General features: G+C 37.8%; 3 protein-coding genes and 3 pseudogenes across 4 annotated transcripts; 2 read left to right on the top strand and 4 right to left on the bottom strand.

The window, feature by feature from the left end:
* Positions 1 to 7,056: 7,056 nt before the first annotated feature.
* Positions 7,057 to 9,075, bottom strand: LOC149016093 (L-type lectin-domain containing receptor kinase IV.1 pseudogene; annotated as a pseudogene).
* Positions 9,076 to 21,584: 12,509 nt separating this feature from the next.
* LOC149016094 (L-type lectin-domain containing receptor kinase IV.2 pseudogene) lies at positions 21,585 to 23,611 on the bottom strand (annotated as a pseudogene).
* A 4,807-nt stretch (positions 23,612 to 28,418) lies between these two features.
* Positions 28,419 to 30,527, bottom strand: LOC149016095 (L-type lectin-domain containing receptor kinase IV.1-like). Of its 2 annotated transcripts, XM_089155552.1 has the most exons (2): positions 30,302 to 30,494; positions 28,419 to 30,178 (listed from the first exon to the last, which is right to left on the bottom strand). In XM_089155552.1, the coding sequence occupies exons 1-2, from the start codon at positions 30,423 to 30,425 to the stop codon at positions 28,509 to 28,511; spliced, it is 1,794 nt and encodes a 597-aa protein (XP_089011678.1). In that variant the 5' UTR covers positions 30,426 to 30,494; the 3' UTR covers positions 28,419 to 28,508. The 2 variants fall into 2 exon arrangements, with proteins under 2 accessions (XP_089011678.1, XP_089011677.1); XM_089155551.1 differs by having other exon boundaries at positions 28,419 to 30,527.
* Positions 30,528 to 33,332: 2,805 nt separating this feature from the next.
* Positions 33,333 to 35,697, bottom strand: LOC149016096 (L-type lectin-domain containing receptor kinase IV.2 pseudogene; annotated as a pseudogene).
* Positions 35,698 to 65,067: 29,370 nt separating this feature from the next.
* On the top strand, positions 65,068 to 97,123 carry LOC149016097 (separase-like). Its single transcript, XM_089157234.1, has 27 exons — positions 65,068 to 65,863; positions 66,088 to 66,265; positions 66,360 to 66,467; positions 68,942 to 69,076; positions 69,168 to 69,646; positions 70,073 to 70,187; positions 70,325 to 70,450; positions 73,487 to 73,780; positions 73,861 to 73,980; positions 74,108 to 74,329; positions 74,764 to 74,874; positions 74,991 to 75,137; positions 75,252 to 75,617; positions 75,710 to 75,799; positions 82,269 to 82,514; positions 82,631 to 82,754; positions 82,873 to 83,697; positions 83,852 to 84,089; positions 85,331 to 85,436; positions 86,012 to 86,206; positions 87,222 to 87,271; positions 87,387 to 87,619; positions 92,482 to 92,713; positions 93,030 to 93,426; positions 95,141 to 95,380; positions 95,788 to 95,875; positions 96,069 to 97,123. The coding sequence occupies exons 1-27, from the start codon at positions 65,160 to 65,162 to the stop codon at positions 96,578 to 96,580; spliced, it is 6,681 nt and encodes a 2,226-aa protein (XP_089013360.1). The 5' UTR covers positions 65,068 to 65,159; the 3' UTR covers positions 96,581 to 97,123.
* A 31,263-nt stretch (positions 97,124 to 128,386) lies between these two features.
* On the top strand, positions 128,387 to 130,446 carry LOC149016098 (cytochrome P450 736A117-like). The gene is made up of 2 exons (XM_089155677.1): positions 128,387 to 129,340; positions 129,624 to 130,446. Exons 1-2 carry the CDS (start codon positions 128,405 to 128,407, stop codon positions 130,245 to 130,247), a joined length of 1,560 nt encoding a protein of 519 aa, XP_089011803.1. The 5' UTR covers positions 128,387 to 128,404; the 3' UTR covers positions 130,248 to 130,446.
* Positions 130,447 to 144,179: the final 13,733 nt, after the last annotated feature.

Genomic DNA, 144,179 nt, shown 5'->3' on the forward strand with positions numbered 1-144,179 from the left:
CATAAAAATCCGGATTACCAGAAGTAATCAAACCCTTTATAAGGCATGCATGATATATATTTTACAATTGTATAATATCATATAAAACATGCTTACAATACAAAGCCATTTGATAAAAAAATCCATATTAAAAAATTCACCCAACGGTGAAATTACATATACAACATAAATATGTCATATCATGTTTCATACATATAAAAATGGAATTTGGTCATGAAAATAATTCCATTGTGTCCGGAAGGGTCCAAAACATAAATCCCCAAAAGAATGCTTTAAAGTTCCTACGGTTTAGCCAAAAATAAAAAAATACTAAATAAATAGCATTCCAATTATCGGCTCAACCAAAACATGATATATAATATTTCACATATATAGGGGTAGAATTGGGTCTTGAAAATGGTTCCATTGCGTTCGAAATGATCCAAAATATAAAACCCCAGAAGAAACGCTTTAAAGTTTCTTACGGTTTGGTCAGAAATAAACAAATACTAAACATATAGTATTCTGGTTTATTTATTTATTTATTAAACTGGTTCAACCAGCAAATAAAAACGGTCTAATAAATCAGAATCTTATTAGGCCGAACCGGACCGAACCGAAATAAGCAATTGAATCAAATCTAAATTGAACCGAATCGAAATCAGCAATTGAATCAAATCAAAATTGAACCAAGAATCTAAATTAGAAATCGATTCGAAATTGAACCGAAAAATCGAAATCAGAAATCGAATTGAACCAAAATTGAACCGGAATCGAAATCAGAAATCGAATCGAAATCATAAATTAAACAGAAATCAGCGAGTTGACTCGCTGAGTCAAAAAACGAGTTTGGTCCAAAATGGTTCAAACAATAAATCCGGATCGCCCAAGTTAATCCATTCGCTTGGACCGATGACTGGTCAACCGGGTCGACCCATTTGACCTGACGGGTTCAAATCGGGTCGCCTTGGCGGGTCATGGGTCGGGTTGACCCGACCCGTTGACTCGGTCAAACTGCCACGTCAGCACCGCACAAATTTAAAAAAGATCAAAAAGATGCTGCCGGATTCCGGCAGCGATTGCCGGCGCGTCCGAAGTCCGATGGAGACCCATAATATATCAATTTCTTCGTTTTTCCGAGATCTACGCAGTGGTAGTTTTAGATTTTCAAAATTCTTTCTAGAAAAAAAGTTATTGACAAAAAACCCCACGGTTTTGTTGAAAAAAATCAGGAGAACAAATTCACAAGTTTCATAGGTTCCATTCTAGAACCCTAAGTTCATCAGTCAACAATCCTATGGGTTTTTAATCGATTCTATACGAGCTCCGATACCACATGTAAGAATATTTCTATCCAAGATCGCATAGATCGACTAAAAACACCTTAGTATGATAATGACACAAGATGATGATGAGCATACCTTTCTATGGTTCTATTGGAGACGAAGCGCAGCGGAATATCTTCTTTATGTCTCCCACTAGGAACAAACTTGAGGTGGAAGTTGATTCTATGATCAACTTGATGTTGGATCTTCTCCTCTAGACTCCTCCCTATTCACTGGCTTGATGGTATATCTTTTCTGACTAAGCAGATGTGATTGTGATTATGATTAGGGTTTAGAGGAGGGACCTAGCATCCTTTATATAGGCAAATCCGTTAGATCGTCCATCAAAATCTAACGGTTCCTATTAGCCCACACTAGCCAGTCCATATAAGAGTTCTAGTAACTGTATATTACCCATATCAGACCAATAAGAAACCAAATCAAAGTGTAACACAATCAATGAAGCCCACCTTATGTGGAATATTCAATTAATATTCTAACAACAAAAAACCAAAAACAAACCACACCCAACCAAAAACCACACCACCCCCCCCCCCCCCCCCCCCCCCCCCCCCCCCCCCCCCACCCCCCCCCCCCCCCCCCCCCCCCCCCCCCCCCCCCCCCCCCCCCCCCCCCCCCCCCCCCCCCCCCCCCCCCCAACATTCATTTCCCCCCCCGCCGCCGCGTGCGCTCCCCCCCCCCCCCCCCCCCCCCCCCCCCCCCCCGCCCCCCCTAGTTCAAGCGAAACAAAGATGTATCAAGAGAAAGCCCGGTCTGAACCATTGTTTACCTATAATTAGAAGCTAAACAAAAATAGAAAATAGTCATAAAATGAATGCCCCAACCCCTTAATTGTGCAACTAGTAAAAGCTAAAATTAATAAGCATTTCAGGAAAAACTAAACCCAAAAATCAAGTCAGTTTCAAAAGCTCAATCAGGTACATGCATGAGATATTAATATTTTTACTGGAGGGAAAAAATCATCTGGAAGTGGGACTCACGAATATAATACAAGCAAGTCTTTAGGGAGTATTAATTGTGATGTTGGTAATACCAGAGAAGGGGAACTTCATTTATAAAGGCAAGTAGGAATTAGGTTCATATTCCAGTTTGTAATTTTTTCCCCACGGAGTTGGTGAAGAATATCAAATATAGCAATTTTGCAACAGGGATACTCCTCCAGCAAAGGTAGCAAACTCCATTAAAATTCACTGATATCCTAACCCAAAACCAATTTAGAATGCAGAAGGTTTAAACGGAGCAGCAAGCCAAGAATTCCTAAAGAAGGATGCACTTTAGCAGACGAGAAATTGCTTGCAGACTTCGTTCCTTTCCATATAACGTTCCAGCATATCTCTTGGCACTCTTTTGCTCAAGAGCACCCGTTACTCCTATGGAAAAAGACGTGTGAGTAAATATCCCTTACCTATAAAGGAGAGATGATGTGATGGAAACCAGAACAGATCGAAGAATAAGAAGGAAGAATAGAAAGGGATACAGGTGAGGGAGTAACTTTATAGCAGATGGCATCACCTTAGGGGCTCCAATGGTCTATAGAAATGGAATGGCTTAGAGACCATTTTAAAGGGAATGATTTTGTAAACGATGTTAGACGCTTCTCTCTCATTTGCCACTATGTATCACATTTGACCTGAAAGGAATAGAAGAGTTTTCCAGCTAAAGAAGAAGCAATCGTCAACAGTCTTCAACATGATATACGCAACTATCCACACGAGATTTAAGGATTCTCATCAGGTTGTCCGTGATACCCCTACTCACAGGTCAGGATTGAATATTAGAGGACGAATAATGAGTCTGGATCACCTCTTCATCGGACAAATACTAATGTCTTTTCACCATACATATTATGTGGGCCAATCCGGTACCCACCCACCTCTGAATTATTTTATTATATTCAGATGTGGAGTTTACATTATAGATTTAGGTAAATTAATAGGAGGACTAAAATATAAATAACACAATTAAGTGAAAAAAAGATGATTTGAAGTCAATTAACTAAATATGGGAAAACAATCAATATTCATAAATTAAGTAAAAAAAAAAAAAAATTCAATGATTATGATTAAATCTAATAATATTAATGGCTGAAATTCTAAAAATTGAATTAATGAAATTTAAATTCCTATTAGTAGGAATCAGAAGTTTAGGTATTTAAAAATAAAAATAAATGATTACGATTAGATTTAAAATTAATGGCTGAAATTCTAAACGAGATTTAAATTTTTATTAATAGGAATTGAAATTTTGAGAGAAAGTTTAGGGATTAAAAAAAATTCATTGATTTCAATTAGATCTGAGATAATCAATGGCTAAATTCTAACGAGAAAATATGAATGAAAATATGAGAGAATAATTAGAGAGAAATTGATGGACCGTGAATTAGTTTTTAATTAGGATTTAACTTTTTATTCCTTAAAACTATGGTTTACCCATCATCTTTATCTTAAACTTTTATTTTTAATTTTCTTTTGGTGGGGTAAATAGTGATATTTCATACGTGAAGTGGGAGACATGAGGAAAACTACATGATTAATCAAATTTTTAAAAAATCTGGGGGGCCATCGCCCCGGCCTCGGCCCCAATGTGGCTCCGCCACTGCCTGCTCACCAAATCTTCTTCTCCACTTGGAGCCTACCTATGTGCTTCATTATTGATAAAGAAACCACAGAGACTACTGGTTCCTTCCTCAACCTGGCTGGTACCAGATTAATTGTGATGGGCCAATTAAGGGAAATAACGGGAATGTTATCTTCACTGCTGCTGGTGGAATGAGCAACGGTACAATTCTCCAAGCTAAGATGACTTCAATCAAAACTGGCTTGTTTTTTCGCTAATCAAAAACCAAAACTCATAATTCAATCAGACTCATTGGGTGTGATCCAAACCATGCTTAAAACTCACCAACCAACATGGGGTACCATGGCTACAATGGAAGAAATTGACAAGCTTCGAAGCTTTTTTCACCATTTGTGAATTTTGACATGAAGTTAGGGAGACTAATATATGTGCCAATTTTTGGCTAGTTTAATCATGATTGATCATGTAATTTCATTTGATCCCTTAAATCTACCTAAACGCTTTGCTCTTTTCGTTCGTCAAGAAAGACGAAGCCGATGATTCTTTAGACTGTAACATCTTTCCTTGTTAATATAAGTCTCCCCTTTCTCCCAAAATTAAATAAATAAATTGAATTTAGAGTCCGTAATAGTGTATAAATTTTTATAAAATAGAGGACTTTTTGATTAATTTATTCATTCATTTTTTTACTCACAAAAAAAACAAAATTACGAATACATCCTTTAAGTTTATAAACTATTACATTATACCACCAAAGTTTATTCTATTACAAACATCTCCTACCCTAGACCATTAGTATAAAATTAAAAAAAGAAAAAAGAAAAGAAGAAGAGTATATGATCATTATTCAATTTTCTTATAAGTGACAAAGAGACTAAAAAGGTAGATGATAACCCCTCATGATTGTTCTTCATCCTCCCATATTTTGTTCATTTTCTTTTCTTTTCATTTTCCTTGAAAATCGAATTAGTTTGAGGGTAGAGGAGGGTTATGTGAGAATTTTAAAAATAAAATAAATACTGAATTCTCACTTGACCTCATTATTATAATTTAGATATATAATTAGAAACATAGGGAGTGTAACCATATTACGATAAATTATGTGGGATATGAACGTAATAGTTTACAAACTTAGGAAATTTTTATATAAGTTTCCTCTAACAAGGAATAGTTCACACATTAATTAAATATTAATATTTGATGAAAAATGGTAAATGCTTTTAAAACATGTGTACACAAAAAAAAAATTTGGAGTTTTCTTTTTCATAAAACTTTTCAATTCAAAAAATGACAAAAATAGAATATAAAAAAATAATAATAAGAAGTCAAGTCTTAGATAATGAATCCGTGACATTTTTCTAAGAAACGTGAGAAGATAAATTGTCCAATTTAACTGGAAGGCTAAAGAAGTCATACCATAAGGGCCATCGAAGCCAAAGAAAAAGAAAGAAGTAGAAAATGAGATAGGAGCGAATAGAATAAAGGGAAGAGAGAAAAATCTGTATCTAAAAAATATTTAAATATAGAAAGGAAAAGTAAAATTGGCATTTCAAATATTTATTTAGCAATCATTTTTTAACTTTAATACTCAATAGTAGCAATGTATTTATATCTTTCAGAAATAATAAATTTAACTGATTGCAGATCGAGGATCGGGGAGTTATGTATGTAATTTACTCAACAATTCATTAATTCCATATTTCGATGGGCCAGCGAGGGAGCGAGGGATGCGGAAACTGACTAGCTTCGTTACAACTGAAAACCATTAACATGCATAAACAGCTTAATTTCATTATTTCGCAGTTCATGTTCTTCCCAAAGAACCCAGCAGATTCAATGGGCAAGGGAAAGGGAGAGAAAGAGATAAGGGAGAAGAAATCCAGCAAGATTAAGCATGGCAGCGTCATCGTCAATTTCTACGTTGAAACTCCAACTTCTGCAAACCATAATAATCTGCATAGGAAATCCAATTCCTGCAATTTGAATAGACAAAAGCATTGCTCCTCTATCCCTTCAATATCATCTAGATATGGTTCTGATCGAAAGGCACAGCTTCTTGCCTATGCTCAACAGTTACGGAGCTCTCATTCCGAAGAGAAAGGTTGGTCGGAGGAGATGGATTTGAGAACCAATAGAGAAAGAAAGGTAGGTTATGACTACATTCCATCAGATGAGGAGAGATCCAAGAACGAATCAAACCACTTCTGGGTAAGCCACTGTCTACACTTCCCGTCCCTTCTTTTTCCTTATTGTGAGCTTGCAGCCATTGCTTGTGCCTCATGTTATGTTTTAAGCATTAATTTTCCAATTATATAGATTTTCATTTCTTTATTGCAGAGGCGACTTGGGTCTTGCTTAAAGAGTTATCTTGTGGATGGAAATGCAACAAGCGATGAAAGAGAAGTCCTTAATAACACTGCAAGAGAGAGAAGATCATGATATCATTGGTGGTGTTCTCTGCAAACTAGAGGTTACTGCGAGTCTGGATCCTTTACCTTGGGAGTAGAGCAATGTCCTTTCTCTTACACCTCTTCCATCACATATACGGGTGGGGCTTACTTCTAAATGCTGACAAAATGAATTAGAAATGCAACGATCAATGCTACTTTGGTTATGTAATAGAGAGGTGTAACGGGTGCATAGACATGCATCTCCAAGGTAAAAGATCCAAACACAAAATATAGTCAATTTGACATGTGGTGGATTCCATTGAGAATACTAGCTAGCACTCCAACGGTCTAGCCTCACAAGGAACAACATAGACATGTAAACAGATATCGGCTTGATTGATTATTGATAAATGTATTTTTGCATCTTCAAACTTTATTTGCGCTTGTATTTTTGCATCTTCAAACTTTATTTGCACAATGTATTTTCTCTTGTATTCCTAGGAATGTCAATTATGTTGATGACTTCCTAGCCTGGAAGGCCCAGTTACTTGTGGGCATAATTGTTTGGCCCACCTCTATCCCCTGGCTGTTGGATTTATGTTCCTCTGCCTTGGCTTTGCCCGATTTTGAATAATATGACTTTTCTACCCAAAAAAAAGAAAAAGATTACTGATAAATGAATATGGATGAAATAGAGTTTAATTAGCATATATAACTTGTACATATCTAATGAAAAACAAACACTAATGAAACCTTAAGAAATCTCAACGTCCTCCAGAGAGTACAGATTCTGCAATGGATGATGAGCGAGTCATTACGTTCCCAATACTAGAACCACAAACAGAGACATCACCAGAACCATTTGAAGGCACAAAAGTCAAGTCCGTCGTGACTATTCTATTATACAAAGATGGTAACTCTGGTAGAGGAACTTCTCCCTCCAAATGGCGTACAACTTGTCTCATGTTTGGCCTAGCAATTGGAATAGAGTGAGAGCAAAGTAGTCCAAGTTTTAACACTAGCTCCATTTCCTTCACTTCATAATTTCTTCCTAGTTTTGGGTCCACAGTATCTAGAATGCTGCCCTTGCACCAACATGAAACAACCCAATTCACCAGCACTATGCACTCTTCAGATGCTTTTGGCTCTATGGGTCTCCTACCACAAGCAACTTCAAGCAGAAAAACCCCAAACGAAAACACATCCGTTCTAGGGTTTGCTTTGCCAGTTTTAGATAGTTCTGGTGCAAGATAACCGATTGTCCCAACTACATGGGTGGTTTGAGGGTTAGTTCCATGGTCATACAGTCTTGCAAGCCCAAAATCTCCTAATCTTCCATTTAGCTCCTTGTCTAATAACACATTACTGGACTTTATGTCTCTATGAACCACTAGTTGTTCCCATTCTTCATGTAAATACAACAACCCTTTTGCTATGCTTTTGATTATTCGAAATCTTTGATACCAACTCAACACCATCTTACCAAAAAGCAGTTTGTCTAGACTCCCATTGGGCATGAAATCATAAACCAGAAGGAGTTCTTCTTTACGTCGGCAGTAGCCCAAGAGGGTTACAATGTTCCGATGCCTCAATTTTCCGATGCTAACAATCTCAGCAACAAATTCTCTTTCGCCTTGTCTCGAATTGTGAGAGAGTCGCTTCACAGCAACTTCTGTCTTGGACGTTGGTAATACACCTCTGTATACCCAACCAAAGCCACCAGTTCCAAGAAGCTCTTTGTCCTTGAATCCTTTTGTGGCATTATACAAATGTTTATATTTGAACCTGTAAGGTCCATAGTCAAGTTCCCAATCTTCAAGCACTTCAGCAAACTTTTTCTTCCTTTTCACTATAAATCGAATGATGAAAATCAAGACTAACACTAAAGTAGCAACCATCACAGAAAACCCAACACTAAAAACCCTAGGGCTTGTTTTATGTCTTCTTTTCTGATGAGGAAGCTTAGGTAGTTGGGAGAGATTGAGCTCTCGTGCTTTCCCATTCATCTTAAAACTCCAACCCAATATATAATAGGATACGGGCAAGCCATATATAGCTGAGGAGAAGCCCAGAAACATGGAATCCATTATGATCTTTGAAAGATCAACTCTGAAGGACAACAGTGGAATTGTTGGTTTAGGGACATTAATGGGGGCTAAAGTCACATTAAGTTGATTCACTGAACCAGAATATTCCACCCAGAGTTGCAAGGGTTTTCCACTGATAAGGCTTAGATTTACATACCTATTCTCTTCATCACTGAAATAAGAAGCTGTGGCAGATATAGCAGATTTCAGGTCATTGATATCGATGCCGACATGGTTTGCATCAATATCATTGAACTCTATGCTTTGAACGCTATCGAGCTCGATTGCGATGATATGGTTGGATGATTTGCCGATGTTGGTTGAGTTGAAGAGGCCTAGATAACTGGCTGGTAAAGCATTTGGGAACTCTTTTGAGGGTGCAATCACCAATGCAATACCAGGGCCACCTACTTTTGCTAACGGAGAGAACATGGCAAATACAAAAGTAGTAGAGAAGGAAAGAGCAGTACCAGTGGAGAGATTCATGAAGTGAATCGGGTAGGGGTAGAAGGCATGACCCATCTGTTGCAAAGTGTTGTTTGCTAACATTAGGAGTCCATTGTCTGTAATCTGAGCTAAGCCGTCCAAGCTCATGTTAACCGCTTGAAAGCCATTGTAGGTGAAATCAAGGTCTTCTTGTTGTGACTTTACAAACCCTTCAAGGAAAAGAAAGAACAACACAAGCTTGAGGAACATTAGTTTCTGCTTAATTTTACTTCGTTTCTCTGATTTAGTGATTCTTTATGCACTTATCATTATTTAATGGGTTTCTGAGAAAATCAGTGCCAACTTGAATGAATGGTCTTTGAAGGCAAGCTGACATTGATGTGTGACTTAGGGTTTGCCACAGGATTGATCGCGTTATTCTGGGTTTTGAAAAGGATTTCAGGTATGCCAAGCTTTGAGTTTGAACCATAACATGTACGAACTAAAATATCTTGGATGATCAACTCGATCTATTGACCCAACCACAATAATTGACTTTGACAGCTGAATGTTGGCTGTCTAAAGCCGAACTTTGTTGAAGATTCAAAAGAATTGTGACTGAACATGAAACTGAAAGATAATTGAAGGAGGGAAGGGCTTGAATTTTGCATCTTTCTTCTAAATTTTATTTTCTTCCTTCATATGTTAGAAAATAAACTAAAGATAACAAAATTGAGATATATGAGACGTTGGCACTCTCAGTCATGATTCCATATACATAGGTACCTTTTATGTGTAGACAACTCTATACACAATCAAAGTGTGAGTTGTTGAATCATTTGGTCACGCGATCCAAAGATCCAAATTGAATGATCGGATAGATCAGTTGCTTATAATGGCTACATTACCAATTAAAGCTTACCATTGGATCTTCTCAAAATCCGATGGTTATACCTCCATCACCCTTGATTGACATAGTGTGTAATCATTATCTTAAACTCAAAGATTAATTGGAAGGACCTATTAATAAACTCGAATGCAAATTCTTGGGTTTCTGAAGTGAGACCCCAAAAAAACACCATTTTCTAAAAATATAATATGGAAAATACACACAATTAATTCCAAGAAAATTATTTAAACATCACAAACTTTCACTATCGTGGTTGTCTAGACATAGGAAGAAAAAAATGCAAAAGCCAAGGGATTTTCCAGTGGCCCAATATTTCCAGCCAACCTAGTTTGAAAAGGCAGAGAGGGACATTCTTGTTTTTTCTTCTGTATAAAAAATAACCTTTTATTATTTATTTTTGAGTAGGTTATAAATTTTCCTTCTATTATATATCAGAAAGGGGATTTGAAATCCGGCCTTCTCGGACTAGAACTTGAGTCTAGCGCCTTCCACCACTCGGCCATCAATTTTCTTCTTTTTTTGTTATAGATTGTACTTATTTATTAATTATGTGAATAATTCGCGAATTATTCTCCCAATCTGAATGATACAATTTATTCCCCTGCATCCACAATTTTCCCATTGATTTGGTTAAATTCTCGACTTTTACCCATATGAATAAAATCATGATTAATTCTTACTGAACCTAGTATATGCAAATAATTTGGCCAAGTTAATAACAATATAAGAGAAAAGGTAAAAACCATCGATTTTTCCTTGCAAACACGTTGGGGTTAATCTTTCTTCTTCTTTCTTCTACAATTTTCTCCATATGATCGTTTTGCAAACAATTTCTGCACACTCCTAGGCTCTGATCTTTTGGTGGCTTGGGTTGCGATTCATTTGTTTGATATTACAAACAGTAAAACTCCAACTTTTATAAGATTCTTCCATTCTTCCTTCTACAAAAGATTTTTGCACATTCCCCTACAATTCTCTCTTTGCCGACCGATTGAGATTCTCAACTTGAGAATGATAGTTAAAGTCGAGACTCAAGAAACTGAGTTCTATGTTCTTTTGCAATACTTTTTAAACCTATAAAATTCAAAACCATAGTTTTTCTTTTTCTTTTTAATAATTAATCTCTCTGTTGGGTATGTATGTTAATCTTACATACAACTTCGCTTGACTTAAACATCCAAAATTTTCACATGTTTTTCTTTTTCTCAAACAATAATTCTTCAGTCCGCATCCAAATTTTAATTTTCCCTCTTTCTGACTGAATCGATAAATTAATTGATCGAATTATTTTGAATAATTCTCCATCCGAATAATTTCCGAATCCAAAATAAATATTTTATAAATATATTTCTTTATTTTGTGTGACCGTACATGATTGCAACACCTGGAAACAATGAGAAACAAAGAAATGTATCAAAACAAGAAAATTTATTTCTTACCTAAAAACAAGGAAATGAAACAAAAACGTTGCCATAAAACCCCTTAGCAGCCAAGTTCACAAAAGTCACATGCACAAGGAAGAGAGATCTAAGAAAGGAATTACACCAAAAATAAATAGAAGTGGCGGAAATTCCTAGCGCCTCGCAGCGGTGGAAAACCTGGCACTGATTGAGGGAGTAAGGAGCTGTAGGAAACCTGGTAGTGAGAGGGAAAAACCTTCCCTCCACTTCCATCTCCAGTTCGACCAGTTACTTTTCAAGATGTAGCTTCTCTGCCCCTGTGGCATGATTCTTCTCCACCGTACTGGCATGTCAGTTTCCGCCCTTTGTGGCATGTTTTCCCTCTTTGTGCTTTGTTGTTCTTGGTATTCTCATCTTAGTTTTCTTTGTTTTTGGTGTTCTCATCTTAGTTTTCTAGTTCCATTCATGACTATTGCTTCTGTGACCATTGAGTTCTAGATCGATAACTATTGGATCTACAAGAAGGTTCATCAGCCCTTAATCTCTACTGGGTTCTTGCAAAGCCAGTGTGCAAGAAACCGTTTGAAGGTTTCAGTGGCTTCACTTGGAAAATGTTTATCCTTTCGGATGGTGTTTCATGGAGTCAAGCTATTAGAGATGGAGACACTGGAAAATTCAAGGAGGTTCTTGCACAGCCAGTTTGCGCCAATGAGTTTTCACGCAAGCTCCGTGCTTATCGCCTTGGTCTATTTGTTGCTATTCTTTCAGATGGTTGTACCTACTCTTTAGATCTGGTCAAATTTGATGGTCTCTGGTTTGAAACAATCTTCTATGGAATTTGGATCACATCTAGTCCAACATTTTCCTGTGGCCATGGTCTGTTTTTAGGAGCACTACTAATAGGGGTTTCATTGGCTGTCCAAGCAGATGGTCGGATGTAATCTACTTCCAACTCCAATTTCAGTTGCACTGAGGACATTGTCGGCTCTTGGTATTTGCCTAGTGCCAAGACATTCATGCCAAGCCTACAAGTTGAAGTGTGGGGACTTGAGGTGTTTTCGATTATTCAAGAGATTATGATGGTGGATGCGTATTGCATATCCTATGAGCTTATTAGTTGTGTTGCAATTATAGCTTTATTTCTAAGGTGTTAGTGGGATGGATCAATTTCTTAGCTTGGATGACCCTATCTAGTGCATGTATGATAGTTTGGTCAAATTTCTCTCCTTGGTTTCGAATGCTTGTATTCAAACCTTGTGTTTCCATGTTGTAATCTCTTTGCTCCCTTTACTTTCTAATGAATGAAGTTACTTTTTCCCAAAAAAAAAAAAAAAAAACCTTAGCAGGCAAATGGAAGGAATTTTTCTTGTTTATTTTGCTTGTGGTTATTCTCTGTTCATGGTTGTGCATCCGTTATCCCTAACAAGTGGTATCAGAGCTTGAGATTCTTTGTTTTGCTATTTTTCTTTTGCAAATTAGGATTTGCAATAGGGTGTTCTTGGCAAAGAATAATCCGCAAATCTGATCTGTGAAAGATGTCGACTGGTCAATTACGGATCGATGTGGAGAAGTTTGGAGGAAAGGGTTTCGAATTCTGAAAGCTAAAGATGGAGGCTTTACTTGTGGATAGAGATCTGTGGTACATGGTTGAAGACGACAAACCATCAGAGGCGGTGTCTATTGAGATGAAGGAATGGATAAAAATGATCGGAAGGCTTGAAGTCTAATATGGCTGTGCTTTGCTGATAATGTTTTGGTAAACGTGACTTCTGAAAAGACAACGATGGATCTCTGGACGAAGTTGGGAAGCCTTTATCTAAGCAAGTCACTCGTGAATAGGTTGTTTTTGCGAAAGAAGTTGTACAATCTGTGGATGAGTGAAGGTAATTCATTTTCTACGCATTTAAATGAATTTAATACTATATGTGGACAACTTGAATCTATAGATGTTAATCTAGATGAGGATAAAGCTTTTCTTTACTTTGTTCACTGCCTAACTTGTGGGAGCATATAATTATTTCGATTGGTTCTGGTATTAGCAAACTATCTTTCAAGACTGTAGTAGCAGCCTTGTTGTCCGAGGAGATGAGAAAGATGGGTTCTAAAAGCACCATGAGTGAGGCTCTGGTGGTTAGAGGGAGAAGTAGGGAGAAATCTAAATATGGTGATAGAAGTAAATCTAGGGCAGATCCAAACCCCGAGATAAATCTAGAGTTACGTGTTGGAAGTGCAAGAAAGTTGGACACATGAGGAAGGATTACAAAAGTAAAAATGTAGGCCCAGAAAAGCGAGATAAGATATCATCTTTTGCTACAAAGAAGGACGATGATAGTGGCATAGGAGATATGAACATAGTAGGTAGTTCATTTCAGAGTGATCGCAAGGAATGGATAATTAATACTGGAGCATCTTTCCATATGACACCTCGTAAAAAATGGTTTTGTAGTTATGAGCCATGTCTCGAGGGTATAGTGAGGATAGAAAATGACATAAACTTGATATAGTTGGTCGTGGGAAGGTGAGACTGAAGATAAAAGATGGAACAATTAAGGATTTGCCTAGTGTGGTGCATATTCTTGGTCTTACCAGAAATCTTATCTCAGTGGGAACTATGGCAAATGTTGGTGTCAGTTTTAGCAGTGACAAGTATTCATGCAAACTAACTCGTGGGTCTATGGTAATGTTAGAGGAGAACGACATGGGAAGCTGTGGAAACTATTGTGCAACACACTGCTTTAAGGCAAGAGCTATATCTCTGAGCAGGTGGAGGACCCTTCAATGTTGTGGCATAGAAAGTTGGGTCATATTGGTTGGAAGGGAGTAGAGACCTTGACAACAAAAAAAACTAGTGGATGGAATGCCAAGATGTTCTATGGGATTTAATTTCTGTGAACATTGTCTATATGGGAAACAAAAGCAGGTTTCATTTAAATCCCAAGAAGGTAGCAAAAGGCATTCTGGACTTGATCCACATTGATGTCTTCGGACGTACACCTAATGCATCACTTGGAAAATCGAGGTAGAATGTTTCTTTTACTTATGTTTTCAAGATATGTATGATTATACTTCTTGTAGAACAAATATGAGGTGTTTGAAAATTTTCAAGAGTTCAAAGCCTTGGTGGAAAATCAATTTGACAGAAAAATCAAAGTACTGAGGACTGACAACGGAAAATTATTTTGTTCAACAAAGTTTAACAAATTTTGAGTGGACAGTGGGATTGCAAGGCAGAATACATAAATATATAAACCCCAACAGAATGGATTGGCAGAGAGGTTGAATCAGACTCTCATGGAGAAAACAAGATGTTTGTTAAGCGGTGTAAGTTTAGCAGCTAAATTTTGGGCAAAAGCAATAGCTATTGCATGTTATCTCAAAAACAGGTCCCCTACATCAGCTTTGGAGGATCAAACCCCATTTGAAGCATTGTTTGGGAAGAGGCCAGATATTTCTCATATCAGAGTGTTTGGTTGTGAAGCATATGTGCATGTGCCAAAGGAGAAAAGAAACAAGTTTGAAATGATGTCAGAGAAATGCATCTTTATTGGGTACAAGAATGGTATAAAGGGATATAAGTTGTGGAATCCATAAACTAGATGTATCTCTTACACCAGAGATGTTGTGTTCAAAGAATCAAATTTGAATTAGATTTTTCCAGATGCTCCAAAAAGGCCACAGACAGTAACGTTAGATGTGGGTTTTGAAGAACAGTCAGTCGGCACACAAAGTGGAGCAGAAAATTAATATTTTGAATCTATCGAATTTGATGAGACAGAGGATATAGATTTTGAAATAGAGGTTGAGGCTGAGGTTGAAGCAGCAGGGGTTAAGGAGATTCACGAGGTAGAGAAGACCATCAGAGAGGTATACACCTGAGAATTGTATCACTTATGCTAGTAATGATAATTATGCCTTGAATTTCATAGATGACGATCCAAGCACAATAAAGCAAGCTAGAAGCTTGGATGATACCAAACAGTGAGAGGAGGCTATGAAAGATGAGATGAACTCCCTAAATAAAAATAAAAGTTGAAGTTTGGTGAGGCTACCTGCAAATCGCAAGGCGATTGGATGCAGGTGGGTGTTTAAGAAAAGGTTGGTGCAAATGGGGAGATAGAACACTACAAAGCTCGGTTGGCTGCAAATGGATACTCTCAGATAGAAGGGGTTGATTATGGTGAGGTATTTTCACCTATTGCAAAATTAAATTCCATATGACTTGTTCTATCTATAGCAACTGCATATAATTTGGAGATGGAGCAGCTGGATGTAAAGACTACATTCCTCCATGGTGATTTGGAGGAGGATATCTATATGAAGCAACCAAAGGGTTTGTGGTTAGAGGAAATGAAGACTTACTGTGCAAATTAAATAAGTCTTTGTATGGCTTGAACCAATCTGCTAGGATGTGGTACCAGAAATTCGACTCATATGTCTTGAAGCTTCGGTTTGATCGTTGTGATGTTGATCATTGTGTCTATGTAAAAAGGTTAGAAGGTAACTTTGTTATTCTAACCTTGTATGTAGATGATATGTTGCTTGTTGGGAACAATATGAAGATGACTGGCACAATTAAAGGACTACTAGTAGAGCAATTTAAGATGAAGGATTTAGGCCCAACAAATCTAATTTTGGGGATGCAGATTAAGAGGGACCGTGAAAAAGGAAGGTTATGGTTGAGTCAAAAGCAATATAATGAAAATGTTCTGGAGAAATTCAATATGTCAAATAGCAAGCCAGTAAAAAATCATATGCCTATAGATTGTAAGTATCAGCACTCCAGTGCCCCAAGACTGAAAAGGAGGAAGAAGAGATGACATCAATTCCCTATGCAAGTGTTGTTAGGAGTTTGATGTAGGTCATGATTTGTACTCGTTCAAATATTGCCTAGGCAGTGGGAGTATTGAGCAGATATATGTCCAAGCCAGGGAAAGAGCATTGGATGGTAATGAAGCGTGTGTTTCGCTATGTTCGCAGTACATCTGATTTTGAGTTATGCTATAAAGGCATGAAGAGCTCAAAGGGTCAGCCACCAGTAGAGCTACAATGCTCTATGGATGCTAACTAGGGAGGTAACATTGATGGTAGAAGATCTACCAATGGATATGTTGTTTCCTTATTTGGCGGAGCTGTCAATTGGATGAGCAAGAGTCAAAGCATAGTTACCTTATCTACTACAGAGGTAGAGTACATGGCCCTGACACATGTTGCCAAGGAAGTGATTTGGTTTTGAAGGTTGTGTAAAGAGCTTGGTTTTACGCAAGGTGGAGTAACAATTAAGTGTGATAGTAAGAGTGCAATATTCTTTGCCAAAAACAAAGGTTTTCATGCAAGGACCAAGCATATCAGTATACAGTACCATTTTATCAGAAAGAAGATAGAAGAAAAGGTTGTGATGCTGGAGAAAATTGACACAAAAGTAAATAGTGCTGATTTTCTTACCAAGGCAGTGAGTTCTGAGAAGTTTGAATGGTGTACAACTACTTTGGGTTTGAGGAAGCATGTGAAGCATTCACCAAGTGGGAGATTGTTGAGTATGGCTTGTACTTCACATTGTGTTGCAGACAGACACAGGGTCCTGCTACCCGATGAGCGGGTGGGTGTCAAGTATTTTGTGGGTCCATGTTTATAATTTTAATTGTATTTGTAATTAAAACAGGGATTGGATCAATTACTAGTACTGTGTTAAGTTGTAATTATATTGGGATTAGGGTTTTAGGTTTCTTTATAATAGTCTCTATGGGATAACCTAGGAAGAAAAAAAAGAAAGCAAAGGGTAACACTTTGTGGATGTGAGAGTAGTGTGAGATTTTCTTAAATAGTGAAACTTCTTTTCTCTGATGGATGTAGGCATGATTTTTCCGAACCACGTTAAATTCCTCTTATGTATTTTGCTTGTGGTTCTTCTCTGTGGTTGTGCATCCGTTATCTCTAACAAACACCTTCTTATTGTAATGTAGTGGATCCGATAACAATTAGAAACAACAGCAAGTACTTGAAAAATATTGTTTTGCGACTTTGTTTTTCCTTTTCTTCTCAGACTTGTTAATAAACAAAATAGGCTTTGTTCAAATTGTTATTGTCATTATCTTTTCTTCAATAATATCAATAGCTTCTTGATGCCACAGCCTCACATTTCCCTGCTTAGGAAGTCAAGAAGGGAACCACTGAGAAAGAAGTTGAGTAACAATCTTGATAAAGTGATAGCAATACATAAAACTTAACCAACAAACCATATTGATCAAAATCATTTTCATAGAAAAAAAAAGGCAAGGAAAGTTGATGAATGGTCTTTCAAGGTAAGTTGACAGTGAAGATTCTATGTCTTGAAACCACAATAGTCGAACCGATTGACCAAAAACCCAGTCACAAGAACTACTATTATGCAAGATTCTTTGTCCTGTTTGAAATGTCATTGAAATGAAAGGGAAATTCTTTGTCCAGTGGAAGTGGAGAAATGTGGAGAAACACTTAAATGCATTTAAGTAAATCATCTTTATCCATGAGGGCCGAGGATTGTGCTCCCTTTACAATTTTTCATCACATATTTACAAAGAGAATTCACCTCTAATCTCTTAATTTGTGATGAAGCATGAGAAAGTACAATCTTTTATTCGTAAGTAGAGAATTTGTACTCTTTGAATTTCACCTTAACCAAATAATTTGGGCTTCATATGCAAAAAAGAAAAATAAAAAATCCCAGCTACAATATATTTCAACATCCTTCTTAGATATTCTTGGAAATTGTTATTCAAATATCTGAGTCGCACTCAAATATGGTTGAGGTATTTGAGTTATACCAACGTTTGTTCTAATATAGGCCATCAGATTAGTTATAATCTAATGATATAATGGGTCTTTGTGAAAGCATCTAATTAACTGTAGAATCTAGTGTTATTCTATAAATAATAGCTGAAAGCAATAGTTTGAGTATTCCAAACTAGATACTCGGGGTGTACTGCTCTAAGCAACATTGTACTTATAAACCCTAAACCCTAACAATTGTATAGCTTTCTAAAGTACTTTCGGATTCAATTGATATCAACTTAGGTGGTTAAAGTATAATTTTTTTTTACTATCCATGATATTTGTATCATCTGGTGGGACACTTTAGGATTGAGACTTGAGAGTGTAGCAACTATGCTTTCCATACAGGATTATTTTTGACCGTATAATAATATTGGCCATACCTCGACTACCTCTAGTGCATGTAAGTCATGTCTGATATAGACTACTGAATACATGAGAGAGAGAACAAAACCTTGGCTTCAATGGGCGAGGCCGGAGAAAAGAGAAAATCAACAAGAATCATGGCAGCATCATCATCGGTGTCTACATTGAATGATCAACATCAACTACAACCACAAGCGAAATCCAATTTCTACAAATGGGTACAAGAAAGGTGGGGAAATCCTCTATTTGATTGAGTCCTAATTCCAGGGAATCTTCCACAATATGAGATTGGCTCTCCCTCAAAGACGCCACTTGCTCCAATGACAAAAATTTTCAAAGAACACTATTCAACAGTTAATGCCATTTGCATCAATGCTAAGATTTTCCAAAGCACACTCATCAACATTTGATTTTGTCCAATTGTACTTTGACTTGCATCATCAAGATATCATTTTCGCAAGATGCCATCTAACTCAGCATTAGGGTTCCCTTGACGGATGCTCAGACCATTTAAGCTTGACCAAATGTTAGTAGCATGTGAGTTCCCTCGTTGGGTTAATTGGTTAAGATGGAATACTCAATTGGAGAATGAAGGTTGAACTCCGATCTTCAACCAGCCACAGGTGTCTAGGCTTGAGTTCACCTTTAGAGTTATTGCCAGCCTTGGGTCTTCACTTCCCAATTGATAGAACCAAGAATTACTAACAAGCACAAGAGGAATTACTTGGAAAGAAGCTTTTCTTATTCAACATTCAGTCTAGTCTCTCTCTATCAAATCCATTTTTGCATAAAATGAGGAAGTCCTGATCTAATATATGGACTCCAAGCTGGACTCTAACTTCAATCTTTGAAACAAACTCAAAATAGAAACTAATTAACTTAGACTAGGACACTTAAAACTGAAATACAAAGCATAAGAAAAGACTATTATGCTCTTATAACTTAAATCTGGCAGATTCTACATTGATTAAAGTAATTAAATATTTTTTTATTTAGCCGGGGCACCAACATGTGGGCCCATAGAATAGGCTCATGACCACACAAACGTATCAAACAAAGGCTGAACACCCATATCTACCAACCCTAGGTTGATCTGAAAAGAAAATAGACCAATTCAGTTCTGGATTTGTATCACCCAATTAAACATGTCATCACAGATTTCAAGAATTGTTTGATGTATATGGTATTGCGTGTTTTCTACTGAAATTCAAGTGAGACATTCTACAAACCCTCTAAACACAAAATTTGTGGGTGGTTCTCTCTGTTTTGGAGCATAACTTCTTTAACGGGTCCGTAAAATGCTAAAGCCACTAATAATCTTGAGGTTTCCTATGCCGACACCCTTTACTTAAGCAAAACCTTCCCTCCACTTCCGTCTCCAGATCTACCAATTACTTTTCAAGATGTAGCTTCTCTGCCCCTATGACATGATTCTTCTCCGCCGTACTGGCATGTCAGTCTCCACCCTTTGTGGTATGTTTTCCCTCTTTGTGTTTTGTTGTTCTTGGTATTCTCATCTTAGTTTTATTTGTTTTTTGGTGTTCTCATCTTAGTTTTCTAGTTCCATTCATGACTATTGCTTCTGTGACCATTGAGTTCTAAATCGTTAACAATTGGATCTGCAAGAAGGTTCATCAACCCTTAATCTCCACCGGGGTTCTTGCAAAGCCAGTGTACAAGAAACCATTTGAAGGCTTCAATGGCTTCACTTGGAAAATGTTTATCCTTTCTGATGGTGTTTCATGGAGTTGAGCTATTAGAGATGGAGACGCTGGAGGTTCTTGCACAACCAGTGTGTGCCAAAGAGTTTTCACGCAAGCTCTGTGCTTATCGCCTTGGTCTGTTTGCTGCTATACGTTTAGATGGTAGTGCCTACTCTTTAGATCTGGTCAAGTTTGATTGTCTCTGGTGTGAAGCAATCCTCTATGGGATTTGGATCACATCTAGTCCAACATTTTCTTGCGCCTAGGGTCCCTATTTAGGAGCACTACTGATAGGGGTTTTGTTGGCTGTCCAAGCAGATGGTCGGATGGAATCTACCTCCAACTCCAATTTCTATTGCATTGAGGAAGTCTGTCAGCTCTTGGTATTTTCCTATTGCCAAGACACTCATGCCAAGCCTATAGGTTGAAGTGTGGGGACTTGATATGTTTTCGCTTATTTGAGTGATTGTGATGGTGGATGCATATTACATATCCTGTGAGCTTATTAGTTGATGTTATAATTACAGCTTATTTCTAAGGTGTTATTGGGATGGACCAATTTCTTAGCTTGGATGAACTTGTCTAATGCATGTATGATAGTTTGGTCAAATTCCTCTCCTTGGTTTCGGATGCTTGTATTCAAACCTTGTGTTTCCATGCTATCATCTCTTTGCTTCCCTTTACTTTAAAAAAACAATCACCACCTTATAGCAGCCAAATGGAAGGAAGTCCTAACCAATATTGCTTATGTCTTTGCCAATTATGTTCATGACATTACATAACATAGTAACCCTTCTAGGGCAAGACTTCCCCTCAAAAGCTTAACTAAATTTTACGCAAGGGTAAAGCTTCTGAGTCGTCTAACTCTAATTGGTGTGCGTGAAGCTACAAAACAAAAATTGAACCTTCAACTTCAAATGAAATTGAAACTGACCAATCATTGAATTTGTAGATTAACCTAAAATAAGAAATCATATCTATGAAACTTGACTCCACAATTGACAAGCAGCCAAATGAATAAGTTGAGTAAGCAACTTGTAAGTTTAATTATGGCATGAAAGTAGAAAACATACATCAGATCTTCAACTTTAACTGAAACCAAAACTCATCTAACGTCCAAATTGCACATTAGTAAAGTTGACAACAAGATCGGATGAGTCCGGATCTTGTACTTGTAGAAGGACATCCAAGATACACTAGAACCACCGTGGGCAGCCGGGGGGGACCTACAACAACAACATAAACCACTACTCAGATAAGTCCAGATCATGTACTTGTAGAAGGACATCCAAGATACTCCTAGAACCAAGAGTAGGGGAGGAACCTACAACAACAACAACCACGACTTGGTAGATCTCTATTTGATAGAGTCAACGTCCTCCCGAGAGTAGAAGGACATTCAAGATACACCTAGAACCACTGCGGGTAGGCCGGGGGGGGGGGGGGAGACCTACAACAACAACATAAACCACTACTCAGATAAGTTTTGATCATGTACTTGTAGAAGGACAACCAAGATACTCCTAGAACCAGGAGCAGGGAAGAACCTACAACAACAACAACCACAACTTTGTAGATCTTTATTTGATAGAGTCAATGTCCTCCCGAGAGTAGAGAATCTGCAATTGATGATGGTGATTGACCCATTGCACTCCCAAGACTAGGGCACCAAAGATGGAAATCACCAACTTTATCTTCTGAACACATAGAAATTGTCTCACTCAGAAATGGCAGCATTGGTAGCAAAACCTCTCCCTTCAAATAAAGCACAACTTCTCGCATGCTTGGCCTCACAGTTGGAATGGAGTGAGAACAAAGCAAACCAAGTTTTAGCACTAACTCCATTTCTTCTACTTCATAATTCATTTCCAATTTGGGATCTGCCATTTCAAGAATCAAGCCCTTACACAAACTCGAAATCACGCAATCTACCAACACAATACACTCTTCTGATGCTTGTGGCTCTACTGGCCTCCTTCCACAAGCAACTTCAAGTAAAAATATCCCAAATGCAAACACATCCATACTAGGGCTTACTTTACCAGTTGTAGATAGTTCTGGTGCAAGATAACCGAACGTCCCTACCACATGGGTGGATCTAGGTTCACCTCCGTGATCATACAATCTCGCAAGCCCAAAATCTCCCAATTTCCCATTCAATTCTCCATCTAACATCACATTGCTTGACTTGACATCTCTATGAACCACAACTTGTTCACATTCTTCATGAAGATATAGTAATGCAGATGCCACACCTTTAACTATTTGGAACCTTTGATCCCAGCTCAACACTTGCTTGGTTGCAGATTGTTCAAAGATGAGCTTGTCTAAACTTCCATTAGGCATGAAATCATACACTAGAAGGAGCTCTGCTTTGCGTCTGCAATAACCCAAGAGTGTTACTATATTCCGATGCTTCAATTTCCCAATACTGACAATCTCAGCAATGAATTCTCTCACCCCTTGTCTTGAATCATGTGATACTCTCTTCACTGCAACTTCTTTTGAATTGGGTAGTATACCTTTGTAGACTTTACCAAACCCACCTATACCCAGAAGCTGCTTGTCATGAAATCCTTTAGTTCCTGTGTAGAGATCTTTATATTTGAATCTTTGAGGACCATATTGAAGTTCCCAATCTTCAAGAACTTCTGCAAACTTCTTCTTCCTTCTTACAAAAAATAGAATTGTAACGATAGACAATAACACTAAACTAACACCCATCACAGGAAATCCAATGTTAAAAAGTCCTGAGTTTGTTTTAGATCCCATTGGAGGAAGCTTAGGAAGTTGGGAGAGAGAGAGTTCTTTAGCTTTCCCCTTCATCGTAAAGCTCCACCCCAGCACATAATGATGTACATCCAATGCAGAAGTAGATGATGAGAAACCCACAAACATGGGATCCACTATGGTCTGAGATAGGTCAATGATCAAGGACAACAGTGGGATCTTTGGTTTAGGGATGGAAATTGGAGCTAAAGTCACATTAAGTTGCTTCTCTGTTCCATCATACTCAACCCAGAGTTGCATGAGGTTTCCACTTTTGAGGCTCACATTTAGAAACCGATTCTCTTGGCCACTAAAATAAGATGCTGGCATAGAAATAACAGACTTCAAGCCGTTTATATCAATACCAACATGGTTATCATCAATATCATTAAACTCCATGTTTTGATTGGTGTCTAACTCAACTCCAATTATATGATTAGATGACTGGCCAGTGCTAGTAGTGTTGAATAAACCAAGATAACTGCTAGCTAAGGCCCCACGGAATGTTTTGGAGGGTGAGATTACAAACACAATTCCAGGGCCTCCTACTGTTGGTAACTCAGAAAGTATAGCAAATACAAAAGTGGTAGAGAAGGAAAGAACATTACCACTTGATTTATTCACGAAGGAAATTGGTTGGGGATAGAAGGCATGACCCATCCCTCTCTTTGTGGTGTTCACCAACGTCAGGAGACCATTCTGTGTAATATGTGCTAAGCCATCCAAGCTCAAGTTAACTCCTCGAAAGCCATTGTAGGTGAAACCAACACCTTCTTGTTGTGATGCAGTGGATCTGATAACAATTAGAAACAACAGCAAGTACTTGAAAACCATTGTTTTGCAACTTTTGTTTTTCCTTTTCTTCTCAGACTTGGTAATAAATAAAATGGGCTTTGTTCAAATTGTTACTGTCATTATCTTTTCTTCAATAATATCAATAGCTTCTTGAAGCCACGGCCGCACATCTCACTACTTAGGAAGTCAAGAAGGGAACCATTAAGAAAAAAGTCTGAGTAACAATCTTGACAATGTGATAGAAATACACAAAACTTAATCCAATGAACCATATTGATCACAATCCTTTTCATAGAAAAAAGAAGGCAAGGAAAGTTGATGAATGGTCTTTGAAGGTAAGTTGACAGTGAAGATTCTAAGTCTTGAAACCCCAATAGTCCAACCGATTGACCAAATACTGTAGGAATTATGTGGCCCAGCACATGTTATTATTTTACTTGCACATTCACATTGGACATTTGTAAGGTTATTTTGATTGTATATGGCATTTATTGTTTATGATGATTTATGTGGTTATTTGGTCCATTGGATTGTTTGGACTGATTTTATGGATGATCATCTGGTTTAACCATATTGTAGTCCTTGATTTGATCGCACCCATCATAATGTATTATTGTATAAATATACATTGTTGGACTATGATGGGTTTTGACGGGTGCAAGTTAAAATTGCTCAGACTATGGGAGATATGAGGACTAGTCTCTCTATGGTTAATACATTTTGAATATGTGGAGTCCATCCATGAAAAGATTATGTGTACGTTGAGTGTTGATCTTAGTGACTAGTGCTCCATTACCAGTGATTTGACAATTGCGAAAGTGTACGCGTACCTACAGACTGCCTTTTGAAAGGATTTATTGATAAAATAGTTTTGCAAATTTGTTTTTATTTATTAGTAAAAACTTATTTATTTTCTTCTCTATTTGTTGCAAAACCAATTTGTTTTGTTTTATTAATGGCAGTTCTGTAATTTTGTTTCCTATTTCTTTTGGGGGCTTTCTAGTAATTGTCAAGGTAAGTCTTAAGGGCATTCTGGATATGAGCATTAGTGGGCTAGCATCTCACTTAGGGTGGACTTTATGGCTGGTCATCTCCACCCTAGAGATATATATAAATCTCAAGGTCACACATGTAAAGGGATAAGAATTATTTTCAGAAGCTCAAAATACCAAGTAATGGTATACCTGTCCAGCTATGGTGAGCACCATGATTGCTTGTGAGATCCTTGGCATCAAACATGCTTCTTATTGTGGTGTTTTTCTTCGAGTATCATCCTTCACTTTTGCTACAGTGGTGTTAGATCTTCTTTTTATTCTTATATCATCTCTACAAGGTTGGAATTTATCTTCGAAAATGTATGTTAATTCTATCATGAGTTTGTCAAATAATAATTTACTATTTTGTAGATTAATTCTTCTTGATTCTCTCTTTTAGCTAGTTTTTCTAATAAATACCCAGTCACAATAACTAATATTATGTGAGATTCTTTGTCCTTTTTGAAATTTCACTGAAATGAACGAGAAATTCTTTGTCCAGTGGAAGGGAAGAAATGTTGAGAAACACTTAAATGCATTCAATAATGAACTCCCTCGTCTTTACTCGTGAGGACGGAGGATTGTGCTCCCTTAAATTTACAGTTTTTTATCACATATTTACAAAGAGAATTCAGCTCTAATCTCTTAATTTGTGATGAAAAAATATGAGAAAAGTACAATCCTTTATTCGTAGGTAGAGAATTTATACTCTTTGAATCTCACCTTAACCAAATAATTTGGGCCTTACAAGCAAAAAAGAAAAAAGAAAAAATCCCAGCTACAATATATTTTGACATCCTTCTTAGATATTCTTGCAAATGGTTATTGAGGTATCTGAGTCCACTCAAATATGGTTGAGGTATTTGAGTTATATCCAACATATGTTTTAATATAGGCAATCAGATTAGTTATAATCCAACCGTATAATGGGCCTTTGTGAGAGCGTCTACTTAATTATAGAACCTAGTGTTATTTTATAAATACTAGCTAAAAGCTATGGGTTGGGTATTCTAAACTAGATATTTAGGGTATAGTGCTCCAAACAACCTTGTGCTTAAACCTAAACTCTAACAATTGTTTAGTTTTTAAGGTACTTTCAGATTGAATTGATATCAACTTACGTGGTTAAAGTACAATTTTTTTTTTTTAAACTATCCATGATATTTGTATCATCTGGTAGGACATTTAGGATTAAAACTTGAGAGTGTAGCAACTATGCTTTTCATATAGGATTATTTTTTGACGGTATAATATTGGCCATATCTCCACTAGCTCTAGTCTAGTGTGTCTGATACAAACTACTGAATACATGAGAGAGAAAACAAAACCTTGGCTTCAATGGGTGAGGCCGGAAAAGGGAGAAAATCAACAAGAATCATCGCTGCCGTCATTGGTGTCTATATTGAATGATCAACATCAACTACAAACCACAAGCAAAATCCAATTTCAACAAATGGGTACAAGAAAGGTGGGGAAATCCTCTATTTGACTGACTCTTAATTCCAAGGAATCTTCTACTATATGAGATTGGCTCTCCCTCAAAAGGCCCCACTTGCTCCAGTGACAGAAATTTTCAAAGAACAATATTCAACATTTAATGCCACTTTCGTCAATGCTAGGATTTTCCAAAGCACACACTCATCAACATTTGATTTTGTCCAAACGTACTTTGACTTGCATCATCAAGATAGCATTTTCGCAAGATGCCATCTAACTCAGCACTAGGGTTCCCTTGATGGACGCTCTGAACATTTAAGCTTGTCCAAGTGAATTATAACTTGCGTCAACATAGCTTTTCAACAAGATGCCACTTGCTCTAGTGTGAAGATTTCCTTTGGCCCATTTGTCAATGTTTTAATTTATCAATTGAATTATGATTTGTACCAGTTAGTTTTTTCTCAAGAGGACATCTCCTCTAGGAGTTTTGATCCGGTTTCAGCACAAATTTTGGCTGCCATCCACCGGCCGCACTGGATGTGTGCCACATAGCCGTCTAAAAAATGTTGATCGTCATTTTTTGACAAATGCATTTTCCATAATCGGTTATAGTAAACCCGGTTCTAAAGCAAAACTGATACGGTTTACACAATCCAAACACAAAACCGACTCACTTTGAGGAAGAAAAAACCGCAATTTCAATTTTTAAAGTTTGACAGTAAGCATTTCCGTTCCAATATCGAAACAGAGATGAGTTTGGTTTGCAAAGTTTGGAACGTCGCTGCAAGTGTTGGATCCATGGAGGTATTGAAGGATCAAGGCATCTAATAGATGAAATTATAACTTGCATCAAGATAGCTTTTCAGCAAGACGCCACTTGTTCTAGTGTGAAGATTTCCTTTGGCCCATTTGTCAATGTTTTAACTTATCAATTGAATTATGATTTGCACCAGTTAGTTTTTTCTCAAGAGGACATCTCCTCTAGGAGTTTTGATCTGGTTTCAGCACAAATTTTGGCTGCCATCCATCGGCCGCACTGGATGTGTGCCACATAGCCGTCTAAAAAATGTTGATCGTCATTTTTTGACAAATGCATTTTCCATAATCGGTTATAGTAAACCCAGTTCTAAAGCAAAACTGATATCCAAATACAAAACCGACTCACTTTGAGAAAGAAAAAACTGCAATTTCAATTTTTAAAGTTTGGCAGTAAACATTTCCGTTCCAATATCGAAACAGAGATGAGTTTGGTTTGCAAAGTTTGGAACGTCGCTGCAAGTGTTGGATCCATGGAGGTATTGAAAGATCAAGGCATCTAATAGATGAAATTATGTTATGAGATCGCTTCATCAGCACGTCAAAGGCAATATACATCCTATTCACAAGCTAAAAAGGGGTCTTCTTCTCCAACGATGACTTTGATGTTGAAATCCGCTAAAAAGGTTGGAGATTAGAAGTTTGAAGCAATCAAAGGAGTTGCTCAGAAAAGTTATGTTCTTGAGATGTTGGGGTCCCAATTAACTGACTTTTACTTTTCATGTTTTCTTTTCTTTTTCTACCTGAGGATTCCTTGAAGAGTGTGTGTGATCACAAAACCCTATACAGATGAAGGTATTGAGTGATTTGGAGTGGAAATTTTCCATAGGGATGTCACCACTTCAGAATGTAAATGCAAACTATACAGACTGTTTATAGAATGATTGGAAAATTCCATATAATTTTAGGTTCACTTAATCATTTGTGTTTCTTCCTGCATAAATTTTACCAGGAGAAACTAGAAGTCACCTTTAGAAAGCTCAATTGGGGAGAAGAACAAAAGCAAATTTAGTTGCCTCTTCACATTTGTTTCCCCATTCATCCTCTACAGACCCATTTGATTGAAATTGCAGTCCCCCCCCCCCCCCCCCAAAAGTGAGTCGGTTTTGTGTTTTGGTTGGATAAACCGTATCAGCTTTGCTTTAGAACTGGGTTATGCATCTATAAGAAATTAACGATCAGAAATTTTGGATGGCCACGTGGCGCACATCCAACTTGGCCGCTGAATGGCCTCCCAAATTTATGCCTCCAAGGATTTTAAGCTGGGGATACATGGGACTAGCTTTGACCTTTAAGCTCATGGGTCCCACATCTTAGATCTGGTGGGCAATCTCCACCGTTTATCTAATGTAAATATATTCCCTCCTATGGGATGATGGAAATAAAAATCTTGTATTCCTAGGAATGTCAATTATGTTGCTGACTTCCTAGCCCAGAAGGCCCAGTTACTTGTGGGCATAATTGTTTGGCCCACCTCTACCCCTTAGCTGTTGGATTTGTGTTCCTCGGCCTTGGCTTTGTGCGTTCTTGAATAATATGACTTTTCTACCTAAAAAAAAAAAAAGATTACTGATAATTGAATATGGATGTAAATAGAGTTTAATTAGCATATATAACTTGTACATATCTAATGAAAAACAAACACTAATGAAATCTTAAGAAAATCTCAACGTCCTCCAGAGAGTACAGATTCTGCAGTGGATGATGAGCGAGTCATTACGTTCCCAACACTAGAACCACAAGTAGAGACATCACCAAAACCATCTGAAGGCAGAGAAGTCAAGTCCGTCGTGACTATTCTATGATACAAAGATTGTAACTCTGGTAGAGGAACTTCTCCCTCCAAATGGCATAAAACTTGTCTCATGTTTGGCCTAGCAATTGGAATAGGGTGAGAGCAAAGGAGTCCAAGTTTTAACACTAGCTCCATTTCCTTCACTTCATAGTTTCTTCCCAGTTTTGGGTCCACAGTATCTAGAATGGTGCCCTTGCACCAACATGAAACAACCCAATTCACCAGCACTATGCACTCTTCAGATGCTTCTGGCTCTATGGGTCTCCTACCACAAGCAACTTCAAGTAGAAAAACCCCAAATGAAAACACATCCGTTCTGGGGTTTGCTTTGCCAGTTTTAGATAGTTCTGGTGCAAGATAACCAATGGTCCCAACTACATGGGTGGTTTGAGGGTCAGTTCCATGGTCATACAATCGTGCAAGCCCAAAATCTCCTAATCTTCCATTTAGCTCCTTGTCTAATAACACATTACTAGACTTTATGTCTCTATGAACCACTACCTGTTCCCATTCTTCATGTAAATACAACAATGCTGTTGCTATGCTTTTGATTATTCGAAATCTTTGATACCAACTCAACACCATCTGACCAAAAAGCAGTTTGTCTAGACTCCCATTGGGCATGAAATCATAAACCAAAAAGAGTTCTTCTTTACGTCGGCAGTAGCCCAAGAGGGTTACAATGCTCCGATGCCTCAATTTTCCGATACTAACAATCTCAGCAACAAATTCTCTTTCGCCTTGTCTCGAATTGTGAGAGACTCGCTTTACAGCAACTTCCGTCTTGGACGTTGGTAATACACCTCTGTATACCCAACCAAAGCCACCAGTTCCAAGAAGCTCTTTGTCCTTGAATCCTTTTGTGGCAATATACAGATGTTTATATTTGAACCGGTAAAGTCCATAATCAAGCTCCCAATCTTCAAGCACTTCAGCAAACTTTTTCTTCCTTTTCACTATAAATCGAATGATGAAAATCAAGACTAACACTAAAGTAGCAACCATCACAGAAAACCCAACACTAAAAACCCTAGGGCTTGTTTTATGTCTTCTTTTCTGATGAGGAAGCTTAGGTAGTTGGGAGAGATTGAGTTCTCTTGCTTTCCCATTCATTTTAAAACTCCAACCCAATATATAATAGGATAAGGGCAAGCTATGTGTCCCTGAGGAGAAGCCCAGAAACATGGAATCCATTATGATCTTTGAAAGATCAACTCTGAAGGACAACAGTGGAATTGTTGGTTTAGTGACATTAATAGGGGCTAAAGTCACATTAAGTTGATTCACTGAACCAGAATAATCCACCCAGAGTTGCAAGGGTTTTCCACCGGTAAGGCTTAGGTTTACATACCTATTCTCTTCATCACTGAAATAAGAAGCTGTGGCAGATTTAGCAGATTTCAGGTCATTGATATCGATGCCGACATGGTTTCCATCAATATCATTGAACTCCATGCTTTGAACGATATCGAGCTCGATTGCGATGATATGGTTGGATGATTTGCCGATGTTGGTCGTGTTGAAGAGGCCTAGATAACTGGCTGGTAAAGCATTTGGGAACTCTTTTGAGGGTGCAATAGCCAATGCAAAACCAGGGCCAGCTACATTTGTTATCGGAGAGAACATGGCAAATACAAAAGTAGTAGAGAAGGAAAGAGCAGTACCAGTGGAGAAATTCATGAAGCGAATCGGGTAGGGGTAGAAGGCATGACCCATCTGTTGCAAAGTGGTGTTTGCTAACATTAGGAGTCCATTGTCTGTAATCTGAGCTAAGCCGTCCAAGCTCATGTTAACCCCTTGAAAGCCATTGTAGGTGAAATCAAGGTCTTGTTGTTGTGACTTTACAAACCCTTCAAGGAAAAGAAAGAACAACACAAGCTTGAGGAACATTAGTTTCTGCTTAATTTTACTTCGTTTCTCAGATTTAGTGATTCTTTATGCACATATCATTATTTAATTGGTTTCTGAGAAAATCAGTGCCAACTTGAATGAATGGTCTTTGAAGGCAAGCTGACATTGACGTGTGACTTAGGGTTTGACAATTGACACAGACTTGATCGCGTTATTCTGGGTTTTGAAAAGGATTTCAGGCATGCCAAGCGTTTGAGTTTGAACAACAAAATGTAGGAACTAAAATATCTTGGATGATCAATTCAAACAATTGACCCAACCACCACAATAATTGACTTTGACAGCTGAATGTTGAAAATTAAAGCTGAACTAAAGCCGAACTTTGTTGAAGATTCAAAAGAATTGTGACTGAACATGAAACTGAAATATAATTAAAGGAGGGAAGGGCTTGAATTTCCCATCTTTCTTTTAGTTTTAAGTTCTTTCTTATGTTCATGATTTTATGAAAAGACAGGGGGACATTCTTGTACATTATATCCTTTTATAATAATATTTTAGAAGTGGTATTTGAACCCACGCCTTCTCACTAGGTCCACCAGAACTTGAGTCTAGTGCCTGTTACTAATATGAATAAAATTCAAGATTAATTCTTACCTAACCTAATATATGCAAATAATTCGGCCAGGTTAATCACAATATAAAGGGAAAAAAAAGGTAAAAACCATCGATTTTTCCTTGCAAACACGTTGGGGTTAATCTTTCTTCTTCTTCTTTCTTCTACAATTTTTGCACACTCCTCCTAGACTCTTATCTTTTGGTGGCTTGGGTTGCAATTCATTTGTTTGATATTACAAACCGTAAAACTCCAACTTCTATGTGATTCTTCCATTCTTCCTACTACAAAAGATTTGCACATTCCTCTGCAATTCTCTCTCTGCTGACCAATTGAGATTCTCAACTTGAGAATGGTGGTTAAAGCCGAGACTCGAGAGGTTGGTTTCTATGTTATTTCGCAATACTTTTTAAATTTATAAAATCCAAAACCATAGCTCTTTTTTTTTTTAATAATTAATCTCTCTGTTGGGTGTGTATGTTAATCTTACTTACAACTTTGCTTGACTTAAACATCCAAATTTTTACCTGATTTTCTTTTTCTTAAACAATAATTTTTGAGTCTGCATCCAAAGTTCAATTTGCCTCTTTTTTGACCGAATCAATAAATTAATTGATCGAATTATTTTGAATAATTCTCCATCTGAATAATTCCCGAATCCAAAATAAATCTAAATAAATATCTTATAGATTTATTTTATTTTTTTGTGACCGTACATGGTTGCACACTTGGAAACAATGAGAAACAAAAATGTATAAAAACAGGAAAAATTGTTTCATACCTAAAAACAAGGAAATGAAACATAAACGTTGCCATAAAACCCCTAGCAGCCGAGTTCACAAAATTCACACACAAGGAAGAGAGATCTAAAAAAGGAATAACAACAAATATAAGTAGAAGTGGCGGAAAACCCTAGTGCCTTGCAACGGCGGAAAACCTAGCACTAGATCAATGGAAGGAGCCGTAGGAATCCTAGTAGCGAGAGGGGAAAACCTTCCCTCCACTTTCGTCTCCAGATCAACCAGTTACTTTTCAAGATGTAGCTTCTCTGCGCCTGTAGCATGATTCTTCTCTGCCGTAGTGGCATGTCAACCTTCGTCATTTGTAGCATGTTTTCCCTCTTTGTGTTTTGTTGTTTTTGGTATTCTCATCTTAGTTTTCTTTGTTTTTGGTGTTCTCATCCTAGTTTTCTGGTTCCATTCATGACTATTGCTTCTGTGACCATTGAGTTCTAGAAAGACAACTACTAGATTTGCAAGAAGGTTCATCAGTCCTTAATCTCCACCGGGGTTCTTCCAAAGCCAGTGTGCAAGAAACCGTTTGAAGGCTTCACTGGCTTCACTTGGAAAACGTTTATCCTTTCTGATGGTGTTTCATGGGGTCGAGCTATTAGAGATGGAGACGTTGGAAAATGCAAGGAGGTTATTGCACCGCTAATATTGAGTTTTCACGCAAGCTCTGTGCTTGTCGCCTTGGTTTGTTTGCTACTATACTTTCAGATGGTTGTGCCTACTCTTTAGATCTGGTCAACTTTGATGGTCTCTGGTTTGAAGCAATCTCCTATGGAATTTGGGTCACATCTAGTCCAACATTTTCTTGCACCTGGGGTCCCTATTTAGGAGCACTACTAATAGGGGTTTTGTTGGCTGTCCAAGCAGTTGGTCTGATGGAATCTACCTCCAACTCCAATTTCTGTTGCATTGAGGAAGTTGTCGGCTCTTGGTATTTTCCTAGTGCCAAGACATTCATGCCAAGCCTACAAGTTGAAGTGTGGGGACTTGAGATGTTTTCACTTATTCGAGAGATTGTGATGGTGGATACGTATTACATATCCTGTGAGCTTATTAGTTGATGTTGTAATTATAGCTTTATTTCTAAGGTGTTATTCGATGGACCAATTTCTTAGCTTGGATGACCATGTCTAATGTATGTATGACAGCTTGATCAAATTCCTCTCCTTGTTTCGGATGCTTGTATTCAAACCTTGTGTTTCCATGTTGTTATCTCTTTGCTTCCCTTTACTTTTTAGTAAAGCTTCGGAGTCGTCTTACTCTAATTGGTGTGCATGAAGCTACAAAACAAAATTTGAACCTTCAACTTCAAATGAAATTGAACTAACCATTCATTGAATTTATAGATTAATCTAAATAAGAAATCATATCTATGAAATTTGACTCTGCAGTTGACAAGCAGCCAAATGAATAAGTTGAGTAAGCAACTCGTAAGTTTAATTATGACATGAAAGTAGAAAACATAGATCAGATCTTCAACTTTAACTGAAACCAAAACTCATCTAACATTCAAATTGCACATTAGTAAAGTTGAAAACAAGATTGGATGAGTCCGGATCTTGTACTTGTAGAAAGGAAATCCAAGATACACTAGAACCGCCCAAGGGGGGGGGGGACCAACAACAACAACATAAACCACTACTCAGATAAGTCTAGATCATGTACTTGTAAAAGGACATCCAAGATACTCCTAGAACCAGGAGTTGGGAGGAAACTACAACAACAACCACGACTTGGAAGATCTTTATTTGATAGAGTCAACGTCCTCCCGAGAGTAGAGAATCTGCAATCGATGATGGTGATTGACTCACTGCACTCCCAAGACTAGGGCACCAAAGATGGAAGTCACCACCTTTATATTCTAAATGCATAGAAATTGTCTCACCCAAAAATGGCTCCGTTGGTAGAGGAACCTCTCCCTTCAAATAAAGCACAACTTCTCGCATGCTTGGCCTCAAGGTTGGAATGGAGTGAGAGCAAAGCAAACCAAGTTTTAACACTAACTCCATTTCTTCTGCTTTATAATTCATTTCCAATTTGGGATCTGCAGTTTCAAGAATCAAGCCCTTACACCAACTCGAAATCACGCAATCCACCAACACAATACACTCTTCTGATGCCTGTGGCTCTATTGGCCTCCTTCCACAAGCAACTTCAAGTAAAAAAATCCCAAATGCAAACACGTCCATACTAGGGCTTACTTTACCAGTTGTAGATAGTTCTGGTGCAAGATAACCGAACGTCCCTACCACATGGGTGGATCTAGGTTCACCACCATGATCATACAATCTCGCGAGCCCAAAATCTCCCAATTTCCCATTCAGTTCTCCATCTAACATCACATTGCTTGACTTGACATCTCTATGAACCACAACTTGTTCCCATTCTTCATGAAGATATAATAATGCAGATGCCACACCTTTAACTATTTGGAACCTTTGATCCCAGCTCAACACTTGCTTGGTTACGGATTGATCAAAGATGAGCTTGTCTAAACCTCCATTAGGCATGAAATCATACACTAGAAGGAGCTCTCCTTTGCGTCTGCAATAACCCAAGAGTGTTACTATATTCCGATGCTTCAGTTTCCCAATACTAACAATCTCAGCAATGAATTCTCTCATCCCTTGTCTTGAATCATGTGATACTCTCTTCACTGCAACTTCTTTTGAATTGGTTAGTATACCTTTATAGACTTTTCCAAACCCACCTATACCCAGAAGCTGCTTGTCATGAAATCCTTTAGTTCCTGTATAGAGATCTTTATATTTGAATCTTTGAGGACCATATTCAAGTTCCCAATCTTCAAGAACTTCTGCAAACTTCTTCTTCCTTCTTACAAAAAATAGAATTGTAAAGATAGACAATAACACTAAACTAACACCCATCACAGGAAATCCAATGTTAAAAAGTCCTGAGTTTGTTTTAGATCCCATTGGAGGAAGCTTAGGAAGTTGGGAGAGAGAGAGTTCTTTAGCTTTCCCCTTCATCTTAAAGCTCCACCCCAGCACATAATGATGTACATCCAATGTCGTAGAAGTAGATGATGAGAAACCCACAAACATGGGATCCACTATGGTCTGAGATAGGTCAATGATCAAGGACAACAGTGGGATCTTTGGTTTAGGGATGGAAATTGGGGCTAAAGTCACATTAAGTTGCTTCTCTATTCCATCATACTCAACCCAGAGTTGCATGAGGTTTCCACTTTTGAGGCTTATATTTAGAAACCGATTCTCTTGGCCACTAAAATAAGATGCTGGCATAGAAATAACAGACTTCAAGCCGTTTATGTCAATACCAACATGGTTATCATCAATATCATTAAATTCCATGTTTTGAATGGTGTCTAACTCAACTCCAATTATATGATTAGATGACTGGCCAGTGCTAGTATTGTTGAATAAACCAAGAAAACCGCTAGCTAAGGCCCCAGGGAATGTTTTGGAGGGTGAGATTACGAACACAATTCCAGGGCCTCCTACTGTTACTGTTGTTAACTCAGAAAGCATAGCAAATACAAAAGTGGTAGAGAAGGAAAGAACATTACCACTTGATTTATTCACGAAGGAAATTGGTTGGGGATAGAAGGCATGACCCATCCCTCTCTTTGTGGTGTTCACCAACGTCAGGAGACCATTTTGTGTAATATGTGCTAAGCCATCCAAGCTCAAGTTAACTCCTCGAAAGCCATTGTAGGTGAAACCAACACCTTCTTGTTGTGATGCAGTGGATCTGATAACAATTAGAAACAACAGCAAGTACTTGAAAACCATTGTTTTGCGACTTTTGTTTTTCCTTTTCTTCTCAGACTTGGTAATAAATAAAATGGGCTTTGTTCAAATTGTTACTGTTATTATCTTTTCTTCTATAATATCAATAGCTTCTTGAAGCCACGGCCTCACATCTCACTGCTTAGGAAGTCAAGGGGGACCATTAAGAATGAAGTCGAGTAACAATCTTGCTAATTAAAGTCATAGGAATACAGAAAACTAAATCCAACTAACCATATCGATCACAATCCTTTTCATAGAAAAAAGAAGGCAAGGAAAGTTGATGAATGGTCTTTGAAGGTAAGTTGACAGTGAAGATTCTACATCTTGAAACCCCAATAGTCCAACTGATTGACCAAAGACCCAATCACAAGAACTAATATTATGCGAGATTATTTGTCCTGTTTGAATTGTCACTGAAATGAACGGGAAATTCTTTTAGTGGAAGAGAAGAAATGTGAAGAAACACTTTGTGCATTCAATAAATCAACTCCCTCATCTTTACCCGTGAGGGCGGAGGATTGTGCTCCCTTTACAGTTTCTCATCACATATTTACAAAGAGAATTCACCTCTAATCTCATAATTGCCTTCTTGTTGTGATGCAGTAGATCCGATAACAATTAGAAACAACATGAAGTACTTGAAAAACTTCGTTTTGTGACTTTGTTTTTTCTTTTCTTCTCAAACTTGGTGATAAATAAAATAGGCTTTGTTCAAATTGTTACTGTTATTATCTTTTCTTCGATAATATCAATAGCTTCTTGAAGCCACGGCTTCACATCACATTGCTTAGGAAGTCAAGGGGGACCACTAAGAAAGAAGTTGAGTAGCAATCTTGCTAATTAAAGTCATAGGAATACAGAAAACCTAATCCAATTGACCATATCATAGAAAAAAGAAGGCAAGGAAAGTTGATGAATGGTCTTTGAAGGTAAGTTATTCTACATCTTGAAACCCCAATAGTCCAACCGATTGACCAAAGACCCAGTCACAAGAACTAATATTATGCAAGATTCTTTGTCCAATCTGAAATGTCCTGTTTGGAAGATGTGGATCGTCTTTACCCGTGAGGACGGAGGATTGTGCTCCCTTAAATTTACAGTTTTTCATCACATATTTACAAAGAGAATTCAGCTCTAATCTCTTAATTTGTGATGAAAAAATATGAAAAGTACAATCCTTTATTCGTAGGTAGAGAATTTATACTCTTTGAATTTCACCTTAACCAAATATTTGGGCCTTCCAGGCAAAAAAGAAAAAAGAAAAAATCCCACCTACAATATATTTTGACATCCTTCTTAGATATTCTTGGAAACTGTTGTTGAGGTATCTGAGTCCGCTCAAATGTGGTTAAGGTATTCGAGTTATATCCAACGTATGTGTTCATACAGACAATTAAATTAGTTATAATCCAACAGTATAATGGGCCTTTGTGAGAGTGTCTAATTAATTATAGAACCTTGTGTTATTCTATAAATACTAGCTAAAAGCTATGGGTTTGGTATTCTAAACTAGATATTTAGGGTGTAGTACTCTAAGCAACTTTGTGCTTAAACCCTAAACTCTAACAATTGTATAGTTTTCTAAGGTATTTTCAAATTGAATTGATATCAACTTAGGTGGTTAAAGTACAATTTTTTTTTTTTAACTATCCATGATATTTGTATCATCTGGTGGGACATTTAGGATTAAAACTTGAGAGTGTAGCAACTATGGTTTTCATATAGGATTATTTTTTGACGATATAATATTGGCTATATCTCGACTACCTCTAGTCTAGTGTCATGTCTGATATAGACTACTAAATACATGAGAGAGAAAACAAAACCTTGGCTTCAATGGGTGAGGCCGGAAAAAGGAGAAAATCAACAAGAATCATATATCGCTGCCATCATTGGTGTCTATATTGAATGATCAACATCAACTACAAACCACAAGCAAAATCTATTTTCTACAAATGGGAACAAGAAAGGTGGGGAAGTCCTCTATTTGACTGAGTCTTAATTCCAAGGAATCTTCTACTATATGAGATTGGCTCTCCCTCGGGACGCCACTTGCTCCAATGACAAAAGTTTTCAAAGAACACTATCCAACATTTAATGCTATTTGCATCAATGCTAGGATTTTCCAAAGAACACATTCATCAAAATTTGATTTTGTCCAATTGTACTTTGACTATCAAGAGAGCTTTCCAGGAAGATGCCACTTGCTTTAATGTGAAGATTTCCTTTGGACCATTTGTCAATGTTTAACGTACCAATTGAATTATGATTTGAAATCCCACCCAACCCTAATCTAGAAATTTATGGTGTAGATTCAAAGACCTGAAGTCAAGGTAGAAGACAGCTGTGGACCCTCTCAATTAAACACATTGACTCTGACCTATAACCAATGGAGATTGTTGGTAAAGATTCATTATGGAAACTTTGAATGACTTTGAGAGAAGATGTTGCTTGAATGGAGATGGACTTCGAAAATGGACTTTGTGTATGGTGTTGATACCTTTGAAAGGTCCTACACAATCAAGTAAGACACTTTCTTAAGTTGGTTGAGGACCCAAGTGGTGAATTTGGCTTCCGGAAACCAAAATTCAGCAATTTGACCTAAAGCACTGCATTGGTCGATTGTTTTGGTGGCCTCAAGCTACCAAGGCAAGCGACCAAAGCTGATCAGGGACAAAATCGTCTATTTTGGGGGAAATTAAGTTTTTGGAGCCCTATATATTTAAACTTCAATCTAATTCGTACCACTTTGTCTCTTAGCTATTAGAGAACGTGAGAAGAACCCTAGAGCTTCCTCCTCAAGCCCAAGGTTGATTCCAAGCATCCAAAAGAAGTCCCTCCATTGAATATTCTTCTACAAGGTTAGTATTCGATTCTATTCTCTATTGATCTATGTTCTCTATTGTTTCTACTCTTTGTTTTGATTGTGAGGAAGGTCTTACACTACTATAATAATCTAATCTCTGATCCTCATAGTCCTAGCGTGAATGGGTTCACTCTATTCTTTCCATGAACAACACAGTGTGATTTCGATGTTTAACCAAACATGAGACCATGATCTATTCTTACTAGAGTTGTTTGAGTGTTAATCTACGTTAGATCTGTTTTTATGTTGTTTTATAACCATTTTCTACCTTTTTCTTATCTCTAAAATGAATCTCCATTCATTCTAGTCTTTTCGTGAGAATTTGCACATCAAGCCTGTTATGTGATTTATTAGATTTATATTCCAATGACCTTGTTTGATGTTTAGATCATCATAGATAGTCTTAATATATTATTTTAGAATTTTTCTATTAATTTCGGAGTGTTCAAACTTCAAATGATGAGTTTTCGACCAATTTCGGAGTTTGTTGTCTATACACAGAAGCTTTGGTCGCCTGCTTTAGTCGCCCCAGGCTACCAAAGGGCCAAGCAACCAAAGGGAGCCCAGACAACAACTTTTGTCTGTTTTGTCTCCGTTTTGTCTCCGGTCATTAGGATTTGTTCCTTATACTCTCTACATGTTTGTTTAGGGTTGTTTTGGTGATTTTGGACTTGCCCTTTGATCTCTTTCTCGAAGATTACGAAGTGAATTCAAGGTGAGTACGCTCACTCACAATTGACATAATTACATTATATACTTTGTTAGATCCTGTTTGCATATGATAGCTATTGATCAGAACTCTTTTCTATACTGCTTTACTTCTATAATTACAGTATGCTATTCATGATGTGATTTACATGCTTGTATTGAATATGAATGATGGGATTGTGAATGGACTTTTATATGATAATTATGGAATCATGATGGGATGTAATTGCCTACGTTATGGTTGTGAAATGGGGAATGCCCTTTTGGCGATTCTGTCACTGGACACAAATAGAGGTGGTATGGGACACATTCCTATGGTGCCCCTTGGCGCTTTTCGTAGCTACTGGATGACATACCTAGGATTGGTCTAGATGAGTTTGGCTAGGGAAAACCCTGTTATATCTGACCCTATCGGAAGGGGTATTGAAGCCAAGTGACCCGTGGCAGCAATGGAGATTGGTGGGAACTCAAAACCAGTAACCAACTCGTGAGAGGACACAATCACATTGTGGGGGCCATTCATTGGTAGGGTTGCATATAGTAAGCATGGGCTCATGGGCGCTCAAGAGTGATAACCAACCCATGAGAGAACATGAGAGCTTCTCGTTTATTATATGTGGATGACCAATAGGGTTAAGAGTCTACTTAGCTGAGAGGGAGACAGTGACTCTAGGGAGGGAGATACCAGAACGGACTGCCTAGGCACGGAAGGGAGGCTATCATACCGGAACAAACTGTCTGGTCCACGAAAGGGAGGTATTCAACTCCAAGTAAATGTGTCACATCCACCCAGCCGGTACCCTATCTGGCATACCCGAGTGTGTGATCCACAGTCCCCAAGATCAAGTATCAAGGAAATCATCCTCCCACATAGGCAATAACATAATCATGAACAAAATATAATCAATGTATAATAATATGAACAAGAGATCCAAATAAGGAAAGAAATGACAATGTAATCAGAGTGCAAAAAAATGATACCAGATGTATATAAATCAAAAAGGAGTTGAGTGAGGCGGAATCTCACTCCACAGTTACAGCGGAATGTAGCTCATAAATCTAAAAAGAATCACAACTGTTCTCAAAGGAAAGTAAAGAAAAGAAAGTCAAACTAAACTAAGAGTCTTATATTTTATAAAGAACGTCTTCATAGATGTAGACTTCATCAATCAAACTTGGACGTTCCCACTCCACATTAGGGCTAATCATGGTACGTGTCATGATCACGCGAGGAATCATCAAAGAAATCTTCATTGTTGCCTACACCTTGCGTGTAGTACGCTTCTTTAGCTTGTGCTTCCTCATATTGTCCTTCATAATATTTAGTACTTGTAGAGTATTCTAACAAAAGAGATTGCACAAAAAGGAGTGAGTTCAAAAGAACTCAGCAAGGCAAATTAATCCACAACAACATAAATAACATGATTGCAGAACATAGCATGATGCAATGCGATATGAAACGGACAATGTATGTATGAATCTAACTCTATGTATGCTGGTCTCTATAGGCAGACATGCTTTAAGTCATAGCACCATACTTCTTTAGGAAGGTCTCAATCACACAATGCCATTTGGTAGTGGGTCTGACATCCCTCAAGACAATCCATGGCTGGGGTATAAGTCACCGCTCTCTGATCACATCACCATTGGTCTAAGTACTGGTGCATGTCAAAGTAAAACCTAGCCCAATGCAAGTCATCTACTTAGTCATATCAACTCAGATCCAGACACGTCCATTCCTTGCCCCTGGCTATCGTTTCCGGTATCCTTCACACTAAAGTCAGCATAGTCCCTGACTACAGACTCATCAACCCTACTGGTCATCCACAAATAACGGACGGGAAGCTCTTATGTCCCATCACGAATTGGTTACCGGTCTTGAGCGCCCATGAGCCCAAGTCTACTATTTGCAACTCTACCAGTAAATGGCCTCTCACGAGTATCCACAATGTGATTCATGTCCTCTCACGGATTGGTTATCAGCCTTGAGCGCCCATGAATCTCCATTGCTACCATGGGTCGTTCGGTCTCAATACCCTTCTGAATCTAGTCTGATATAACGGGGACATCCTAGCCAAACACTGCTAGACAGCCCTAGGTATGACAATCAATAATTCGGGAAGGTGTCAAAGGGCATCATTGGAAACATCCCATACTATTCCCACTGATGTCCAAGAACAAAAATGTCGAAAGGACATTTCCCAATCCCAAATCATACCTAATCATTCACATTCTCAAATCAGTCACCACATACACAACCAATATCTCATCATATAGAAAGATTCACATAAACATGATCAATCGCATATGTAACTGATAAGACTAAGTATTCATAATCAAAAGAATACATGAATCATGATACTACTGTAGTCAACATACTTGCATCAGTAATAGAATAATAAGAAAATATATTTATGGTAGTGAATCTAAGAAAATCCAAAATAGAAACTAAGATTCACGCAATCTATATACGTAATTATGGAAATAATTGTCCTTACCTTAAATAGCATTGATGATTATCCAAAGATCAAAGAGAGAGGTTCCAAACTTAGCAAATAAACCCTAAACAATCATATATACAATATTAGGAAAGAGGCCTAAAAGATTGGAGATCAAACGAATCAAATCGAGCGGAAAACAGAGCTACCAACTTGCTTGGTCGATTGGTTGGTAGCTCGGTCCAATCGACCACCTGAGTCAGTACGAAGCAAAAAAGTAAATTTTGATCTGAAACTCAATCTACAAGATCCGAAACTTGGAGGAAACCTCTAGAACAGTATTCTAACACTAAAGTAGTATAGATTAGCCATACAATGATCAAAAACACTACTTACTAATTTGAAATCATGACACTCTAATTTGGTAAAAATCCCTAGTTTTCGATGAAAAATATACTATGAATCCAAAGGAAAACTAAGAAAATCAGATCTCATTCCAGTAGATGACAAGCAAGAGATCATACATGATAACATCATGCAAAACAGATCTAGTCATGCTAAGAAATTGAATAAAAAGGGAGATCATGGTTTCATGAGGGTTTTACAAGGATCATGGCGAAGATCAATGTAAATGTCATTAAACCTTGAGAATGGAAGGAGATCAATGAAGTGATGGTTGCTAACACAGAATGCAGCATCATCTTCATAGTCTCAATCATAAAGAATAAATCATAGAAGAAGTAGATCTGTATGACACGAGAGAGATCACTAACCTTAGATTGAAGAATCGGAGATGAGAAGCTTGAGATCTTGCAAAAGTTCTTCGAGTTCACCAAGGAAAGCTTTGAGAGAGTCTTCCCACATTCTATGAGAGTTTTGGAGGCAGAGGATACTAAGAAATACAAAGTTCACTTAAATAGAGAACTAAAAACCCTAAACAGAGGATTTTCTCGGATTTCTGGCTCTGTCGATTGGCCCAATCGACCACCCAGTCGACCAAGCCAGACAGCAAGACCAAACACAGGGAATTGAAGGCCCAACTCAAGTCCAAACCTAATGAGCTTCTCCCAACACAACATATGACTTTACCTAGTATAGAGAAATGCCTTCGAATCATGTCTAACTATACTTCAAGTCCATCAACTAGACTCATCTTTATCAAGCTGCAGTTTCCTTTCTAGTTCTGAACAAGCCTCCAAGTATGGAACGCCATCATCAACTTCCATGGGTTCTGGGTCAAACACCATGTCTTCCACTGAGATGGCCCATAGTTGGCTTCTTCCTTTACTCGGCGTCTTCGGACCTACAAACAACAAGGTTTCCGGGTCCGGGTCAGGGTCAGGGTTAGGATAGGGCTGGATTTCACAAAATGTGACTCAGTAGATGACTTGCATTGGACAAGGTATAACCCTGACATGCGCCAATACTCATACCAATGGTGGTAAGCGATAGTGGTAACCTAAACCCAAGCCATGGAATGTCAAGAGAGGATGCCCTGACCCAATTACCGCAGAGAACCCAAAAGATGTACATCAGAGCCGTGAAGGAAGAGGGACTGAGACTACCCAGAGGAGTATGGTGTTCTATCTTAATGCGTGTCTGCCACTAGAGACCAGCATATATAGAGTTAGAAGCATACTTGCATTCATTGTCTCATATCATCGCATCATGTTTGTTCTGAACTACTTGTAGTTGTTTATTATGATTAAACTACTTGCTGAGTTATGTTGAGCTCACCCTTTAGGGGATATGTTTTAGATGACTTTGCAGGTTCGAAAGAGATCCCGTGCACTAGTACGGAGGATCGTTCCTTACATGATACAATTGCGGATTCAATGGGAGAAGCTACTGACCAGTGGTACAACCCGTGCACCTGTATGGACCACTTTGAAGGCTCCTATTGATAGTAGTAGACACTGTCTTGCTCGCCGTTGGGATAGTGAGTTAGATGTTGATGCAAGTGCATAAGCCCAAGGCAAAGAAGACAAAGGTTGAAGAAGAAGAAGAAGAAGATGAAGAGCCTATAGAAGAATTTGAATAGGATAGTCTTATTCTTATTCTTAGTTTATTTCAATTGTAATAGCTTTAGAGTTACTTTAGAGATTTGATTTACTCTTCCGCATTTGACCTATGGAGTTATTTTCCACTATACTCTATAGTTATTCTTTGATTGGTATCATTTTATTCCGCACTCTGATTATACTTTGAGATTTATTCTGAGATCTTTCTTTGATATGTTTCTTAATATATTTATACAGTGATTATCATTTGCTCGTGATTATGTTATTGTTTAATGTGGGTATATGATCGCCCTAAACTTGGCTGGGATTTGTGGATCGCACCTCCGGGTATCGCAGATAGGATACTGGTTGGGAGGATGTGACAAGTTAGATAATTTTTTCTCAAGAGGACATCTCCTCTAGGAGTTTTGATCCGCTCTCAGCACAAATTTTGGCTGCCATCCAGCGGCCACACTAGATGTGTGCCATGTGGCCATCTAAAAAATCTTGATCATCGTTTTGACAAATGCATTCTCCATAAACCAATTATCGTAAACCCAGTTTTAAAGCAAAACTGATAGTGTTTATCCAATCCAAACACAAAACCGACTCACTTTGAGTAGGAAAAAAACCGCAATTTCAATTGATTAAAGTTTGACAGTAAGCATTTTCATTTCAATATCGAAACAGAGATGAGTTTGGTTAGCAAAGTTTGGATCGTAGCTGCGAGTGTTGGACTTGTGGAGGTATTGAAGGATCGAGGCATCTTATAGATGTAATTATGTTATGAGATCGCTTCATCAGCATGTCAAAGGCGATATTCGATCCTATTCAGAAGCTAAAAAGGTGTCTTCTTCTCCGGTGACGACTTCGACGTTGAAATCTGCTAAAAAGGTTGGAGATTAGAAGTTTGAAGCAATCAAAGGGTTGCTCAGGAAAGTTATGTTCTTGAGCTGTTGGGGTCCCAATTAACTGACTTTTACTTTTCATGTTTTGTTTTCTTTTCCTACCTGATGATTCCTCAAAGAGTATGTGTGTGTGATCACAAAACCCTATAGAGATGAAGGTATTGAGTGATTTGGAGTGGAAATTTTCCATAGGGATGACACCACTTTAGAATGTAAATGCAAACTATACAGACTGTTTATAGAATGATTGGAAAATTCCATACAACTTTGGGATCACTTAATCATTTGTGTTTTTTCCTGCATAAATTTTACCATGAGAAACTATAATTTGCCTTTAGAAAGCTTGATCGGGGAGAAGAACAGGAGCAAATTTAGTTGCCTCTTCACATTCGTTTCCCCCATTCATCCCTACAGACGAGTTTGATCGAAATTGCAGTTTTCCCCCTCTCAAAGTAAGTCGATTTTGTATTTTGATAGGATAAACTATATCAGCTTTGCTTTAGAAGGATCCACATCCTCTGTAATTCCTTTCCCTACAATTCCCTGTAATTCCCTCATAGGATTGTGCCACGTGGCATTTAAGTAATCCAAAGGCTATCTAATTTAAACTAAATTTGAATTTATTTAAACTCACCCATAAATTTGAATGTTATTTAAATTCTAGTTTGTTGGGTAACCTTTGGATTACTTAAATGCCACGTGGCACAATCCTATGAGGGAATTACAGGGAATTGTAGGGAAAGGAATTACAGAGGATGTGGATCCGCTTTAGAACCGGGTTTAAGCATCTATAAAAAACTAACGATCAAAATTTTGGATGGCCGCATGGCACACATCCAACTTGGCCACTGGATGGCCACCTAAATTTGCGCGGCTGAGGATTTTACATAGGAGTATGGAACTAGCTCTGACCTTTGAGCTCATGGGTCCCACATATTAGACCAGGTGGGCAATCTCCACTCTATTCCTACCTATGGGTTGATGGAAATAAAAAATCTTCGAGAACTACCTAGGTACCAAGAATGTTCTTGCCACAGTTGCTGGTAGCCAATGTAATGGAATAATTTAGTTCTTCTATGAGTTCGTAGATACTCACTCAACTTTTGTATTTTCATGAATAACCTTTTAAATTCCCTTTCATTAGTTGCGAATAGAAATAATATGAACATTTTTGTCAAAGCAGGGTTGGTAGAGTGGTAAGATCCATATTATCAGTGGAGACGTCATGGATTTGACCCTTGTGGACAACAAAGCTCCTCCTGAGAATGTAATCGAAGTATGCGCAAGTTAGCTTAGATGAACCTCAGCTACCAAAAAAAAACATTAAATTCTAAAATTCCCTGTAATTTCTTATAATTGGTAGAACTGGTCTTCTACAGCTCATCAAATCGTTGCTTTCTTTTTCAGGTAATCCTCATCAAATCAGTGTTTGATTACACTAGTCCTTGAATGTCTATATTTATTATATCAGATCTCTAAAAGGATTCGTTCAAAAATACAATTTGGAACAATGAATCCTCTACTGTTTCTTCTTCTTGCATTGATTCTCCCAATCATTACAAAGTAAGCGATTAATCTCTGACATTTCCAAAAAATTATGTTCTATGGAAATGGAATTACATAAATCACAGTTGGACACCATTTGTTCATGCCTGACATAGATTATTTGTTACTGTATCATACTTATCATTCCTGATCTTGTTACTTTAATTGATATTAATTCTTTAAATTTATTTTTCATTTTTTTGGTTAATTCATGAATATATCCAATATCTACGTGAGGAGAGAGAGAAATGCCGAAACTGACTAGCTTTGTTACAACTGAAAGCTATTAACGTTCACACGTTGAAGTTTTGTTCTTGATTCCCAAAAAACACTGGTTTCAATGGGAATGGAAAAGGAAGAGAAAGAGAGAAGGGAGAAGAAGTCTAGCAAGAATCATGGCGACGTCATTGTCACTTTCTATGTTGAATCATCAACTACTGCTGCAACCCACAAACCAGATTCAAAACCCAGTTCCTGCAAATCAAATACGCGAAAGCGTTGCTTCTCTAAACCTTCAGTATCAACAGGATATGGTTCTGATCGTAAGGCACAGCTTCTTGCCCATTCTCGACAGCTAAGGAGCTCTCATTCTCAGGAGATTGGATGGATGGAGATGAATTTGAGACCCAAGAAAAAGAGAAACTCTAGAACGAAGTTCCGGGTTTTCTTCCGAAGGATCTTAAACCTAATGAGAAGCAAGGAAGATTGTGAACCCATTCTACCAGATCACGAGAGATCAGATAAGAAATCTGAAGCTAGAAAGAATCGCTCAAACCACTTCTGTGTAAGCATTACATTCCCTACCCTTTTTCTTCTTAATGAATCCGATTCCAGCTCTAAATTTAACTTTGCATCTGCATTTGAATCTGGAATATCAATATTCCAAATCATTTAGATGATTAAGATTTTCTCTTGCACTTTTTGTGTTGCAGAAGCGACTTAGGGCTATGCTTAAAGAGCTAACTCATAGTTGGAACTGCAAGGAGATCTGAAGAAAGATGATTCATGGATATATCTCTGTGTTATTGTGGAAAACAATGTAGAGACGTAAATATCACCTTCTGGGCCAAATGATTCACTCTCAACCCATTTCTCTCACTAGTTCTAGTTGTTTTCTTAATTGTGTAGAATTTACCAGATCTTCAAGAACTTTTAGAGATTATTAGTTTCTTGAATCTTGAGTGTCTTTTTAATGAGTTAAATGAAAGTCTGGATCTGTAAATTGGGCCCTTACTCAAGAACAATTTTTAGGTGGGTTATCAAATGCGCTCTAACCCACCTATGCATCTGCTTCAAAAAGCACCAGGAACAGTTTTTCTTGTTTCTTAAAGCAAAGACAATTTTTTTAAGCATTTGATAAAATTTCTCGTTGAAAGTAAACAGTATTTTAGCAGTTCTCACATTTGCGAGGTTAAAATAATTTTCTATATATCATCTTTTAACAATTTTAAACTTGATCAATGATTTATTTATTTTTGGAATGGTTAGGAAGACTTAAACCATCTTTTTTCTCTTGGATTTTTATTTGCAGCAGTCTTAGTGCCTGCAGCTAATGATTATGCCACATTGCCACCCATATAAAAACCAATCCAACGTGGTGAATAAATTGATAATGATACACAAGTCTTTGATATTTTATAAATTTACAAAATAAAGTCCCTTCTTTTACCCAATCTTAAACATTTTACCTAGATTTGCAAAATAAATTCACAAAATAAACCTCCCATTTTAGTAAAGAAGCTATGGAAGGAAAGAATCTAAAGAGACATGACTTGCTGCCAGTTCAGTGGATCTAGATAAGAACCGAAGAAAAAAGCATCTAATTCTAGATCTTTAGATTTGATTTGGTAAATCATCTGCTTTGATGTATCCTCTAAGCTACAGCTCATGATTGTCCATTTCCCGGTTGATGATACCTCAAAGAACATACATATTATTATTACTTAGAATTTAGATGGGTAATTTTCATCTGGACCCCCTGAGGTTCGGTCCATGTCATTTTTAGTCCAAACAAATAGACATTTTGCATCTACCTCCCCTGAAGTATTCAATAACATAAATTAAGGACAAATTGTGATTTATGACTAAAATATCCTCACATCTATTCTACAACAAGATTTGCATCATGTACTTACAATTAATTCCAACGATGAAAATCAAAAGAGTGAGATATTTTAGTATAAAAAAAAAAAGAGAAAGAAGAGACGGAGAGTTAAAGGAATAGTGGTGAATGTCTGGTTTATCTTTGTGATCACCACCTCCCTCACAATTGATTCTAGGTTTGGCACGCCTATGTCATCCAGATGCAGTTGCGTTCGACCGGAAAGGAACATCTGCGGATGAATTCATGAAGATCCACGCTGCCTATTCAACACTCGCCGATCCTCAGAAGCACAACGATTACGACCGAGATCTCGATCTAATCAATCGGCAACGATTTTATAGATCTTCTTCATCTACGGCATCTGATTATGAGGCATCAGAGCCTGTTTGATGTCCTGGATATTCTTGTTGTACTCACCGGAATTGGGAAACCGATCAGTGCTGGTAAAAAGGGTTTTGGTTCCTTTAATAGACGTTGTGCTGGTAAGAGAAAACAGAGTATCCACGCCAAGAAAAAGCATGTACATAGGGTTATATTCCCTTCAAAGGCAAATCGGGATTTTGGATGTGGCACCTTGGTTTGGAAAATTGGAGGCGGGAACGGCAATTAGGGTTCAGAATTCAGGCATGGCTATTCAACATCTCAAGGACGCCAACGAGAATACCCTTTTTCTGTCAAAGCTTTGACAGAAAGGGTAGTCTTTTAAGAACAAGCAATGCAAAGATTACTAGAAATTTGAAGTTCTTGACAACTCAAATAAAAATTCACTGTTCTCAACCCTGGGTTTCGACAACTCAAATAGTGGCGAATGTCTGGCTTATCTTCGTGATCACCACCTCCCTCACAACTGATTCCAAGTTTGGGCAACTGAAGGAGTAGAAGTTCTACAGCAGCTGTGCTTCTCCCTTCCCCATCATCACCACCACCGCTGCCACCACCCACCATCCTCCTCTTCCTACCCTCACCCTCTCCATCATTATTCATAAATTTTCAAGATGCAAATACCCACGCTTTTTATTTTCACCGTTGAATTTAATTGTGAAAGACATATGATACAAATCATATGGTAAAATAGAGATGAGGGTATTTTGGTCATAAAAATTACAATTTGTCCTTAATTAATCTTATTAGATACCTTAGGGGAAGCAGATGCAAAGTGTCCATTTATTTGGACTAAAAATGACATAAATCAAACCTCAAGATCCAGATGAAAATTACCCAATTTAGATTGAACTATTGAGTCTTCTTCCCCCTCCCCTTTCTCTCTCCCTTGTACGTAGTTTGTCTTTTTCTTTTGAAACTTTTCATATATATTATTTTTTCATAAAAGAAAATAATCAAAGCAAAAGAATAAAGGGCATGACATTTTTGATTATTTGGACTAATAAGCATTTATATATCCTCCCCAAAAGAATATAGACTCAAAAGTTGATGTTCTTATACATTTTAATGGGAGAGGAAAGTGCGTTATCTTGGAAGCATACATGCATGCTTCCCGGAGTTAGTAGTTGGATAGATCATATTAAAGGGTTGAGACTAAATTAAAATATAAAGTTTTTTTTTTTATTTTGTTCACTTAAGTTGGGTTCAGAGTCCAGACTCTTGTTTGCCCACTTAAGTGGCAAATATTTCGATTAGTTCAATTTTCTCAATTTAAAATATTACAAAAAATCGACGTTAGTTTTCTTGTTAACTTTGACTTTGAAAATACCATTTTGCCCATGGAGTGTAAGGAAATTTTTTACCGAACTTCTTTTAAGTTTTTTTAAATTTACAAAAGGACTCCTTGTTCACTTGATTCCCCGACTCTTTGCCAGCAACCTCACCGACGGTAATCACCACCTCCTCCTCTCTCTACTAGCAACCACCACCCGCCACATCCCCTCCATCATATGGTTTTATCCTGTTGTTTCTCATTCTAATCCCGCTAAAATCTTAAACATTTATTTGATCAATGAATCAATCTAACACATTATGCTCAATTTAAAAAGAATTTGAGAAGCAAAGAGTAATAAAAACGAGAAGAGACTTGCTTCGGGGGGTGGGGCCCCCCCGGGAGGGAAAAAAGGGCCGCCCCCCCCGCCACCAAGGGATGACGCCGACCAGCGGATTACAACCCAGCAGGATCCGGCCAGGCGATTCATGGTAGGACCGACCACACTTATTGAGATGGCCTGGTATAGGTAGACTCCTATCACCAAACAACTGGAAAAGAGAGTTAGTTAGGTAAAAGGACTCTTCTAAAAGAGTTACTATCCTACAATAACTCATAGCAGGTTATTTCGAATATAACTCTATCACCATACACTATATAAAGACCTCTGGTAAACACTAGAGGGGAGGTATTCATACTTCTTGTGATCAATTACTTGAATTCTCTATTGAGTAGTTGAGATCATATTATTGGTACTGACTTGTTCGTCGGAGACGTACCTCGACCTCTCAAGGTCGAGCTCGTATCTTGCAGGTTCGTGACAGGGAAGGACGAGCGAGATTCCGTATCAACAATTGGCGCCGTCTGTGGGAACTGCATCAAAAAGTCATGGTGCGATCGAAAGTGAAGGCTGTAAACCAGAAGGAGGTAGAGGATGATGCTTCGAAGGGAATTCCTCAACCTGAAAAATCGGTAATTCCCGACCAGGTGGAAATCAATTCCGACCAGGTAGAGATAAATACCGATCAGGGGAAGAAAAACCCCGAGCACCCGAATCATGGAGCATTAGCAAATCAAGTTGAGACACTCCAGAAGGAACAAATAAAGCTTCGGGAGGAATTATCCTCCATGAATGAACTACTCAGGATGGCCGTGGGTCATATAATTGCCCCTAATGCAGATCCTAAAAATACTCAAAAAATATTGGAGGGAAGCAAAAATAACCACTCGGTCCTTCCTGATCGAACGCCTCGACCATCTCTAGAAGACGGACAGAAGTCAAAAGAGAAGGTAGGCGAAAAATCCCGGGCATCTGAGAAAGAAATTCCAAATAAAGATCCTCTCGTTCAATGAAGATCATGATCGTGGAAGTAGCAACGATCCTCTCAAAGAACCAAAAAACAAGAGGGTTGAGTCCGGACCGAACAAGCGGGAAGATCGTTTGAGCAAACAAATCAAAGAGTTAGACGAGAAGGTAAACAAGTTAAACGATCCAAAGAAAGAAGAGCTATATGCTTTTCTAAAAGAGGATCCTTTCATCCAAGCTATCTCTGAGGCGGAAATACCAAAGAGTTTCAAGTGCCCAACTTTCATATTGTTCGATGGATCGCAATGTCCAAAACATCACATCACTCGCTACAGATCGACCATGTCAATTTATAAGCATAATGAGGCAGCCATGTGCCAAAGTTTTGCAGCCTCTTTAATCCGGTTCCGCATTGGACTGGTTCCCGGCATTGCCAAGCGGTTCGATTATGAGTTTCGATCAAATGGGACGAGTGTTTGTGCAGCGTTTCCAAGGAGGAGTCGGATTGAAGAAAAGAGAAGATACTTTGTTTTCTATAAAACAAGGTAGAGCGGAATCTATCCGAAGTTTTCTTCAGAGATTCAATAATCTTACCATGCAAATTGAAAGCATGGACGAGAAAATTGCCTTTCATGCGTTATACCAAGGAATTACTCATGAAGGATTGCTAGAGCGGCTGCTCCAAGATATGCCAAAAACATATGCGGAACTAAGTGAAAGATGTCACAAACAAGCAGAGATTTCGGAAACCATAGAATCTCGAAAAAGAGAACCAAGGGTCGAAAGAAGAAGCAGTCGAGAAAGGGTTCAATCGACCAGGATGTTAGGGATAAGCTCGACCAAGAAAGGACGAGCAGAATCTCCAAAAAAGCAGGAGATTAGTAATCTTCCACCACTGAATACAAGAATATCCGAAATCTTGATGCAAATCAAAAATCAAGGACATATGAAGTGGCCGGATAAAATCCGAGCACCGCCAGGAAAGCGTGATAAACGAAAGTATTGTGACTATCACAAAGATCACGGCCATTGAACGGACGATTGCAAAAATCTAAAGACGGAGATAGAAAACTTAATCTCCCGAGGACACTTAAAGAAATATATCCAATCTAAAGAAGATGGCCGACCACATGACAACCCTATCCCGAAGAGAGAAAGGTCGAGCCACAGAGAAGAAAGAAGAAGTCCGGCCAAACGCCGACCTGAGGCGGATGAAAAACAAAGAAAAAGATCTCCAGTCTATACTGTATTTGGTGGTCCGATAGAAGAATCAAATCGACAAGCAAAAAGAAAAGTACGATATATTGGGAATACTGAAACCCATAAAAATATATCTACTGAGCCAATAATTTTCTCTTCCAAGGATCTAAGGGATATCACAATCCCTCATGATGATGCCTTGGTAGTCAAAATTCTCCTAGAAGGAACTGAAATTCATAGAGTGCTGGTAGACACTGGATCATCAGCAGACATATTATCTTTAGATGCGTTCAAAAAAATGAAGCTAAATGAAAACATGCTTGTCCCATGCGAAACCCAGCTTTATGGTTTCACGGGATCATCAACCCGAGCAGAAGGAACGATCCGATTAGAGCTACGGATTGGAGAGCATCCGCGGGATAGAATCATACAGACTAATTTCATGGTCGTACGAGATTTATCAGCATACAATGCAATCATAGGACGACCAACCCTCTGTGCACTTGAAGCAGTGGTCTCCTCGCTACACATGAAGATGAAATTCCCGACCACTAAGGGAATTGGAGAATGTTTAGCCGACCAGAAAAGTAGCCGGCAAAGTTACAATGACTACATGCGGAAAAAGAAAAGAACGAAGTCGACCATGACCATTGAAGTTAGAGACGACCGCGATGAAGAAACCTTGCAAAGAGCCGAACCGGTGGAAAAGCTAGAAAAAATCCACTTCAATCCCGGCCAGAATGAGCAAGGTACCATGATCGGTTCCGAGCAAGAAGCAGAATTCAAATCAGAACTCACTGAGTTTCTAAAAAAGAATTCCGATGTTTTCGCTTGGTCGGTCAAGACATGCCAGGGATCGACAGGGGAGGTGGCTGAGCATAAACTCGTATTGATCCACAGGCAATTCCGGTTGTTCGAAAAGAAGAAACTTCGCCATTGAAAAGCATGAAGCCATTCGAATCAAGTGCAAAAGCTAAAACAATCTGGCTTTATAAAACGCACGGACCACCCGCAATGGCTAGCTAATGTGGTAATGGTCAAAAAAGCAAACGGGAAATGGCGGATGTGTACTGATTACACAGATCTCAACAAAGCCTGCCCAAAGGACCACTATCCACTGCCAAGAATCGACCTTCTTATAGATGCAACAGCAGGACACGAAATGCTCAGTTTCATGGATGCATATTCAGGATACAATCAGATCCTTATGCATCCTGATGACGAAAAGCATACGGCATTCATGACTGATAGGGACAGCTATTACTATAAAGTAATGCCTTTCGGTCTAAAAAATGCGGGAGCAACATACCAAAGAGCGGTGAATAAAATTTTCAAACATCAAATTGGTCGGAATATGGAAGTGTATGTGGACGACATGCTGGTGAAAAGCATCTCAAAAGAAAATCATCCGATCGACCTGCGCAGAAGTATTTAAAGTACTCCGGAAATACAAGATGAAGCTCAATCCCGAAAAGTGCGCTTTTGGGGTATCTTCGGGCAAATTCCTCGGGTTCATGGTATCCCAAAGAGGAATCGAAGCCAATCCCGAGAAAATCGGGGCAATTTTGGATATGAAAGCACCCAAAACCATCGAGAGAAGTCCAATGCCTAACTGGTCGGGTGGCAAAGACCGAATAGATTTATTTCTAGATCGGGGAGAAATGCCTGCCATTTTTCAAAATTTTAAAACAAGTAGCAGTCGTAAAGGAAACATCTGGAATGATGAATGCCAGGGAGCATTTGAGGATCTAAAAGACAAACTATCCAGACCACCCTTACTTGTTATGCCAACCAGAAAGAAGGAGCTACAGCTATATTTAGCCGCTTCGTCGGTAGCGGTTAGTGCAGTTCTCGTGCAAGAAGAGGGTAACATACAACAGCCTGTCTACTATGTTAGTCATGTCCTGAATGATGCCGAGACTCGCTACCCAAGTGGACAAACAAGCCCCAGCACCGGTTATAGCGCCGAAAACTCCGTCCTTATTTCCAATCTCATCCCATTACAGTGATGACGAATTTACCACTCAAAAAATTCTTCACCGACCGGACTTGGCCGGAAGGATGGTGACATGGGCCGTGGAATTGAGCGAACATCAAATAGAATTCAAACCCCGACCAAGTATCAAGGCTCAATCCCCGGCGGACTTCATTGTTGAAAAACAAGAAAGAAGTCAAGAGGAGGACGAGCAAGGGGTAGAATCAATCAAAAGATGGACTCTGTTCGTGGACGGGTCAAGCAACTCGCAAGGAAGTGGAGCAGGTCTATTAATGAAGAGTCCTGGGGGATTTGAAATAAAATATGCCCTTCGTTTCAAGTTCAAAGCATCCAACAATGAGGCTGAATACGAAGCTATGTTAGCAGGACTCAGGATGGCCAAAGCTTTAAGCATTCAACATCTGGAGATCAAAAGTGATTCACAGCTGATTGTAAATCAGGTGAAGGGAGTTTATGGAGCTAAAGAAAGGAGAATGGAGAAATATCTGAACTTGGTCAACAACTACAAACAGTACTTTAAAGAGTTAGAAATAACTCAAGTACCAAGGGTTGAAAACGACCAGGCTGATTCATTATCTCGCTTGGCTACGGACGGAATGAATGTCCAAGCACCAGTGATCTACCTTGAAGAACTGAATAGCCCTAGCATAAATCAGGTCGACCACATGCAAATTACAACCGACCAGGGTTGGATGGAGCCGATCATACATTATCTTGACAACGACCAACTCCCAGAAGACCAAAAAGCTGCTCGGGCAATAAGACAGAGAGCAGCCAGGTTCACGATCAGGGACGGATTATTATACAAAAGATCCTTCACCCGACCACTTCTAAGATGTTTGGGACCAGTAGAAGCTACAAATGTGTTAAGAGAAGTTCATGAAGGAACCTGCGGATCACACGTAGGATCCCGAACACTCTCTAATACAATAATACGCCAAGGATTCTATTGGCCGACCTTAGAAGAAGATGCCAAAGACTTCGTCAAGAAGTGTGACAAGTGCCAGGCACATGCAAAGATCTCCCATATCCCTGCAGTCCCTTTAACATCTACTCTATCCCCAATACCTTTTGCAAGATGGGGAATAGACCTGGTAGGGAAATTACCTAAAGCATCGGGAGGAAGAGAGTACCTGGTAGTAGCAATAGACTACTTTACAAAGTGGGTAGAAGCTGAACCCCTTGCAACTATCAGTACCGAGCAGATGAAGCGTTTTGTCAAGCATAACATATCGTACAGATATGGAGTTCCAAAAATATTAGTAACCGACCATGGAAAACAGTTCGAGAATGCAGCATTCTCAACATTCTGCAAGGAACAAGGGATCGAGCATAGATTTTCTTCAGTAGCTTATCCCCAAAGTAACGGCCAGGTCGAGGTTACTAATAGAACCATGCTCGACGGGCTCAAGAAAAGGCTTGACCAGCTAAAAGGGAGATGGGTAAATGAACTACCTAGTGTACTGTGGTCGTACCGAACAACTCCTAGGACGACCACAGGAGAATCTCCATTCCGACTAGCATATGGAGCAAAAGCCAGAGTCCCAGTAGAAATCCAAATTGGATCGCTTCGAGAAATAGAATTCGAAGAAGAAGCAAACATCGAAGGAATGCGAACCAATCTGGATCTGATTGATGAAGTAAGGGACAAAGCTCAGTTCCGTCTTGAAGAATATCAAAGAAGAATAGCGACATATTATAATGCCAAAGTTCGAAATGAACAATTCTTGCCAGGCGAACTGGTACTTCGCCGAACAGCTGCTTCAGATCCGACCAATCAAGGGAAGCTATCCCCAAATTGGGAAGGACCGTACATAGTTATACGACAAGTCGCCCCCGGAGCATATCATTTACAAGATCCGGAGACGAGCGACAGGATCCCTCGATCATGGAATACGAACAATCTCAGGAAATACTATCAATAAGAATAGCATCTGAGAAAGTCGTAAACATGAAAAATTTTGAGCGTTTTATTCCGCTTTGCCATTTATTTCAGTATGTAGACAACATGGGAGATTCATAATCCCAAGAAGTCAGATCAGTTTTTATATATAAATAAAGACATTTCTACAAATTTCTACTCAACTTTGGCGGAAAAGACCTGAAATTCTCAGGCAGAAAAGACCTGAAATTCTCAGCGGAAAAAGACCCGAAATTCTCGAGGAAAAGTTTGGGGGGAAATTCTCGGGAGGAAAAGACCTGAAATTCTCGGGCAGAAAAGACCTGAAATTCTCAGGCAAAGACCTGAAATTCTCAGGCATAAAAGACCTACACTCGATAGGCAACAAAGACCTAAAATTTCTTAGGCATAAAAACTCCAGAATCATACCAAGTTAACATGCCCGGGAGGAAGGGGTTATGGACGAGCAGTTGTTGACGAACAGCTACTTAGTTCTTGACCGAACAAAACCTTACTATACCGAACAGCATGGCTTGAGATGATACAAAAGTAAACCTTTGTCTACCGAACAAGGGTATTAAACCGACCAAGTAAACTTGATGTGAAGGAGGAATATGCCAAACAAGGTTATCTTACCGACCAAGTAAACTTGATATGAAAGGGGAAATATGCCAAACAAGGTTATATTACCGAACAAACACTACTATACCGAACAATGGTCTTCTCACGACCAAGTATACTTGGTGTACAAGGAGGAATATGCCAGAAATAATATATACCGAACAAGTATACTTGCAAAATTCTGATATCATTGATGAACAAAAATTTACATAGGAAAAAAACCTATGATAAATTATCCATTACAAAAACCTGATGGTTTAAAATTAAAGCTAGTCGGCAACAACATTATCAGAAGATATCAAGTCGGTTGAATTGTTTGGACTAGTGGTCGCCAAAGTATCAGCTGCATCGTTGGTCGTTGAGGGGCCGGCTTCATCCTCCTCCTCAGGGGCCGGTTCCCAGTCGGAGTCTAAAAAATCCTGAACACTGACCCTCTTCGGCAACCGGAAAGCCTCCTTATCAGCCGCCCAAGATGGTCGGGGAAGCTTCAGTTCGTCAAAGATTGCCGGATCAACATATTTCTCCAACAGTCCAAGATCGATCTCTGGGTAATTTTCAATAACCCTAGTGAAGGCATCTCTCCGACCATAATTGAAACCTGGGGCTGCAACCTTGGAGACAAATCCTATGCAACCTTTAGTGCGTACCCATTTGTGAATAACTTCCCGACGTAACTCCTCGGAAAGATTCTCGAATGTGGTCGGACACGCTCGAGCAAGTTGATCGGTCAAATCTCTGATGAACTGATCCTTCTCTTGCTCGATCTTACTATGGGCAACATCTTTATCCTCCAAGGAAATTTTCAAGTTGGCAACCTCACGCTCAAGGGTCGAGATACGTTCTTCAGCAGATAAAGCCCGAGCATCGGTGATCGCCTTCTCATCCTTCAAAGCAGCATTTTCACTGGTTACACTCTCTAACCGACCACTTAAATCCTTGACTTTATCGTCCAGGTGATAAATGGTGGTTTGATCCTTCCGAGCAGCTTCCAAATTACCTCCCCAAGCTTGGGTTAAAGCACAAACCAACCTACCAAGAAGAAAAACCAAAAATGATAAATAAGGAGGACTGTACGAGAAAAGTAAACTCATGCAGAAACCGCATACCTTGTCATTATATCTTCAGTACGGGTAGGTCCAATTTTCCGAAGAAACTGTTGGTCGGTAGGAAGTAAAGCTCCCGGCAACCATGCCTTGGCAACTTCAGTACCATCAGTAGTGTTGTTTAAAACATAAGATCCAGCTCTAAGGGATCCACTGGATGAAGCATCTACAGATTGGGTACTCGGAATATCCCGAGGAGGTACAGAAGGGGAGGCATCCACATCCTCTCCCGAGCCTGCAATAAAGGATGAAGAAGCTTTCTTTTTGCTCGGCCTAGGAGGAAGGTCGGACGCATCTGCCGGTCTCTTCGGCACGGATTGAACTTGTTTTCTTTTATCTGACCGAGCTCGCTCGGGTTTGGTAGGGATCCGAGCTTCAGCTTCTTCCATGTCCTCATCAGCTGCCCGGGAAACGTTTGCCCGATTAAGCATCACTGAAAAAAGGATAGAAGAATTACTATCGAACACAAAGAGATAGTCGCAAAAATAAAGATACCAACAACCAAGAGTAATACTCACCAGGAAGGAATCCCCAATAACGCAAAGATATTGGGATATTCCGGACAATGGCCGTGAACGGCATACATGTTCTTATCTTCGGAAGGAAGCCGAAGAATCTTCTCCCTAGCAAGTTGCTCGGCTCCAGATAAGGTAGGGATGTCATTGGAACCTGTAGTCGGTCCACGAACCCAGGAAATGGGGAATGAAGGTTTGGACGGTGGCCGAACAAAGAAATATTTGGGACGCCAACCTTTGGTATTGGAGGGCAGGGTCCCCGTCCCAACAAAATTACCCTCCCAACCACATTGGGAGAAGGTACGTTTCGAGAGGTAGAACCAACCATCCTGCTCCTGCCTCTTCGCCATGAAGAAATGGAGGAACAAAGCCAGGGATGGTCGAACACCTACCCTTTGGCAAAAACCCCAAAAGCAAATAAAATTTCGCCAACTGTTCGGCACAAACATCCCCGGGCACATTTTAAAATGTACCATTACGCCTATAAACAGGGGATGTACGGGAAGACGAAAACCACTCTTCAGAGCATCCTCGTAAAGGGCAAATTCACCCGGGGAAGGAGAATTGGCACGCTCATAGGTGGTCGGTACACGTATCCTATGATCTGAAGGAATCTCATATTTTACTCTAAGGTACTCTAGACGTTCCTCTGTCATTTGGGAAGGTATGAAGTCGGGACCAGATGAGTAGGGGTCATAGTCAATATGATCGGGAGTCAACTCTTTGATCTGTTCGAGCTTATACTCCTCGAGGGTCAAACTATCTTTCCACCGCTGCCGCTCAGCCTTGAAACGAGCTCTAGCACTTTGACCGATTATAATTGGACGGGAATCCACTACCTCCTCACTTTCCCTATTACGATTCTCTCGACCAACAGAGGCCTCGGGTACATCTTCGGACCTACCATCATGGCTAAGGTCGGGAGATACAGGGTGTTCGGGAGTTTCAGAACAGGATGGTCCTTCGTCTAAATTTCTCCTATGTTTCAAAATGGCAGAACCTCTCTTCACTATTACCATGGTTCTTTAAAATAAAGGGAATATGAAGAAAAAAGGGGAAGAAACATAGGCAGAAAACACAGAAAAACACCACATAAGACTCTGCCATAAAGAACCAGGCTTTCGAAATGCAGAGAAACAAGAATAAAGTTAAAAACACTTACTTGTTTGAAGCAAACGGACGAGGAGATAGAGGAAGGAAGACTAGAAGCTTTAACCCAACCTTCGTCTCTCCAACAGAGGAAGAAACTTCAAACACAGTGTTGTGTTCAAAACTCCAAACTTGCAGAGAAAAGACACAGACCAGTACGCAGAGAAGAAATGAAATGAAGGAAGGAAGAAGAAGTGACATACTTATTGAAATTTGTGGATTCCAATCTAACGATCATGATGAGTCTATATGCCATGATATGAATTTCAAAAAGTTAAATTCTCATCTAATGGTCGTAGCTAACATTCAGATGGACGGTTGAAGATGAAGAGTCTCTTCATCATAATGACGAACATTAATCATGAAATGACAGCTATGACACGTGTCACACATGTACAAACTTCGAAGGTCGTGCGTCGATATGTGTGCTTAAAAGACGGCTCAGCAGAAGTGGGACGTTACAGTTTTCGAGGAAAAGCGTGTTGGTCGAACCGACCATATAACCTCTAAATGAAAAATAATCCCTTGAGCCGAGCATATATTTCTCGACCACAAACGGATTAGGGGGCTTATGTTAATAACTAAAGTGGCCATCCCCGGTCTGAACCAAGGGATGAACGGTCCGACCAGGATTACAACCCAGCAGGATCCGGCCAGGCGATTCATGGTAGGACCGACCACACTTATTGAGATGGCCTGGTATAGGTAGACTCCTATCACCAAACAACTGGAAAAGAGAGTTAGTTAGGTAAAAGGACTCTTCTAAAAGAGTTACTATCCTACAATAACTCATAGCAGGTTATTTCGAATATAACTCTATCACCATACACTATATAAAGACCTCTGGTAAACACTAGAGGGGAGGTATTCATACTTCTTGTGATCAATTACTTGAATTCTCTATTGAGTAGTTGAGATCATATTATTGGTACTGACTTGTTCGTCGGAGACGTACCTCGACCTCTCAAGGTCGAGCTCGTATCTTGCCGCCCCCCCCCCCCCGGGACAGACCCCGCCCCACCCCCACCACAACAAAAAAAAATTTTTTAATAAAAAATCACTTTATTTTTTAAAAAAAAAAAAAATTAAAAAAAAGAACACACAACCCCCCCCCCCCTCCATCCCCCCCGCCCCCTTCCCCCCCCCCCCCCCCCCCCCTTTACTTTTTTTTTTTTTTTTTTTTTTTCCCCTGGGGTTTTTTTTTTTTTTAATAAAATTTTTTTCCCCAGGGCAAAGTTGAAAATTCACTTTTAGGGCAGCTACAAAATATATTATATATTTTGGTAACCACCGCATCATTGAAGATGTACGAGATTATTCATATGTGAGTTTTTCCTGAAAGGTGTCTCTCTCTCTCTCTCTCTCTCTCTCTCTCTCTCTCTCTCTCTCTCTCTCTCTCTCTCTCTCTCTCTCTCTCTCTCTCTCTCTCTCTCTCTCTCTCTCTCTCTCTCTCTCTCTCTCTCTCTCTCTCTCTCTCTCTCTAGAAGGTTCTATGTGGATTTTCTCCCTCGTCTTGATCTCTGCTTTCTTCCATCCTCAAAGCATTCGGGTTATGGAATTTTATTCCCTTTTCTAGAGAATGCGGAATTAAACTGGTGATGGGATTGTGGAGGAATGTGATTCTAAATTACTTCTGCTGCAGGTATTCTATATTTAGGAAAACGAATCTATATAAGGATATCTTTCCTCTTCAATTATTGAATTGATATATATGGAGTATTACCACCAATTCCAATAGTAGTGGATTAAGTAAATAAAAATTATTTGTTATCCACATCTCTCTGTTGTGCCCTAATTCTCGTTTGTTCTCCTCAAAGCTTCCATTATTTCATCATGGTTGGTGTTCTTGGATTCCTCTGATTTCTTATCCATGATGATGACGACGACTTCCGGTGCCAGTATTGTACCAGATCTAGTTGAGGTGAATAAGTTAGATCTGGCAACGTTTGTACTCATTGGGGATGACTGGAAGAGCCAAAGATGTTGGGTTGACTCATAGGAACATTATTGCATTGATCATCGGATATTACGCTTCTAAAACAGAGTCAATGACTGAGGATAATCCGGCACCCGAGGTGTTGCTGATAATGTTACCATTGTTTCATATATTTGTATTTTTTTGTAATATGCAAAGCTTATGGAACTCCAGTGTTTTTGTTGCTCCACTGGTGTTTCCTAAGTTTAAAGAACAGGGAGTTCTTTTGTAGATTTGAAAAAAATTGAAATAAGTTTTGTGAAGAAGTTCCTTTCACTCCATAGGTAAAATGGTAATTTTAAATTCAAAAGTAAACGAAAAACTAACATTGTGCTTTTGTAATATTTCAAGTTGATAAAATTGGGCCAACTGAAATATTTACTACTTAAGTGGACAAATTGGGTCCAATTTAAGTGGACAAAATGAAAAAACTCTAAAATAAAAGACTTTATATATTTTTAAATCTAACCTCAACCATTTGATATAATCTATAAACATATGTCACTCATCCATAAGGAGCCATCCATTTCTTTGTTAAAAATTAAGAGGATGAAAATCTCATATAGGTAACTGATTGGTCTTGTGGAAGCACACCCTGCTAAATAATTCTTTCTTCAAGAGACTATGATCATTACCAAGGAAACGTTATGCATTTTCAAATGGCAACATATGGCGTTTTAGAAATTCAATGAATACAATCTCCTGAACCTTGTAATTATAAGTGTTGAATTTATAAAATATCATGTGTCACGATTAAAGGACTGCATGGAAGCATTTGCACAACTGCAAAACCATTCTTATCAAGATTGGCCAATACTAGAGATATAATTTTGGGAAACTTTCTATCTCTTCCTTATATTTAGTCTCTATTACTTTTTCTACCAAAAAAATGTCACTATTTACTTTTACTCCTTACAAATTTCACCCAAAAAATCAACTTTTACCTCTTATTTTCTCTTGATTTTTTAAAATAACGAAATTACCCTTTGTTTTTATCTCTTTGATCAATTATATATGTTGATCTTTACTTTTTTTTTGGAGGGGGGGGTAAGACCGTAAGAGTCGATTAAATGTAGTTGGATGTATTTATTTTTATTTATTTATTTTCATTTTTTTAGAACTTAGTAAAAATTATTAGATGTATTTTTTTATTTCTCCTTCTTTTATACGAATCTATAAAAAAAAATTAAAAATTAAAAACTCTTATAAAAGAGTGGGAAAGGAGAAAAAAAAAAACACACCTAGTTGTACATAATGAAAAATTATTGAAAAAAAGGAGAAAAGGAAGAAAAAAAAATTGATGAATAAAAGTAAGAAATGACTTTCACTGATTAAAGGGACAAAATAGGATAATTTGGCCATTTATAAAAAAATAAAGGGAGAAGGAGTAACAGTTTTAAGTACAAATGAGTGATAGCCTTTTTTTGTTCTTCATAATTTACCATTTGTCAAATGAAGCACTTCGGGGATAGCTTTCTAATTATATTCTACTATTAATACGAGGTACTGGTTAATTCAGAATAAAAAATAGCACCAGCCACAGAGGTGTGCCTACTACCTACTGACTACTGGGGATAAAAAGAGTTTGAAATAGTTGAGGGATATTTTTGTAAACAGAACTTTAAAACCCTATTATTTTGTTATAGAAAATTTTCTAAATCACCCAAAAAAAATTGACCACTAAAATTAATGTAATTTCTTAAGTTATTCAATTCATCTATTGACCCTTGTTATTAATTGAGTTAGTCTTAATTAGTTTTCATCTATCTATTTTCAATATTATCCCATATCTAAGTTTAGTAAATTGATTGAATTCTCACAAAATTCTGATTTATGGTCGAACTCCCACAAATTTCTGATCAATTGATTATGATCAGAGCAAAATCAACATATATATCAAAAAAAAAAAAAAAGATTATAATCATGGCATTGTCAAAAAGAAAACAGATAACCTCAGTTTAGGTTTTTCATGTACCTTACTTTCTTTACTTTGACCAAAATATTGGCTGCACAATACATGCTTGAATGATATCATCTTAAGTTCATACCAACGGAGATTGAATATGAATGCCCCTTTATTTCCACATGGAAAGATATTTCAACAGCTAATTCTGTAAAAACAATCAAGAACATCAACAAAAACTTCAAGGGAGTGCAACCCTTCTATCTTAACTGAAGCTTATGGCTGGACTATTAAACCCACTGCTTTCACCATGTCCCTTTCTGAACACTTGCCTTTAAATGGTAATACTTGATTTACGTGTAGATGTTCAACAACATAAATCTTAATACAGGGATTTAAAAAATCTGAATCGGGATCTTAACCGATTCAAATCAGGTCTACTGAGATTAAAGGAGTTTCTGAGACGGTTCTTACCAATTTTGAATCGGTTTTAAGAGAGACAATGAGTCTTGATTTCAAGTTTTTAAAATACTAATTAAATGATAATAACTTCACATCGTGGATCATATTCACTCCCAAGCCTCCTACCACAAGACAACAAGAACACTAACAGAGTATTTCCATATTTTGGATTTAGCAGGAGATTGTTCTGAGCAAACAAGCATTCCAATTCAGATTCTGCTGCACTCATATTTTCCATTTAATTGAAAAACGGAAAATCAGAGAAGAGTACGTCGAGAATCTAGAAGGCATTTTACCACTACTGCTCTTCAAATTCTAGGCATGGGTTGGCTTGCGCTCACGCAGTCGTGAATGCCGTTATGACACTTCCAAAGGTGTGCTTAAACCCTAACTTTAATAATCTTAAAGCACGACGACTAAGAATTTCTGAAAAGGAATGAAATGCTGCCTGAAGTTGTTTGCGATTAAAATCGATTTTTAAAGGAATGATTTAGTTTGAGTACTGCTTGCAAATTCCTTCTCGGAAGTAAACTTATTGGGTACGTTACTCATTCCCTCTCTTATAGATAATTAATCATATTCATTTTTTTGGGAATGATTCGATTATGTTATGTTGATTGATTCTGTTTGGTATTCGAAAGAAGAAAAAAGAAAATTAAGAAGTGAATAAAAATCCGTGGGGGCCATCGATTTTTCTACCTATGAATCATATCTCCCAATTAAACTCAACGAAAATTTATGATTAGGAGAGGAAGCAATAATACACTTTAGAGAAAGACAAAGAGACAAGTCAATATAAGATTTTCTATTAGTTTAACATGCTTCTAACAACATTTAACTGTGATTTTCTAACAATTGGGGTGCTGTAAATATATTTTCACCTTCCACCAAAATAAATTAAAAATAATTCACCTTATAAGGGCCTAATTGATAAATAGGATAATTCAAGGGGTGGCGCTGAAATTTACGTTTTATTATTTGAAACCTGCCTAACGCTCTATTTATTTTTTTCTTTTTTCTTTTCGGTAAGCCGCTCGAACGCTCTTTGAATAACCAAAAGCGAGCAAAATTGGCGCCCTTGCATTTCGTTCATTTTATTTCACATCTGCAACTCAGTGGCACTGCTCTTCCTTCTTCCATGGATTCCACCTTGGAATCCTCTGTACTCACAAAGCTGGAAAAGTCCGAATACGAAGGTCTCCACGAAAGCTACTCAGATATACTCAAACCTTTCGCAGATTTACTCACAGTTGAAGATGAGAACGATTCAAAGAAGCTAAGGAAGAACCAAAAGATTAAGAAGAAGAACGAGGCTGAATCAACGGTACTCCGTACTCTAGCAAAGAAGTTCCTTCCATTTCTCAATAGATCTGTATCGTTACTGCCAAAGCGGCTACTTGAATCACCAAAACCAGGCGGAGAAGAAGAAGTTAGGGTCATTGAAGTGTTTGATACATACAAGCTTTGTTTGGATTGTTTATCTTGTATAGCTTCGCAATTGTCGGGGAATCCTTATGCAATAGAGTTGCAGAGGCTTAATTTGATCCATTGTTTTGAGGCTTGGAAGATGTATGGGGAAGCTGAGCGCGAGGCGTTTTTGGTTATTGAGAGGCTGAAGGGCATTTATTCTGTTGCATATGAGTCCAAATCAGTAAAGGGGAAGAAAGTTGAGGGACGGATGTTGCCGGTGTTGGTAAAGGAGAACTCGGATCCTCAACTAGCCACGCTGGTTGTTGAATTGGTTGTAACCATTGTGAGGTGTGTACTAGGGAGTAAAACTAAGGATGGTAATGCATATAGAAGGATACTCAAACTGGTGGAACAGGTTGGACCATGGTTGAGGTATGAATTGAGCCTACATTTCTACCTTGAAATTTATGGAGTTATTTTTATTCATTTAGGTTGTACTTGGTTGATATATTATTCAATTTCTTAAACTATGTTTAACAGTTTATGCATTGGATTCTGGGGTTGAATATTCTTGCTTACACAAAGTCACAGATAATCATTTTTATCCTAAGAAAATGAAATTAGTAATGAATTCCCATCTGCAATGAATATTTTAGGGTCTTGGATGTCAAGGCATCTGAGAAGTTGCAAGGCCTCCTTGTTGCCAACCTGAACAGATGTGTTCTGTTTATGGTTGGGGAGTATACATGTTTTGATGGAGATCTAGTAAATGTCTTCTGCATGGCAGCACTTGCTGAGTGTTTAAAATCATCGGCAAAGGATCAATTTTGCAAGGTGCAATGCTAGTAACCCTCACTCGCATACTTTATGGGTTTAAAATTTTTCTTAATTAGCTAGTGATCTTATGGAGTTGGCATTTTTTACGCAGACTGCACGCAGGATATTTTCTTCCCTCTTCTTGCAAGGAGATGGTGGATACTCACTCGTTGTTGACGTATTAAAATGTGCACTAAGTTCCATTTCCCACGATTGCATGGTAACATCCTCTGCTTCAAACTGATGCTACGTTATAATAGGAAAATTTTTAAGCAGGAACAATGAAAACTCAATCCAATTTATGTTACAAATTATATGGCACATCTAACATTAACTGGGTGTCGTAGGCTTAATGATTTTATATCTGCTCCTATTTCAAACCTTCTGTCAGACATGGGCAGGCTTTCTTCTCTCTGTTAATAATATGAATCTATAATTTATTTCATCAATATTTTGTACTTTTTTTTTTTTTTTTGAAACTCAATTCCACGAAGCTTTATTTGTAGCTATCATTGTCAAGGTAAAATATGTTCTTCCGTCATTATAACCTATATTGACACATATTTATCTGTTAAATTGTGTATCTCAGATAGCATATCTAATGTGTATTTTCTTCTTGTTTGCCTAGCATTTTGTTCCATGAATTTTGGACATTTGGCCGCCCTTTTTATAAATTTCTTCTTCAATTTAATGGGAGGTATCACAATACTCTTAGCCTCCTCCAACATACATACTTTTGCTTCAGCCTTGGTTTAGTTTCTATTCTCAAATCTCCTTCTGTATAGATGATTGAACTATGATACATGTACTATTGCATGGAGGTCATCCTTGGCCTTCAGTTTAAACTATTTCAGTGTTCATGCTCAAGAAGTGTATTTCTGCTGAATTATTACTCTACATGTCCCTGATTTCGGTATATCTTCAAATTGTTTAGTTAACTTGGTTGACACTCTCTTTTGTGGCATTATCCATAAAATTGAATCATGACATCAATCTTAAGTGAATACATATTCCTAAAGGTTTGAGGTTTTGCCAACTATGGTATTACACCATTTCCTTTTGCAAAACTATAGAAGTCCCAAGTTTTACCAATTTCAACTTTTGGAAGGAATGAAGACGTTTTTGTGTTAATTTTGCTCATAGTTTAGCACCCTCGAGTATATTGATAATTATGGAACAAAGGATTCTAACTAATCTTACCCTCCATAGAACAAAATTCCATCAAAACTTGTGAAATTCCGCCGAAATTTTCCATTTTGGAAAACGCGAAACGAAACTCATGAGGACCGAAAAAAAGTCCTCAGTTTCAATCGAAACTGTCGAAATTTCGTCGAAACTTGTTAAAACCTCGAAACCTGTTGAAACTTGGTTCAACCCAGTTAGACCAGCTGGTTCATGAGGAAAAAAAATTCCCAAATTTTGTATGAAACTTGGGAAATTTCGTGGGAAACTTGGAAAATTTCGTGGAAACTTGGGGACTTTTTCTTGTAAATTTTGTAGCTTTCCCAAATTTTCAATTTTTTTTGTTTATTTCATGTTTCCCCAAATACCCACGACAAATACCCCCTCCATCAGGACTTCCCTATCCAAAGTGCGTATTCCCTCAGGTTGGTTATCTTAAGCATATTGATGACCAGACTCATAAAGTTACAGTTGTCGATTAACTTGACAACCATAGGCATAAAATGTCATGGGATGTCTATGTTCGTTGGTTGGAGGAGAGGATGTTACATGCATAGTACTACTCAGCTCACAGGATGAATCCACTCTTGGCACTCCTCTTAACACTAAGTTGTATTTTCCTTTTATTGTTAACTATTTTGAAGTTATAAATTATATATTGAATGTTATGTGCTAAAGTAGTTAAGTTTATAATGTACTTTTTGGACAACTCTACATTGATGTTATGTACATTGAATGACATATCTACATTGATTTTTTTAGCAAAATTGTATTCTTTATACTCTAATTAGCTTAAATACAGGATCCCACCCCAAAATACTCTCTAAAACCTGTCGAAACTTGATGTCGAAACTTGTACGGAAAAGTCCTCGGTTCGAAATTTCCCAAGTTTCCACATAAGTTTCCCATTTTCACCTGGTCGAAACTTGAGTTTCCCTCGAATTTTTTACCATGTTACCCTCTGTTGTTGCTTTTTGTTATGTAAAGAGAACTTAGGACTGAGAAAACAATATAGCTGTGGAGCTTCATACTTGGTTGTCAAGACTACAATACCTTTAGATTTTTTTTTTGTAGGTTCAATTACAATGTCCACAACTGAATAGGAAATAAAACCAAATAAAATCAGGACTTTAGAGGTCCAAATACAGCAAGAATCCAACCCTAACAGGTTATATTTAATTAAAACCATCATTCTTAACTGAGATAGTTTGCTGCATCCTGTCAAAATATCATTGGCGTTTTCCTGGTGGTCTTTTGGTGAAGCTCTTTTTAATACAGGCTGTACAAAAATGTACATGATATTGATATACTTGTTTTGGAATTGGAATTTCAGCATCATTGCCTTCAAATCAGTCTTTCAACATGCTTGTTTGTGGAACATTATTTAGACAGTTTTGAAGAATGGCTATTTGGCTATTATTTAGACATTGTAACTGAAGACGTTGGGTTTAACTTATCTTCTATTAAATGTAGTCATCACTGTGAAGGTAATATGTGCTTAGTGTTTGGCAGGTTAGTACGCAGTACTTCCAGAATGAGATTCTTGATCTTGTATTTTATTGTGCAAGTAAATGCCGAACTTCAAATACTGATATATGTAGAGTAGTTGCAAAACACCTAAATGAAGCTGCAAGGGATGTCTTTCAGGTAAATGGCTTGCATCTTGCATATTTCCTTCAGTTATGTGTTCAATTGCCAAGTTGCATGGTAATTTATAGTTGAATAATTGTTTCAGCAGGGTTTGGCACCAGTTAGTTTGATTCTTAGCCTTTATGCTGCTGCATTGAATGTTGAGGGTAATGATGTTGAATCCAGAGGCTTAAAGGATGAGCGTGCAATTAGGTGTTTGCTTAACAATGGAGCTAATGTGCAACATATGGCTGACTTGCTTGCTTCACTGGATAGTTACTTTCAAATTACTCACAAGAATAATGGTGTATTCCCCTTCTGTACAGAAAAGGATGCCAAGGCTACACTTTGCACAGTCATGGAATGTGATTTTCAGGAGTCAAGAATTTGTTGCCATAGACTTGGAGAAGTTTCCATGTTCTCCTACTTAAATGTCTTGGATTTCTTGTGCAAGCCATTTTCTGAACTTGTAAATACAGCAAAAAAACATATCCTTGTTGAAACTGAAGTTGATCTGTCTTCTGCTGGATTGAATTATATTGAGGATGCATTCTGTAGATTCTGTGAAGTGTTTTTCATGTGCTCCAGGTAATTCATTGGAAGAGTTCTTTTCCAAACAAATATTTTCTTTCAATATGTTGTATATTATGTCTTTTTCATTTAGTTTTTCCAACCTGGAACATTATGACTTTGGGCATGTCCTCAGAGATTTTGTCATTTTTAGCATTTATTATATGTATATTGCTCTGGGCTGTTTCACTAAAAAAAGAAGTTTATTGCTTCAGGATATGTTTTCCTACTCCTGTCTTCAATTTAATTTACTGAGAATTTGGTGAACATTCTTGTGTAATGACTCAGAAAATTTTTACACTGATTGCCATCCTCATATAAGCCTCTTTCTATATCCATGCTTAGTCTCATTATGTGATGCTACAACTTCAGAATGTAGGAATTTTAGTGCCCATGAAAAAAGTAATTGATGAAGTGTTTTTATTGTTGACAATTGACATGTAGATACACATATACATCTGAATCTGAGAGAGAGAGGCTTCATGACAGCCAGAAGACTTTTCTTTGTGTTGCAATAGCAGCTTACACAATCTCCATCAGGACACAGAAAGGCATACAGGCTAGTGATTTTTGTTCCCCCCTATTAATATGCTTCGATAGCTTTCTGAATCCTGCAACAAAATAATTGCACGATTCCAGGAGCAGTGACATTTTAGTTTCTTTATCGTCTAAATTATATGGTTCTTCTTATTTCAGAGGACTGCAGATTGCGTTGATCAGATTACTTCAATGACATGGATCCAGTTTCATGAGCTAAAATATCTTGTCACCTCTCTCTATAATGTTAGTGTGATTTTATACCGATCCAAGCTAGTAAAACAGGTACCCATTCAGCACTTGTGGTATTTGTTGGGGACTGTGATATAGAAAAAGGTTTTGAAAGTAGGTTGTGAGTGTTCTATAACAAAAAGCCTACTAAGTGCTAATATGAGACATTTGGATGCTTATTTGGTCAATTTCATCTGTTGGATGACTGGGTATACTGTATTGCCTGCTAATGTGGTACTTATATGGAAGAACTCAATTTCGCAGCCTACTGTGATGAGATGAGGATCAGGTTTATATTTGACTAGGTTTCAATCATGCCTTGGTTTAGCCTGGTTCCAACACTGTTCTGGCCATACTTTAATGAATTTCATAAGTTTCAACCTGTATGCAAATTCAATTATCTGCATTGAACTTGAAGAAACCTGGCTTGGAACTATTACAATATTCATATTTTTTATTTTATTTACTTAGGATATTTTTCATCAAATACTTAGAGTAAAATTCAGAAAAGCTAAGAAGTCTAGCCCTAGTTCAAGAACAATAGATTGGATTTTAGATGTTAGGTGCAATTTTAACTTTTTAAATGTTGAGTTTTTTCTCAGATCGAAAAGTTTTTTAAGTCTTAATCTGATAAAACATTGCTACAAACCAAAAGAGCTGTAAAGTATTAGTTTGTTTTTGTTATGTCTGACCCGAATTTTTATACCCTGCATTGAAGATTGACCTGCACCAACATGTTTTGGTGGGTGACTTGAATGACCTGGCTGGTGAGATTAGTGTTGGTTCTGGGATTGGATACAACCCGATGGGTCCAAGGAACAAATTTCGGTTGAAACCAGGATTTCGACCCAAGAAAAGGCCGAAATTTCGGTCGAAACATATGATTTTTTTTGAAATTTCGACCCTAGGTTTCTAGCCTTATATGACATCCATTTCATCTAATTTCTTGCCTCCTACCTATTTAAAGCATAATAAACACAATGGAACTAGTATTTTGCCAAAAAAAAAAACCACTGAAAATTTATCATTCAAGTATACTAGCAAATGACTAGTTCTGACAAGTACAAACTGTATTGTATACAGGCATAGAATCATCAACATACATGAATTGTTTGATAGAATGGTTACATATACAACAAGTCAACAAAATAAAATGACCCATTAGATCAAGTGATGGTGTCTCACATATATTAAGTTGAATCCTATTTATCATATATACATATGTATTTTTTCAAAATATGTAATTTAGAAAATAATTATTAAAATTGGAAACTAAAAAAATTGTAGCAAATAAAAAAAAAAAAGTTTAGCAAAACACAATCATAGATCATTAGTCCTAGGCTAAACATATATTAATTTTAGGGCAATACAAGATCATTTATGGCATGAACAAAACAAAAAAAAAATTGGAACTATTGGGTATGGCTCATGCTTCACATTCTATTGCTGCCGAAGTTTCCTTTGTAGCTGTTGTGGCTTAGGAGGTGTTTGGAGGCAAAAGATGAGCAAAAGAGGTGTTTGAAGGCAAAGGAGTCGTGGAAATTAGGTGAAAATGGGATAGAAATCAACAAAAACTAAGGAAAAACAAGTTGAAATGTTAAAATGGTTGAAAGTTTGGTCGAAACCTCCGAAATGGTCGAAATTTCCAAAAATTTGATCAAAATATACTTCTGCTAAAAAGCCTGCATTTCGTTCAAAATTTCGACCATTTCGACCGAAATTTCTTCTATGGGTGGGTCGACCCCTTTACCCTATTAAAAGTCTATAAACATGTTCCATGTGAGGCTGTGATCTTGGTGGAGCTAGTATGAGATTTGGGATTTTGGCCTTAAGGTTTTGGGTGAGAGATTTTGTAATGCTGTTCTAGGGATTGATTAAATTCTCTATTGTAATCTTCTTTCTGCATTGTGAAACTTCTTCTTCACCCGTTGATGTAGAACATTGCATTGGTGTGTGGTCAAATCTGTGTTCCTTCAATTTGTTTTTGTTTCTGTTCGTGATTTCTTGGTGTTCATTACTTCATTCTAACAGTTTTGATGCCTTTGATTTATTTTCATTTGAAGCAATTTTAAACAGCATTTGCAAACACCAAACTTAGTTTGGTTGAAATGTCACTCCTTCAATATTTGTCAGATTTAAGCATTCTTGTATTTGTTGGAATGCTTTCCAACAAATATTTCTTTATTTGAAATGCATGGGTTGCGAAAACTCCATCGGCACCTCGACAGATGAATATTGGAAGCATCTCCCACCCCAAACAAACTCAAATTTTAGGGTTTTATGGGAAAGGTACACTTATACCCCATTTTACCTTTTCCTTACCCATCAAACAAATACACTCCGAGTTAGAAAACCACTTGTTGATTTAGCAACTTCCTTAGCATCCTTAATTTAGAACCAAGTTCAGATTTAGCAACTAGAATCCAAAATAGAAACATTGGCGGAAGCCTGTGCATTGGCTACCCCCTTTAAGCTAGATATACTAACTTAGGTCAGTAAAAACAAGTGAATCAGAACTAGAAGGTAGTAGAACAACAGTGATGGTGATAGTAGTGCTGCAGCAACATTGATGGATAAGCGATGTAGTGCAGAATCTGCAGATGTAACTAATCAATTAGAGAAGATTCTCTACTCCCTCCCCCCCCTTCCCCGGAAAAAGTTGGAGAAGATGGTAATATCAACATTAGAACGTAATCTAGAACTTGTTTGAATGAAGAAGGATATGAAGTAGGCTTCCTTCCTGCAACTTGACTAGCATCTCGTTAGTCCAATTTGGCATCTCACCATGGGCTTCACTGCATCTCACAGCAAATAAAGAGTATTGAACAAGTTCCCAGTGCCAGATTCCCTCTATCTTTGTTTGATGCAATGACCGTGCCAATCTCCTCCTTATCTGTTCTCTTAGTACCATTGAGCTGAGTTCAATCTGCATAAATCTCTAACATCACTGTGAAAATTTACAGTTCCCTGCTACTATTCTCATGTTTGTTGTTATTTTATTTGTTTAGACTTCATAATAGCTTCTGAAGTCCGTAATTCTTCCATTGTTTGAGTTTCTTCATCTGAAGTGTTGAATTAATATCTATACAGGCTTCACTAGCATTAGAATTATGCTGTAGAGCATCATGGACTTGTATTTTGCAACTGTGCAAGAAATTTAGGGACAAATCAGAGGGGAGTCAGGAGGAGTTATCTGAAGATTCTATTCTAGAGTTTGTCACTGAGACATGTGGAAAAAATGCATTTCTTCTGGATTTTCTCCATCAGTGTGGAAGCAGTGATGTAGAGAGAAGCATTATAGATAGCCTTTTGAATTGGAGCACTGCTGGAAGCTTTCTTGAAGGGTTGAGTTGTCCCACACTGTTAGTGAAACAGTGGGTTAAGGTATTATCTGAAGTGTGTCTATTTGTTGGATTTAATTTGTACGTTTATGCACCAATGAAATTTTGCCCCCTTCAATCCAGATTAAGTGCATGGAATTTAATGGATCTGATATGGAAGATAATACTCCAACTTTGTATTCCTTGATGTTAAAGACTTGTCCAGCATGGTCAAGAAGGAAAACTTGCATCATTCTGGAGCAGGTTCGTGTCTTTTTTGCTTTAGTTTACTATTCCAAGTGATTATTCTGGTGCCCTCTTTTTTTATGGAGGGGGTTCCTAGTTGGAATAACTGCATTGTGTTAACTGTTGAATGTTGAATTGTGTGCAGGAGCTTTTTGCATATGAAGAAATGAATTCAAGTTATCCCAATCTATGCCAGAAAATGCAACTGAAAATTATGGACATTCTCCTCTCTGATATTTATATGACAGAGAATGATTTCTTAGAGAAATCAAAGGTTCTTATTAGGAAAGGAAGGGCATTGAGAGCTTGTGAGAGTGAAGGACTTCAAAATTGTATTCAGTGTTTTTCAGAGGCTATATCTATACTTGTGAGCCATTTCCCCATCACTTTGTGTTATTATATTTTAGAGCAATTGCATTGGCACCCCAAAATGGAGGCCTTAAAGCACTGCCACCCAACTTTATGTTTAAAATGCACAGAGATCCCAAAATTGGATTTTCATTGGATATATCTGTCCAATTTATTACTGAAACCTTTTAGATACTGTTTATTATAGGGATATTTTTGAAAATAAACAGTAATTTAACTGTTTTCAATGATGAATTTGACAAATATATCCAAGAAAAATCCAATTTTGGAGTCTCTGCGCTTTTTAAACATAAAGTGGGGTGTCAATGCTTTAATGCCTCCATTTTGTGTTGCCAGTGCAATTTGCTCTTTATTTTATGGAAGGTAACACTAATTCCAGTTGATCCTTGACCTATTTGAAAATGCTTCTTTATTTATCACTAATTGAAACAGGACAAAGTATTTGCTAAATCTTCCATCAACAGTGCTTTGACATGCCATCAATTAGCACTTGCACATTGCTTGCGGGCACTTTGTGTCCAGGAGGCTGAGCCAAAGTCAGAGGTGACAATACTCTATGGCTTCTATTTGGCAATAAAAAACTACATGAAACATGCATTCAGAGGTTCCATGTACATTCTTGCTACTGTTGATGACACTTGCTTGTTGTATTGGTATAGGCAATCTTGAATGATATTCGTGATGCGCTGGAGCTATGGTCAAATGTAATCATTCCAAGGCACTGCCCTGCAGATGAGCTAAGTGAGTTGGTGACTGAAAATGCAGTGCAGCTATTGTATCAAATTTCTGATTTGCTATCACTGAAGGTTAGTTTCAGTATCAACAGCTAGTATATTCTGTATATTACTCCTGGATCCTGATTAATATTGTCAATCTTGATATCTTAACTTTGATTTCCTTCCCTCATTGTGCAATGCCAGGGTCACATGCATTTGCATCATGACATTTACAAGATCATCATCACGCTACTAAAACGGAAACACATCCCACTTGAAAAGAGTTTAGCAATGTTATGGGGAGATAGAAGACTGACCCATGCCCTCTGTATCTCACCAGTTGATGAGGACTTGATACCGAAATTTTCAGAGCTTTTTGGTGCTAATTCCAACTCTGTTGGTTTCTGGTTTAATTGTTTAAAGGATTCAGAGCCACTACTCATTGGATTTTGGCAGAAGTTATCAATTTCACATTCCATTTGCCCTCAAGGGAATCATCCTGAAAATTCTCTGGACTCTGATGTCAACATTAATAAAGTTAAAAAGGCTGCAATGGATCTCTTGTCAAGTGTAAGATCTCTTGCAATAGCACATCCTGATAACCATGGCAAGCATAGTCTAAATCTTTTTTCGTCCCTCCCCCCAAACCCTCCTTGCCATAGGTTCCTGTGTGCAGTCATTCCAATTTCCTTGCTGGACATCTTTACTATGACTTATGTGAAAAGCTTATTTCAAATGGGCGACTTCTCGAGGTAACTTGCATTTTGTGTGTATTATTCTTATTATTGTCATGATTTCTTTTGTGGTAATTGGCCCAGATTCTTCTGATCAAGCTGTTTGTATTTTTGCACCTTTTCTCTTTTGGAGACCTTTGAGTTTGAGCTGTGAATAAATCTTTTTCATTTTTTGGATTAATGAATTTAACAAGCTCTAAATGGGTGGGTGGGGGGGGGGGGGGGGGGGTGGGAAACAACTCAAAAGCCAAACCTAAGAATGAGGGCTTGGATAGTGAGAAAGGAAACAAGTCCCTAGTAGACAACAATATGTCCATTCCATGGAGAGAGTTGTCTCCTATCCATGGTTGTCAAGGCAACAAGGCAGGGTGAGGCAATAGAGGGCAAGGAGAACCAAGGCAACAAGGTGACACCAGGATGCCTTGACCCAAAAATGGGCCTAGGCACCTAGGCAGATGCTTTGAAAACCATGTTCCTATCATGTTGAACCCTAGGAAACAACAAAAATTTGAAACTTTAGGGGACAAGAAGCATGTGAATATCGAAGGAGATGGCTTTCCAAATTCCAAATCATTTCAAGATATCCGTAGTTGGACGTCCATATCTGAAAAGATTTCTTTCCTTCTAGAGGTGAGAGATGGCAATTATATAACATAAACTTCTCAAGGAGAGTTCCATGAGAAAGTAATGTTGATCTAAAGATATTCCATGGGTTCATGACTAATTGTTGTTTACTACCATCCAAGTGAAATCTACCATCGACTGGTTCTAACCCAACAACAATTGATGCAGCTCCAATTGAATGGGGGCTACTTCTACCAAGACCTTGTAAGAGAACCAACTCATATTGGACCAAGAAAGGGATTCTTGAAATTATGTTTATGGCATATGTGGGGGGGGGAGGACAAGAGCAGGTGGCAGGGCTCTATTGGGGAGCAGCCACTCTCATGTTGGCCTATGTGCGAAGTAGTTAGTTAGAATACTTTGGCGAATTGTTGGGGCTACATTAGTGGGCACTAGGAATTGGCGAGGGGGGATTGAACGATTGTATTGTGTAGCTTGCATGCAGGGAGGTGAAGACCCTCGGTTGGGGCAATCATTTTGGTATTCTGGTTGGGGGAAGTCTTGTAATTGGGTTGGTTGTATATCAATTTCAGTGTTGCAATTTTAAGTCATTTGCTGCCTTCTTCTAGCTTTTGTTTACCTCTCTATTTGCAGCGTGCATGCATGAGGTTGGGAATTTGTGTTAGTGCCGTGATATTCAGATGAAGTTGAATGCTGCCAAGAGTTGATATTCAGAGTTGCAGGGGAGGTTCTATATGTCAATTCCCGCTTGGTTCAAGGGTCTTATCAGGGCGTCTTTGTCATATGGGCTGTGATGGAATAATTCTGCTAGTAAGGATGGATTTGGTTAGTTGCATCTAAGTTCCCTGGTTGGGTTAATTGGAATAAAATTGTATCAAGGATGACGAGTTGTTAGTTTTGGAGAGATTTAGAATGGTGGGATGGGGCAGGTTTTTTGAGATATGAAATGAAAAGTTATATGAATGGGATGAAACTTGGAGGGGATACAAGTAGTAATAGAAAGATATATTGCCCCAAATTTGGTTTGGATGACTAAATCAGGAGATATAAGGTTTTTTTTTTTTTTGGGGGGGGGGGGGGTATAAAATTTAAAATATATAAAAAAGGGTGAACCTGGGGCCAAAGGCTTCCGCATGAGTAGAGTCTAGGGGGTATAATATATATATATATATATATATATATATATATATATATATATATATATATATATATATATATATATAAATAGATAGATAGAGGGTTAGAATGGGGTCAATTTGGGATCTAGGATATGATGTACTTAAAGTTTGGGGCAGATCTAGCAGTTAGATTGTCGTGGAGGATTCAAGGAAAATAGGGGAAAAAAGTGATAGGAGAAGGGGTTCATCTAGGCTGCTAGTTACCTGAATGGTTGCCTTTACGATGGAATACTCAATTGGAGAATGAAGGTTGAACTCTGAAGTCTGATCTTCAACCAGCCACAGGTGTCTAGGCTTGAGTTCACATTTAGAGTTCTTGTCAGCCTTGGTTTTTCACTTCCCAATTGATAGAACCAAGATTTACTAACAAGCACAAGAGGAATTACTTGGAAGGAAGCTTTTCTTATTCAACATTCAGTCTAATCTCTCTCTATCAAATCCGTTTTTACATAAAATGATGAAGTCCCTATCTAATATGGACTCCAAGCTGGACTCTAACTCCAATCTTTGAAACGAACTCAAAATAGAAACTAATTAACTTAGGTTCTTTTTGGTATCAATTATCATTCTCAATTATGAGAATTTTTCATTAATTTAAATTGTTTGGCATCTATTATCAGTTTTATTTTTATTTAAATTAATAGATAAACCTCTAAAATCCATTAATAGACTTTTTGTCTATTATGGATTATGGTGAGAATTTCACTCTCTTCATTTATGTGCAAGTTTAATTAAAATTTTATAGTTAAGATGAGTGTAAAATAGTCAATACACCTTCTTTTATAAGAACCATACTTTTTCCTCTTTTCTCACTTGCTTACTATTATTTTCTAACAATTTTTTATTTTGACACCAAACTTATTTTTTATTCCATAATTTATTTTCGACAAAATTCACCAAATCATTTTTCATTCTTGACCAATAATGAATTATTATACTTATTTCTTTTAAATAGGCATAATAGAGAATGAGAATTGATACCAAAAAGAGCCTTAGACTAGGACACTTAAAACTGAAATACAAAGCATAAGAAAAGACTATTAATGCTCTAATAACTTAAATTCGGCGGATTCTACATTAGTTAAAGTAATTAATTAAATATTTTCGTATTTAGCCTGGGCACCAACTTGTGGGCCCATAGAATAGGCTCATGACCACACAAACGTATTAAACAAAGGCTGAACACCCATATCTACCAACCCTAGGTTGGTCTGAAAAGAAAATAGGCCAATTCAGTGCTGGATCTGCATCACCAATAAAACACGTCATCACAGATTTCAAGAATTGTTTGATGTATACGATATTGCGTGTTTTCTACTGAAATTCTTCACAAAGGAAATAGGTACCAGCTTTTTGCTCCGTATTGTTGGCACTGAATGATAATTCAAATATGAGACATTCTACAAACACTCTAAACACAAAATTTGTGGGTGATTCTCTCTGTTTTGGAGCATAACTTCTTTAATGGGTCTGTAAAATGCTAAAGCCACTAATAATCTTGAGGCTTCCTATGCCGACACCCTTTACTTAAGCAAAAACATAGTTGTTCTTTCCAATAAAAACCAATGGTGTTTGTCTGATGCCTATGAAATAAGCTTCTTTGACAAACCATTGGATCATCAACATTCTTTCAAGTTTTGAAAGCTGTACACTTTTTGGCGAAGTTCCAATGAAGGGTTTTGACGTCGAATGGTCAAATTAGAAAAATCCTATTCTAGGCCCTTCAAAAATAGTTGAACCCTTAGACTAAAAAATCACATCCAAAATGGTAGTTTGACTTGGACCATAGTTGGGTAGATTATGGTGTGTATGTACTCTTATATGACCTATTCCACTCAATGTTTAGTCATAGAACACATATAATTCATGCAAAAAAGAGTATTTGACACAGGATGCACAGCCTCCTTTTGCGGAGAGGTTGTTTCCATGCTTTAAAAGTACAACCTAACGATTGCAATGCGGCAACTTAACTATTGTGCCAAGTCTCACCCCCCTTAAATATAACTCAAGTAAACAACTTAAATTGTGACCTGATGCTCACAATAGCTCAACGTAGACCACAATACCACATAAAATTTAAGCAAAACAACTTTAATATGCATTAAGATGAATAGGTATCAAATTATAGTCCATCATTGTGCAATCTTCTTAAATTTATCGTTGCATGTTTAGAGTTCTGACCATTGTTTGACCACTCAGTTTTGAAGCCCAACTTGGATCAGCCAAAATTAAGTTGGACCAGGATCTCACTGAGTTGGTACACTTTTTCTTGGTTGAAATCTAAGCGAAGTTTGGGTAACATACAATTACTGTAAAATTCCAACAGATATCAACATCTCAACTAATATAATGTGATATTTGAGATATTAACTCCTGTGCAGTCTCATCTTGGAATCCAAAAAAAAAAAAAAAAAAAGAAAGAAAAAACGGAAAAGGTGATGTTAATGAGATCTCGATGATTTCTCTATCTATGGTTCTTACACACATCCATGTAGGTACTTTATGCTGCCATGCTTTAATATGTTCCCAATTCCATTCTTAGTCATTCGACAATCTTTGGAATCCTTACACTCATGTAGAAAATGTTTTTTTTTTTAACCTATTCTGCATCATTTCAAACTCATAAACAAGAATACAACCATTCCTACTTTTCCCCCAACTCATAATCTCTTGTATTTTCTTTATTAACCAGAACTGAAGTTTCTAATTCTTTTCAAAGCTAATACCATAATTTATCAAAAATAATATTGGAAAGAGACATGGATCATCATTTTCAGTTTTGAATACAGCAACGATACTTTTATAGATCTTAAAGAATCTTCAAACCAGAACGAAAAGGTTCACTTTCTGTTTTTCTTGGGTAGTCTATAAATCCAGAATTAAAATTTGTAATTTTTGGATCTAGAAAAGGATTCCATGAGGCCTTAAGGTGGCCTTTAATGCTGTAAAGTTTATGAAACTTATGACGTAGGAGATTGACGAGACTCAAAATGTTGACTAAAATTGAACTTAAAACAGAGCATGTGATGTAGGTACAAAGCTGAATCAGACTCAAAAGTCAATTACTTGATATTATGGGTTGTCTGGTTAGTTGCAGGAATGTGTTCCTTGCTGAAATCAGGTACCAGATCTTCCCCATTAACTCCTTGATTTTGATCAGCAACTCAAAACAGAAGGTGATTTACAGTTAAACGGAGATGTAATAAGAAGAAAGTTGAACAAAGAAGGCAGAAGAAGAGAACCTATCTTAGGTTTAGGACATCCACTCACCATATCTGTCACAGACTCTTAAGGCTAAACAAATCTCAATAACTTCAAGACATTCAATCATTTCTTGCTCTGCAGCCTTATATTGGTTATATTTACTGAAATATAAACTAGTCTACTATGAAAAATTTAAATATACTCTTCTTAATAGGAATGCTTACTGCGTAGCTGGATAAGTAAATCTAATAAGTAACTAGTCCTATCTGAACTAGGAATAAGAATAAGCTTGTACCAAGCCTCATCTCAAATACCTACAGTTTACTCACATTTTAGACCTATTGAAAGCCTATTAAATTGGTCCATCGCAAAAAAAATTTAAATCAAAGGTTTATATCATACAAAATAAGCCTGTTAATGTGATTATCTCATCAACAGCAAGCATAATTTGATAACTCAGTTTTGGAGCCCAACTTGGCTAGCGAAAAAACTGGTTGTTGCGCTTTGTTCTCCTGTTGAAATTGAAACCAAGTTTGGGTGGTAAGCATACGATTATAGTAAGATTCTGAGATATATCAAGATACCGAGACATTCAAGATTGTAAATTCTTGGAATCCAAAAAAAAAATGAGATATTACTAAGACCAGAGTGAGTTCTTGATCTATTCCAGAAAAAGAGGGGGACTGCACTTACGTGAAAGATGACGAAGGTGATCCACCCCTTCTACCATCTGTACGAGCTAATAACAAGTCCACATATTTATACCATCTCCAAAACAAAGTCTGGGTTCAACGGTTGTTTTACTACTAGCTCATTGGCTATCTCATTTGCACTTGTTGGCTTCCATTAGAATATACAGCTATAAAGCATGGGCCTTATACACTGGGCACAGTGACAGTTCATGTGAGGCACCCAATCAACTTTATAACATTTTTCGTAATTTCCCTCTACTATTGCATGAAACTATGAAGCTTCTTTCAATTCATTGTTGGTTGACTTAAATTTTTTATTTGTACTAAAGCCTCAAGAGGAATGGGGTTGGGAAATCATGGTTTCTGAAGCCTGAATCAGTTCTTCGTGTATGACATATTCTCTAAATTTAATATATCTTTATATTGTTTTAAAAAGGTTTTTGACAACTGAACTAACTAGTATTCTTAGTGTCTTTGGTCTATAGCCTTGTCCGAGGCCACCTTTCATCTTATTCTTAACAACTTTTTAACTCTTGAGCAGCAATGATTAGATAAAACACATTCATAAATTAATTGTAAACTTTTAAAATAGAATATATTTCTACAGTTTCAATCACTTTAACTTGCATGTATGATGTACCACCATGTATTTGTAATAATGGAATTCACAAGATTTTTTTTTTATTGATTTAAATTTTTTTTTAACATGCTCTTATCTTTCATTGGGGTTAAAGGCATTCTGAATTTTGTTTCTTCAAAGTTCAAACTGCTGACCCTTTTCTACATGTTACTCTTAGTCTTACCTCATGAGATCCTTGTATTCATTAGGCTCTTAAGTATGCAAAAGAGGCTCGACGCTTACGTTTGAAGCTTTTGCGGCAGAAGTTTTATTTCTCAAATGCACAGCATCCTATGAACTTGAATGGAAATGTTGAAAACACTCAAAAGAATCTCAGGATCTATGGATCAGTAGCTACTGAAGTTTGGCCATATGGTGTGAACTCATGGGACTCAGAAGGTGGTCCTCTTAGTCCCTGGACTGTTCTTCAGTGCTATCTGGAAAGCACATTGCAGGTTTCCTTATCTTTACTCTCTCCTCCTCACCCCACCTTTCCCAAGCTGTAGTTGATAAGATTAAGATTAGTTTTTTTTAGTCAACATAACGCTGTATTTGCTTATATTATATTTAGGTTGGGATTATCCATGAAGCAATTGGGAATGGATCTGAGGCTGAAGCCATTTTACTTGGGGGGAAGCATATCTCTTCTATTCATGGATTGGAGCTTTTTATGGTTGCTTTTGCATCTGTCTTGGGTATGGGAATTATGAGTCCTATTCTTTCTCCTCTGTCTTTGTGGGTGTCTATTTCTTTCTGTTTGACCATAAGACATCTAGTAACTGAACCCTTTGTGATTTGTTACGATCTCTCTAGGGCAAATATATCGCAAACGGAAATCTTGGGATTTGGCAGAAAATGAACTTAATGTTGCTAAGAAAACTTTGGAAGATGGCTACACAACCATATCATGCAAGAGATGTAAGCTGATAATGGAAGCTACAATCGATCAGCTAATTGGAGATTTGACTAGAAGCCGAGTTATTACCTCTACAGATTCTCCTCCGTCTGTCAGCTTAGCTGTTGCTCTAGATGTGTACAAGTCAGCACTGGAAAAACTAAATTCTTCGAAGCAAGATGTTTTTTTTGGTATTTCTGGACCAAACGTTGAGAGCACAAGAAACAGAAAAACTGCTGTTGACACTGATTGTAATCTTACCAGTACAAATGCATGCTGTCCAACAAATCACTTTGATATGAAGAAATCTTGTTCTGTGATGGTTGAAGATGAGTCCTTGGGAGTGAATAATAAAATGGTTAGAAAGACAAGGAATGCATCAAAACATCTAAATGAGAACCCAATTCTGAAAACTGACCAAAATTTCAGGGTGACTCGCTCCAGAAACCAATCTAATCAGAAGAAGAGTGTCCAAGTTCAGGATGAGCCAGAATCAAGACTTACTAAACGTTCAAGCTGCAATCCTGGGTTTGGTTCTTCTGAGGCTCTTAGACTGAAAGGATCATTCATCAAGAATTCCAAAGCTGAAATAGGATGTGAACATAAATGCCTTTGCAGTGGAACCACTTGTTGGAAATCTGTTCTTGTTGAAGCTGCTGAGACTGGATCAGTAAAGGATCTCATTGTTACTAAATGGGAATTTCACCACCGACGTCTTTCATTAAGGCTACTTACTGGGATAGGTATTCTGAAAGCTTTGTACTAATATCTATCTCTTTTCTTTATACTCATTGTCTTATGAATGTTTAATTTCTCAGAAAACAGAGAATAGTTTCTTTCTCTTGGCTTCTTTATCCTTTTACTACTTTTGACTTCATTTGAGTTTTTCATTGTCAGGAAAGTGCATACAAGTTCATGATGAAATTCACGAAGCACATAAAGTATTCTGGAGAAGCATTTCTTTTCTATTTGGTAGAAAGCCTTTTTGCCAGACTTGTTCTGGTATTTCACACTCTCTGTTGCTTGATTTCATCGGAAAGGACATACCAGATGATTACTTTGCCACTGAACATGCATCAGTATTGTACAGCATCTGTTGGTTTACTGTGAAGAACTATCATTCAGCGCATACCAGGTTTTCTACCACTTTTGTTTCATTTGTACGCAAGGAATGACACAAAACTGGTTTGAACAAATCTTATGTATATGCAAGTACCCCAGGTGTTACAAGCATTTTTCCAAGGCTTTATTATGGGCCTAGGTGCTTTAGAATGGGCCCAGTTTTATAATGTCCAGGTTTTGCTGAAATTTCATGAAATGTTTCAGTGCAGCAACACGTTGAAATGGAATTCTAGGTAGTAGTGGTGTTTAAATAGTTTTGATGTGTGCATTGATGCTGCCCTTCCTTAACAGCTCGAGGTTTTAAGTGAAATGGTGGTGAACTTTTTTTTTGGATGAATAAATAATATATTAAAACCGAACCAAAGAATACAAAGGGGAGAGAGAGAGAGAGAGAGAGAGAGGGGGGGGGGGAACTTAGTTTGAGCTTTTTGGTGAAACTCCAAGTGATATAAAGAAAGTGTTGGTTTGCAGATTGATGCTAATCTTCCTCGACAGTTCTAGCTTTTAGGTGAAATGTTAGCAGAAAACTAGTATTGGAATACTTAAATCTATATCCATTTGGGAACTGTTTATGCAAGGAAGTCTCATTGTTGCAAACAGACTGTGCTGTAGTTTTTGGTTCAATCGCTTCCTTGGCTGCTTCTATAGGTTCCCTCTTATCCCAAGTCTGTGGTTATATTGATATTTGGAGTTTTAGCCATTTAAGTAATCTGCAGATATGGATACTGCCATTGTATTAAATGTTTATGAATATTTATCTGATGTGAGCTAGACAACTAAATTGGTTATTCACCAGCCTTATGTTATGTATGCACAACTTGAAGCTCTCAGTGCCAATTGTCCTCCATAATAAGATTTGAGTACCACATGGCAGCACATTGTAGTCTCTTGTTTTTCATCATACAATGGCATGAAGTTATGGAATTGTTGAGTTGAAAGTAGAGTCCAGCTTCCTCAGGATCAAGACCAGGAGGCCTAACAGTTTTACCACCTACCAACTGGATCGACATGGTCCTAGTTTCTTTTATTTTTTTTCTTTTGAGTTTTAAGATGCTCTTTATCGAGAAGAAAAGGCTAAGCTATTCTTTTTGTTTCATCAAGGACACTGATGCACTTTCTCTTCACTTTTATGTTTATGATATACATCGTTTTGGGTTGATGCATGTGTCAGATTTCCTATATCTTAATCTCATTACACATCATAAGTTTTTGTTGACTATTATCTTTCTAACCTTCTTGATTTACTCCAATTAGTAGGGTGGGCTGCTGTGGTCTGTCTCATATTCCACTTTCCAGAGTTATCTCCTGGTTGTTGCAAGCATTTATACTCTGCCGTGATCTCCCTTCACTTTTTCAGAAGGTCACTCCTAGGCCTTGACTTGTTTTTGATCATTGTCATGATTATTAGATAACTTAAATTGCATCATAGCTCATATTATCTAATGTTGTATTTGCTTCCTTCCATTTGCTTAGTATTGAAATTGTTCCAAATATTGTGAAGTTATACCCTAGAGAAACTTAAATACATTAGTACTGTCATCAAATCCAAAACCAAGGGACATCTGCCAGGAGGAGCCTAATTGTCTTTGCACTTCCTCTACTTATTTTGACATTGAGTGAAGCAGTTCAGCCAAATAGAGAAACTAAATCATGCTTATCTTCATTGTGTATTCATTTTGTATGTTCTTCTATGGGGGATTAATTCTGGAGATTTTTATGCTGTGGTGGTCCATAAGGCAGCTCATAGCTGGGAAAGGCCAGTCTAAATTTCTCTTGCTTATTTCACTCTTTGTTTATATAGTCATCCAGCCTTTCCTTTTGTGATTATTGTCTTGCCTGTGTTGCTGCCGATTACTATTTTGAAAACTTTCTTTACTACCTAAGGTTGATAAAAAACTACTGATACAGTTTCAACATCTACTGATTGTGCAACAGGTCTCTAGGTTGCTTGCTGCTGTATTTTTGCTTTCCACCTCTGCTGAGTTCTGTTCTTTGCCTATTTGTATTGGCAACTCCCTCTCTGTGAGTCACTGGGCTGCATATTTTCATCAAGCTTCACTTGGTTCACATCTCAACCATCAATTCTTTTCAAGTAAGAGTGGAAAATTCGTAGACTCCACAAATTTTGAGGTATGTATCTGCACTATCATGCATACTTCTCCACGGAACCACTTATAACAGGAACTAGTGCTTTTATTGGTTGTATTTAGCAACATGATGGTTATATTCTATGTTTGTCATGAGACCAATATTTGGTAAAAATGGTGTTCAAATGGTTACTTTTCCTTGATGAACTGCCATTCTCTCACTCCTATGCATGCAGAAAACCTATGCAGTGTGCTTTATCTACAGATTAGAGACATCAATGGAATAACTTCTTTTTAATTGAACCTTGATTTGTGGATGATGATGACATTATTATGTACGGTGATTGAAGAAGCAATCCTGAGCATAGTCTTGGGACAAGGATGAATTTTAAAGGAGTGGGATATGCTATGCGGCTATCATTCTTTTCTTGAAATCTTTTTTTTTTGTAATAAACAATGATAAATCTAGTTTGATATTAAGTTAGAATTCGTTTCCTTGTTGACTGATTCTATAGGTAACTAAAGTCTAGGTTGTTATAGGTGCAGGAATCCCCTCCCCCCTTCAAATTTCTTGGGTTTATGCGTTAGTATTATCTTATTGAATATTGGAAGATTACTTAATGAGAAAGGGAGTTATCTGGGAGGGGGGAGAGTTTGAACTTACCTATTAAGTCAGCATTCTCAAGCCAGGTTCTCTTAAATAACTATAGATACTGCTAAGAAGAGTAGATCTCAGTTTGTACCAGGAAATAGCCGATAAAGATACAATTGCTGTCTTTAGGATCTAGTTTATGTTCATGCAAAGAGTTTGCATAATTGTTGTTGCAGCTTAGGAGTACTATTTTTGGCTGCTCTCCACTTCGCATATTTGCCTTTTATATCCTTCCTTTAAGAATCCTGGAACATGTCGTTTTGCAACTCTGTACTCTTGAGGAATAACTAAGCCATTGTTTGTTAATATATGCATCTTGGTCTGGGCTTGCCAGATTGCAATAGGTGAAAGGCATATACAGATACTGCATTATATTTGTCATTTAATGTTTATTTTGCATTTTCAGGGCTCACATGCTTCTAATTCAGATCCCACAATTTCTGCAAACTGCTTCAGGTATATACGGTTTCATCCCTGCACTTGCATATTCAGAGATACCATGCTCTATTTTACATTTATAACTGTTTATTGTATTTTATTTTTCTTCTTGCTGCTGCTGCTGCTACTTCAGGAGACATGCACCAGAAAGGGTTGAGTATCTTGAAGGATATGTGATGGACTTCTTCCAAGGCCTTCCTAACACTACAATAATCTGTATAAGCTTGCTTGGAGGTGGTTATGCTAGTCTGCTGGGAGAAATACTGCATTCTCCTTCTCCTTTCCCTGCATGCATCCAACTGTCACGCTTAGATTCAACCTGCCAGCCTATTACCATGCTTCTACCTGTGAATCTGCTTTCTAAAGGTATATATTATGTCCTCAATATAAACAAGCATCAATATCTTGGTTTGGATGATGGTTTTGACTAGCCAAGAACTTAGATATGGCTGAGATGGGTTGGAACCAAGGATTTCGGGGTGAAACTTGACATTTGATGGGCTGGTCAAATCTGGTTAAAACTACTGAAACTTCTTAAAACTAGCCGAAACTGCTGACATTGGGTTGATTGAAATTGGTCCTAACTTGGGGTTTATTAGTTGAAACTACTGAAATTTTCAAAATATTGGTTTGAATTATTGAAAATTTCAAAACTTGACAAAACCTATTGAAACCTGGGTACATTTAAAGCTAAACCATGGTTTTGTCTTGGTTTCTTGGGATACCCAAGTTTAACCGAAATTTTGACCCATCTTGGTAGAAACTTGAACCATGAGTATAAGCATGGCTATCATATAGATTTGATAGAGTTTATTATCCTAAAGTTCTTTTTCTATATTAAGGATAATTTGATTCAAAAGTGGAAATATTAGCTTCCTGACTGCCTTGAGAAGTATGCATCATCAAAAAGATTTAATATTCGAAGAAGTTTGTATCTATTGCATTGATCTATTAATTTTTTTAATGGGTTAATTTGCATGGTTTCATAATTTGAATCTTGCACTAAACATTTATTTTTTGTTACTAACAGACCAGTTGCAATTACTTTTTTGTTTGTTTGAGCTCTTCCCATTCAAACTGTAAAAATGATATCTTTGTAGTGTTGTTCATTCTAAAAGCAGTGTTTTTAGAAGTCTTGATAGAAGACATGGTTGTGGTAGAAAGGTTTATTGATGAAAAACGTTGAATACTCAAAAGACAAATGGATCATAAAAGAAAATGCGTAGAAAATTCAAAAAAAAAAAAAAAAAAAAAAAAAAGAAAAGAAAAGAAAAGAAAAAAGAAAAACTATTAACACATTCACAAGATATAATTTTGGTCAAGAGGCTTGGGGACATGATTGACATGGGTGGAATAGGGGTCACTGATTCATGACTGATATGGGTTAATTAATTAAGTAATAGGTGGCAGTAGTACTAAACTGCTTATCTTGAATCCAAAGTTATCAAGTGGCTGTATCACACCATCTTATAGGATGTTATTGAAACAATAAATCATACTGGAGCCTAAAATTTGGGATCAATCAGAGGTCATGGCATTAATTAAGGCCAGGAGCGTTTTGGCAATGTAATCCTGCCAAAAAAGATGAAGAAGAAGCTGCTTTTAGTGGAAACTCATTAGTCCTTTGTACCAAATTTTAGGTTTAAGTTGAATGGAATGAACATATATATCCTAGGAGTTTTCATCAATTTTGAAAAGGTTTTGATGTAAAAGTGGGATCAGCTCAAAGTGGTAATTTTCTGTGCTAAACCCTAATTTTTTTCGACATTGTCAGTGACTAAATCTCTGGTGAGACTCAATACGGTTCCTTTTGTTGCTGCTGCTACACTTTCTTGGGTATTAAAATTCAGTTTCTACAGTTAGGGATATGGAGTTGATTTTCAAGAAACCTTTATGTAGTTTCGGTTATCCATATTAGGGGTCTTCTATTCTTAATTGCTAATCAAGATTGCCCTCATATCCACTTGATGAGAAAGTGCCTTTTTACTTGGTAATTATCAATATGAGGTGTATCCTCAATATTTATGATGCCTAAGCTAATAGTAAAGTTTTGGGCTGGCCTGAAATAATCACCAAGAGCTTGGATTGGCCGGTTAGACAAGCTATGGTGAAAATGGATACAATCAAAGCTGGAGAGAACATATTTATTCCAAGCATTTGAATGGCTAGCTTACTATCCTTTTTGTGTATGTTGATACATTGTGATGAATAATGATGATGATGAGGAACTAAATAAGCTTAAGGGTATCTATCTCTGAAGTTGAGATGATCTTGGCACCATTAAATTATTTGTAGGAATTGAAGTATCATAGTTAAGCAAAGTCATCTATATTTTTGGCAGAAGTATTTCTTGGGTCTCGTAGGTGAAATGGGAATGTTAGGTTGCTAGCCTTTGAACTCACTTGTTGAGAAGTTGTTCCATCTTGCCCCACTCATTTAGATATTGCATCTATAGATATACTTATTGCTTTTAACCCATTCATGCAAGACAGAGTGAACCACATAGAAGCAATTTTCCAGATTCTATGGTATCTATAGTTTAGCGTAAGGAAAGGGGATTCAAGAAAGTAATTGCTTGAGAATAGACAGATATGCTGATGCAAATTGGACATAGTCAGTTTCAAACATGCGATCAACATTATGATGTTGCACCTTTGTTGGAGGAAAATTAGTAGCTTGGGGGAGCAGTTAAACATCCAGCGAGTGCCAAGGCTGAATTTAAAGAAATGGCTCATAAAGCATGTGTACTTCGTGGCTTAAATTGTTGATCAAAGAAGTGGGCTTTAAGGCTGACCAAATTTGATAGACTATACTATGAGAATAAGGTGGCTGTGGCTCACAATCCATTCAGCACAACCGCACAAAACACATTGAAGTTGACCATCACTTGTCAATTATGAGTGCCCATATACTTTTTTGCAAGAATAGGAGAAGAGCTGGAAGATGCTTGCTTTCGATAATTGTTACTTACACAGTTATACTTATTTATTTATTTATTTATTTATTTTATTTTTTATTTTTTATGTTGTGACCAAATTAATGGAGGGTGAGTCTTGGTGCAGTGGCAAAGGTTGCTCTATCATGACCAAGTAGTTGTGGGTTTGAGTTTAGAAACAACTTCTCTTCGAAAGATGAGGTAGGGTTGCTACACGTTTTACACCTCCCCAGGCTCTGCAGTGGTGGGAGCATAGTTGTCAAGGCGTCGCCTAGGCGTCGCTTAATCGTCGCCTCGGCGTCTGGGCTCCTTCGGAGCGCCTTAAATTGGCGTCGCCTTATTTTTAGGCAATAAGGCGTCCGCTTTTTTCCTTTCTTTTTTAAATCACAAGAAAGATGCATAATCGAAGGCATATATTGAAATACTTATTAGATTCCGATTGTAAAGTATCTAATGTTTGAACCTATATGCATATGTATAATGACGCTACATGTGATCAAATGTTAAAATAAAAATAAAAACAAACAAAATTGAAAGAGATTAAGTTCTTGACTCAAGTCTCACACTCTCACTCTCACTCTAATCCCTAATCTCTTTCTCTCTTCCTCTCTTCTTCTCTTCCATTCCCGCAGCGACACTCCGGCAAGCAGTGGTCAGTGACAAGCAACTTCTTCTCTTCCTTTTTTCTTGCGACTTTTTATTTAGGACCTATTATGTGTGGTTTGTAGTATGTTGGATGACTTGAGGTAGTCTGATATTAGTTTTTTTATTATATAAGATATGATAGATTTAGAGTGAATGAGATGTACACTAAAAATTTCACTTAAAACGCCTCAACCGCCTCAAAAGCGCCTCGGAGGGCGCCTCGTCGACTCATCGCCTCAATTAGCCTAAACCGCCTTGCATCGCCTCGTCGCCGTGACAACTATGGGTGGGAGCTGCATGCACTGGCTACGCCTTGAATAGCTTTAAGCCTGTAACTGTTTCCGAACTAAAACAAGCAACATCAATTAAGCAAAGACAAAGAAAGAGGGAGAGAGAAAATAGAAGGCAGCAAAGAGAGAACTACCGATTGGAGAGGTTTTCTGTAAAACCCCAATTGGTAGCAATGGCTATAAATAATGGTAGTAAACTACAAAGTTACAATACTTATGCTAATAACTTATGCACCACACATGATTACTAACAAGCAAGGGTATGAAAATACACCTATAGTAATATCTTGTAAGACTTCTATGCCTAGCTTGAAACAAATTCTTAATAATGGCGTTGTTTAATAAATCACCAAGCTGTTGACTGGAGCTAACAAATGGACTGGGGGTCAACTTCCTTGTCACAGTAGCATGAGAAAAATGACAGTCAACTTCCACACGCTTAGTTCTTTCATGAAAAACTGAGTGCACGTTAAAGGGCTATTTGTTGAAAAAAAGAGAGAAGCTTTTGAAGAACATATTCAACTAAATAAATTCAGCTGATGCAAGAGCCATGGTTCTCTACCCAGGTTCATCAATAAATTAGATCTTGACATTGTAGTTTGCTTTGTTCTTGAAGTGATAAGGTTACCACTGACACACATACTGTAACTAGTGATAGATCTCTTTATGAGTTAAAATTACTGATTGCAGATATTTTCTGTAAACCTCAATCAGTAGCAATGCCATCATTATAATGAAAGAAAACTACACAATTATAATACTGCCCTTATAGCTAATGTACTTAAGTAACTAATAAACAAGGGTATTCATAAGAATTCCTGTGCTGTCCACATCACCTAACAGCAGCATACAGAGGAGATAGAAAGTTGATGATGTATGTCCTTTTCTCCTCACTGTGTTCTCCTTTTCTGCTTCTGCTCCTTTTCTGACTGTTTCTCTTTAAGATGATGCACTGGAATTCTAGTTTTGTATGCAGGATATCTAGAATTTCAGTATAACCTATGATAATCTAATTCTTTGGTTACCTGATTTCTGACGCATTTGAGTAGTCCCTCAAAAACCTTACTTATTTCCCGGACTGGCATCATCAGAAAACTGTCTAGAAAACAGTGAAACTTCATTTCTTTAATTACAATGATGGTAGCATAAAATTACACATTCTGGAAAAGAGTCAAGCCCATGCATTGAGCAAGTTCAATTTGCAAGTTGAAACTAACTTTAGTATTTGCCACTGTCTCTAGTACTTTTATATTTACTACTTGTCAACAACATATTCCCTTTTCTGGATCCTGCATTTCCTTGTGCTTGTATTTTATTTCACATATGATATGTCCTGATAATATCTTTCTTTCCGTCAGAAGCTCATGCACTTTCTGACATTCGGTCTGTAACTGAGTGCAAAAACTCGAGTAAAACGTGGCACTGTCCTTGGAATGACACTTTGGTGAATAACATAGCCCCTGTGTTCAGAGCCATTCTGGAGGAGAATTACCTATCAACTGTTTCTCCTCCCAGAGATACACAACAAAACAGATATCTTTGGTGGACACATAGAAAGAAGCTTGATTCTTGCCTGGGTCAGTTCTTGAGGTATGTTGGTTTCACTTTCCCTTTTTGTGTTTGGCTGCTTTCTGTTGTGTTGTGTGAATGTGTATGCACATGACACATGAATAACTCTGCATCTTGTCATTGTAAGTCACTGAAAGTTACATGTCCTTAATATGTGCATAAATATTAAGGAATCAACCTGCAATAACCTTTTAGTTCTTTAATGCAAGTTGTTTAGAAGCCCCACATGTTAACCTCTTGCTACACTATCTGTGATGACACCTAGATTGATTAGACCTCTATGGAAAATCTTAGTTAGTTCGGTTCTGATAAAATGCCATGGGAATTATGTATTCAGGAATATAGAAGATTCATGGCTAGGCCCCTGGAAATGCTTGCTTTTGGGGGAACGCTCAGACGGCAAACACTTGAATTCAGTACTTAGAAAGCTGACTGATGACCTGAAACATAAATGTGAATTTGATTTACGTGAAAATCTTCTGAAAGTTGTTCTTGGGGGTGCTGGGTGTGTCTCTGGAACAGAAGCATGTGTTTCTCAGTTGCTCCTATATAATGGCTACTTCGGTGTGGGTGGATGTTGTGAAGAAATATCTGGTTCCTCGACTGCCACCAGTGTGAATTTTAAAAGAAAGTCTAGCTTGACTCACAAACTAATACTTGAGGCAGCAGTTGAGGTTGAGGAAGAATGTAGCAGTAGAGAACCAATCATTTTGGTGCTGGATTCTGATGTGCAGGTAACCCTTTTACTGTACACCCTCTTTTTACATATATATATATATATATATATATATATATAATTTTTTAATTGGATTCAATCCTCACCTTTGCTTCCAATGCACTTGCTTTTTTGAACAATTACTGTGCTGGCTGTTGACATATTTTCAATGCGATTGCTGCTTTGTCCCTTCCCCCCCCCCTTCCCCCACAAAAAAAAAAAAACCTATTTTATTTATAGATTCATCCTCACCTTTCATTCCATTGCAATTGCTGTTTTGGAATGATTACTGTGTGGGCTGTTGAAATATTTCAGTGCAGAAGAGGAGTGGTGATTACTTAGTAAGGAAAGCTTCATGTACAAGTTAAAATATCTTACTAACTGCAAATTTTTAGTAGTTGGTGACTTGGTGCTAGTATTTTTCTATTTGAATTCATAGCAGCCCCTCTTTGTAATAGATAGAGGCAGGACAAACTTTGGTATGTGTGAAACATCAATCAATGACATTGAATATCTATATTTTATATGGAATTCTAGAAATCAAATGGCAACATGAAGTGTTAAAATGTCAGGTGTGCTTTCTTTTATACCAAAAATAAAGATGCATTTGTACATTATATCAGTGTTTAAAAGAATAGTGAGCCTGAAAGAAATTCATACAAGAAAGAAAAACAAAAGACAATTTCATATATTTTGGGAAATTAGTTGCAGATATTGAAATTTTAGTCTAAATGATATTTTTAATCTGAGGAAAGAATTTGCAATGATTCTTGGAACTTCAGTTCATCTAGGGTTCTTGCTAAATCTTCTCTTTAGCTTTCTTCAGGGTTGTAATTCAAATGCAGTTTAGTAGCTCTACTGATGAACTTGCAGAAGGATGTGAACTGTATGAATGTTATCATTTATGTCTTCCCCTAAGGATTAGTATCCATCAACATTACATAAGACTTTGGAATGGTAAACCAATTGTCCCTACATGCAGTTGAACCTAGAGCATTTTTTCATTGAAGGATCATAATTTGATGCTTGATTGACAAAAATACCGGAATTTCTGCTTCATGTTGCAAACATGACTCTTCAGCAGAATTTTGCATTAATTTATTAGAATCTCTCCTCCCCCCTCCCCCATAAGTCATATTTTTTTTTTGTTGTAAAATTAGCACCAAAGTTCAAACCTTTGACATTTTTGCCCAAGTGGGCCCTCCTCAGATTCAATTCTGTGCTCACACTGACTGTCCGGCCTTTTCCCATTGGAGCAAGCAAAGGCCCCTAAGATGTCAATTCTAATAAAGCTCAATATTATCTGTCTCCATCTTCTTGAAATGTTTGGATAGTTCTATTGAATTTTTTTCATTTGATGGAAGCATACCTTTTTTTCCCGTTATTTATCTGTCAAAGTTAAAACAAAAGAGTGCTGACCAAAAAAAAAGAAAAGAAGAAGAAGAAGAAGAGTGCTGATAGTAACCAAATTGGAATGTATACAGCCAACGTTAATCTCCTAAACAGGTAATGGCTGTACTACTAGTTAGGCATAATCTCGCACCACAACCAAATTTAGCTTTTCTATACGGGGATTTTTTTTAGTTAGTTATTGTTGTGACTAGGAATGTTTTAGATGATCCTCTGTATTTATTTTTTTTCTCTTTTTCCTTTTTCCTTTTTCTTTTTGTTGTTGTTTTGCTTTATATTCTATCTTCTTCCAAGACAATTCATTGACTGATGACCAAAAACAGATGCTTCCATGGGAGAGTATGCCAATATTAAGGCAACAAGAAGTTTACCGCATGCCTTCTGTAGCTGGCATTTCTGCTCTACTCAAAACGAGTTACTGTCATGTGAAGGAAGTTCAGAAGGTTTCAACTGCTTTTCCATTGATAGATCCTCTGGATGCATTTTATTTACTGAACCCAAGTGGAGATCTCATCCACACACAGGCTGATTTTGAGGGCTGGTTTAGAAATCAGAAGTTTGAGGTAATTCCTGTTTGCTTCTCAGAAATTCAGCTATTGTAAAGAAGTGAACCTAGTAGACAACAATAAACTTGATTAGGAGAAATGTAGACAATTGGCAAGCATACATGTATATGTTCATGTGATAAAAATCCACCTAATCAAGGGCTTCTGCTGTTCCTGCTTGAAAGATCAAGTTTGTAGTGGTTACCTTGTTTACAACCCCTGGATTACCCCCCAACATATTTCCATGTAGCAAGATCTGGAGAGAATTTCTAGGAATTGGATTTGGACAGTCATTCTAAGATGCTTACAATAAGATTGTCCATTCTTTAGGGGACGTTCAGGCAATCTATTTTTTCTGAATTATTGTATGAAATTAAAACTTTACCTATTTACACTTCCTTTGATTTTGAAAATATTCAATGCAGGGAAAAGTTGGAACCTCTCCCACAACTGAAGAGTTGGCCATGGCTTTGAAAAGCCATGACCTTTTTATATACTTTGGGCATGGAAGTGGTATGCTTGGCTACACTTTTTTTCTTTTTTTTTTCCCCTGTTTTTATCAGTGCCATCAACATTTGTATTCACTGTTCCTGCGGCTGTTGCCTTCGAAAGTTGTTGGTCCTTGTACTGTTTATAGCACTACCTACAATTTTTTTAGTTTGTTGATCCAGGTTTGGTTAACGAAGGCATGCATGTGCTGGTGCAGGGACACAGTATATACCTGGCAATGAGATTCAGAAACTGGATAACTGTGCGGCTACTCTTCTAATGGGATGCAGTAGTGGATCTCTATCTTTCATGGGATGTTATGCTCCAGAAGGTGCCCCTATCTGGTATTTATTAGCCGGTTCTCCTGCTATAGTTGCCAATCTGTGGGAAGTCACGGACAGGGATATTGATAGATTTGGGAAGGCTATGCTTGATTCTTGGTTTCAGGAAAGATCTACATCAATTGATTGTTCCTACTGCAATCAACTGGTGAAAGAATTTGGATCCATGGACATAAGCACTAGGAGTAACACAAATAAGGTTTCAAGAATGAAGAAGTTAGAGGAGGCGGCTTGTGGTACAACATGCAAGAACTGCTCTAGTCCTAGACCAAAGATTGGATCTTTCATGAGTCAGGCTCGAGAAGCTTGCACGCTGCCATTCTTGATTGGGGCATCTCCAGTATGTTATGGTGTCCCAACAATCATAGGGGAAAAAAAGGATTCATAGCTGTATGGAAGTGCTTTTTATTGTTCTCTTCTCTCCTCAAAGTGCTTTTTATTGCACTCTTCTCTCCTCAGTGTTCACTCAGAAGATCATGCATTTTATCCTCCATTTGTTGCAGTTCAAATTCAGAAAGCCGTAAATTAATGGGAATAAACATCCCTTCCATGATACTGGTGTCAGAGTTGGAATAACATCCCATCCTTAACTGTGTATCAGAGTTGGAATAACATCCCTTCCATGATGCGATACTTCTTGAACAGTACAGAAAGCCCTGAGTTCATTCATGCACGAGAATTATTTTCGAACTCCCCTACAGTCTCATTTTTCCTGCAAATCTGGTCAGTCCCGGTAACACGTAGTTATTGCCTGATGCAATGTGGATTCCTGGACATTTTGATGGTAAGCTGGACTCAAGCAGATGATCTACCCCTGTTGTCGATTTCTCTCATTGGGGACTGAGGAGTTCTTGTATTCTCATTTTTCAGAGAAAAAGCTATAGAACAACATTGTACATCATTGTTTCAAATCAAATAAAGTGTAAATATTTGTCCCCTTTTTTTACAAGTGGATTAAATTTTTTGCAAGGCTCCAAATATACTTTCAAATACCTGTGGCAGGTGCAGAACCTATAAAAGTAGAGTTGCTGGTTTGAAACCTCAGAAATGCAGAAGAAAGTTAATCAGCGTGGAGTAGTAGATTCGACTCATGCCTCAGGATGGAACTTACAGATGGAGCATTTTGAAGTAATATTCACATGAGAAATCTGGTAAGGTTGTCAAATTTATTTCTGCCTGATATATGTTAAGGGGGAATTGATTTAATCTTTCCTGACATTGCTATGGTGGTCTGGATGTGCTTTTGAAATTTTGTTGATTCATTTTACTGAGGGAATACAGTAATGCTCTTCTTTTGGTGCAGATTTGACTCAGGTTGTATCCTAGTACCCTATAGAAGTAGTTCTATAGGTATCCTGTGGCATGTCTGATTGGGGGTAAAACCAGTGCCTGATGGGGAAGGGAAGGATTGCAGTGATGGATATGTAGTAGTTAAAGGAGTTCAGGTATGGCATCAGCTTTGAGATTTATCTTGGCGCATGAATCTACCAGCTCTTTTGATGCTGTTATTTTCTCATGTTCTAGACGTTCCTTCTCAGCTGGAACCTCTTGCACCATTTCAAATGTACATGTATTCCTTTTTTTCCTGGGTGTGAAAATGTACCTTCTTTTTTTGGTAGCTTGATTAAATTTTGTTGCCTTCCGAAAAAAAATTGGAAAGGGGGAATTTAATTTCTTATTTTTGTTTCAAGCTATGTATGGATAACTTGTTCCATGAGCAATCCACATCGAACTATCTTCTTGTCACTGCAATTGAATCTTATCCATTTTAGGATACTAATGATTGATCATTCGTTGTGTCTGCGTATCAGAGAATTCGATTCATGATATTTACACGTTAATGAATGAAAAACCACTTCATGGTTAGGCAAATAAATGAAACTTAAAGCTATAGGATTACCTAATTGGATTCAAATGCTTGGAAAATTGAATGGTCTATTGTTTCTTCAAACTAGAAGCCACTCTTTCTCCTGCAGAGGTAGCTCTTTTCCTTCCTCTTTATGAGATGGGTTTTTGAACACTATTGTGTGTGATTCTTTTAGAGTTGGTGTACTAAACCCTATTGAGTGTATCGTGCACTATTTGGATTGTGTAATTTATGCAAATATTGTTCAAGTAATTATTGATCAAATTGTGTTTATCAGCTTAAGGAAGAGTTGATCTTGGTAGGAGGTACTGCACTTTTGGAACAACAATTAACTCTTGCGGAAGGCTTTCTTGTGTAGGCCTTCAGACACCAACTTGTTCACATCACTACTAATCTTCAAGGAGGAATAGTTTATACAAGGGAATGGTCTATGGAAATTTGAACTCTTGTCCTTTTATATAGATGGTACAAATCCGCAATGCAATGTAGACCTCAGAACAAAGTGCACCATTCAATAGAGCTTGTATTTGGTTCTCCGGGTTAGTTATACATATTATCAGGAAGACTGACTAAGCAAACCCTTTGGTGTAAGTGGTAACACTTCACTTTTTATGGAAATTTTTTTTAATGGGTTCAGCTGGTATGAGCAACAACCCAATAAAAATCTTGATCCCTAGTTTTTGAACCCCACACTTTTTTATTGGAAAAAGTTGTTTTCTCCACTAATGGTTCTTCATGCTTCGACGTCATAATCTAAGATTGAAATGCTTCACTCATCATCTAATAATCCCATTTTGTCATTGGAGGTGAATTCATGTCTAGACATTCAGGTATCTATCTCACAGCTAAAGAACATCTCCAGACATAAATAATCATAAAAATATTTTTGTAGTCGAAACCCCCTGAAATCGTCCACTAAAGCAAGACAGTGTAGAAATAGAGTAAAATTATCGATCCATGGAACTCGATGAACACTAGAACTTGCACGTTTCAATTGTCCAAATTCAAACCCTGAATTTATAGTATCTGTTGAATTTATCATAAACATTCACACAAAAACTCAAGAATTAACGTGGTTTTGCATTCATTGTGAAGTTTACATCCACAACAATAAAACCCCAATTACCTTACTTTTGGGGTGAGGTTTCATTATCTTTAAATAGAAAGGAATAAGAGTTTTACAAGAAGTTAAATTCTAATATGATTCCCCCTCTCTGCTAGTCTCCTTATAAAGTTGGGAGACTAGCAAGTTACATTCATAAAACTCGCCCTCAAGTTGGATCGAAGACAACATTTGAGGTCAACTTCTTCAATGCAATTTGAAACAATCCCTTTGACAAAGCTTTGGTGAAGACACTGGCAAGCTGATTTTCACTTCTTACATAAGGGGTTTCTATATTTCCATCCTGAACCTTCTCACAACAAAATGACAATCAACTTCAATGTGTTTAGTTCTTTCATGAAACACCGGATTAGAGGCAATGTGTATAGCCGTTTGATTGTCACAGAACAACTTCATGGGTTCTTTAGAACTTCTCACCCCCAATTCTTGAAGTAGGGCACCAATCCAAACTAATTCACTAGTGGTAGATGCCATTGCTCTATACTCTACTTCTGCATTAGAACGAGCGACAACATTTTGTTTTTTACTTCTCTAAGAGACTAAATTTTCTCATACGAATACACAAAAGCCAGTAGTTGATCTTTGATAAGTAGGATTGCCAGCCTAATCTGCATCGGCATATCCTTCAATGTTTGTGTGTCCATTCTTTTCATGCAAATGCACTTTCCTGGAGAAGACTCCAGATAACATAGTATATGATTAACCAATTCCATGTGACCTTTGGTAGGATTATGCATAAATTGATTGACATAGTTTACTGCATATGCAATATCAGGTCTGGTAATGGTCAAATAAATAAATTTTCCAACCAACCTTTGAAAACAATTAGGGATAATTACTGTTGCCCACTTGTACTTTGATTTTATTACTACTTTATCCCCTGTACTTTTTAAAATTACTATTCCAACCTTTAACTTTGTCAACAATTACTAATGCCCCCCTACCGTCAAGCTCTGTCAGTTTATTGATGATGTGGCATCTATATATTTTTTCAAAATCCCAAAAATAACCCTGCAATTATCTTTTTACTTATTTGCTATTTTTTACAAGTTATAATACTGCCCTTAATAGGAAAAAATTAACTTTAATTTCACTTTTCTTTTTTTAAAAAGAAATCACCAAATAAAGGAAAGATGTGATTTTTTTTCTTCTAAAAATAAATCATCAAATAAAAGAAAGATGTAATTAAATAGAAACTAAAATATTAAAAAATATCAAATTTAATTCAAAGTTGAAAATTGAAAATCACCTAATATATGCTGACCATTATGTATATTACCAAATTTTCTATCAATTAGATCTTATATGCTAATTTGTTTGTAAAACTTTCATGATGGAGATTATGAAAAATTTAAGTGGAGTGTGAAAGTTTCAACAATCATAAGTATGTGGTCCCACCAAATCCAAAACTAATTCTAAAATATAAGATTTTAAGGATATAATTGATATGCAATATAGTTTCTATAAATGAGGGTAATGCCATATTTTTTACTTCTTAATTTTAAGAGCAAAATAGACATTTCATATTTGATGTTAACAGCCACTTAACACCTTTAGAAGTGAGGGGGGCAATAGTAATTTCACAAAGAAGGGGGTTTGATTAGTAATAAAACCAAAGTATAAGGGGGCAATAGTAATTATCCCAAACAATTATTATCTTGCAATGGAGAATCATTATTAGTAACCTTACAAGTTGTAATCCATGGGTGTGTTGGCTGGTTTCACACTCAACTAGCCAGTTTCCTTCAACAAATCAACAACATATTTCCTTTGAGAGATGAATAATCCTTTATTAGACGTTGCAACTTCAATTCCAAGAAAGTATCGAAGTTGTCCCAAGTCCTTGATGTCAAAAGTCTTCTTCAAATATTCTTTGAGGGTATTGATTCCTTGATGATCATCTCCAGTAATTACAATATCATCCACGTATACTAAATTTACTGTTGTGCCAAGAGAAGCTTTCTTCACAAACATGGAGGAATCTGATCCACTTTTTGTGAATCCAAATTTAATAAGAGTTATACTTAACTTTTCATACCATGCTCGTGGTGATTGTTTTAGGCCGTATATTGTTTTCTTCAATTTACAAGCAAGTCCATCTTGTTTTTCTAATGAATGGCCTGGAGGAATTTCCATATAAATTTCTTCTTGTAAGTCTCCTTGTAAAAAGACATTTTTTACATCCATTTGCAAAAGTGGCAATATATAATTAACAACAATTGACATCAACACTCTTATAGTATTCATTTTAACCACATGAGCAAATGTCTCTCTATAATCAACTCCATATGTTTGAGTATATCCTTTGGCAACAAGCCTTGCCTTATATCTCTTTATAATCCCATCATTCTTGAATTTGGTCTTGTAGACCCAACGACATCCAATTGGATGTTTGTCACTTGGGAGTTGCACTATATCCCATGTTTTATTTTTATGAAGAGCTTCTAGTTCCTCATTCATAGCCTTCACCTATTTAGGTGAATTCTTAGCTTCAATAAAATTGGCCGGCTCCTCGTGGTCTTCAATGGCCGAAAGATATGCAAAATATTGAGGGGAGATATTATCATAACTTATATGAGATTGGATTAGGAACTTAGCTATATGATAAGTGGTAAACTCGCGCAATCTCACTGAAGGTTGAGAGACCCAAGTAGATCTGCGAATTGGTAATTGTGCTATGGTTTCAATTGTATCATTTCCTGCAATAGGTACATTTGTAGTTGCTTTCACCATGTAGATTCCTATCAGTATCTTCAGTGACATCATCTATAACAGTGCTACCTTCAGTGGTGTCGCCCATAACATTGTCTTCATTAGCATCACCCCTTACAAGCATATTATTTGGTATACTTGGTAACAAGACATGAACAAATTCACTGTAATCTAGTTCCCCTTGAGTTTGATTCTTGCTAGAGAAGAACATCTGAGTTTAAGACACATCCCGTGAAATAAAAAGTTTACCAGTAGATGGGTCAAAACACTTATGACCCTTTTTGTAGAGGAGTATCCCAAAAACACACATTTGTGAGTATGATGATCAAGTTTATCACCACCCTGGGCATGAACATAAACATTGCAACCAAAAACAGACATCACAATGGGACGATCATATAGAACCTCTGAGGGTATCTGAAAGTTCAAAACTGTAATGGGGAGATGGTTGATTAAATAACAATTCGTGCTGACAGCATCTAACCAATAAGTCTTGGGAAGATTCCCATGAAATAATAAAGATCGAGTCACCTCAAGTATATGCCTGTTTTGCACTCAGCAATCCTATTTTGTTGAGGAGTTCCTGCGCATGAAGTTTGATGTAAGATTCCCAAACTTTTGAGATGTGATTGAAAGGGCGTATGGTGTATTCTATTCCATTATCTGTTCGCAAAACTTTAATGCGAGTTTGATACTGAGTCATAACCATCTGGCAAAATTCCTGAAATATCTATAGCACTTCATTCTTGGAAGACAATAAATACAACCATGTGGCCCGAGATTTATCATCAAAAAATGAAACAAAATATCTGAATCCATCTCTAGAGTTTATAGGAGAATGCCAAACATCAGAATGCACTAGATCAAATAATGCACTTGAAACATGAGTATTATGTGGAAACATTAATCTATGTTGCTTGGAAAAATGGCAAGCATCACAACCAGTAGAATAAAAGATAAACCAAGAGTTTATAATCGTAAAATCCTATAAGAAGGGTGACCCATACGCCAATGCCAGAGTTGAGATTTCTCAAGATTACTCATAGAAGTCAAGGTGCTATTTGTAGGATCTAACATATAGAGTCCATTTTGCAGACTACCTTCACCAAAAGTTGTCCCTATTAAATTGTCTTGGAACACTACCTTGTCCTTTGAAAAGATCATATTACAATTTAAACTCTAAATAATTTTACTAACTGATAACAAATTCACAGATAATGATGGCACAAATAATGCATCAGTCTTGGTTGAAAATAGGTTCAATGTCCCTTGACCTTGGATCGGTATAGTAGTATCATTAGCAACAGTAATTGGAGGATAAGATTTAACTTATCAGTGCTTAAATCAGATAAAAGATTGGTAGATCGACACATATTGTCGGTTGCACCCGAATCTACTATAAATGAATTCTGAAAAGTAGAGAGAGCAAGAGTAGTACCATGAGACTAGATGAAGTTCTGCAGTAAAGATATAACCTTTCCCAGAGAGTGTTGTATTGCTAAAGAACCTGCCATGGGAAGATCTCCATACAAACCCACAATATCAAATATCAACGGAGCAAAATCTCCTCGATCTGTTACTTCCACCAAGTCTGGAACGTCCAAAAACCTTAAGACCACTTAACCCCGTACAAAACACATTTGACCAATCAATCAAAGCCTTCCTTATTCTCCTGGCACATTCTCTCTTTTCTAGATCTCCACACAACTTGACAACAATCTATCGAACTTTGGTCTGATACCATGTTGAATTTATCATAAACATTCACACAAAAACTCAAGAATTAACGTGGTTCGGCATTTATTGTGAAGCCTACATCCACGACAAGAAAATCCCAATCAACTTACTTCTGGGGTGAGGTTCATTATCTCTAAATAGAAAAGAGTAAGAGTTTTACAAGAACTTAAATTCTAATATGACTCCCTCTGCTAGTCTTTTTATAAAGTTGGGAGACCAGCAAGTTACATTCATAACAGTATCCGTCATTCAAGAATAAAAAGCCACAACGAAGATGAATTTTTGTAATGTACAACACCTGAATTTCTCAGAGAAAGGAGGAGTTCAAAGGTAGAAAACGAGCAACATTGTTGGTTCGTGTAACTTCCACAACATAATCTCAGACCTAACAGAATTATAATTGCAAGTAGGCGGTGGAGGCAAATTTAAAATCAGGAATTTCAGGTTTCGATCCTATTGCCTTACTGGATATTGATTTCTCTTGTGCGCCTTCGGTCAATAACTTCTCTGTTTCTTTCTTCTCTTCCACAGCCAACCAATCGATGGTGGAGCCCAGTAACTCCAACTGGTTACTCTCTGAAACCTCATCGTTCTTAGAACTTGACCATTGAAGATTGTAAACCTTGAAGGCTTTTTATTAGCTTTCCTATTTGAAAGCTTTTTCTTAGCTTTTCCTCAAACGAGAAAACCATGTAACGGAACTATGCAATATTGAGTAAGGCATTGAATTTCTTCATGGAACTCTTGGAGATGGTGGGTCCCTCCTGCCTATTTCATTTTCGACGGTTGAAACCTTGGGAGGGAACTTCCAGATTCAGAATTTCAGATACATTTTCAACTTTCAAGTTTAAAGACTTAACTGTTGGTGGTTGTACACTGGCAGAGTAGGGGTAGTGGTAAGGTGCGACATTTTGGCAATATTCCCTGGATTCGCCTAGGCACACAAGAGAAAATTGCTTCAATCATATGCATTAATTGTCAAGCGAAATTTCGGATCGTTAGATCCGAAATTTTGGTTGAGATTTTGGTTTCGACCTTTGAATATCAATGGCCGAGATCGAAATCTATACCGAGATTTTGATCAGGCGGTCGAGAATGTTTTGCTTGACAGTCCTGTGCATTTATGAAGTAGGGTTCGCGTGAATTTCACCCACATTTCTACCGAAATTTTCAACCAGTTTTGGTCAGATTCCATTTCAAGAAGTATTTTAGGCTATTTGGGCCTAAAGTAGGTGTCTAACCTAATATGATGCCAATAACCACACTAGGATTTGACACTTCACAAATATTCCTTAATTTTATAGGATAACTCAAGGAGTGGTTGGTAGAGTGGTAAGATCCATACTTCTTAGTGGAGAGGTCATGGGTTCGACCCTTGCGGACGACAAAAGCTCCCCCCTGAGAATGTAATCGAGGTGCACGCAAGCTGGCCAGAATGAACCTCACATACCCAAAAAAAAAAAAAATTACATATGGCTCAAAACTTATTGCGATGAATTCAAAATTCATTTTTCCTTTACAATTGAGATTTTTTACATTTTGACTCACTTAGAATGGGCCATAATTCTAGTTGAGTAACTTGTGTTGGAAAAATTACATATGGCTCAAGACAAAACGGTCGAGAGGAGATTCTCACTACTCGTTTTTACTCTTCTTTGACTGAGGACATTCCAGTTTGGTTGCCTGAAGCATCGGGCAAGTTTACAATGCAATCCGCTTGGGAGGCAGTATGAGAACGACAAGAATCAGTTCCTTGGGCGCAACTCATTTGGTTTCCGTCTTGTCAACCATGATATTCCTTCCTTACATGGATTGCCATCAATGAGAGGTTGCCGACTCGATGCCGTCTAATCCAGCAAGGTATTGATTTGCCAGCAGAATGTGTTTTATGTGGTGTGGCAGCAGAGAGTGAAGATCATCTCTTTTGGGCGTGTAGTTTTTCTACAACAATTTGGACTCATCTCCTTCATCTCAATGGCTTCAATCGTGGCATCCTACCTACTTGGCGTGAGGAACTCAATTGGTTGCAGTGACACTTGAGAGGCCCCTCTTTGATGCAAGAGGTAAGAAAATTCTGCTTTACTGCCGTTGTATATCACATATGGAAGACTAGAAATTGTATATTTTCCATCGCGAGAGACCCTCGGCTGGCACCATTTTACACCATGTTATCTCTGATATCCGTGATCATTTCTCCCCATCATGCCATCGCGTGGACACATCATTACATCGTCGTTTTTTTGATTTATGGAATATTGAAGTTGTCTTCTACCATCTTGTGGAGAGGCCTTTAATTTGGAACAGATCGTTTGAAGGTTGAGTTGCAATTAATTGTGATGGCTCTTTGGTAGGACAACATGGAGGATACGAAACTTTAGGACGAAATTGTCATGGCGGAGTCCTTTTTGCCATAGCCGAAGGGCTTACCACCAATAGTGTGCTTCGAACTGAATTAAAGGCGATCGTTGTTGGCCTCAAAGCTGCGCAGCAACGACAATATGACGATGTGGAGGTACGCAGTGACTCCTTGCAAGCAATTAACCACATTAATGTTCCTATTTATACAACATGGTTAGTTCGTGATTTGTTGGAAGAGATTTGGGGGCTTCGTGATGGATTCCGCCATTGTGTTTTCGTTCATCACTTGCGAGAAGTATAACGCTACTATGAATATCTTGCAAGCCATGTTATGACTGAAACAGAGATCTCTTTTTTGGTTTCTTACCTATCGGACAAGCTCAGTGCAATCACTGATGCGGACCGGAATGGTCATATATATTACCCTATTTAATTTACAACGAATTAGATATATTTCTTATTATAATATATAGCACATTTTACCCAAAAAAAAATAAAAATGGATAGTCGAAATTTGCCTCCGAATTCGCATTCGTATTCGTTTAAGGGTGTCCGTATCCAAAATTTTTCTTATCGGAAAATATCCATATCCGTCCGCTAGGCAACTGGATTTGGATTAGGATAATTGCTTATCGGATCGGATAATATCTGGATAGAATAAAATATTCAACATTTTTTCTCTGAAAATGGATGATAATAGGATTTGGAAATTGGTAATTGGTAACCGAATAATCGGAAATTATCTAGTTAGAGTAACGTATTAAACACTTTTCTCTAAAAATAGTTGATAATCGAATTCAGATGCCTTCTCCTTGGATTCGGATTCGGATAGTGGATTTGCTAATCAGATTCGGATAACGGATTTGTTAATTGGATTCAGATTCGAATACTGATTTATCTGATCTGCAGATTTGCTAATCAGATTCGGATAGCGGATTTGCTAATCAGATTCGGATAACGGATTTGCTAATTGGATTCAGATTCGAATACTGATTTATCTGATCCGTTTATAGTTCTAGTCTTAATGTCCAGTTAATTCCCCTTATTACATGACCAAAATATCCTCCCATGAAATTTAAAGACTTACAATAACTAAAGTACGATCTTCTTGCACCTTGTCAGAACTTACCCACAATCGCCTCACAGAAAGGCCCAAATCATGAAAATTGACTTCTTGTTTGAATCCCTTGGGGCTTGGAACCACATATCTCCTTGACTACCATGAGAAAGGGCTTTTAATCAAAGCAGGGGCACCTTAATTGACAACAAAACAGCAAGACCAAGCCCAAGATATTTCTAGCTTAGCGCACTGTCTTGTCGTAAAATTATCTAATGGCCAAACGGCTATCGACCCTAGATTGCATACATTGAAGGTTTGGTTCATGCAGTTCTATCATGACATAAAGTATCCAATGGTCACATGACTAGCTACCAACTCTCTGTATCATATATCCAAGATTTTATATCATGCCACGCAATGATAATGTATGTCAAAGAATGACAGTTTGGATTTATGGAGTCAGAGAGATTTTGACCGAAGTTACTCCTGCTTTCCATCCTTGGGAAACCATCAACCTTCTTAAGTAGGTAAAAAAGGAGTCAGTATGGTTTGCATGGGGGGAGGATTCATATAGTCAAAGAGCTTTCGATTGAGTTGGTAAAAAGGAGGAATCGGTTTTTTGAGGTTAGAAAATAAAGATGGTTTATATGGGGGGAGGAAGACTTTTGTGTTTTGGTTTTACCTCAACAACCAAGGTGGAGCCTGAAGGATCAAGACCTTCAAATGGGAATATCTTCCTTGATGAGGCGAAGGAAGAATTAGAAAAGATCTATAATCATCATGGCCTCTAGAGATGGGGTTGTATTGGTAACAAGAGCTTCTACAGAAACCCAACTCAGTGAATAGCATGAAAATTTGTATTTTTTTTCCCTCTCCCTTGGAAATTCTTAAGAATTTTGTTTTGCTGTTGTAGACTGGAGGACTCTATTGGGAAGTAAAGCTAGATAGCTTAACAAGCAAGCCAAGAAGACTACGACGAGGGGGGCGGGGGGGCGGGAAAAGGGCGGGGCGCGCCTTGTGGGCCTTTTTTTTGTTTTGTTGATGTATGAAGGGGGGGGCGGCTCTCTCTTGTTTTTTTTGGTTTTGGGGGGGGATAGTTTTTTTTCTCCCCCCCCCCCCCCCCCCACTTACAAAGCGGGGGGGCCGCGCGCCCCGAGAAAGTATTGGGGGGGTGGTGGTGTGTTTTTTTTTTTTTTTAAAAATTTTTTGTTTGGGGGGGGGGAGGTGATTATGGTGGGAAGTTGGAGGTTTTGGGGCAATTTTTTATGTCATTGTCGGGGGGGGGGCTTAAGACGTAATTCGCCCCTCACGAAAGGTGCTATGAGGTACCAGCGAACCGTCTCCCAGGATACAAAGAAGCCCAAACTCAAGGTTGTTTCTCGAGTTTTGCAAAGCACAGACAAAACTCAAGAACAGAGAAAACTTCGGATTTTCTACTCTCCTGCTGTTGAGAAACTAGAGGGGATTTATAGGCATTGAGGTGCCTCTACTGAACAGTTCATGACTCTGTTCGTATGGGTGCACCTCTCTGTAGGGATACAAATGCCAATGTTCAGATTTGAGCCGTTGGATCGTTCGGTCGCACGATCTAACGGTCTAGATTGAACCATCAAGATGACATTTATGGATCTACTTCCATCGCCCTAGATCTGCCGTTGATCAAAATAGACAGTTCATATCTGATATCGCTCAAAGCGTGCTAAGTGCTAAGTGCTAAGTGTGTGCGCCAAAAGCGCCTAAACTGCCCACTGCCCACGCCGTGCGTGCGTGCATGCCTGCGCGAGCGCGCTCGGACGGTACACCGTCCTCGCTCGTACACTGCACACGCATTTGCATGTCTTTTGATATTAAATCAAAGTTAATAGGCAGTACCTATTAATTAACTTGGATTCCGACATCTCGGTTTCCAATGTGGGACTATATAACACACACTTTCCTAAAATAAACAAAGGAAAGTTTCCGCACTTATAAATCCAATTTTAAATGAAACGTTTATTATTTTATTATATTAAAAATAATACAACATTCCCCCACTATTTTCAATATAATGAAAGTAAATACACAATAGCAACTGGGAACCAAATGCTTAAATGGTAGGTGTACTTAGACTTGAACCTCCACTTAGTGAAATCCATCAAAGCTAATCAGAAGTATACAGTAGTCAAGCCTTTGAACTGATAATTCTATGATACCAAGCTGAACGTATATCACACACTTGATTTCTTCTCTGAATATTCTCCAATAAATGGACACTGATAAGGCCATGTGTCTCTATCTCGGTATCATGAGTGCCTTAGAGTCTAAGCCCAAACTCAAAGAAGCGGCCTCACTTCATGCACTCCCTTAGGTAGATCTATCAAAGGTGTCCTGTAATAAGCACCCCAACAAGAACTGTTATAGATCTATTAAGAGCATACAGCTCATCCTCCACTACATTACAGGTACCAAGCACTCCTCTTTGGGATGGTTGATAATTAGTGCTTGCAGATCACTCCATACAAAGTACTTTACTCATTGAACTCAAATTTGACATCTCAAGTATTGAGACGAGTTTCCTCTGGTGGTGACCTTAGGAAATGAGCTTAAGACCCATCCCTTTTGCAGTATTTTTGACCAAGTCCCTTGTAAGACCTTTTGTCAATGGATCTGCCAAATTTTGACTTGATCTTACAAAATCGATGGTAATTACTCCATCAACTATCAACTGCCTCACAAAACTGTGTCTAAGTCCAATATGTCTTGACTTTCCATTGTAAATCTGGCTATATGCTCTAGCCAAGGTTGCTTCACTATCACAATGAAGCGAAATTGGTGGCATGGGTTTTTGGCCATATTGGAATTTCTATCAACAAATTCTTAAGCCATTCTGCTTCTTTACTACCAGAAGCTAATGCCACGAACTCTGCTGCCATAGTAGAATTAGCAATACAGGTTTGCTTCTTTGAACCCCAAGATATTGCACCCCCACCAAGAGTGAATATCCAACCACTTGTGGATGTGTGGTCTTCGCTGTCTGTTATCCAACTAGCATCTATGAACCCTTCAAGAACAGTAGGGTACCCACTGTATCTTAAACCATAGCTAGTTGTTCCTTTTAGGTATTTAAAAATCCTAAAGACAACTTTCCAGTGTAGGTTACTAGGGTTACTAGTGTACCTACTAAGTTTTCCTACAGCATATGCTATGTCTGGTCTAGTACTGGTCATTGCATACATTAGACAACCAATAGCACTAGCATAGTCAGTTTGTGACACAGCTCTTCCATCATTTGGTACTAATTTAACACTGGAGTCAAATGGTGTACTAACAGGTGAACTATCTAAATGGTTGAATTTCTTCAACACTTTCTCAATGTAATGAGATTGTGTCAACATTAATTCATCATCATGTTTGATTATTCTAATGCCCAAAATGACATCAGCTTCACCCATATCTTTCATATCGAAACTAGCAGACAAATACTTCTTAGTAATTTCTACTTGTTCTAAATCAGTACCAAATATAAGCATGTCATCAACATATAAACAGATTATCACACCTTTTCCTCCAGAAAACTTGCTATACACACATTTGTCGGACTCATGTATTTTAAACCCATTTGACAAAATTACTTTGTCAAACTTCTCATGCCACTGTTTTGGTGCTTGTTTGAGTCCGTATAGTGACTTTACTAACTTACAGACCTTGCACTCCGTCCCTTCACAACAAATCCTTCAGGTTGTTGCATATAGATTTCTTCATCTAATTCACCATTTAGAAATGCTGTCTTGACATCCATTTGGTGAATGACAAATTTATATATAGATGCCAATACAATTAAAACTCGGACAGTAGCAATCCTAGCCACTGGAGCATAAGTATCAAAATAATCTATTCCCTCTTTTTGAGTGAAACCTTTTGCTACTAACCTTGCCTTAAATTTATCAATGGTTCCATCAACTTTTAATTTTCTTTTGAAAATCCACTTACACCCTATTGTTTTAGATCCAGGGGGTAAACTAACTAATTTCCAAGTATTATTTCCCATGATGGAGTCCATTTCATCATTTATGGCTTCTTTCCAGAAAGCAACATCCTGAGACTTCATAGCTTCCTCATAAGTTTTAGGATCTGTCTCTACATTCAAAGCTACTAAGGTTTGATTACTTTGAATTTCTCTAGTACCTTCAACTAGATACATAAAGAAATCTGGGCCAAAAGACTTTTCAGTCCTTTTCCTTTTGCTCCTCCTTAGTTCAGCACTAGGTGTTTGAGACTCTTCATTCATTTCTCTTATGGTTAAAGAACTTGTAGTCCTAGGAATGGAAGAGAATCTAGTTTCATCAAAAATAGCATCTCTTGACTCTATAATTGTGTTCAACTCTATTGAGTCATTAGGTTCAACAACCATGAACCTATATGCTTTACTATGCAGAGCATAACCTAAGAAAATGCACTCAACACCTCTTTCACCTAGTTTCTTCCTTTTTGGTTCTGGAATTTTCACAATAGCTCTACATCCCCAAATCCTAAGGTATGACAAATTTGTTTTTCGTTTCTTCCAAAGTTCATATGGGGTCTTTGGGCTTTTCTTGAAAGGAACTTTGTTCAGTATATGACAGGCTGTTAATAATGCTTCCCCCTCAGAAACCTCTACTTAAACCAGAATATGACATCATAGCATTCACCATTTCCATTAAAGTCCTATTTTTTCTTTCTGCCACGCCATTCTGCTGAGGAGAATAAGGTGCTGTAACCTCATGTACTATGCCCACAGTTTCAAAATATTCGGGATCATAGTATTCCCCACCCCTATCACTCCTAAGACATTTGATGGTTGTCTTACAAAAATTCTCGGGACTCACTTTTAAAAATTTTAAAATATTTCAAAACTTCATCTTTGGCATTCAAGAGATATACATAACAGAATCTGGAACAATCATCAATAAATGTTACAAAATATTTCTTTCCTCCTCGAGTAGGGGTACTATGGAGATCACAAACATCACTATGTATCAAATCCAAAATATCAGAATCTCTATTCACATTAGGAAAAGGCTTCCTAGTTATCTTAGTCAGCATGCATGTTTTGCAATTATCTACATCATGGTTAACTTTAGGAATTAAGTCTAGTTTAACCATATCATTCATTTTACGAAAATTCACATGTCCTAAACGACCATGCCATAAAGAAAACGAACCAAGCATGTAAGCAGAATTATTAACTTTATTCATTGAAACAGGAACAATGTTTAACTTAAACATACCCTCATACACATATCCTTTCCCCACAAAGAAACCTCCCTTGGTCAGAATAAATTTATCTGACTCAAATACAAGTTTGAAACCAAATTTACCTAACAGACTCGCAGAAACGAGGTTCTTCCTAACTTCTGGAACATGGTAAACATCTGTCAAAGTAAGGATTTTTCTAGAAGTGAACTCAAGTTGCACTTTCCCTTTTCCTTTCACTGTAGCAATGGAGGCGTTTCCCATATAGAGAATACTCTCATCTTCTTCTGACTTATACTCAGAAAATAAGCTTCTGTCATTACAGACATGTCTGGTTGCACCAGAGTCAACCCACCAGGAAGTGTCAACACCAAGAACATTAGCTTCAGAAATCATAGCCACTAGGTTCTCCTTATGGTTGTTCTTGTCATCTGATTTATTTGACTTCTTTTTTAGAAGCCGGCATTCCTTCTTGATACGACCCATTTTGCCACAGTGATAACAGGGACCCTTTTTCTTCGGATCAAACTTCTGCTTCTTATTGGAATTAGAACTTGAGCTCCCCTTCCTCTTCATTTTACCTTTGTCAGAATCTTTCTTTTCTTTAGGGTCTTTGTCTTCCTCCACTACAAGAACTTTAGAGGTATCAGTTCTATCACGGATTCTGTCCTCTTCTTCAATCTGCATATCACTCTCTAGTTCTGCAAGAGTGACATCTTCCTTCTTGTGCTTCAGACTTTTCCTATAGTCTTTCCAGGAGGGAGGCAGCTTGTCTAAAATGGCTGAAACCACAATGCTTTCATCCATTTTCATACCATGTTGGGAAAATTGATTGAGGATTTGTTTTATTTCAAAAAACTGTTCCATCACTTTTCTATTATCTACCATAGTGTATCGAAAGAACTTACTTGCAAGGAACTTCTTGCTCGTCGCATCTTCCACTAGATAGGTATTCTGCAAAGCATCCCATATCTCTTTTGCTGACTGCTTCTCATGGTGCATGTCGAACAAAGTGTCAGACAGAGAATTGCAGATATGACCTTTGCAGCAGTAGTCATCAGTCTCCCACTTCTGCCTATTTCGTGTCTCTGCGACTGTTTCGTTCTCCTTCTCTTCTGGCTTGGGTGTCGTCAATACATACACCACGCTTAGTTGACTTAACAGAAAATGCATCTTCTTCTGCCAACGCTTGAAATTAGTTCCGTCGAAACGATCCAGTTTGATGATGTCCATCGCAAGTTGCTTCAGTGACTGTGCCATCTCATTAATTACGTCTTAAGAATGTTGAAAAATAAAACTTGGTGTAATCAGGAGCACGAGATAATAGTATGACAGCTGAAGCTTCTAGGCACGTTACTATGTCGCTCTCCTTAAGACGTAATTCGCCCCTCACGAAAGGTGCTATGAGGTACCAGCGAACCGTCTCCCAGGATACAAAGAAGCCCAAACTCAAGGTTGTTTCTCGAGTTTTGCAAAGCACATACAAAACTCAAGAACAGAGAAAACTTCGGATTTTCTACTCTCTTGCTGTTGAGAAACTAGAGGGGATTTATAGGCATTGAGGTGCCTCTACTGAACAGTTCATGACTCTGTTCGTATGGGTGCACCTCTCTGTAGGGATACAAATGCCAATGTTCAGATCTGAGTCGTTGGATCGTTCGGCCGCACGATCTAACGGTCTAGATTGAACCATCAAGATGACATTTATGGATCTACTTCCATTGCCCTAGATCTGCCGTTGATCAAAATAGACAGTTCAGATCTGATCTCGCTCGAAGCATGCTAAGTGCTAAGTGCGTGCGCCAAAAGTGCCCACTGCCCACGCCGTTGCGGTGAGCGCTCGGACGGTACACCGTCCTTGCTCGTACACTGCACACGCATTGGCATGTCTTTTGATATTAAATCAAAGTTAATAGGCAGTACCTATTAATTAATTTGGATTCCGACATCTCGGTTTCCAATGTGGGACTATATAACACACACTTTCCTAAAATAAACAAAGGAAAGTTTCTGCATTTATAAATCCAATTTTAAATGAAACGTTTATTATTTTATTATATTAAAAATAATACAAAAAAAACAACCAAAAAAAAAAAAAAAAAAAAAGAAAAAAAAAAAAACATAACAAAATACCACATCAAAAAAAAAAAAAAAAAAATATATTTATTTTTTTTTTTATTTTATATAAAAAAAAAAAAAGAAAAAAAAAAAAAAAAAAAAAAAAAAAAGAAAAAAAAAAAAAAATTTTTTTTTTTAACCACAAAAAAAAGAAATAAAAAAAGAAAGTAATTCATTCACCACAAAAAAACAACCCCACCCCCCCCCCCCCCCCCTCCCCCTCTCTCTTAGAATCGCAGGCTTAGAAATTTTTCTTTCCTAGTTTTTTTTTTATCTTCATTCCATTAATCCACGGCATTTGGGTTGTGGATATTATTCCCTTTCCCTGTGATTGTGGAATCTCGCCGGTAAATCTTTGGTGGTGGAACGAGAACGTGGATCTAGACTTCCGCTGCGAATACTTCAAGTAAGGGAAAGCGAATTCAGGTAAGGATTTTTTCCCCATCAATTAATTGAATTGAATTACTTTTGATGTATTACCAACATTGGCATCAGAGCCATTGGTTCCCACGTTTATTGTTCCTCCCCATTGTTTAATTTTATTGTATGGATCCAATGGGAGGATCAAGGGTTTAATACGAAACCCATGGGAGAATTGATAGGGTTTTTGGAAACCTTTAATTTTGATTCGGATCCGAGTGGGAGGATCCCTGTGAATTTTCCTAATGAAGATTTGCATGAATTGATAATCCATGATGATAATTATTTTTGTTTAATAATTAATGCTGGATTTTTTCATGTATTTTTTGGATGAATTTTTGTAAAAAAAAAAAACGTGATTTTCCGTTTTTTTTGAAAAAAATTTCGTTTAAAGAAAAAAAAAATCGTTAAATGGGGAATTGACGTCTGTGTACCAGACGGATGCTGAGAAGGTGAGCCATCTCAGAATCCGTTTGGTCACAGAAGCCAGACGGACTCTCAGATGGTGCGCCATCTCAGAATCTGTCTGGTCACGAGACTTGACGGACTCTCGGACGGTGCGCCGTCTCGTGAATCCGTCTGGTCACTGCACGCCGAAAGGATCTGTCCGTCTGGTGAGACGGCAGTCCGTCTGGGCTGATGGACTCCAGACGGAGAGCCGTCTTAGAATCTGTCTCAGACGGTGATCCGTCTCAGAATTCGTCTGAGTTTTTTGTCCAATTTTGAATGTTTTTCTATTTATTGGACATCTATGGCTCACAATCTATGTGATGTTTGAGCATTAAGGGCCTAATGGGGCCTAGTGGGAGCTAATGAGGTAGAAGTGTTCTGTGTGAACCACCTCATAGCTTGAACATGATTGAATGTTTTATTTTAATAAAACTATTTTTTATTTATGGGTCTATCAATCATGTTTCTTGCATAGAATGAAGCTAGTGTATAAGTCTATGTGGGTTTGCATGAGAATTTGATTGAATGTTTTTTAGCATCTCTTTTGGTTTAAGTGCTTATCCCATAGGTTGACTATGCTAGTGTGATTTTTTGTTGCATGAGTTGTGTTTTATGCTAGATTTATTGAACTCATTCTTGTATGTAATATCTCTAGAAAAAATGGCTGCTACCAAGAGCATTGTTGCTGACCTCACTAAAGGAGATAAGCTGAATGAGAGGAATTATGACCTCTGGCACCGAAATGTGCAATATCTCCTGGAAGAGCAGGATATGTTGGAGACCAAAAACCAGACCATGAACCCACCTGAGGAAGGTACCACTGCACAGCATCGCAGAGACCTTGATATATACAATGCTTGGAAGAGGAAAGACCGGGTAGCCAGGATTACAATCCTGAGCTCCATGAAAGAGGACCTGATGCTTCGATTTGAGAAGCATAGGACTGCAAAGTCTTTGTGGGAGGATGTGAAGTTCCTGTATGGAGGGACTTCCACCACAAGAGGCTGCCAGCTCGGACTCACCTTTGACGGTTATAAGATGCGCCAGGGTCACACCATGAGGTAGCATATAACCATCATGTCCAACATGATTAGTGAGTTGAGCGAATGTGGGTGCCTAAAGACTAATGAGGAGCAAGTCTCTGCAGTCATTAGGTCATTGCCTAAGTCTTGGGAGCATATGAAGATCTTCTTGACTCATGTTGATGAGGTCAAGACATTTGATCAAGCTGCCAAGCACCTTGAGCTAGAGGAGGATCAGATGTTGGCCGATGTCCCTCACACTGAAGTAGTTGCTACTGAAGCAAGCACTAGTAAGGGTGCAGGCTTCAAGCGCAAGAAGGAGAGAGCTCAACCTCAGTGGTCTCGGCAAAGTAATAGAGGTGGGAACAGAAACAAGAGTGGTTTATGAGACATGGTTTTAGAGTTGTATTTGAAAACAATTCTTTGGTTTTGTATCTGGGTGATACAGTTTATGGTTATGGTTTTCTTCTGAATGGTTTCATTGTATTGGATACAATTGATTATTCATTTAATTCTAGTAGTGCTTTTGTTTGCCAAGATACTGTGTGTATTGTTTCTAATTTGTGGCATGCTAGACTAAGACATATTGGTTTAGATAGGATGAACAGGTTGGCAAGAGAAGGTCTCTTAGGCCAAGGTTCACTATCTGATTTGCCAACCTGTGAGTCATGTCTAGCAAGAAAAGCAACTAGAAAACCATTTAAAAAGGCTTTGAGAGCCTCTCTTCCTTTAGAACTTATCCATTCAGATGTGTGTGGACCCATGAATGTGCATACTAGAAAAGGACAGTCATATTTCATCACATTCATAGATGACTATACAAGGTATGGTCACATTTATCTAATTTCTCATAAGTCAGAAGCTCTGGAATGTTTTAAGAAATTCTTGAGCTTGGTTGAGAATCAGTTAGATAAAAGGATTAAAACTCTTAGAACGGATAGAGGAAGAGAGTATCTCTCCGATATGTTCAAAGGGTTATGTGATGAAAAGGGGATATTTAGACAACTTACTATTCCAAGGACTCCACAAAGAAAATGGGGTTGCCGAGAGGAGGAATAGAACCTTGCTAGACATGGTGAGATCCATGATGGCGCAGGCACATCTACCCATCTCTTGTTGGGGAGATGCTTTGCTGACTGCGGCCTATATCCTCAACAGAGTTCCAACCAAATCGGTTCCTTCCACACCATATGAGTTGTGGACCGGAAGGAAGCCAAATTTGAGTTACTTGCGCGCATGGGGATGTGCAGCATATGTTCACTCTACTTCTCACCAATATGGAAAGCTTGGACCCAGAGGAAGAAAGTGTATCTTTGTGAGATATTCTCAACCCTCAAAGGGCCATGTCTTCATTGGACTAGATGAGAGTGAGAGGAGAACGGAACTTGAGTCTAGGGATGCAACATTCTTGGAGAATGATTTTCCATCTCTTTCAGGAGTTAACAAAGAATCATCGGAATTCTTTGAGATACAAGATAGTGGTCTTGTCACTCTAGGGATTCAGATTCTGGATAATGAACCTGGGGTTCATCCGGAGAGATCCTAGTGGGAGTGGGAGTGCAGATGTGATAGCTACCTTAGACGGTGAGCAATCTGACATGCACTTGCGCCGTAGTGGGCGCGGGCTAGTTCCTCGTCGACGTTTCGACATAGAGGATGAAGCCTACTTGGTAACTCCTGAAGAGATCGACTGTGAGATGATTTCGGTCGATGAGCATGAACCAAAGAGCGTGCAGGAAGCTCTTGCGGGGTTAAGCTCAAAGGAATGGTTAAAAGCAATAAAGGAAGAGTTGGAGTCGATGAAAGTTAATCATGTCTGGGACTTGGTTGACTTGCCGCCAGGCCGAAAGGCAATTGGGAACAAGTGGGTTCTCAAGATCAAAAGAAAGGCGGATGGATCTATTGAGAGATTCAAGGCTCGTTTAGTGGCTAAGGGCTACACCCAACGAGAGGGCGTTGATTATGAGGAAACTTTTTCCCCTGTGGTTAGGTTTGCCTCAATTCGCCTCATACTAGCCATTGTTGCTCAGTTGGACTTGGAGCTTTATCAGATGGATGTAAAAACTGCTTTTCTCAATGGAGAACTTGAGGAAGAGATCTATATGGATCAACCTCAAGGCTTTGAAGCACATGGACTTGAGCGCAAAGTGTGCAAGCTTAAGAAGTCCATATATGGCTTAAAGCAAGCATCTAGACAAAGTGGAATGTGCGCTTCCACCAAGCTATGATGGAAAATGGTTTTTCCATGCTTGAGGAAGACCACCGTGTTTACACCAAGAGATCCGATAATAATTATGTCATTCTGACACTGTACGTAGATGACATACTTATGGCTAGCAATAGCAAGGAGCTATTGGAAACCATTAAGAAATGGTTGTCCTCCGTATTTGATATAAAGGACATGGGTGAAGCAAGCTATGTGCTTGGTGTCAAGATTGTCAGAAATAGGCAAAAGAGATTACTGGGTTTATCTCAAGAGACCTATATTGACAATGTCTTGACGAGATACCGATGCACAACCGCAAACCAATTGATACTCCAAAGGAGAAGGGTTTGCATTTGAGCCTTGATATGGGTCCTAAGACTCCAGAGGAGAAAACCAAGATGGAAAGAGTTCCATATTCCAAGTGCAAAGGGTAGCCTTATGTACGCTATGATGTGTACTAGGCCGGATATTTGTTATGCAGTGGGTTTGGTTAGTCGGTACCAATCAAACCCGGGCATAGAGCATTGGAAAGCAATCCAAGAGGATATTGAGATATCTCAGAGGAACGAGTAACTACATGTTGTGTTACCAAGGATCGGATTTGCGGTTAGTTGGCTAGAGTGATGCCGACTGGGCTAGAGACATCGATGAGCGCAAATCAACCTCTGGATATGCTTTCTTGCTGAATGGCGGGGCCATTTCGTGGTGTAGCAAGAAGCAGGCTTGTATATCCCTCTCGACCATGGAAGCAGAGTATGTGGCATGCTCAGCTGCGGTTCAAGAGGTTGTTTGGTTGAGGAGATTCCTTCGACATACTGGGATTGTGATGACATCCAAAGAGGCTGCCCTTGTCTATTGTGATAGTACGGCAGCTCTTAGCTATGTCAAGGACCCCAAGTATCATGGGAAGACCAAACATATACAGTTGAGATATCACTTTGTTAGAGACATTACATCAAGAAAGAAAGTTGTACTTAAGCACATATCTACTAGTTTGATGGTAGCTGACCCTCTTACCAAACCTATAGCCAAGGATGTTTTTATTTCTCATGTAAAATCCTTGGGCTTGGAGATTGTGACTTATTTTTGTACTTGAGACTTTCTTATTAATGAGTAATATGAGTTCATTCCAGCATTTTTTTTATTCACTTTCTGTGTGATTGTGCTTTGATAGCATAAAACAAGATATGTCAATAGGCAAGAGAATGGCTCACTCACACGAGCATTCGCCTCTGGCGCCTTGGAGGCGAGCAAAGATGAGACAGATTGTGAATGACTTTGTGTAGGTCAATTCATAATCATGATGTCGCCTTGATTTGGAATCAAGATGAGTTTCTCTATTGTGAAGAGAATTGACATGAATGTTCCCACTATTCATGTTGCCTATAGGAGCCAGATGCGAGTACTTTATGTGGCGCTAGGGTGGCGACAATAAAGAAACTCGGGTTAGGTGCAAGAGGTTGCGACTAGACTAAGACCTGTATGGTGTTGAGATGGACATACATTCTATTGTATATAGAATGCTCCACCATAGCACATATATCATACTATGTGTGCTTAGCGATCATTGGAAATGAGAGGATGGATCCCTCGCTCCTCTCATTGTGTGAGTCCCGGACCTTATGGTCCATTAGTGTTCTTAGTGACTTTCGACGACATCATGAAACGAAGGGTTGATGTGGCTACTTTGGGGTGTTACCTATGGTCATGATAGATTCGACCTAAAGGGGCACTACCGGGAAAGGAGTCAATCCTAAGTGTAGTGATGGTCTGGGGCGAAAGGAAAGGTTTGATTCAACTGCACCCTAAAAAGTGTTTGTTGGCGCCAACTGTATGTGTTACAGTAGTGAACATTTTAAGGACAAGAAGGTGATCTCTCAGAGGGATCGAGATACCTTTAGTCTGGTGAGTTTGAATAAACCTAGGACACTGTGTTATACTAATGCTTTTTTGATTTGTTTCTATGAGTGATGTGCCATTCTGGCCTTCTGGGAAGGTTTCTAGTTTGGGGCTCACGCGTGCAGGTATATCACCGGTCGCACAACCCATTTTGCCAGTATGACTTGTGGATATTAGTGTCCTGGGACACAGTGGGTCTATGTATCCGGGATACATAGTGAAGAGATCAATATATATGTATATCTGGGATATGCATGTGTGTCTGGGACACAAGAGGTCTATGTATCTGGGATACATAGCAGAGAGATTGAATGTGTATATCTGGGATATACAAGTGTGTCTGGGACACATTGAAAGATTAACACTTGCCCTTGTGCAAGTGGGAACTGTTGGAATTTATTAATTTGATTAATAAATTAAATGCCCAAGGGCAATATTGGAAACTCACTATTAGGGCGGTTACAAAATAGGGTTATATATTTTGGTAACCACAGCATTAGTGAGTAAGTAACTGAGTGATTCATTCGCACGAACGAATCTCTGAGAAACGGCGGCTCCATCTCTCTCTCCCTCTCTCTTAGAATCGCAGGCTTAGAAATTTTTCTTTCCTAGTTTTTTTTTATCTTCATTCCATTAATCCACGGCATTTGGGTTGTGGATATTATTCCCTTTCCCTGTGATTGTGGAATCTCGCCGGTAAATCTTTGGTGGTGGAACGAGAACGTGGATCTAGACTTCCGCTGCGAATACTTCAAGTAAGGGAAAACGAATTCAGGTAAGGAATTTTTTTCCCCATCAATTAATTGAATTGAATTACTTTTGATGTATTACCAACATAGTACTTCAAGGACTTGGTCTCTTGACGAGGATTTCTCAACTCAGTTTAGTTTAGACACCTCACAAATGAAAAGACTGAATACGGAACTTTAGCACTAATCAAGAGGAGTTCTTCCAAGCCTTTATGGAGGGTATGATTAAAATGGGTGATCTTCAGTCTGACTATCCCTAGAGAAATCCAACGTATTTGTAGAGTTGTTAATAGCCCACCTTCAAAAATATATATTGTTTGATGATAGAAAAATAACTAATACAAGAGATTAGCATTAATGTAATAGTGTACTAAATAGAAATTAATAAAGATGAGATTAGATGTAACCACTTGTTATAGAAAGCCACAAGAAGAAGTGTGAGAATCCCTCCATAAATGGATCCTTGGATAGGAAGTTAGAAACCTGCCTTGTTAGTCATGTGCATGCATTGCCTTATTTTGTTGTGATAGTGTGTGGGGGCTGTTTGGAATCATACAATTATATTGATTCGACAGCGATAGGCAAATCTGATTCTCAGTAGTGATTCTTTTATTTATTTGGAATCCTCATCCTCTCATCCATTGAAGAGTCACTTGTGATAATCACTTTTTCCAGCTGCAAAAAGGGAAGAGGAAAGCCCCAATTTTGTCACTGCGTGATGGATGGATGAACCCACTCCGAATTAGTGATTAAATTGGTCTCAAGAACCCCAGAATGGGTCCTCATCTGAAACAACGAGATCTCCAGATGATCTGATCAGAAGATGAAATCTGCATAAACCATTATAGGGTGGCACAGATCAGACTGAACCTTAAATGGTGAGAAATTGATTATTCATTGATTGTGGAGCTTGAAGTTGGCGTACAAAGACTGAGATATTATGAGGGGAGGACTGAGAAGCATGATATTATGATATATTTCTGAAAGTGGATCACTCAGTGGGGGGAGAGAGAGGGAGAGTGAGCCTGCCCTGCACGGCTACACCTGATGCAGGTCGAGTTAAGATCCAACATGGCTAGCAGGGGAGGGTTTGTTTGGAAGCCATTAATGGTGGAAAGAGACTTTGAAAGAGTCATAACCTGATTTTTCTCTTTTAGTAACATGAAAGGTCATATCAACTTAGGGTCGGATACTTTCCTTCCTTGCTTCTCGCAATCCATTCTGGTATATTTTCCCTAGAGTCATCGTTTCCTATGTATCCAACTAACTTGGACTACGGATAAGGGTGTCAATCGGTATGGTTTTGGTATGGTACCAACTTTGAATACCGAAAACCAGAACCGTACCGTACCAAATTTACACGGTACAGTACGGTTTTGGTATTAAATCGGTGTGGGAAAACGGTTTAAACATGGTATCTGTGCGATACAATTTCGGTACGATTGAACTCATGCCACTTTGTTGTTAGTTCATTAAGATCTTAATGAAATTGTGATCAACAATCGATAGAATCTAATATTAACCGAGACAAAGCAAGTAAATCTAAGAAGATGAATGAAGGACAAAGCAAGTAAATCTAATTAAGGATTGGGTAAAGGTAAATTGTTTTAATTGTAAAATTACATTTATATCCCTTAATTTGGTATGGTACCAATTCGGTGCGATTTCGGTACATATCGACAATATGAGTACCTGAAACAGGAACCGTACAAAAGAAATTCGGTTTTGGTACGTACCATAACGAATTTTAAAAGGTGCGATATGCTATGGTTTTAGACGGCGAGGTTCGGTATGCAATTGACACCCTTAACTATGGACTCTTAACTCTATTGGTCATCCACATATAATAAATGGGAAGCTTTCATGTCCTCTCACATGTTGTTTATTGGTCTTGAGCGCCCATGAGCCCAGGCTTATTATAATGTGACTCTACCAGCCCAGGTTTATTATAATGCGATCCTACCAATGAATGACCCCCACAATGTGATTATGTCCTCTCACGAGTTGGATATCGGTCTTAAGAGCTTGTAATCCTCATTGCTGCCATGGGTCACTCGGCCTCAATACCCACGCCGATAGAGTGAGATATGACGAGGTTTCTAACCAAACACTTCCAGACAATCCTAGATATGACATCTAGTAATCATGGAAAGCGCCAATGGACATCATAGGAATGCGTCCCATTCCATCTCCACTGATGTCCCATGACAGAAACACCCAATTGGTATTCCTCATTCCACAATCACAACCTAAGCAATCACATTACAATATGATTTCAAACATAACATCATATCATAACTCATTTACATTCTAACTTTACATATTCAACAAAGATGCATATCATCATTGTTAATAACATTCTGAAATTATAGAGGCATATCTATTATGAATAAGTCCTAAAACAGTAATATAGATCGTGCATTCAAGTTCTATTACAAGATAAGAAAGTAACTTATATGTTATTTGTAAGTAAACGTCATCACCTTGTTGTCGACTTGGATCCTTTGAAGAGTAACCAAAAGATAGAATCAAACTTGCCAAAGAAGCCCAATTAATACAATGATTTATTCTTGCTCATGATTATATTATTGTGCTATGTGGGAGGATGATTGTTGAGACTTGATCTTCCGCGTTGTGGATCACACCTCTGGGTGTTGTAGTTAGGGTACTGACTGGGGGGATGTGACAGATACTTTCCCTCATACCTCTCACAATCAGTTCCGGTATCCTTCCTCTTAGAGTCATCGTATCCTATGGCACCAACCAGCTTGGACTACGGATTTTTAACCCTATTGGTCATCCACATATAATGAACGGGAAGCTTTCATGTCCTGTCACGGGTTGTCTACTGGTCTTGAGCGCCCATGAGCCAAGACTTATTATAATGCAACCCTACCAATGAATGACCCCCACAATTTGATTGTGTCCTCTCACGGATTGACTACTAGTCTTGAGCACCCACAATCCCCATTGCTACCACGGGTCACTCTGCCTCAACACCCACGCCGATAGGGTGTGATATGACGAGGTTTCTAACCAAACACTTCTACACACCCTAGGTATGACATCCAATAATCATGAAAAGCGCCAAGGGGTATCATAGGATTGTGTCCCATACCACTTCTACTAATGTCCCAAGACAAAAACACCCAATTGGCATTCTACAATTTACAATCACAACCTAAGCATTCACATCAATATGATTCCAAACACATCATTATATCATAATTCATTCTCATTTCAAACATTCAAATATCTAACAAATATGTAAAACATCATTAATAACAATATTCTGAAATTACAAAGGCATAACAATCATGTTTAAGTCCTAAAAACAACAATATAGAACATGCATTCAAGTCCTATTACCAATAAGAATGTAACTAAGGTTATATGTAAGTGAACGTCCTCACCTTATTGTCGATTTGAAACCTTTGAAGAGGAGATCAAAAGATGAGTTCAAACTTGTCAAAAAAATCCTAACAATATGATGATTCAATATTAGGAACAAACCCTAAAGGTTTGAAGATGAAAAGAGGGCAAAACTAGGCATTCTATTGTCAGCAGCATGGTTGGTCGCCAGGGGTTGCCAAGCCAATCGACCAAGGCTGTTGTGTACGGACAACAAATCCTGAAATCGATAGAAAACTCATCGTTTGGGTTCCAAATCATTCCGAAATTAACTAAAAAATTCTGAAATCATGGTAGGACATTATCTAGTATGATTTAGGCATCAATTATGACCAAATGAATGCATGAAAGCCTAACAAGTCCTATATTAGGTTTCATACGAAATCAAACCGCAGATTCAGAGATAGACTATTCACTCTAAGGTAAAGAGAATAGTAGAATAAGGTCTGAAAACATCATAGAATATGGTCTAACATGGTTTGAAAATCAGACTAATCAAAGAGAAATAAAACTACATAGATTTAGGGATGTCAACGGTGCGGTTTGGGGCGGTTTCGAGCTGGGCCTAACGGTTTTGGGCTAAAAAACACTCAGCCCAAACACGGCCTGTTAGCAAAATAACGGTTTCGGTTTGATGCGGTTTGGGTTCGGGCTAACTAATGGTTTGGGCTAATGGTCTATACTCAGGTTGACTAATGGTTTGGGCTAATAATTTTTGGTATGCAAAAAAAATATTTACTTAATTTAAACAAACTTTGTACATTTAATTGGACATTCATAGTTAATCCTTCTAATTGTCTTTTACAAGTAGTAGAATGACTATTTGATCTTTGAATTTATGCTATTTTTCAGAAAATCTATATCAACTACCTAATGGTAATATGACTATTCAAATAATATTTAATGTTAAACTACATAACGGGTTGTAAAATGGGTTATAACGGGTAGCGGTTTGGGTTCGGGTTGGGTTCGGGCTCTGCCTCCCTCAGCCCAATTACGGCCCATTAAGGATCGGTTTGGACCGGTTCGGTTCGGTTTTAACGGTTTGGGCTGCAAATTGACACCCCTACATAGATTCATGCTATGTCTTTACCGAAATCATATCGTGAGATTTATGAAAGAGCTAGAGTGAATGGAGATTCACTCTATAATTAAGAAAATAGAAGAAAAGGTACTTACAGTAGATTTAGACCTTCTTCTAAGTCTCGACAATAGGTAGAAACAATAGAGAAAGAAGAATTAGAAAGAATAGAGTGAATGCTAACCTTGTAGAAGAAGAATTGTCAGACGAAAAACTTGATGGATGCTCCCAAACCTTCCTTCACCTTGGAGAGGGTTCTTTAGAGTGTCTCTGACATTCTTTGATGGCTTTAAAACATAATGACATGTTTTATAACGAAAAATAATTAAATAGGCTTCAAAATCCTAATCCCCCAAAAGTGCCAATTTTTCCCTGAAATAGGCTTGGACGCCTGGGACTACCAAGGTAGGCTGCCAACTTGACACTTTTGGTGCTTTGAAAGCCATAACTTCCTCTTGGGTCCCTTTCAAAGTTATAGAAGGGTCTTACTTGATTTTTCGGGACCTTTCACTTGTGTCATTACTGTACTCTTGATCCATCTACCAAGTCTGTCAACGTTCGGGTTAATTCTTCTTCCAAAATCCAACAAAGTTCCCAACTTAGTCTCATTTCCATCTACTTCCATTAGTTCAAAGTCAAATTCAATGTTTTCAATTCGGATGACCCACAGTTGTCTTCTTCCTGCACTCTAGGTTTTTTGGACATACAATATTGATTTATGGGTTAGGGTTATGAGGGATTTCACAGTCTCAACTAAAGTCGACCTAGTCAGCAGGCTTGGGGCTCATGTTGTGGATAAATCACCCATCATTAGTTCACGTTAGACCAGCCGACGGTCCAAACATTTATGAGGCTAGACCACAGGCCATGTAAGAATATAATCATAACCATTGATTCCATAGCACTCAATTGACGGTCCATACAAGGCCTAGTGAGTAAGGAAAATCTATTAAGAGGGATCAGACACAAGCAAAAGATAACACACTTTCATTCACTCAAAAATCCTGCAACTTCACGCTTTCATACATTCAAAAAACCTAGAGCTCATCACTTGAGCCCTAGAACAGCTATTTTTCGTTCTTACTGACTTGGCCGTCGGAGATGAAATGCCGATCCAACTGATTGGCTCCGTTTCTTACCGCTTTTCTAGTGGTCTTGTAGGTGAGAGAATCTCGCATCAGATCAAACCATATCTGAATCGTTTTGTGTGAATCGTGGTCTGCAACCTTGACAAATTCGACACCAACAACGAAGATATTATATAGTGTTTCAGCAGCTCTGCCTTAGACAGGATTGTCTGCCTACCCATGCAAGAGCAGCTCGCTGTAACTCAAACTTAACGAGTAATAATCATCTAATGGAAGATATGAGCCTATTCGACTGACAAGTGGCAGGTTAGATTCTGATTTTCACAAGCCGATGTCAATTTTTATCCAGAGCTAGAATGTGAAAGGAACTTCACCTTGATTCCCAGCTTCAAAGGGACCATATAACTTAGATTAAATAGCAACTCTATCCTCTTCAGTTTCGAACCAGTAGAGAATAGAAAATTCTACCACCATTAGAGCATCAAGGTTTCTTAGTTGTTTGACCAACATCAAAATTGACCCTATTTCTGATATAACCTCAACATAGAAGCTGTTGACCAATATCAAAATATTATTGTAAACCTCCACGTTCTGAGAATAAAAAACAATTCTTACTTGAATTCATAAATATTGAAATCTATCTTTTTTTCTTTTTTTTTAAAGTTATTTTACAAAGAAACTTAACATTTTTTAAATAGTGTTGGTTACTAGGAGATTCATACGTAATTTATTATAATAAGAGAACCCAATATTAGTTTATGTTCTAATAAAAGGATTCATACTTAAAAAATAATAACTCATTAATACATATGTGAATATGGTGGCTCGGATGTGATTTTATTTAACTTTTAAACCGTCATTCCAAATGGAATATTCTTCCCAGGTGATTTCAGTGGATCCTTCCGGTTGTTTTTTTTCTCTTAGGGTGAGAGAAATGCTTCAAGGTCACAAACCTTAATGAACAAACTCTAGCCTAAGTAATTCGAAGGATCTTTTGTCCTTTGTCTTTCAATGCTTAACTTAATTTGTCAGCAGCTTCTTCTTTTTGACGCTTTACATAATTTAAACATATAATTGAGACTTTACCTCCTGTCTCTCAAAGATTTGATACATATAATTTAAATATAAAGAAATAATTCAGCATTCGTCATGGAAAATTCAACCCCTAACCTTTTACCTTATACCGTATACGTAAAGACATTAGTTTTTTTTAGCAATTTAACATTACAAAGGAATTTTTTTTTCTTTCGAAATCTAACATTCTACGTAGGAACATTGATTTTTTTTACCGCCTTAACAGCCCCTTACAGGTTACTTCAATTCCTTTCTGAACTTTGAACAGAATGGCTCTGTAATTGTACTGATTCAATTCTGAACGTTAGGTATGAAGAGTGAAGACATCATTAGAGCGTTTCCGGATACAACCATTCGAAAGCATTGGTCGTTCAATTCAAAACAAACAAGAAACCATGCATTGGAAAATATGAGACAATTCGAGTGACTAGTGGCTGAGCGAAAGTCAGTCTCTATCCACAGAATGTGATAGAAACTTCACCATGATCCCCATCTTCAATATGGACCAGAATAAATAGCATATTTATCAATTATCATCTTCAATTTTGAACCAGAAAATAGCACATTTATATATCAATTATCATCTTCAGTTTTGAACCAGAAGAGAATAGAACATCTCTAGGAAAATGCTGCCAACATTAGAGCATCAAGGTTTCTTAGTTCATGCCATCTCCTTCCTTCTGTTTTGCTTTCTCATACACTTCATCAACAGATCCAGGAAAAAGAAACCTAATTTTCCACCTTCTCCATCAAAACTTCCTATAATAGGAAACCTCCATCAACTAGGCTCCTTACCTCATCGATCACTATTTGCGTTGGCTCAACGCCATGGCCCTCTCATGCTGTTGCACTTCGGCAGCAAACCAACCCTTATAGTCTCATCTGCAGATCTTGCTTGCGAGATCATGAAAACCCATGATCTCATCTTCTGTAGCAGACCTGACTCAAGCATCGCTAGGAGATTGTTGTACGACCACAAGGACCTAGCCTTTGCACCCTACGGCGAGTACTGGCGACAAGCACGAAGGTTATGTGTCCTTCAGCTTCTAAGCAGTAAGCGGGTTCAATCTTTCCGGTCAGTGAGGGAAGAAGAAGTGGCGCTTCTGATGGAGAAAATAAGACTTTCATGCTCGTCTTCAATACCTTCCCTGGTAAATCTTAGTAAGACACTTGAATCTCTAACTAATGACATAATTTCTAGGGTAGCACTAGGAAGGAAGTATGGTGGAGATGTGGAAGGGAAGAGGTTTGGTGAGATGATTCGTGAATTCGGCAATCTCTTGGGTGTCTTCAATGTGAAGGACTTCATACCATGGCTTGGTTGGGTGAATCATATCAGTGGGTTGGATGCAAGGGTGCAGAAGAACTTCAGAGAAATAGATTCTTTTCTTGATCGAATAATAGGTGATCATATTCAATTTCAGAGAGGAAGGGATAGATGTTGCAGTGCAGGTGACACTGATGTTGAAGGCCAAGACTTTGTGGATTTCTTGCTTGGGATTCAAAAGGATGAGAGTTCTGGAATTGTCATTGAGAGAGACCACATGAAAGCTATAATTCTGGTAAGTACTGTCATTATTATTATTCACTACTGTCATAAGGAATGGGCCTCTAGGTCCAGAAGATGAAAGTGAAAGGTTGGTGGGGAGATGTCAATATAGACCTTCTTGTCTTATTGCTTTTATATAGGAGGTTATCACCACTATGTCAAAGAATGTCTAAAGTTCGGTGTCCATGATTCTTATCAATATCATGTCTTGTCAAAAGAAGGTTGATTTCTACACTTCTAATATGATTTTATGTTATTTCATTTACATCTTTATTTTCTCCAATATTTTCTTGAAGGATATGTTTGGCGCTGGTACAGATACGACTTATACAGTTATAGAATGGGCAATGGCAGAGCTCCTAAGACAGCCGGAAGTCATGAAAGAAGTACAGGATGAAGTGAGGAAAATTGGGAAGGATAAAATAGACATTACTGAGGACGATTTGGAGCAAATGCAGTATCTAAAGTCAGTAATCAAGGAGTCACTAAGATTGCATCCACCAGTTCCATTATTAATACCACGAGAATCCATTGAGGATGTCAAAATACAAGGGTATGATATTCAAGCAAAGACCACCGTGATCATCAACGCATATGCAATAGGACAGGATCCAAGTTATTGGGAAAAAGCAAAAGAATTCCAACCAAAGAGATTCTTGAGTTCTACTTCAAGGAATGTTGATTTCAAAGGCCATGACTTTCAATTCATTCCATTTGGCGCAGGAAGGAGAGGGTGTCCAGGCATTCAATTTGCAATTTCTGTTAATGAACTTGCACTAGCAAATATTTTGCATAAGTTTGATTGGAAATTGCCTGATGCAGTAAGTGGCAAGGATTTACATATGACAGAGTGTTCAGGGGTTACAACACATCTTAAATCTCCTCTTCTTGCTATTGCAACTCCCCATGGTTGCTTGTGATCAGAAGAATTGATCTAGTTGTTGCTTGATGTTGAAACTTGAAAGATATATCACCTATTATGGTGTGTGGCTATAATTTTTCTTCCTATTGTGTAACACTATGTAATTCCTACTTAATCGTCATCGCTGTTTTAAGTAATTTTCATTGGCTTTGTGTCCTCCAATGGTACTCAGGTACAAATCGAGCTCCTCAATTTCTTAACTTCGTTCACCTAGGAAGCACCTTATGGTTGTAGGAATGTCAGATTAGAAAATATGACTCAAATCAAAACTTAAAACTTGGGCATTTCAAGTCGATTGTCAACCACTATGTCACCCCTCACCCCAAAAGGCAAAGCTTCCCCAGAGCAAGGGGTCGTGTCCATGTGTGAAATACCATCAGTTGCACCCCTTCCTCCCCACCCCACCCCACCCCCCTCCCAAACAAATTTTCAAAATTTCCCTAGAGTGACCCCCTTTGCACTCTTTTCATGTTTGAAATACCAAACTTCCCCCCCTGTCACATCCCCCAACCTGTACCCAATTACTCGTATACCTGAAGGTGTGATCCACAGCCCCAAAGATCAAGTCTTAGACAATCATCCAACCATTCCACACAATAGTCCAATCATGAGCTAATAATAAATCAATGTATTAATATAATTAAAGAGTTAAATCAAAATTTAAGGATCTCAAAACCATAATCAGAGTGCAGAAGTGATGTCAAATAATCAAAGTGCGGAAGTAATATTAAACCTAATGTATACAACTGAAAAGGAATAAAGGAAAGAACAAACTATCCTAAGTGCTACATTAGGTAAGTATCTTTAAGCAAAATATAGTTCTTAAATTCAAAAATCTCCGTATCGCGAATGAAATAGGTCAGCTCATGAATCGAGCTAACTGTGGTATGCGCAGTCGAGACACTAAATTCTTCACCGTAAACTTCATACTTGCTAAAATCTTGTACATCATACGGATTGATTGCCAGTGTCTCATATTCTTGGATCTCGGTACATCTGTATCTGCAACAAAATCTAAAACAACATTGTCCCCCAAGGGTGAGCTCAAAAGAACTCAACGAGTAGTTCACAACAAAAAACCAATTACAATCCAAATCATTACATTACATTACATGGTGCAATATGATATGAGATAAAATGCAAGAATGCAACTATATTCTAACGAATGCTAGTCTCTAATGGTGGACACACATTAAAATGGAACACCATCCTCCTCTGGGAAGGTTTCGTCACTCTAAATCTCTCACAGGTTGGTTACTGGTCATGAGATCCCGAGTAAGGGGTCAAGGCATCCCTCTCGGACTATCACCATGGCTGGGGTTTAGGTCACCACTCTCTCACCACTATTGGTATGAGTACTAACACATGTTAGGGTCATACGTAGCTCAGTGCAATTGAACTACTTAGTCACATAAACCTTCAAATACTTCCCCTCATGCATCTCACAATCTTGGTTCGGTATCCTTCCCTACTAGAGTCATCGTATTCTAAGGCACCAACCAGCTTGGACTACGCTGACTCTTAACCCTATTGGTCATCCACATAAAACGGATGGGAAGCTCTCATGTGCTATCACGGGTTGGCTACCGGTCTTGAGCGCCCATGAACCCAAGTTTATTATATACAACCCTACCAATGAATGGCCCCACAATGTGATTGTGTCCTCTTATGGGTTGGCTACCGGTCTTGAGCACCCACTACCCCAAACTATTGCCACTAGTCACTCGACATCAATACCCACGCCGATAGGGTGTGATATGACGAGGTTTCTAACCAAACACAACTAGACTTCCTAGTTATGACATCCAGTGATCATGAAAAGTGCTAAGTGGCATCATAGGATTGTGTCCCATACCACCTCCACTGATGTCCCAAGACAGAAACACCCAAATGGTATTCCCTAATTCACAATCACAACCTACATTAGCATTACAAGATGGTTTCAATTACATTATCAAGTCGCAAGTCATTCCAAGTTCAAATAGTCACATATTGATCATATATGAGTAACATTATAAATCATCTATATTTTGAAGTGTCTAAATCCTAAAACAACAATATGAATTCATATATTCAAGTTCCATAACAAACAAGAATGTAACTATGGTTATGTGCAAGTGGACGTCGTCACATTGCTATCGATTTGCAACCTTTGTAAATTAGGTAACAGAGCGAGTTCATGCTTGTCAAAAAGTCCTAAAAACATGTTGGTTTAAAGTTAGAAACAGCTCTAGAGGTATAGTGTTGAAAGGAGAACAAACAACCAACTTGACAATGGGTGAGTTGCTTGGGGCAACCAGAGCAATCAACCCACCCATGAAACTGCCAGGCCATGGGTGGGTCACCTAGGGCGGCCAGGGCAGGCGACCAAGGCTCTATGTAAGGACATAATGTGTTCAAATTGACAAGAAACTTCTCGTTTGGGTTCCAAACTACTTCGAAATTAATTAAAAAAAAATCTGAAATCATGGTAGGGCATTATCTGTCATAGTTTATAGATCAATCATAGCAAAAAGAATAAAAGCCTAATGAATCCTATATTGGGTCTTCTCGGAATTCTTACCGTGAGATTCACAGATGAGCTAGAGTGAATAGAGAGATTCACTTTAAAGTAAAGAGGATAAAAGATTTAGGTTTTAAATCATACTAGATCATGATCCAACATAGGAAGCAAAAATGATGAAAACCTAACGAATCCTATATCGGGTCTTCTTGGAAATCTTACCGTGAGATTCACGAAAGAGCTAGAGTGAATAGAGATTCACGAAAGAGCAAGAGTGAATGGAGATTCACTCTAGAACAAAAAGGATAGAAGAGATAGGTCATTACAACAAGTATAAACCTTCTTCTAGGTCTTGACAATAGGTAGAATCAATCAAAAGAGGAGAACTAGAACAAAGAAGATGAGTACTAACCTTTTAGAAAGAGAAATTGTGAATTCCCTCAAAAACCCTAATCCGGAATATGTTGTAGGTCCGAAGACTTGAAGTCAAGGTAGAAGACAATTGTGGGCCCTCTCCTTTGAAACAATTGGATCTGACCTAAAACCAATGGAGGTTGATGATGTAGATCCTATTATGGAAACCATGTCTGACATTGAAAGAAGATGTAATTTGAATGAAGATGGACTTGGGAGATGGACTATTAGTATAGTGATGACATCCTCGGAAGGTCCTATAAAGTCAGGTAAGATCCTTTCTTAAGTTGGAAAAGGACCCAAGTGTAGCTTGAGGCTTTCGGAGACAAAAAATCTATTTTTGATCATCTGGCATTGCTTGGTCAATTGCCTTGGTCACCCAAAGCGACCAAAGCTTCCCTCGAGACAAATTTGGTATTTTTGGAAATTAGGTTTCCAGCTCTTTATATATACAAACTTCGATCTAATTCATACCACTTTGCCTCTAAGCTATTGGAGAACGTGAGAAGAACCCTAGAGCTCTCTCTTCAAGTCCAAGGAAGATCCCCAAGCATCAGTGAGAGATTCCTCCGTTGAATCTTCTTTTACAAGGTTAGTATTGGATATCATTCTCTCTAGAGCTATTCTCTCCTCTGTTTCTACTATTTATTGGGATTGTGAGGAAGGTCTTATGCTACTGTAATGACCTACTTCTTCATCTTCACAGTCTTAATTAGAGTGAATCTCCATTCACTCTATTCCTTTAGTGACCAACATAGTGTGATTTTAGTATTTAACCTAGCATGATGACCATGATCTTATTCTTATTTGAGTTGTGTGACTTATAATCTATGCTAGATCTATTCCTAGGATCTTTTCTGAGCATGATCTATTGATTTCTTATCTCTAGAGTGAATTCCAATTCCCTCTAGTCTATTCGTGAGAATTAGTGGATTAGGCCTATTATGTGATTTGTTCGATCTTAGCTCCAACGGCTATGTTAGATGATTAGATCATGTTAGATAGTCTCCTTATGCTATTTCAGAATTTTCTTATTAATTTAGTAGTGTTTGGAAATCAAACGAGGAGTTTCCGATCAAAACTTAGTTTTTCTATCTGTACAACGAGGCTTGGTCGACTGCCTTGGTTGCCCCAAGCAAACAAGCCAAGCGACTAAAGAGGTGTCTATGACGACAACTTCTCTAATTGACCCCGTTTTGATTTCGATCCTTTAGGGTTTGTTCCTTATGTTCAATACTTGTTTGTTTAGGCTTTCTTTGGTGACTTTGGACTTACCCTTGATCTCTTTCTTCAGAGTTTACGAATCAAATTTAAGGTGAGTACGTTCAATCACAATTGGCATGATTACATTCACCATATTAATAGAACTTGTATGCATGTGTTGGCTATTGATATATAACATATTTATATTTGTTATACTGCTGTAATTTCAGAATATGTTTCATTAGCTAACTTGCATACTTGTATGTGTGAATGACTCTATTGTGTTTGGACTTTGATATGATATATTATGCAATCATATTGTGATGTGTTTGCCTAAGTTGTAATTATGGAATGAGGAATGCCCTCTTGGCATTTCTGTCTTGGGACATCAGTGGAGGTGGTATGGGATGCTTTCCTATGTTGCCCCTTAACAGTTGGCATGATTATTGGATGACATACTTAGGATTCGTCTAGATGAGCTTGCTAGGAAACCCCATCATATCTCGCCCCATTGACGAGGGTATTGATGCCGAGTGACCCATGGCAGCATTGGGGATTATGGGTGTTCAAGACTAGTATCCGATCTGTGGGAGGACATAATCACATTGTGGGGGTCATTCATTGGTAGGGTTGCACATAATAAACCTAGGCTCATGGGCACTCAAGACTAGTAGGAAACCTGTGAGAGGACATGAGAGCTTCCCGTGTGGATGACCAATAGGGTTAAGAGTCCATAGTCCAACTGGTTAGGTGCCATAGGATACGATGACGCTAGGGAGGGAGATACTAGAATGAACTGCCTAGACACGGAAGGAAGGTAATGAGACCGGAACGGACGGTTTGGAGCACGGAAGGGAAGTATCCGACTCCGAGATTGATACGACTCTGTAGATGACTTGCATTGAGCTAGATATAACCCTGACACGTGCCAATACTCAAACCAATGGTAGAGTGAGAGACTAGTGACCTAAACCCTAGCCACGGAATGTCGGAGGGATGCCCTGAGCCAATTACTGCTGAGAACCCAAAGACATGCTTTAGAGCTTTGAGGGAGAGTGACTAAGACTACCCAGAGGAATATGGAATTCTATCTTAATGCGTGTTTGTCACTAGAGACCAGCATACATAGAGTTAGAAGCATAGTTGCATTATTGTCTCATATCATATTACATCATGCTTGTTCTGAACTGTTTTGTAAATGTTATTTGTGATTGAACTACTTACTTAGATCTTTTGAGGTCACCCTTCAGGGACAATGTTTCTTAGACCTTGTTATAGGTACTGATGACTGTGAGATCTAGGACTACGAGGCCATAGCGAGTGACTCCTAGTGCATGCAAGATACTGGCTATTACGAACATAATAGTGAAGATTTCCAGTGTGACGATGGTGCGTACCGGGATTATCCCATTTTGGAGTTGGAGCAACTGTATTTGGATACGGAAGTCTTCAAGTTTAGACATACCTTATTTGAGTTTAAAGAGATGTACAATTAGACTTAGATTGATTCTTAAACTTTATTATTTCCTTAGTTTATTCGGTTGTAATACTTTAGAGTTTTGATTTACCTTTCCGCTTTGACTATAGAGTTTATTTCTACTATACTCTATACTTTGATTCATTGATTGGTTTCCTTTATTCTACACTTTAATAATTGTTTGTAGTCTTTCTGAGATAAAATTTTGATTATTTCCTTAATAATAGTTAAATAGTGATTGTTCTTTGCTTTTGATTATCTTATTGTGCTACGTGGGTTATGATCGCCTTGAACTTGTCTTTGGGACTGTGGATCACCACTCTGGGTATTGCAGTTAGGGTACTGGATGGGGGTATGTAATGGAAACGACGATCAGAAACCTTAACGAATACTTTCCACAATTTCGTTCACCTTGGAGAGGGTTATCTTGAGAAGCTCGGCATTCTCTTGATGGCTTTAGAACATAATGACATGTTTTAGAACGAAAAATCATTAAATATAGCTTCAAAAACATCAAATACCCAAAATACCCTTTTGCCTCGAAGCTGGGTGGGTCACCTGGGGCGACCAGGGCAGGCAACCCACCCCTGGTATTTTTTCCCCAGGAGTGTTATTGATGCTCTAAAAGCCATAGCTCAGTCTTGGGCCCTATCCTAATTATAGAAGGGTCTTACTTGATTTTCCAGGATCTTCTACTTGTGTCATCACTATACTCTTGATCCATCTACCAAGTCCACCAATGTTTGAGTTGGATCTTCTTCCATATTCTGAGAGAACTCCCAACTTGGCAACATCTCCATCTACTTTCATTGGTTCAGAGTTTAATCCAATGGTTTCAACTAAGATGGCCAACAGTTTCCTTCTACCTGCACTCCTGGTTTTCGGACCTACAATATGGATTTTCGAGTTAGCATTTTGCGGGATTTCACATCTCCCCTCTTAAAAGAAATTTCATCCTCGAAATTGGAAGTGTACCTGGGTTCCAAAGAGGTGAGGATAATTTGATCTCATCTCATCTTCTTTCTCCCAAGAAGCTTCCTCAAGGGTTTGGTTTTTCCACCTGATCTTCACCAAGGGTATGGTTCTATTCCGCAATTGTTTATCTTTCTTATCCACGGCTGATTCTTCATTATAGGAAAGATCTGCACCTAGGCCATTTATTTCTTGCTGGAGGAGATGCTCAGGATTTTCCACACATTGACGTGGCACCGATACGTGGAACACATCATGCACACCGGTTAGCAATGAGGGTAAGGCTGAATGGTATGCAACCGGTCCAAGCTTCTTGATGACCTCATAAGAGCCGATGTACCGAGGGCTAAGCTTTCCTTTGACGTTGAATCTCATCACACCCTTCATGGGTGATACTTTCAGAAAAGCTTTCTCCCCTACTTGGAATTCCAGATTAATCATTCTCTTGTCTGCATAAGATTTACGTTTAGATTGCACTGATTTGGTCCTTTCTCTTATCATATCAGCCATCACACTTGTAGCTTCAATCATCTCCGAACATAAAATTCTTCTTTCACTAGTTTTGGTCTAACACAACGGGGTTTTATAAGTGTGTCCATACAATGCTTTGAAAGGAGCCATGCTTATCGTTAATTGGTAACTATTGTTATAGGCAAATTCCACCAAAGCTAGATGTTCATCCCACTTACCTCCCATATCCACTACACAAGATCTAAGCATATCTTCTAAGATCTGAATTGTCGCTCAGCCTGTTCGTCGGTTTGTGGATGATTGATTAGCTGTACTTTGATTCAGTTGAGTTCCCAAGGCTTTCTGAAAACTATTCTAGAATCTAGAGGTAAATCTTGAATCTTTGTCCGTGTACTATACTTATCGGATCTCCGTGTAGATGCACTACATTGTCCATTTACAATCTTGCTAGCTTATCCATGGTGCATGGAATCCATCTCACCTACTACTAACTCACTAATTCAGGAGAAATCCATCTCTTATGGCCTGTTTGGTTGCATGAATCAAATCTCTAGATTCACAAATGGGAGATTTATACATTTGGTTGTGTGAATCCAGGGATTCATGAAATCTAGGGATTCATCTTTTTAAAGTAAAGACGTGAATATGTAGATTTATGGGTATGAGGTGAAATCCAGAGATTTCGCCCCTACAATAAAAGTGCTAAACATTTGAATCATGACTCCATAATGTTTTTTCAAGATGAATCTACAGATTTCATTCCAAAGATTTAGGCTAACCAAATAGATAATTTTTGAACCATGACTCCATATATTTGAAATATCTAGACTCAACAACCAAACAGACCCTTAAGGCCTGTTTGGTTACATGAATTCAGAGATTTCAAATCTCTGGATTCATGAATCTGAGAATTATACCCGTTTGGTTGTAAAAATCTCTAGATTCATGAAATCTAGAGATTCACCTTTTTACACTAAAAACGTGAATCTGTAGATTTATGGGTAAGGGGTGAAAGCCAGAGATTTAAAAAAAGCTATACATTTGCACATTCACAAAAATCACATCGATAAAAAAAAATTAGGATGAATCCACAGATTTCATTCCACAACCAAACATTTAATTTTATAAATTATAACTCCATAGATTTGAAATCTATAGATTTGAACTCTATATATTTGAAATCTCGAAACTCATGTAACCAAACAGGCCCTTAAAGAATCGAACTCATACATGGGAACTAGAATCAATCCCAAAACAGAAATGGCCAGCATTGTAAATTCAAGTTGTGGTTTTCATTCCATCTCATTTTACTGCCCAGAAATTTCAAATTTTGGTTAGTAAACCAAAACTATATAGCCCATTGGAGTATCTTAGTTCAAGAATTCAAGTTATGAGCCACGCCCCCCCCCCCCCCTCGAATTTTGTAAAACTTTGGGTAGTTTTATATTTTTTTTCTTTATTTCTCTCACTTCACATGTGAAATACCACTATTTCTCTCTATTTATTCTCATATTTTCATTCCCCCCCCCCCACCCCCTGAATTTTGTAAAAATTTGGGTAGTTTTATTTATTTTTTCTTTATTTCTCTCACTTCACATGCGAAATACCACTATTTCTCTCTATTTATTCTCTCATATTTTCATTCCTATTTATTCTCTCCTTAATCTCCTCTTTTATTCCCTTTTTTTTTTTTTTGTCTCTCTCTTTTATCTCACACATCTCACAAAACATTAGAGTAGTTAGTAGACATTAGAGTATTTTCATTCCTATTTATTCTCTCCTTAATCTCCTCTTTTATTCCCTTTTTTTTTTTTTGTCTCTCTCTTTTATCTCACACATCTCACAAAACATTAGAGTAGTTAGTAGACATTAGAGTTTTCCTCAATCTTCTCCACAATTATCAGGTATTTATTCTTTCTTTCTCAAATTATTCATCTCTCTCTTTCACTCAGGATTTTTCTAGTATTCTTTTCAGAAAGCATAATTGATATGTTTTTTTTTTATTTCATTGTTCTTTCTCCTAAAATTTCGATTATACTAATAGCAATTTAAATCTCATCATAATTCAGCCATTGATTTTATCAGATCTAATCATAATTATTGATTTTTTTTTTAATCCCTAAACTTTCTCCTAAAATTCAATTCCTATTAATAGAAATTTAAATCTCATTTATAATTTTAGCCATCAATTTTATCAATCTAATCGTAATAATTTTATTTTATTTTTGAATCCCTAAACTTTCGATTCCTACTAATAGCAATTTAAATTTTAAGTTTTATTAGTTGGATGAATAGAATTTCATTCATTAATATTATTAAATCTAATCATAATCATTAAATTTTTATTTTTTTTACTTAATTTATGGAGATTGATTGTGTTCCCATTAGTTAATTGACTTCAAATCTATCTTTTTCCCTACAATTTCTCCCACATTTTTCTTTCATGATTTTCTAAAGTTTTGCTCCCACAATTTTAGCCCGTATGCTTTATTTCAATATATTTTTTTATAATTTACTTATAATTGTGTTATCGATATTTTAGTCCTCTTATTAATTTACCTAAATTTTTAATGTGGAACCGACGTCCGAATATAATAAATAATTCAGATGTGGGACCCATACATTGGCTCACATAATATGTATGATGAAAAGACATTAGTGCTCATCTAACCGAGAGGTGATCCATACTCATTATTCGCCACCCCCAATGTTCAATCCTGGCTATGCGCCTGCCTCCCTCCAAATCTTTTGTTCCATACTCTATAATCGGAAACAAGGTTTTGATTCTTGTGGACCACCTATGTTGAGTGAAACTTTTCGAATGCTTGGTCAAGACTTGTGAAGACAAATGATGATGAAAAGCATTTCAATCAGATTTGTCAATTGCCAAGTCGAATCACTCTAAACAAATGATTCCAAATACATCCCACCCCCATCACAAGAATCAGCAATGCAAGTTTCTTGTTTCCTATCCAAATATCCATATACAGTGGGATTTCCACATTTTCCTGATGGGTTTCCATAACAAGACCTTGCATCTAAACTCGTCTCTATAAAGTATTTAGAGACATTTTTGGCAACACCCCTAGAGATTATTGGATATTGATTGACTCTGATACCATGAAAGAATTGAGTATTTGAGTTTAAATTGTGTTGCTTACCAATGAGATAAGGTAGAAGCATCCTACATATTTTACAGAGATAGGACTCTTTACAACAGTTACAAGTAGTTGAGAAAACATAAGGTTTCCAAATTTGAATCTGAGATTCAAATTTTGAATTTAAAGTATTTGAAGTTGTAATGAATTTCCGTTGGACTCTCTTTATCACCAAAATTAAGACCACTGCCTAAGTTATCCAATTTATCAATTAGACCCCCTGTAGAATGAAAATACATCAAAGACATCCCTTGCCATTAGGAAATTATAGTTAAACGATGATGTAAGCCAAGTTCAACTTTTAAAAAAGACTAGTAAATATGCACGTGCAGATGCATGTGAGTGAGCTGTGAGCCTTTTGCTTCTATTCTATTAGATTGAAGATTATATAATATAGATTTTTAATAGTAATGCACAATTTGACTTAAATAAATTTTAGCTCTATTTATGCTTTTCTTTTTACACAAATAAAAACTAGAAGAAGAAAAGGTTAAAATGTTAGAAGAGAAAGCTTATACGGGAGTTATATGTTCTGCCATCTAAATGATTATCTTCTCCTCTTCTTCTTCTTCTTCTTCTTTCTTCTTCATCTAAATGATTATCTTCTTTCTTTCTTTCTTTGCTTTTCTTTTTTTTCTTTTTTTTTTTTTTTCTTCTTTTTTTAATAGAAATTCTTGTTTAGTGGAGAATATGAAGATAATCATGATTTAATTAAAATGAGTTGCTTTTTCTGGTGTTTGTCCAACGGGTTCAATGTGGGTTGCAGTTAGTTTAGAACATGAGTTTCTTAGCAGAAGATGTCACTTAAATTCTACCAAAAATTCTAGCAAATCAATTACCTAGGTGTATGGTTCCGAAATCTGACAGTACAACAAACAGTCAGAATTTCATTTCTTTTAGGATAAACTAAACATAGTATATTGAAAGTAACATACTTTTAAGAATCCCCTTTCTACCAAAAATGAAAAAGAAGATTTATGCATATCCAATCAGTTCTGCCAAGAAACTAATTATACACTTGACATTTGTTGTCACTTCAAAGCTTATTCAATTGTCAGAATAGAGAAAGTTACCATCAACAACCAATGAAGGCCCTCCAAAAATAATTGAAATAGTTATAATTCCATAATTTGAGAGTGTTGCTTTGTTCTCTCTTAGTTTTCCTCTTTTTCCTTTTGGAAGTCCCTTTTTATCAACTATTGGTAAGTGTCCACATTGTTCTAAGCTATTGCTTGCACATCACACCTGCAGCCAAAAAAAATGCCAAATATTATTCTCTCAATTAGAGTTAAAACTGTACTTTCTTTGATGGCTATGTTGAGAATGATACCTTCAAAAAGAGGAGAAACACAATACACTTATCAAAAGCCACTAGGATCAAAACACTTTAGAAGTTAGCTTGCCTACCAAACTCCTTCACCAGTTGAGTAGTCTTCTTGCGTGAAAAGCGAATTGTATCAAGGTTGACTATGTATGATACAACCCATTTGTTCAGTCTAGTCAATTTCAATGTCAGTAGATCAATTATAGTATGAGTAGTGAGTATTGAGATCAACAACCTTTGCTAGAGTGTAAATCTAGGGAATCACAATCAATACTTACTTGTCCTTTCAAAGATACCATAGTTATTTGAGTTCCAACTTTAATTGTTTCTCAACAAACTAAGAAACCATCTTCCGGGTAAGGACGAAGAAAAGCATCTGTGTGAGACATAATTAAGCTCTAAGCAGCAGCTACTTACTACTCACCATGTTAGACCTCTCAGGTTGTAGACATTCAAAAAGATGAAATCCATGGAACCTTCAATATAGAAATTCTTGCTGTAGTGTTTGCCCATGTGATTAAACAATATATAATAGGGAAAGCAATGACATTCCCAAAAATTGATCACCTTGTCAGTTCTTGGAGGTGTGATTAATATCAAAAGAAGTAGAATAACAGCAGAACAAGAGCAAAATATGGTGACCAGCCTAAAGGGGGAAGTCCATACAGAAGAGAGTCCCAGTATATCCCTAAATTTTGAGTTGGAATAGTAGTGTCTTTGTTTTTATTCATGCCATGCAATTGTGAAATTTAGTATACAGGCTAGAGAATGCGTTGAGAAGTTTTGAGTTTGGAGAGTGCATAGAAGATGTGTCTATGATTTCTTCTCCCTCCATATTACCCCCCCCCCTTTTTTACTATATGATTTTCTTCCTCCCTTCCTAATAGGCCCTCACCAGGCTTTCTTCTTTCCATCTAATAATTAGTCCCATGGAGTACTGAACTCACGGCCTCTTACTTGTGAAAGTCTTTGCAAAAGAGCCCTCAAGCAAGATGTAAGGAATCTGTTAGCAATCAATCTAAGAACTATTGCAGCAATTTGAAATCTCAAGTTGCTAAAAATCCAATATTAAAGTAACAAAAACCTACGAAGTTTGTTTTTGTTTCCCCCCCCCCCTCTCCTTCTCTCAGGGGGTTTTTTTGTGTGTGTGTCAAATTACAAAATCACAAAAATCTGCAGCAGAAGTTAGAGCTGGGGACACATAAATTAAATATAATTAAAGAAGAAATGATTGAAGCAATTAGTGAAAAGACACATGATAAAATGATACCCTTCACTAATTGAGTATACAGAAAAGCCAAATTGAAAAATAAATAACCTTTTTCTATTTTCTATTTATATTTATCCCACTTTCCTCTTCTCTTAGATGATTCATAAACTATCACTCGATTCAAGCTCAAGTAAATTCAACCTTTCTAACTTGTAAAATCAGATACATGGACCAATCTGTAGCTCAATCATAACAATAACCTAACAGGTGCCATAGGAAACAGTAGGGCTGCAACTGGACTGGGCTGGGCCGGGCTTTTGCAATCCCAAGCCCAGCCCTATATGGTATAATTTGAGCCCATTCCCGCCCTGGCCCTAGTCCAGGGCCAATGATTATTGTCCCTGGCCCTAAGCCCTACAGGGCCAAGCCAAGCCCATTCCCGCCCTAATTGGCCCTAATTGGGCCGGGTCGGGATGGGTTGGCCCTGATTAGCCCTGATTGGCCCTGTCCCCGGCCCTAATTGGCCCTGTCCCTGGCCCGGATTGGCCCTGTCTTTGACCCTGATTGGCCCTGTCCCTAGCCCTGATTGGCCCAGGCTCTAATTGGCCTTGTCCCTAGCTTTAATTGGCCATATCTTTGGTCGTAAATATCAAATGTAAGACAGGTAGTAATTAAAATACATATTAATGTAATTAAATTCTTAAATTTCAAACTCAGTTCTGGAAAATAAAATAGTAAAGATGTCAACAACTAATCAAAAACTTATATTCAATATGTATTTAACTATTTATACCCATTTAGATTTTAGAGAAATAGAGAAATCCAAATTTCTAGGGTTTTTTAATTTGCTATTCGATGCAAATTATGGTTATTATATGTAAGCTCGAAGGGAAAAAGAAAAAGATTTATCTCAATTCTCAATTAATTTCTAACTTCTAAGACAATGGTCAAATTTCCAATTTCCAATTTGTCTTTCCCCCAAGTTTCTCTCTCTCTCTCTCTCTCTCTCTCTCTCTCTCTCTCTCTCTCTCTCTCTCTCTCTCTCTCTCTCTCTCTCTCTCTCTCTCTTGTTTTTTCCTTTGGTTTTTCTCCAGCAGTAAAGAGTTAAAATTATTCATGAAATAGAATAAGTAGAGAGAAAAATTGTAATTAAATTTAGGCATATTTGAAAGTCAAGTCAATTATAGAGAATGTCACA

This window comes from Hakea prostrata, chromosome 5 (genome assembly GCF_041222555.1).
Source record: "Hakea prostrata isolate BN-2017 chromosome 5, UWA_Hpros_2, whole genome shotgun sequence".
In the NCBI taxonomy this organism is placed as follows: Eukaryota; Viridiplantae; Streptophyta; class Magnoliopsida; order Proteales; family Proteaceae; genus Hakea; species Hakea prostrata.

Bases quoted from the DNA above. Each gene is read 5' to 3' on its own strand.
- LOC149016097 (XM_089157234.1), top strand. From the start codon at position 65,160: ATGGATTCCACCTTGGAATCCTCTGTACTCACAAAGCTGGAAAAGTCC. The intron at 74,330-74,763 runs GTGAGCCATTTC...TAATTGAAACAG, and splicing joins CAGAGGCTATATCTATACTT to GACAAAGTATTTGCTAAATC. The intron at 84,090-85,330 runs GTTTTCTACCAC...TACTCCAATTAG, and splicing joins TATCATTCAGCGCATACCAG to TAGGGTGGGCTGCTGTGGTC.
- LOC149016095 (XM_089155551.1), bottom strand. From the start codon at position 30,527: ATGTTCCTCAAGCTTGTGTTGTTCTTTCTTTTCCTTGAAGGGTTTGTA.
- LOC149016098 (XM_089155677.1), top strand. From the start codon at position 128,405: ATGCTGCCAACATTAGAGCATCAAGGTTTCTTAGTTCATGCCATCTCC. The intron at 129,341-129,623 runs GTAAGTACTGTC...ATTTTCTTGAAG, and splicing joins ACATGAAAGCTATAATTCTG to GATATGTTTGGCGCTGGTAC.